At 46.2% G+C, this 113,909-nt stretch overlaps 2 protein-coding genes across 4 annotated transcripts; one reads left to right on the top strand and one right to left on the bottom strand.

The window, feature by feature from the left end:
- Window positions 1-327: 327 nt before the first annotated feature.
- CDC123 (cell division cycle 123) lies at window positions 328-79,897 on the bottom strand. Of its 2 annotated transcripts, none has more exons than XM_029615248.1 (13): window positions 79,539-79,897; window positions 64,475-64,546; window positions 64,301-64,358; window positions 63,330-63,362; window positions 52,385-52,480; window positions 49,559-49,665; window positions 28,013-28,061; window positions 26,575-26,650; window positions 17,470-17,592; window positions 16,387-16,415; window positions 12,755-12,883; window positions 871-1,008; window positions 328-501 (listed from the first exon to the last, which is right to left on the bottom strand). In XM_029615248.1, the coding sequence occupies exons 1-13, from the start codon at window positions 79,880-79,882 to the stop codon at window positions 457-459; spliced, it is 1,299 nt and encodes a 432-aa protein (XP_029471108.1). In that variant the 5' UTR covers window positions 79,883-79,897; the 3' UTR covers window positions 328-456. The 2 variants fall into 2 exon arrangements, with proteins under 2 accessions (XP_029471108.1, XP_029471107.1); XM_029615247.1 differs by having other exon boundaries at window positions 328-496; window positions 79,539-79,671.
- NUDT5 (nudix hydrolase 5) lies at window positions 79,689-109,425 on the top strand. 2 transcript variants are annotated; one of them, XM_029615251.1, is made up of 10 exons: window positions 79,689-79,815; window positions 83,157-83,231; window positions 86,529-86,596; window positions 88,429-88,481; window positions 89,742-89,849; window positions 90,470-90,565; window positions 91,410-91,511; window positions 95,828-95,836; window positions 95,970-96,023; window positions 108,983-109,425. In XM_029615251.1, exons 2-10 carry the CDS (start codon window positions 83,178-83,180, stop codon window positions 109,090-109,092), a joined length of 654 nt encoding a protein of 217 aa, XP_029471111.1. In that variant the 5' UTR covers window positions 79,689-79,815; window positions 83,157-83,177; the 3' UTR covers window positions 109,093-109,425. The 2 variants fall into 2 exon arrangements, with proteins under 2 accessions (XP_029471111.1, XP_029471109.1); XM_029615249.1 differs by lacking the exon at window positions 79,689-79,815 and adding an exon at window positions 79,896-80,023 and having other exon boundaries at window positions 108,983-109,423.
- The last annotated feature ends 4,484 nt before the right edge of the window (window positions 109,426-113,909 follow it).

Consider the following 113,909-nt stretch of genomic DNA (forward strand, 5'->3'; position numbering starts at 1 on the left):
CTCTGGGCTTATCCCAGGCTTTACCCCTCACTCCCCCACAGCTAAGGATCCTCTGTGCTTATCCCAGGCATTACCCCTCACAGCTAAGGATCCTCTGTGCTTATCCCAGGCTTTACCCCTCACAGCTAAGGATCCTCTGTGCTTATCCCAGGCTTTACCTCTCACTTCCCCACAGCTAAAGATCCTCTGTGGTTAGCATTGACTTTTGAGGAATATATTAGCATTTTGGCTTAGAAAGCTTTCCATGCATCTCCCACTGTTTCTGTGAAGTATTTCCTCTCGCAGGTTCCCAGTCTCCCCCCCTCTTATTCCAACGTTTACTCCTCATGAAATTCTGTATATTTATTATAGGAAGGCTGGATGGAGGAACGGTGCTGCTACAGTTCTCAGTGGTGAACAGAATAAGCTCAGAGTCGGTGCTTGCAAAGAAGCCAAGTAGATTTGCCACAGGTGTCATCAGTCATCCATGTCGCCGGCGTCCTCATCTTCTTGGGTTCTGTTCTTTCAACACAGAAAAACAGAAAAAGTTCATTTTAAAGTATTTTTAAAGTCACAACCTCTGGTTTTACTGCTTTCTATGGATCTCAGGACTGCAAACTACTGGAGTGGGATGTTCCTGCTTTACCAGCACCTGAGCATGGCCCATCCCTCTCTGCCTGTCCCCGGCTCTGTGCACTCAGCATTCCTCCTGCTACGGCAGAAAGGGAGCAGCCAAAAGCGGACGCACGAGAACCACCTGGAAGTGGCCAGGCTCAAGTCGAGCGATTGCTGCTGCCAGAAGATCACTCCGCGTGATTTAATGCAAGTTCTTATTCTGTCTGCAGGACGCGCTCACAAGAACAAAACGTTTAGCAAGACTTTTATAGTTACCAGTTTGAGGAAATCAATTAGCTTGTGTGTATCTTCCCCCGTAGAAAGGTCCACAAAATCTTTGGGAAGCCGATAGCTCAGGTAGGGGCTGGGCTGGACCGTGACTTCACTGGTTGTACAACGAAATGCCGGATGGTCCTAACGAAAAGAAAAGTAGCTCTGAACATTGGATTCAGCCTTCAGTTACAGAGAAATCTGTAATGGCTCTTGCACTTCTTTCTATGAAGGCCAAGCCATGCTCCTAACCCAGCACAGATTCCCCAGTCCCCCACCTCAAACAGTGACTTGGTTAAACTGTGCGGTGGCTTTCAAAATAGCATAGCGGTCTGGCTAGGATAGTATAGAAGGCTGAACAATTCCGATAACGAATGGGAACTAGAGATGTTACCAAAACTCTGTTCATTATATTAATAATGCTATTATCGATGACCTTCTTGATAGCAGACTGAATGGAAGATTTGACGGGGACGGTCACCTCCTTCAGTGAACGTTCACCTGCGGTACCAATCCATTACAGTGATGTTGCTCTTTGCCATCCGTACACTGCCTTGAAAGTTTAGTAAAACACATTTCTGGCTAAGCCCTTCGCTTGTGGCTGTTTAACTGTGTGCCCGAGACCCGGGCAAGCCCTCCTGCCTGCCCATGTTACCAGGATCCGGTGCGTGGGGATGACGGGGTAGCAATGCTGGCTTGTTCAGACTCGGGGTGGCTTTCATTCAGCCTGTCTAGCAGCTGGGATGATTATCAGTGGAGAATCCTCAATACTGTTCAATTATACCTCTCTGGCTACTTGAAAGCATCATTAAGAATGTCGTCTCCTATTAAATCCATGCAGAAGACAGAGTTCTTTCTCCCCCTGAGTCCTGATAAAGGACATAATTATATATTTACTTTTACAGAATGTTTTAAGGCCATGAGAGCCTGGTTAACTACAAAATATTAAGCTTACATTATAAAAGAAATATTAAAAAAAGAAGCTTTTTAGGTTAGACCACCACACAATTCTGGCCTGGATGTATATACTCTGTTTAACACATATGCTCAGTCTCTACGCCCTCTGAGTTTCACCACCTTGATATGCAAATTTACTCTGAAACAGATGAGCCATGACCGGATTTTCTGGCTAGGATGAATGCTCGCAATCAGTATCCTTATGGCTTAAAATTAATAGATTAAAACTAAATGCAACTCAGACCAAGATCTTGTAAGTCAGATAACTTGGGTTTCAGCCACTACTTGTAATAACTTTGGAAAACATTGTCACTTCCAATTAGCCAAGAGGTATAAATTTTAGGTGTAATCGATACTAATCTGAAACTGCCCAAATATCTTCTGCACTGCAGATTTCTTTTTACCATCTCCATATGCTCTGCCCTTATCTGTCACAAAAAGATATGGCTAAGATATTGCAGATCTACGATACAGCTGCCTATTTTACTGTCGCACTCACACCAGCAGAGAGTAGCTTTCATTGGCTACTGTGCAGTTTCTGCTGCAAAATCTTAAAGGATACTTAGATCTGTAAGTGATACCTGCATGACTGTTTAATAGCTTATGCTCTGCCTAGATCACTACTGTCATCTCAGGAGCTTTTATTGTTCATTCCCACAGCAAGGGACATTAAACACTCTGTTACAATCTCCTAGGGAGCTGAGATATCTGAAGGACTACTTAACCTGCAGAAACCTCGCTAAAGCCTGGTTAATTACTGCTAATTTTAATTAGATTATAAAATACATTTTTAGTGATCTGCTATGCAGGATAATTTAAATTTCCCTTAGTATGAAAGATGGACTCAGGACCAATGGGTCATGCTCCCCCGCCAGCAGGGGAAGACGGAGACAGGTTTCAAAACTGACGTCACCCTACCTACACCCCTGCAGTGAACTCAGCCCTCTTCAAAAGCCACTGTGGACCTACTAGTGAAAAAACTTGATTAAAAACGGATAACTGTAACTGTATTCAACCAAACACTGAACCCCAGTAAGAATATAGGTGCCCTGATCTAGGGACTGGATGAAGGCTTACCCGTAATCTCTTGGAATTGATACCCACTCAATGGGCGAATCCTTAGCATCGTTCTTGGGCAGCCGAGGGCAGGATGCCGAGTCCATCTGTCTACACTAAAGAAAACAAAATTATCAGGTAAATAATTTCTCCATTTCCTAGTGTGTAGCCAGATGGATTCAGGATCAATGGGGTATACAAAAGCTACCCCCGATCGGGGCAGGAGGCTGTCCGCAGTCCGGTTAACACCGCCCTTGCAAAGGCTGCATCCTCTTGGACCTATTAGTCCAGGCGATAGAACCTGGAGAAGGTGTGCAAGGAAGACACGTCGCCGCTCAGCAGATATCTACGAGAGACCGCAGTCTAACTTCCGCCCATGAGACTGCCTGAGCCCTTGTGGAATGAGCTTTAACCCGAAGGCGTTAACGGCTTTCCTGCCTCCACATGGGCTCCCGTGACCACCTCCTTAATCCAGCGAGCTATGGTAGCCCGCGAAGCTGGTTTGCCCTGTTTCCTTCCACCGTGAGGGACAAACAGGTGATTCGTCTTTCGGACCGATTTTGAAGCTTCCGGATACCACACCAAAAGCCTACTGACATTCAAATGATGGAGGAGGCGGTATTCCTCTGTGATCTTGTGCTTATCCAAGGATGGCGACGAAATGGACTGATTCAAATAAAACTCAGAGACTACCTTGGGCAAGAAGGATGGAAGGGTACAAAGCTGTAACGTCCTGGAGTCATCCGGAGGAACGGTTCCCGACACAATGCCTGCAGTTCAGAGATACGATGTGCCGAGCATACAGCCATCAGGGACACCGTTTTCAGGGTTAATAAATGCAAGGAAAGACTGCGCAGCGGCTGAAAGGAGGGCCCTGCCAAAAACTCCAATACTACATAAAGATTTCACAAGGGAACCGGCCACCATAGGGGTGGCCAGAGGTGCTTCACCCCTTTCAGAAAACGGGCCACGTCCAAATGAGCCGACAGTGGGGTTCCGTTCACCTCGCACCCAAAACAGGAGAGCGCCGCTACCTGCACCTTCAAGGAGTTAAGGGCCAAACCTTTATTCAGTCCTTCCTGCAAAAATTCCACAATTACTGGGATTTTGACCACCAAAGGGGGGGGCACCAGGTTCCTCGCACCAGGCCTCAAATACTCTCCAGACCCGCACATACGCTAGCGACAGAGAACTGAGCGCAGTAAGGTGGCAATTACCGCTGCAGAATATACTCGCTTAATCAGGCGAGTCCTCTCAAGGGCCAGACCGTAAACAGATCGAGTCGGATCCTTGTGAAGGAACAGTCCCCTGCTGTAGCAGGTCCCTGTGCGGTGGGAGGTATTCAGCAGGAGTGTCTGCATGTCCGCATAGCATGGACGCCTGGGCCAATCTGGAGCTACGAGTAGGACTAATCCCCTGTGGTGCTCGATTCTGCCTAGCAGGGACCACGGAGGGAAGGCGTATAGCAACTCTTCTTCAGGCCAGGTCTGAATGAGAGCATCAATCCCCAGGGACCACGGATCTCTTCTGCGACTGAAGAATCAGGGAACTTTTGCATTGTGAGATGCGGCCAGAAGGTCGATGGATGGGCGGCCCCAGTGATCTATTAGTTGAAAGGCTTTGCCTGACAGCACCCATTCTCCATTTTATTCACCATTCCCTTTCTAATAATTCCTAACATACTGTTTGCTTTTTTGACTGCCGCAGCACACTGTACCGACGATTTCAATGTGTTATCCACTATGACACCTAGATCTCTTTCTTGGGTTGTAACACCTAATCTGGAACCTAACATCGTGTAACTACAGCAAGGGTTATTTTTCCCTATATGCATCACCTTGCACTTATCCACATTAAATTTCATCTGCCATTTGGATGCCCAATTTTCCAGTCTCACAAGGTCTTCCTGCAATTTATCACAATCTGCTTGTGATTTAACTACTCTGAATAATTTTGTATCATCCACAAATTTGATTACCTCACTCATCGTATTTCTTTCCAGATCATTTATAAATATATTGAAAAGTAAGGGTCCCAATACAGATCCCTGAAGCACTCCACTGCCCACTCCCTTCCACTGAGAAAACTGTCCATTTAATCCTACTCTCTGTTTCCTGTCTTTTAGCCAGTTTGCAATCCACGAAAGGACATCGCCACCTATCCCATGACTTTTTACTTTTCCTAGAAGCCTCTCATGAGGAACTCTGTCAAACGCCTTCTGAAAATCCAAGCACACCACATCTACCGGTTCACCTTTATCCACATGTTTATTAACTCCTTCAAAAAAGTGAAGCAGATTTGTGAGGCAAGACTTGCCTTGGGTAAAGCCATGCTGACTTTGTTCCATTAAACCATGTCTTTCTATATGTTCTGTGATTTTAATGTTTAGAACACTTTCCACTATTTTTCCTGGCACTGAAGTCAGGCTAACCGGTCTGTAGTTTCCCGGATCACCCCTAGAGCCCTTTTTAAATATTGGGGTTATATTGGCCACCCTCCAGTCTTCAGGTACAATGGATGACTTTAATGATAGGTCAAAAATTTTTACTAATAGGTCTGAAATGTCATTTTTGAGTTCCTTCAGAACTCTGGGGTGTATACCATCCGGACCAGGTCATTTACTACTCTTCAGTTTGTTAATCAGGTCTACCACATCATCTAGGTTCACCGTGATTTGGTTCAGTCCATCTGAATCATTACCCATGAAAACCTTCTCCAATACGGGTACCTCCCCAGTATCTTCTTCAGTAAACACCAAGCAAAGAAATCATTTAATCTTTCCGCGATGGCCTTATCTTCTCTAAGTGCCCCTTTAACCCTTCCATCATCTAACGGTCCAACTCCCTCACAGGCTTTCTGCTTCAGATATATTTTAAAAAGTTTTTACTGTGAGTTTTTGCCTCTAAGGCCAACTTCTTTTCAAATTCTCTCTTAGCCTGTCTTATCAATGTCTTACATTTAACTTGCCAACGCTTCTGCATTATCCTATTTTCTTCTGTTGGATCCTTCTTCCAATTTTTGAATGAAGATCTTTTGGCTAAAATAGCTTCTTTCACCTCCCCTTTTAACCATGCCGGTAATCGCTTTGCCGTCTTTCCACCTTTCTTAATATGTGGGATACATCTGGACTGTGCTTCTAGAATGGTATTTTTTAATAATGTCCACGCCTCTTGCACACTTTTTACTTTTGTAGCTGCTCATTTCAGTTTTTTTCTAACAATTTTTCTCATTTTATCAAAATTTCCCTTTTGAAAGTTTAGCACGAGAGCCGTGGATTTGCTTACTGTCCCCCTTCCAGTCATTCATTCAAATTTGATATTATGATCACTATTGCCAAGCGACCCCACCACCGTTACCTCTCTCACCAAATCCTGTGCTCCATTGAGAATTAGATCTAAAATTGCTCCCTCTCTTGTTGGTTCCTGAACAAATTGCTCCATAAAAATGTCATTTATTCCATCCAGGAACTTTATATCTCTAGCATGTACCGATGATACATTTACCCTTCAGGTTCAACTGACGCTTCTCAAAAGCGATCCTCCCGATCCGAAAATATGGGTCCTTGTCGAAGTAACCTTGGCAGGTGAGCTAACCTGAGGGGTCAGTCTATTGTGAGATACACCAATACCAGATTTGCGAACCAAGGCAGATGCGGCCACTCCAGTGCCACCAGCACCACCTTCACTGGATGCACCTCTATGCGCCACAAGACTCGACTGATGAGTGGCCAAGGAGGAAACACCTACAATAGGACTCACGACGGCCATGGGCACACTAGAGCATCTAGCCCCTCCGACCCAACTTCTCTTCTGTGACTGAAAAATCTTGCCGCCTTTGTGTTGGCACTCATTGCCATGAGATCCAACTGGGGAACGCCCCACCTGGCACACATACAATCCCAGGCCTCCAGGGATAACTACCATTCCCCCAGGTCTAGGTGCTATCTGCTGAGGAAATCTGCTTGCACATTGTCCACTCCAGCAACGTAAGAGGCCGTTATTCCCTCAAGGTGACATTCTGCCCAAACAGACAACTACTGAGCCTCCAGAGCATCACGTGACTCTTCGGCCCGCCTTGATGACTGATGTACCACTGTATCACTGTTGTCGCATTGTCTGAGAAAATTCTCACCATCCGGCCCTTGACCCAAGGTAGAAATGCCTCCAGGGCCCTGCGAACCACCCTTGTCTCCAGACGTTTGATAGACCAGGAAGCTTCCACTGTTGATCAAAGACCATGGGCAGACTGCCCCTGACATACACCCCCAAACCCTTGAGGCTGACATCTGTGGTCACTACCACCCAATCCGGGGCTTCCAGATCCACTCCCTTTTCCAAGTTGTGGTGGGAAAGACAACACAAGGGACTGGATCTGGATTCTCTTAGAAGGAGAGAAGGTAGGTGATACTTCTCTGACATCGGATTCCATCTGGACAAGAGCACCTTCTGCAAAGGTCGCATGTGAGCAAAGGCCGCATGTGAGCAAAGTTCCACGGAATCAAGTCCAACATGGAAGCCATGGAACCCAGAACTTGCAAATAATCCCAGACTTTTGGCACCAGCAGATGGAGCTGTCTGCGGTCAGGAACACCCTGCCTTTCCGGGTATCAAATTGTGCTTCCCGATACTCCATTGACTGGGTTGGAACCAGATGAATCTTCGCTGCATTTATCAGCCAACCTAGCGAACTCAATCTGTTCATCACTCGCCCGCGCTCCTCCTCAGTCTTTGCCTGAATAAGCCAATCGTCCAGATATGGATGGACCAAAATCCTCTCTTGCCTCAAGGCTGCTGCCACCACCACCATCACTTTCATGAAGGTTCGGGGCACCATGGCCAAGCCGAAGGGGAGAGCCTAGAACTGAAAATGCTGTCCCAGCACCATGAACCATATAAACCTCTGATGGTCCCTTTGAATGGGAATATGGAGGTAAGCCTCTGTCACATCCAGGAATTCTCCTCTGTAGACAGCTGCTATAACCATGCGCAATGTCTCCATGCGAAAACGTGGAACCCGTAAGGCTACATTCAATTTTTACAAATCTAAAATGGACTGAAAGGTGCCCCTTCCTTTTTGGGAATAATGAAATAAATGGAGTACCTCCCTTGCCCCTGCTCAGACAGCGGGGCTGGAACTACTGCATTTAACTTTAATAACCTCTGTAGAGTCCCTCCTCACTGCTTCTCGCTTGCTTCAAGACAAGCAGTTGGACTCTAGAAAAGGCCTCCCTGACAGGGCACGAAAATTTTAATGCGTAGCCATCTCTTACCACTTCCAGGACCCACTGGTAATCTTGGCCCACTCCTCGTTAAAGTGGGACAACCTGCCCCCTTTCTGCTTCCATGGAGGAATGGGCGCGCCTGGCTTCATTATGCTGACTTTACTCCTCCAGTCCCCTGACCAGCGACATTCCTGAAGAATCTGCAGGTAGCCTGAAAGGGCTGCTGCCGTTCCAAAGACTGCTTCGGTCCTGAAGGTGAGGAACTCCGGCCTGAACAGAACTGTGGCATAGCCCAGAAACGGAACCGGGAAGGGAAAATTGTTTTGCCGCTTCTCTTATCTTCAGGAAATCTATTCTCTTTTGACTCCCCCAAGGTCTTCATCAACTGATCCAAATCCTCCCCAAACAGAAGCCTCCCTTTAAAAAGGGAGATTACACAACTGGGACTTGGCCCACGTCAGTCGACCAATTGCATAACCATAAAAGTTTGTGGGCCGCCACCATTGAGGCCATGGTCCTGGCTGAAGTATGCACCAAGTCATACAGCACATCTGCCACATAAGCCACTCCAGCTTCCAGATACGCAGACTGCATGATGCTGAATGCCCCAGTTGAGGCCTGTTCCTGAGCTTTCTGAACCCAGCACAAACAGGCCCTCTGCATCATACTCCCACAAATCGCCACCTGCAGGCTCAAAGCAGAAACCTCAAACATCTGCTTTAACTGAATCTCCAATTTGTGGTCCTGTACATCCTTCAGAGCAGCTGAACCCACCACTGGAATCATCGTCTTTTTGTTAAACAACGGAAACTGCAGCATCCACTTTTGGAACCCTTAGGAGATTCAGAGTCTCTTCCATTGCCCTATCGACTTTCAAGCCCGCATCCGGGTAGTCCCATTCTCAGTTTACCAGTTTTTGAATTTTCTTAGGGAGCGTGAAGGCTCTAGGGGAACCACGCAGCCCATCCAGGACCAGCTTCACCCCTTCATTAACTCCTCCTGACCAACCTTAACCGCTAGCTCCTTCAAAACCTGGGGAATGAGGGGACACAATTCCATCTTAAACAAGTAGACCATCCTAGGGTCATGCCCCTCCGTCACCAGTATCTCATCCGAATCAGGGTCATCTTTATTAACAGGCTCAGCATTCATGATCCACATCTGCATCCACATCTGGATCCGTTCCATGAGGATTTACAGGATCCTCTTGCACGTCATCTGAGTTGTCCAAATTCCTGGGATCGCTCTTGGTTTCTGCACAACTAAGATCCAGATGTCTTAGAAGATCCCCAGAGCCTCCTGAAACCACCACCTTTGGCCTCTTAGAAGAACGACATGGCTGCCTCTCTCTGGGTCACTTCCCCCCTGCTCCCTTCCTCACCAGAAAGGCCTTATGCAGGAGCAGGACAAACTCCGGAGAAAACTCCTCCTGATCATTGGCACCTTGACCGTACAGGCTCTCATCTGACTCTCCTCTCGTATCCTGGTCCTCTGTAGCAACCTGATCCACAGGCGAAAGAGGAGGGGCGGAATCCCTGGACTCCCTTGAGGTCGTGGGCTTTTGACTGTGATCCTCTGCAGACATTTATTTATTTATTTTTGGTTTTTTTATATACCAATCTTCTTACATTGTAAGCAAATCAAATCGGTTTACAGAGAAATTAAACTTGCTTGGTAGCATTACATATAACGAAGAACTTTTAAGTAACAAATAAATATAAATATAAGAAACATATAAAAACAATAAATAACATGGTATTAGAAAATATTCCTATTATACAGATGCCTTGCAAGAGGCTGATGAAAAAAACCATAAAATAATTAACTAACATGTGGAAGTATCGAACGAAAAGTATCATACATGGCTGCAGCATTCAATCCCCTCAGGACTGCAGCCGTGGCCCCTGAAGACCTTTTCTCGATAGCTGTTCCCGCAGATGTTTCCTCCCCCGATGTGCAACTGGTACAGAGGGAACGTGCACCGAGCCTCCTGGACCAGAGGCCGCATGCTTTACACGCTACTACGCGCGGTTTCAGCGCCATTATCTACGCAGCAAAAGCAGCAGTGTTAAAAGGAAAGATCCAGCCTGTGCATGCCAACCAAAAAGAACAGGCCACACACGTGGCTTGAATGCCGAGCCGGCCTGCCCGGCGCATGGCAAACCTCCTCCATGATCCCCCGGCGGGCTCCTCTCTCTCTCCCTCCTGCCGGCACCGACAGCTCCCCCGCCACCTTGCCTCCTGGCTTCACCTAATCTTCCGCTTTTTTTTTTTAAACTTAATATAAAAACTTAAAAACAGGATTACTTCCCTGTCCGAGGACGATGAGGGAGCCAGTCCCCTGGTTATCAGGGCATCCGGAAGCAGCAGGCTAGAGACAGGGGTTCCCAACCTCCCCCGGTCACCAAGCTCCACCTGAGGGATGATCCACAACTTAATATCTCGGGGAGCCTCACTCCAACCTCTGATCTTCCTTCCTAACTCCAAATTCTCTATTTTTTTTTTTTTAAATCAGACTGCAGGTTTGCACCTCTTCTATCTGCTGGAGAAAGACAAATATTGAGGGACTGCAGGTGGCAGTATCTCAAAGTTTTGTTCTCTGCCTCCATCTGCTGGTAGGGATGCAAAACCCACTTGTCTGGACTGATCTGGGTATGAACGGGAATGAGCACTCTCTGGCTAAAGTTGCATACACAAATCTGGTTGGAAAAATAGCTGTCCTAACTTATCTGGGTAAAACTACGCACGCAACTTTAGTTTACGCATTTTCGGTAGCAGACTGGCCAAGTTCTGCTGAATATTCCTGAAGAATGACCCACACAGAACTTAACCCAAATAAATTTGCTGCTCTCTGAATATTAACCTCTAAATTAATTGATGAAGTCTCAAAGGCAAAAAAGGCTCTTTAAGCTGCACATGGTACAGCACCTGAAACCATTTCTACAGGCAGATGATCTAGGGTCAATTATATAAGCCATGGTTTTATCCAGTAGGGACCATCATAATTCCTTGTAGCTGAGATTCCCTGTCAAAAAGATGTATGTGCTGCAAGCCATCTACTATTCTGCAGTGTGTAATCCTGTCAGGTTGCAATCCTCATGGCCACATCTCACCTGTACTCAAGGACCTTCACTGGTTGCCAGCTGCTTGGAAATTTCTGGTCTTTCTGCTCATTTTTAAGGCTGCAAGGTATGGTGGTTCAAACTATTTGAAGTCTTCGGCTGTTGACTATGCACCGAGGCAGTCTTTAACATCTGCCCATTAATCTAGGCTATGTACACTTGTGCTGACAGTCACCTGTGAGTTGCCCCTGGAACAAATGGCCTAACATCTGGAAAGGCAAATCCAGGTCAATGACAGTAGGAGCAGGAAAGCAGGGGCTTCCCCTTGAGTTCAGCCGCTGGCGAGGCAAGAGGAACAGGGGCAGCCCCCAGTACAAGCAAGAAGCTGGAGCACTTGGAACAGAGCAAGAAGCTGGAGCACGCCAGGAATCCAGGAACAGGAAGAGATCGGGCAGGAAGGCTGAAGGCAGAAACCAGAGAAGTCGTCGTCTTCTGGATACAGGTAAGAAGGACGGAGCCCGAGCATGAGGACCAGGAAGTAGGACCAAGCTCTGGCAACTGACCGATGAAACGTCTTGGAGTATAAATGCATGTCTAAACAGGAAATAAAATGGCCACTGGCGGGGGTGAGCAGCACAGAGCTGAGAAGACTGGACAGAAAGTCCAAGGGGCACACAGCACCACCTGCAGGTGAAAGTGAGGGCGGTAACTCACAATACCTCAAGGTCTTGTGCTTGTCAGAACCCTGACACAGACATCCTTTTTTCATGGGACCCACGATATGGAGCTCTTCCTCCAGAGCCACTTAGAGATGGACTTCCTAACTGTTAGTCTGTCATGTTTGTGTGGATGCTCTGATTCGCTTAGGACAATTTGTTTTGAATTAGGCAGAATATAAAAATGTTTTAGCTAAAATCTCTTTTTAAATCAGGCTTTTTTTTTTTAGACTGATTAGATAGGATTTAAAGTTGCAATACCTATTTCTCCAACTCTTTATATTTTGTTGTGTATTCTGTTTTTATAGTGATGCCCATAGTAAGTAGGGCTTTTTCACCATTTTCAGGGTGCATTTTGATTTTTTTGTTCATATTTATTCGTATTTATGTAGGTGCGTTCTATTGTAATCCACTGTGAACAAGTTCTTCAGAATAAAAATGGTTCTTAAAATAAATGAAATCTTTAATGGCTGCCAGCTGGCCAGCGATTGTACTGGTGCAGTGTGCTCTTGAAAAAATAAAAAGGACCCCATGATTCATTTTTCTCCTGTGGGTAGAAGGGTGCAAATCAGATGCAAAGCTCAAACTGAAACCTCAAGAACCCTATTCTCGAAAGCTCCAAGGCTAAGGAAAGGAAATATCAGCCTTGCAGTCACTTAAGAGCGAGCGTCCTGCACCAGTCTTGGGGAGCAGCCTTGCAGTCACAGACCTTCCCACTGCCAGCGCTGCACCCAGAAGCGTTCCAGCTTCCAGTACTGAAGGTCTAAGGAAGGGCCCAGCTTCCTTTTGCTATTCTACTTTCAACGGCCATGCCTTGCCACGCTTCAGGATAATTAACTTGCAACCTCTTATAAAGAACAGGTGATGATGTTTCTTGCCTGTTCTGTAGCCTCCCCTTCATTGTGGTTGTCTTTCAGGTTCCTGCCATCAGTTAGCTCTTCCCAGGTGAATAGCAAGGAGTCTGTAACTTCACCAAAGGGGTTAAAATCGATTAGCCATACTCTACCCTGCAATAAAGAGCACAGGCAGAAGGTGAGCAAGTGGAACATGTAGTCAAAAGGACCCAAGACAGAGAATGTTGAAGGCCATCCAATGTTCCTTTTCATGTTTTAAACCATCTCTTCTAATCCTTCTCCCGGGATTTTCTAGCTTCCCACTCAGCCCTTCTCCCCTGCTTCCACCCCCGCCATCTCTCATGCTCTTTTTACCTTCAACTCCTGCTCTCCAGGACCCCAATATCTACGGTTCCACCTTCAGCTCTCCTTCCAGACCCCACATGCCCCCGTCTCTGCTCAGATTCAGATATCAACCTTCCTGCAGCTTCCTAAAACTCGCCCCTTCCTTCCTTCCTCAGACACTGACCCTTGGAAGCCACTTTCCTTCCCCCCCCCCCCCCCCACCCAACTGTCTCTTATTCTTAAAATTCCCATCACAGATGCATCTCAAAAGCCAACTTACGCCCCCTCTATGAAACACGTGTTCATATTCTTGGATTCATTAAATCCATTTTCCCCCAACAGCTTGAGGCAGGTACATAGAACAGATCAAGTAGAAAAAAAAAGACTTTTTTTTTACGCTTTTCGAGAGCGCTTACAGGTTTAAATAATCACTCCTCGTCAGGTACTCTTGCTTCAAAGCTGAAGAAACCTGACTGCAAGACACCAACCTGCTTGTTTCTGGACTTAATTATGTCCTCATTTGGTCTGCTTCTTCCATATAATTTCATATACCGTGTCTTGCAAAAGTCTTCTCACCCTTGTACGTATTTCACATTCTGCTGTCTAAAAAATACGAAACCAAAATGAATTAAGAGTACGAGTTTCACCATCTACACAACATACTCTGTGAAAGGAAAGTTATAGAAATATTCCAAAAGCACTGAAGAAAAAGCCCCTAAGAAGTCTTGATTGCCCGAGTCTTCAAACACCGTCACAGCAGAGCCAAGTTAGCTCGGTTTCCCAACGCTGCCTTAACCAGGCCAGAATAAGTCTGATGGAGCTGAGCTGATCTGAGTACTCCTGGATGAAGAGGCAAGCTGTAAACATGCCAAACCAGGTGCTGCTGAAACCGTACAGGCCTAAGACAAGAAGCACTGAGACAGTGTGCTGGGGAGCCGAGGTTCCCCTGCTCCTATATCTGCTGCAGTCGGAAAGATCCTGAAGAGGGGGTGCTGGCTTACATGGCAGGACTCTCGGAGGTTTTTGTCTGACTCCATCTGCTGGACGGGGGACATAACCCACCGCCGGGTACGTACAGGGAATGCCTGTTCCAACAATTTCAAGATTTCTCCACCAGCCCAGCCTGTATGGGAGGGTGGGAAGAAGGAAGCCACTGGGTGGGGAAGAAAAAGCCACGCAGCGTGCTGTTTAGTGCCTGCAAAGGAACACTTAGGGGCACTGCCTGCACGCGGCAGAAGGTTTTGTGCTCTGATGAAACTGAAGTGGAACCTTTCCTTCTCAGTGCTTAAGCAATTCTTGTGCCATAAAACAAACCCAGCACAGAGCCCTGCTAACACCTTCGCTACAGTGCAGCACAGCAGTGGCAGTGTTATGTTATGGAAGGAAAGGTGAACCGTGCAGAGTACAGGCAGCATCTAAAGGAAAACCTGTTCCAGTCTACCACTCATCTGGGTCTGGGAAGAAGAAGATTCACCTTTCAGCAGGACAATAACCCTATAAACACCAAGCAAAAGCGAGAGTGGAGGGGGCTCAGCAAGAAAGTGAATGTCCCCGAGCGGCCCAGTCAAAGCCCAATTGAAAATCCCTGGTAAGACCTGAAGATGACAGCCCGCAGACAAACCCCAGCCCACTTGAAAGAGCTTGAGCGCTTCAAAACTGCCACCATCCCGCCGTGTAACGCTGGTAGGCGCTGATCCTAAATGACTCAAAGGGGCTTCCATCGAGCGCAGAGCCAAGAGGTGTGAAGACTTATGCAATCAAGACTTTGCTTTTTCATTCCTAATTACTTCCTGAATACTTCTATAATTATTCTTTCTTGACTGAAGTGTGGAGTATGCTGTACAGATGAGTGAAAAACTCCTACTTTAAAATATTTTGATTTCATTTTTTAGACAGCAGAAAGTGAAAAATGAACAAGGGTGTGAAGACTTTTGCAAGGCACTGGATTTACACTTAAAGCAATAAATGGAGTGTACATTTTTGAGGCCGTACCCTCCAAAAGGCTACTGATGATTGCTCATCAGCTGTCCGTGCTGTATCCATGTATAAGCCCATCAGTGTAGCCTGCATGGGGCTCTGATGAGGATCTGCTCTTCAGCTCGCTCTGCTCTATTAATGTTTTCCATGCATCAGTGTGATGCCCGCATGGGGCTCTGAGAAAGATTTAGATTTATAATGTTGGCAAGTGTCAAAGCAGCTTTCAAAAACTTTAATCACGAATTGCATCTTAGGCAGGAGCTAAAAATCAAGAGCAAACATGGAAACTGTAATGGCTCTTAGCTGCCAAATGAAAAAAGTAATCCATTTTGCTAGCCCGCCTACTTCAATAGTTTTCCATGCAGAGACTGTGGCAGGGCAGCAGGCTCCCTTTGTCGTACTCTAATTAACCGCAGAGTTAGACTGCTGCCAAGCATCTGCTGCAGAGAAACCCCCACGGACCCCGAGGTCCATTCCCAACTGAGCCGGAGGAGCAGCCACTTCTCACAGCCAGGGGAGGAGGTGAAAGATGCTCTGCGGTGCTGAGCTCTGCAATACCACCGAGATGCACTGCAGCACGGCGAACTGCCGCACTGCCGGCCTTCCCAGTCTTTTTTCAGGCAGACGGGCGGGGTAAAACACTGGCTCTCATTCTGCATGGGATAATCGTGCGCACTTTATCATGATCAGCACCAACAAACGGTGCCCTCCAGTTCCAACTCAAGATGCAGAGATCTGAATGTTTTAATGCTCACAGCAGGGACTGACAAATACGGCAGGACACGTAAACGTGAAGGAGCCCGGAGAGGCCAAGCCCTTGCCTGGGAGGATCAGATAGGTTGGAGCTGTAAGAGCTTTCAACACACGCCCGCAGCGGGAACAAACAAACTCCCCCATCCTGCTGCCTCTTCTCGGACATCAGAGCTTGCAAACTCCGTCTTGCTGTAACCCTCATACCTCTCTCCCTCAAACAGGACGTCGGCACCCCTACCACTACCTCGTCATAATGCCGTTTTCAATGGCTTCCCCTCCTACTGACGCTTCACTGATCTGCGCGTAAACAGAGACCTCAGCCTTGAACCTTGACCGCACGAAAATTATAAACTGACCCGTGGCCTCACCCCTTTGTGAGAGCGTGGCTGTTATAACACGCTTTGAAAGCTTGAGCGTGAAATACATAAATGATGACGATCATGCACGCACCCAAAGCAGTTCCCCAACTAGAAACAACTGTCAATGGCAGCGTCTGCATCCATGTTACCCCTCCAAGCTGGAATCCTTGGTTTCAGATACAAGTTTAAGTAACATTTATCACAAACATCGCAGTATTCTTAAACGAGATACTGTTCACTTACCAAGCTGTCTCTGTATGTATCAAAAACAACTGCAGAGAAGAAAAAAAGGACGATTATGTATGTTTTCTGTTGCAATACTTTTTTTTAGATAAAGAAATGGGGAGAGGGGAGGGAGGCTACTGGGGTTAGTGGTGCGAGTTGGCTTGAGATATATATATATCTTATATATATATATATATATATATATATATATATATATATATATTTTTTATATGTTCAAAGGGGGAACAATTCTGAAAGTGAGTGATGTTATCCCCGTATTGGGTGCTGTCAGTTTAGTTTACACTGTGATGTGGAAGGATAGAAGATCTATGTCTTGGCAACTGTAGACGGTGGATTAGTTTATGATGTTACAGTTTTCGCTTGCTAATAAAATTAATTATAAAAAAAAAAAGAAACAGTAAAACGTGTTATGTTGCTGCATGCCTTGAGCAGTATGCTGGGAAGGCGTGCTATAAGCCTAATTTGATTCACTGACAGAGATCACACTGTTTCTACAGATATTGACTTTGCCAATGCCGAGGTAAAACTGAAAATGCAATCCAAATTTATAAAAGGCTAAGAAAGCAGAGCCAGAAGTCAGGCAGATGGCGTTCCTTTCAGGCCAGGCCTTCGCTGCTCTATTGTTTGCGTTTCTGCTGGAACTCTGGGCACACACATTGTACACTTTCCTTCCACTTTAATCAGTTTTCTCTAAAGGAACATTTTTAGCTGCTTATCTTTCAGAGAAGGAACTAGCAGGCCTCTCTGCCTGGATCCAGAGATTTTCCTTCCACGAATGGAATACACGAGAATATTAAGAAGTCCATTGACAGAGGAAAGGCAGCAATTGTGCAAAATCGGCAAGATCTGAAGAGCTAAGCTTTACAGACGTACATGCTCCACCCCAGAAATGCATAAATCTTAGATTCAAATTCTCAAGGCCTCCCTGCCCCAAAACAGAGAAAGAAAGCCCGCAGCATCCTTGTCAACTTTTACTGTGATTATGCAGAGCTGCAAAATTCCTGCGCATCATGTCCGTGGGGTGAGGACAGTATAAGTTCTCAAGCCTCTCGTGTCAGGTTAAGCATAAAGAATACTTACAATCCTCATCTAGGAATTTATACTGAATATGTGCCCTGAAGAAATCTCGTAGCGATCTGCAGATCTCATCTCTCTGTTTGCATATATGCCCATAGTGTTGGGTGTAGTCCCTCTGGGATACAGCTGTAAAGAGAAAATAAAGGAAAATTAGTTTCTTACCTGATAATTTTCGTTCCTGTAGTACCAAGGATCAGTCCAGACTGCTGGGTTATGCCTCCCGTCCAGCAGATGGAGTCAGAGAAAAGCTGAAAAGCACCCCCTAGATATACTGGTGTGCCACCTGCGATCCCTCAGTATAAAGAATATCAAAGCAGAATGAATCATAGAAACATCCACCCCTTTTGAATTCTAAACTCCTTTAACTCAACCAATGACTAGATCAAGTAGGCCTAGTGCTCTGAAAACACAAACAAACTTGTCTCCCTATATGAAAATAGAAAACCCTGTATAACTTGCCTGAAACTACGCATCAACACGTATTCCGATACTCTGCGGCTGCAGGAACTGTAAGGAGACAAAGGAACAGAAAGAAATACGAGCGGACTCTCCAGTAGCAAAACAGACTTGGGCGGGCGTCTGGACTGATCCTAGGTACTATAGGAACGAAAATTATCAGGTAAGAAACTAATTTTCCTTTCCCTGTACGTACCAGGATCAGTCCAGACACCTGGGATGTACCCGAGCCGCCTTAAATGGGGTGGGACCCAAAGAGTCCTGCTTGAATCACAGTGCTACCAAAAGAATCCGCCGATGGATCACGGATATCTAACCGATAATGTCGAGCAAATGTGTGCAAGGACTTCCAAGTGGCCGCCCTGCAAATCTCTTGGGGAGACACAAACTGACTTTCAGCCCATGATGCCGCCTTAGAACGAAGAGAGTGAGCCTTAAGCCCATCCGGTATAGGCCGTCTGCACCCAATGTATGCGGAAGCAATCGCGCTTTTCAACCAGCGGGTGACAGTAGTCTTGGAAGCCTGAAGACCCTTCTTGGGGCCATTCCACAAAACAAATAGATGATCCGACCGTCGAAAATCTTTAGTCACCTCCAAGTACCGCAGAAGTGCCCGACAGACATCCAAACGCCTCAGATCCCGACCTTGAGAAGAGCGAATATCCTCCGCAAAGAAGGCAGGCAATTCCACCGCCTGATTGACGTGGAAGGCCGAAACCACCTTAGGCAGGAAAGAAGGTACTGTGTGCAGGGACACCCCGGACTCAGATATACACAAAAACGGCTTCCTGCACAACAATGCCTGAAGTTCCGAAACACGACGCACTGAAGAAATAGCCACTAGAAATACTGTCTTGAGAGTTAAATCCTTCAAAGTGGCTCTCATGATAGGTTCAAATGGAGAAGCGCAGAGACCGTGGAGAACCAAATTCAAGCTCCAGGATGGACATGGAGCCCTAAAAGGGGGACACAAATTCCTAACCCCGCGTAAAAAACAAGCAACTTTCAGGTGGCAGGCAAGAGAAGAACCATCAATCCTGCCCCTCAGACAGCCCAGGGTTGCTACCTGCACGCAAAGCGAACTGTAAGCTAAGCCCTTTTTCAAACCGTCCTGCAAAAACATGAGAATATGCCCCAAAGAGGCTCTCCGTGGCAACAGCTTTAACCTACTGCACCAGGAGTCAAAGACCTTCCAAACTCTAGCATAGGCAAGAGAAGTCGAGGACTTGTGTGCCCTGAGAAGCGTAGAAATCACCGCTTCCGGGTAACCCTTCTTTCTCAGTTGTCTCCGCTCATAAGCCAAGCCGCTAGACAAAAGCAATTTTATTATTTATTTATTTATTTCGGGTTTTTATATACCGGCATTCGAGAATGCAGTCCCATCATGCTGGTTCACATAAAACAAGGGTGTATCGTAAACATAAACTAAAACAATGGTGCAGAAAAAGGCAGTTACATATCTTTCTATCTGGCAATCCGCCAGATAGAAAGATACTGGGCCTTGACTCAGAAGATTCGGGAGATGACCAAGACGCAATAGACCGTCCACCGCCAGATTGACCAGATCCGCGAACCACGGCCTTCTTGGCCACTCCGGGGCCACTAGAATTACCAGACCCCAGTGAGATTCAATGTGTCTTAAAACCTTTCCCACTAGGGGCCACAGGGGAAACACAAAGGAGGATGCGTGGAGGCCATGGAAGTACAAGCGCATCCACTCCTTCCGATCCGTGTTCCCTCCTTCGACTGAAGAAGCGAGCCGCTTTGGCGTTTCGCCGAGTCGCCATTAAATCTAAGCGCGGTGTCCCCCAAAGTCGAGTTATGAGTTGCATCACCTCGGCAGACAGTTCCCACTCTCCTGGATCCAAGTGTTTTTGACTGAGAAAATCAGCCTGAACATTGTCCACGCTTGTGATGTGTGAGGCCGCGATGCGGGTCAGATTGCGTTCCGCCCAGGCCATTAACAAAGTCGCTTCGGCAGCCACCGGGCGACTTCTTGTGCCTCCTTGCCTGTTTATATACGCCACGGTGGTCGCGCTGTCTGATAGAATTCGCACCGCCCGACGGTGCACCATCGGGAGGAGTTGACGCAAGGCCAAACGAACGGCCTGGGTCTCCAAGCAATTGATGGACCATGTGTGCCTGCTGGGGGGGGGGGGGAAACCATCGTCCCAGCACTGCTCAGGACTGTCAGACTGCCCCCCACCCAGATAGACTGGCATCCGTCGTAACAATGATCCAAGGTGGAGGTTCCAAGTCCACCCCCTGAAGGAGATGGTCCGGTATTAACCACCAACTAAGACTGGACTGTGCCGGCTCCGGCAAGGGCAATAGCATGTTGTAGTCCTCTGACTTGGGATCCCAGCGGGAAAGCACTGCCCCCTGCAAAGGGCACATATGAGCAAAGGCACAAGGGACCATTTCCAGAGTAGAAGCCATATGCCCAAGTACCTGTAAATAATCCCAGGCCGTAGGCCATGGCAGTTCCAACAGGTTCCGCACCTGAGCCATTAAATTGACCATTCGTTGTCGTGGAAGAAACACTTTGCCCACCGAGGAATCGAATCGGGCTCCCAGAAACTCCAGGTGCTGAGTTGGGGTTAGATGGCTCTTCGGGAAGTTGATCATTCAACCTAGCGCCTGTAGCTGCTCCACCACTGACTGAACCGCTAGCTTGCACAGAGCTTCCGACTTGGCCCTTATGAGCCAATCGTCCAGATAGGGATGCACTAGTATCCCTTGGCGGTGAAGAGAAGCCACGACCACCACCAATACTTTGGTGAAAATTCTGGGGGCTGTTGCCAAACCGAACTGCAGGGCGCAAAACTGATAATGGTCCCCCAGAACCATGAACCTCAGAAATCTCTGATGGTGCTCCTGGATTCCAATGTGGAGATACGCCTTGGTTAGATCCAAAGAATCAAAAAATTCTCCCTTGTGGACGGCCACAATGACAGACCGCAGCGTCTCCATGCGAAAACGTGGAACGCGCAAAGCTCTGTTGACCTGTTTCACGTCCAAGATCGGTTGGAACGTTCCTTCCTTCTTTGGAACCACGAAGTAAATGGAATACCGACCGATCCGACGCTCGGCAGGCGGGACTGGGACCACCGCTCCCAGCGCCCGTAAATGGTCCAATGTCTGTGCAATAACTTGCTGCTTTGCTGGAGGGCCGCAAGGGGACACAAAAAACAGATCTCGGAGCGGGCGAGTAAAATCCAACACTTATTTATTTATTTGTAGAGTTTTATATACCGTTATTCGGTAGAGCCATCATAACGGTTTACAAAATATGCAATTAGCATACAATCAAATGGAGTTAACATGGTAGTTGGGAACAGTAGAGTATTGTGAACAGTAAACTTTTTCTTAGTAGTTGAATAACAGAATAGTGAGGAGAACATTTTCAATGAACTTAATGAATCCAGTGTGAGAGAGCAGGGAGGGGTGAAAAAAGAGGGTACATCAGGAGAGCATGAAGAGGAGGATTATGCTTGCGAGTTCTGTTGAGGGCTGGGATGATCAGGTGTCAGATAGTTAGAATAGAGTTTGCGGAATAAAAATGTTTTCAGGATGTGCTGGGTCCTCAGTTCTTTGGGTAGGGTGTTCCAAATTTTGGGGGAGGCAATGGAAAATGCTCTCTCTCGTGTAGTTGAAAGATGAGCGTCTCTTAAGGTGGGGATGTTTAAGAATCCTGCGTCGTTAGAGTGTAGGTTTCTTTGTGGGTTTTGGGGGGTTACATTTAAGCCTTTTAGTCCATGAAGATCATCATTTAGGATTTTATGAATGATGGTCATTGATTTGTAGGTAATTCATGCAGAAATAGGTAGCCAGTGAAGAGAGGATAAAATGGGTGTTATGTGTTTAAGGATTCTGGCAGCTGAATTCTGCAGTATTTGGAGTGGTTTGAGGGATGATGAAGGGATTCCAATAAGTAATGAGTTGCAGTAATCGAAGGTGGAGAAAATAAGCAGCTGCAGGACGGTTCTGAAGTCAGAAGGGTTGAGAAATGGCTTTATATGTCTTAGGGTTAGTAGCTTGTGGTATCCTTCTTTCGTTTTATTTACTATGTGGGATTTGAAAGAGAGATCAGCATCGATGGTAACTCCAAGGTTCCTAGTATGGGTGGTAGGGATTATCGTTATCATTTATTATCTAGTATTGTCAGGGGTGGCGGAGTTGGATTGGGTTTTTTATCCATGAGTATGATTTCAGCTTTGTCAATGTTGATTATGAGTTTCAGGGAGTTTAGTAGATGCTTGATTGAGATAAGTATATCTGAGGTTTTTTTGTATGCGTCTTCAATTGAGTTTTGTATGGGAATTAGAAGCTGAATGTCATCAGCGTAGAGGAAATGTGAGATTCCATGATCTTTTAGTAGTTGGCAGATGGGTAGGAGGTATATGTTGAAGAAGGAAGCAGATAAGGCTGAACCTTGGGGAACTCCAGTTTTGAGGTCAATCATTTTTGATGGAGTGTTGTTGATCACTACTTGGTATGTAAGTTCAGAGAGGTAGGACGAGAACCATTGTAATGTAGTACCAGAAAGGCCAATATTTGACAGTCGTTCTAACAGTATATTGTGGTTTACTGTGTCGAAAGCGGCTGAGAGGTCAAGGAGTATGAGTAGGTATTTTTCACCTTTGTCAAAGCCTCTGATGATAATGTCATTTAGGGAGATGAGGAGAGATTCTGTATTTAGGTTTTTTAAAATCCAAATTGGGATAGATGTTTGACTCCAGATAATCATCTAGTTGGGTGTGTACAACTTTTTCAATGGTTTTGGCTAGGAATGAAAGGTTTGATATGGGGCGGTAGTTGGTGAGGATTTCTAGATCCAGGTTGTTCTTTTTGAGGATTGGTTTGATGACAGCAGATATGAGGCATTTGGGGTAGTAGCCTTCGGTCAATGATAAATTGACGATTTTGGTGATGGTTTTAGCAATGGTTGGTTCGATTGTTTTGAGGGAGGTTATTGGGATGGTGTCCAATGGATGGTTGGCTGGGTTCATTTTGTTTATAATAGTTTTAATTTCAAGAGCGGAGGAGATGTCAAAGTTTACCAGGATGAAGTTATCATGCTGTTGAGTTTGTTGTTCTGGTTGTTGTTGGTTATGTTGGATTGGATGAGATGAGCTATTTTGTTGTTGAAGAAGTCCGCAAAGTCGTCACTTCCATGTTTGGTGCATGTAGAATCTTGGGTGGTTTTTGTAAGTTTTTGAACTATTGTGAATAGCATTCTGGGGTTATGATGAAATTTGGAGAGTTTATTGGAGAAGAAATTCTTTTTTGCATTGTTGATGATATTTTTGTATTGAGTTAGATTGTTCCGATAGTTATTTAGTGTGGTAGGGTTTTTGTTTTTCCGCCATTCTCTTTCTTTTTTTCTGAGTAGACGTTTGGCAGTTCTGATATTTTCATTGTACCATTGGTTGTTGTGTTTGGACTGTTTATATTTTGTTATGATGGGATTGATGTTGTCTGCTACTTTTTTTGTGATATTCAGCCATGATAAGATAGCATTATCTGCCTTAGATAGGTTGATGTTTTTTAGTTCTGATTGAAGAGTTTTTTGTAGGAGATCTTTGTTAAATGGTGGACAGTAAGATATTTTTGGGGTGCTTTGAAGTGTTTTTAGGTTGAGGTTGGTGAGTAGTTTAGCTTGGATTAGGTGATGGTCAGACCATGGTATTTCTGTAGTGTGAGTAGAGATTGATTTCCAAATTTCAGTGTTGATAAAGATGAGGTCAATTGTGTGGCCTGCTTTGTGAGTTGGAGATTGGATTATTTGTTCAAGATTTAGAGCTGATAGTGCATCAATGATCGTTTGGCAGGTTTTTGATTGTAAGGGTAAGTTAAAGTGTATATTGAAGTTGCCAAGTAAGATGATGGGTTTGTTAATCATGACTTATAACATAGAGGACCCACTGGTTCGATGTTATCTTGATCCATTCCTCCCAAAACAGGGACAGGCGACCCCCGATTAAAGCAACGGAGGAATGGGCCGGCGCTGCTTCATTGTGCCTTCTTATTGGGGGTAAAGGTGACTGAGGTAAAATAAAAACGCGCTGGGTGACCAGGCCACCCCCTCCGGAGTCCCGGGACCCTAGCGTGGCAGGCTGGGGCCAACGAAGCGATCAAACAACCTGCCACCAACAGGACTTACTGTATGCTTTTTTTTTTTTATAAAAGTAAAAACTGATCCCCGCTTCTTTCCTGTGATAGTTGAGCCCCCCTTCAAAGGTTAAACACCCCTGGAATATACATACAGGGGGGAGAGTGACCGGCCCACCGGTGAATACTCCCGCTGGTCCCAAGGGATCACTATCTCCGGGAAATCGGCCTTAGGGCACTGCCCTGCCTGCCAGGAATCAGAACTTCGCCCAGCGCACGTGAAAAGAAAGGACAGAAACCAAACCTATCCGCTGATCTAACTACCTTAAACAAAAGAAACTGATCTAGTCAAAGGTCAGCAAAAAGTCAAACCTGAATAACCAAACTCAAATTTAGAAAAGATCAAGACCGCAGGTTATGCCTCTCAATCTGCTGGAGTCAGAGAAAATACTGAGGGATCGCAGGAGGCACACCGGTATATCTAGGGGGTGCTTTTCAGCTTTTCTCTGACTCCATCTGCTGGAAGGGAGGCATAACCCAGCAGTCTGGACTGATCCTGGTACGTACAGGAAAGAAAGGGTTAAGGCATTTTTCCTGCCATGGTCTTTCAAATGAATCCTTGCTCATCCCATCTTACTTGGCACACAAGACAAATCAGGCAATCGCAGCACAATCTACGTAAAATCTCCTCTGAAGAAAACGCCTCCATGAGCGCAAGAGCAGCTCGGTAGATAATCACGCGGGAACACGAACGAATACGTCTCCTAAGCACCGCTGCCCAGATTTGCTGCGATTCGTAACGGTGGCACTGGCCAAGGAGGAACCTTCAGAAAGTGCAAACGCACGCAGCTCCTCAGGAGCAGAAAATCAAATTGATTTTATACGTTTTACCCTCCAAACCTATGAACTAGGAAAAAAAAAAAAAAAGGCTCAGGATCATTGCTTTCAGTTTCAGAAACGTCTCACGTTGCCTTCTTAGAATTTCAAGCCATCTTCACAGAAGAACTTTCCGGCAAGCAATTTGCTTTATTCTCGCCATCCTCCACCAGCAGAGCACAAAATAATTGCAAAGGGGTAGATTTTAAAAAGCCTACGCGCGTGGGGTGGAGTTACGCGCGCTGGGCCTATTTTAGAAAGGCCCGGCGACGCGTATATGGCCCCGGGACGCGCGTATGTCCTTGGGGGGGGGGGGGGGGGAGGGGGCGGGGCCAGAGACCTCCGGCACAGCAGTCATTTGCCACCGTGTTGGAGGATCACCTGCAACTTGTGCCTGCCTCCAGGTAAAATAAAGGTCGGGGGGAGGGTGAGGGGTTAGGATCGGGGGTTGGGAAGTTCCCTCCGAGGCCGCTTTGAAATTGGAGTGGCCTGGGAGGGAACGGGGGAAGGCCGCGGGTGTCGGCGCACGCAGGTTGCACAATCGTGCACCCCCTTGTGCGCACCGACCCCTGATCCTATGACACACGCGCACCTGCGCGGGCATTTTATAAAACGGGGCGCCAGGGCGCACGCGCAACCTTTTAAAATCCTCCCCAAAGAGTTGGTTATGCTGTTGCTTAGGAGGACGATGTCATGTTTTCTCAATTTCAAGGTAAACTGTTTCATATTCTAAGCTTTAATAGGACGATATAAAACAGTCAAAGTGATTTTAAAAAATGCTAAATGTCTTTAAAACTCTTGGTTTAAAGTTAATTATAAAAAACTCGTTTCAGACCTGTGCATTTGGATCACTCCCTGTGACCAGTGTGTTGTATCCTTTTGTTCTCGGCTCTAATTAATTTTAATCCATTTCAGTCCTCCGTGTTCCCAACATCTTCTGGCAGATGCAGGACATATTTTTGGGTTCTTAGTGAAGTGATTAAACATTTCACTTTTGGTCTTGATGTGTATTATGAGTATTCTACAACTATTCTTTTTCACTCAACGCACAATAAAGCTCTGGAATTTGTTGCCAGAGGATGTGGTTAGTGCAGTTAGTGTAGCTGGGTTCAAAAAAGGTTTGGATAAGTTCTTGGATGAGAAGTCCATTAATGGCTATTAATCAAGTTTACTTAGGGAATAGCCACTGCTATTAATTGCATCAGTAGCATGGGATCTTCTTAGTGTTTGGGTAATTGCCAGGTTCTTGTGGCCTGGATTGGCCACTGTTGGAAACAGGATGCTGGGCTTGATGGACCCTTGGTCTGACCCAGCATGGCAATTTCTTATGTTTCTTATTTTTCTTATGAGTTAACTTTAACAATCTTTTTTTTTTTTGTCAATAGATGCAGTTCTTCAAATATTGTGGCGGCAAATGAAGACACCACAGGGCGATGGCCTGCCCCCGATGTTTGTTGCACTGGAGATGAATCAACCTTAAAATCTGGTTTGTAGTCACTTGCCCATGTGTGCTGTGGGGCAGGTGTTGATTTGTGGAACATGTAACATACAGGATATGCAAGGACTATCTGTATCAGCTATTACAGCTGGCTTCTCCTTCAACACTGAATTTTGCTGTAAGACAGCTTTGTGCAGTCCAATAAAGTTGTTTTTTTAACTCACCAATAAGCTTATTCTCCTTGACGAAGCACCTAAACTCGGCCCCAGGAATTAATTCACACCATTTTCGAAGGACAAGCTACAGAAGAAAAGCAGGGTGTGACTTTATAAAAAATGCACAGGACTTCCAGATTCCATTTCATAAAACAATTGGTTAGCCTGTCTCCTGTACCTTCTAACTAATTACATTTCTGCTGAATTAATGTGGCTCTTCCTTTATAAATTGTAACCACCTTACCTCTTTTCTTTATTGGGTAGCATGCATGCCATAATATTTATTCTAGAGGATACGGCTTAAGCATCCTCTCCAGCTTAGCCACTGAACAGTCATTTCTCAAGCTCCTTAGCAAGGCACTTTGCTAAATTAGGGCGAGTGCCTGTCAACACTGAAAATGCAGAGGAAAGAGGATGACAGGGCAAAAAAAATAAAATAAAATGCACTGCTGGACTGCAAGAGGGAAGATCCTCACAGGTCTTTCCCCCTTCTCTTGGGCTACATGGTCCTTGCCAACGTGAATCTGGCGAGCACCATGTGCCTGGTGGCTGCGTAAGAAGAGCTGCCACCGGCCTGGGGAACCTCAGGAACCCTTCTGCGTGGAACAGCGTCCAGTTCTGATCAAGCCAATGAAAACGTGTGACTCTTGGCAGAAGAGAGGTTTGCTGCGATAAATGTGGGAGTGATATTTTAACTGGACCCAAGAATTTTGGGATGGTACAGTTTTACCAATTTCCAAAGGTCCTTTTTCTGTACGGAGGTAAGGTATTTTTCAAAAACATTACCCACCCTTTGAAAGTAAGTATAGCTTTTCAGTAAGGCATTCTGCACGAACAGGGGATGTGCATAGCAAGTCCCACTCCTCTGCTTCCCGAGGCTCACTGATGCTGGGTTCTGCCATCCAGATTCATCCCAGCAAACATGCGCTCTCTATGAAGCACTATAATACAGAACTATACTCCCACAGATATAGATTTCCACCTACCTGAATTTGTAAATTGTCACCAGGAAATGACACTTTTAAACACACAACTTTCTGTTTTTAAACCCTTTTTATAGTTCAATTTTGCTAATGTAAATATAGAACTATGCCAGAATAAAAATGCGTGTTTGAAATTAAATCCGTATTCATTTGCTAGGACATGAGTTCAGTGCACTGAGTATTTCTCAGATTTTAAGAAAGGATCTCCTACAACAGGCTACACTTAAATCCTCGTGCTATACCCCAACCAAAAAACATCCACCAAGATTTTTAAACCTTTAAACATTTCACAGCTGTTCAATTTCCTGTGGCAGACATAGCAAAATTAATAGTGCTTTACACATTTTTTAAATGCACTAAAAAAAAAAAAAAAAAAAAAGTTCATTCCAATACAGATAGCAAAGTTTCCAAGCTCTGAACCAGATTAAGGTCAAGCTACCCAAGAGGAAGGCAAAACTTTGTACCTCATATTCCAAGCAGGGATCTGGAGAATCATCAGCACAGTGAAGAAACCTGAATAAAAAATAAAGAAAACAGTTCAGGGCTTCAAAGAGTCTTGCTAGAAAGGGGTTTGTGTGGATATAATCAGCCGATGCAAAACGTCAGAGAACGTTTGTGCTCCACCAGTGTTCGCCAACCCTCTCCCGGAGTCACACCCAGTCCAGTCGGGTTCTCAGGATTGTTACAATGAACGTGCAGGAGATAAGATTTGCATACATCGGCTCTCCAATGCACGCAAATCCATTATATCATCATGAAAACCAGACTGGTTAGGTCTGCCTCCGTTACCTTAAGAGATGGCGACCCAGTGATTGGGCCTGCTGTGCAGGTCAAGCTGGCAAACAATATGCCAGCCACACGCATGATGTGGAAGCCATGGCCTGAAACGTGCACGCCAGCAGCTTGTGGTCCCGAGGAAGAGATGGAGAGCACTTGCGGCAAATTTCCACGGCTCTAAATCACTCTCACTTCAGACAATGAAACAGCAAGAGATCTTCTCTCTAGCAGTTCTAAAAAGCAAGGCCCCCTCATGGTCTCAACTCCTGGCAACAGTGCCGCCGAGGCACCAGCTCTGTTCATGCACGGCTCAAATTTTGCTCATCTTTTCCCCACAAGAAGGAAGCAGAGAGGATGCTCAGTTTTTAATCTTACTTTTCCTGAGAATTTCAGTGTTATACCAAAAAAATAAATCCATGGACAAAACAACTTTGTTATAACACAGGAGAAAAAGAAATTCAATGTAAGAGACATTTTTTCACCAGTTTTTTATTTATTGTTTGTTATAAAATTGAAATCCCCAGGAAAAAAATAAAAAGTAAAAACTGAAAATGAAGGTCCCATGTGGAAGCAGAGGCTTTAAAAAAAAGAGCAGGCGGCCATGGATGCTCTTTGGATGATAAAGGAGAGCCAGCAAGGATCATGGGGAAAGGCGTTCAGCCGAAATCCTGCAGAGAGAGAAAGAAAACTCAAACAGCAAAGGAAAAGCAGGAGAGATGGCCAGAGAGCAAGACTGGGAGTCCGGGACTCTCCAGGCCAGACGGGAGGCCAATGCTACGCTCGCATACCTTCTGCCTCTGGAACGGCCCCGTCTCGACCCCCACTTTTCACATTCTGGGGGACATCTCCTCTTCTCTCCCTGGCCTGAGAGTCTCCTCCAGCAACTTCCCAGCTCCCTGCACACTCACACTGTGCCACGTCTCTCCCATCTCAGCCGTTCAGTCCCGCCAGGTACCCGTAAAGCACTCTGCGGCACATGACACATCTGAACCTGAACCAGTGCCAAATATAATTCTGCGGCTTAGTGCGTGCTCGGCTTGAATCGCTGCAACATCGTTAAGTGAAGCAGTCCTAGCCGCATAAATCTGAGATATGCACAGGTTCGGCGCTTGTCTGACGCCTGCTCAAAGTGGTGGGGGATCCACCCAGCACCTCTAGGATGCAGTAATTACACGGTATTGGGGAGCTTTAAAGAAATAACAGCATTCAGCTACACTCTTATGTTAAGCTTACCAAACACCAAACAATACTTCTGCTTTCCGTAACTTAACTCACAATACTCAGGTGCGTAATGCCACATGTTCAGGTTTCTGCTGCGGCAGGGGATCATCCTGCACGTCACTCAAGGAATCTTGTTCTAGTTGTTGGATGGGAGCGCGTCGCCTAGAACTTCACAGAATTACACGATTCACATTCCCGGCAGCTTTTATTCCTTGGATTTTGACATGTCCCAAAAAGGTTTGAATAGAAAATATCTCCTGCTGCATCTGCTTCCACCAATCTTTCCTAAACATCTCAACTCCCTTTCCAGGGGAATGCGGAGATGACGGAAAAAGAAAACAAGCAAACAAAGCTTGCGTAGTCCAGGCTTGGAGGCTAACCTCTCCCCGTGTTTTAGCAGAACTCCCAGACTTGAATTTTCTTGACGGCAGGCCCGCTCCTGAGACACGAACGCTGAGAATAATTCTGTCTCAGCACGTCCCTTCCTACCACACCTCACACCAAGGACATTTACACTGACGCTGCACCATGGATGAGCGATTTTAAAATCGCTGCACCTAAATTAATCAAAAACGCAAACTTTGGGGAGGAGTCAAGATGGCGTCTTGAGGAGGGAGGTCGGCGTTTGAACTCTCTACGTTTGAGTTAATTTTCTTTGGTAAAATGCCGCATACCAAACGAAAAGGTTCGCCTTAGGGAGGGGTTCCCACTACCCCTTCCGATGTTGGCCCTGTTCAGCAACGAATGGAGCGTTTCTTCGCCGTTCAGGACACAGAATCTCCGGGAGCGTCTGCTGCGGGAGTTTATTTATTTATTTACAGTTTTTTTTATATATACCGACATTCATCAGTGATATCACATCGGTTTACAGTGTAACAAAAAACATACGCTTGGAAAGCGTTTTACATCAAACAGTAATTGGTAAATAGACATCGAAATGGCAACTGAGGGAGGGGGAAATCTATTAACAGGGATTATAAGAATAGAACTGTACAATTATATACATTATAAACATTCTAAATAGTTGAATAGCACTGTAAAATTATATACGTTACTGCAGCTGAGGTTCTTTCAGAAGGGGTAAATATTGTATTCAGAATGATGAATATTGCGCACATTCCAAAGGGTTTGCTATAGAAGAGAAGTAGAAGTAGTTACTGCAGCTAAAGTGGATTCAGACGGGGCAAATGGGAGTGATAAATATTGTGTACATTCCGTAGGGTATGTCGTAAAAGAAGAATAGAGGTAGAAAGCTGAGGAAGTAGGCTGTGGGGAGGGGTTTAGTTGGGGTGAACTGGTAGGGGAGGAGAAGAGGACAGGGGGTGTATGCTTTTGTGAAAAGCCACGTCTTAAGTTTTTGTTTGAATGCTTTTTGGCATTCTTCCTGGCGTAACTCTACTGGCATTGTGTTCCAGAGGGCAGGCCTGGCTACCGAGAGCGCACGTGCTCTAGCGGAGGCCAGTTTGGTGAATTTGGGTGAGGGGGTAAGCATGGTGGCGAGATGTTGGTGTCTAGTGGGTTTATTAGTCTGGTGGAGGCGAATGGCGTCATTAAACCAGTTCATTTCTGGATTGCACAGAGCCTTAGGTCTTAGGTCTTAGGTCTTATATTGAACGCGGGATGCAATTGGGAGCCAATGTAATTCCTTTAGTACAGGTGTTGTGTGTTCATTTCTGAGTGTGTTGGTAAGGATCCGGGCAATTGTGTTTTGTAGAATTTGTAAATGATGGATAGAGTTTTTTAGGTAAACCTAGAAGAAGGGCGTTACAATAGTCGAGTTTGGAGAAAATAGTTGTTTGAAGACCTGTACAGAAATCAGGGGGGTGGAGTAAGGGTTTCAGTTTTTTAAGAGTGTGTAGTTTAAAGAAACCGTCTCTCAGTGTATTGCTGATGAATTTCTTCAGATTGATGTGATTGTCAAGGATGACCCCTAGATCTCGGACTTGTTGGGAAAATGGGTTAGGAGTACAAGGAAGGGGGAGGGGGTTTGGGTGATTTTGGGGAGAGATGAGCATGATTTCGGTTTTTGCAGTGTTCAAGGCAAGATGGATGATTGTTAATTGAAAGCAGTGTGGAATTCCAGATGTTCATGGCATTCGGGAGTGTGTCAGTGATGGGAATAAGTATCTGTACGTCATCAGCATAGACGTAATGAGGAAGCTTGAGACTGGATAGAAGATGACAGAGGGGTAGGATGTAAATATTGAAGAGGGTTGAGGAAAGGGAGGAGCCTTGTGGGACTCCTTGATTAAGGGGAATGGCTTTGGACTCATGGTTTCCTAGTTTGATTCTGAAGTTTCGATTACTGAGTGAGGGGTGAGGGCTGCACCAGAGATTGTAGTGGGGGGGGGGGAGAATGTGGAAGGGGGGGGTCAAGGAGAGGTGAACTCTCTTCGTTTGAGTTAATTTTCTTTGGTAAAATGCCGCATACCAAACGAAAGGGTTGCCTTAGGGAGGTTCCCTCTACCCCTTCCGATGTTGGCCCTGCTCAGCAACGAATTGAGCACTTCTTCGCCTTTCAGGACACAGAATCTCCGGGAGCGTCTGCTGCGGAAGTTGGAGAAGAAGTGCGCAGCCTTCCCTGGCTAGACATGCAAGTTTCACTCAGCCCCGGAGCTCCTTTGACTCCCCTCCCCCAGACTACAAATGCGTCAAAGCCCTGAATGCACTGGCCGGCTCGGGAAGGCCGAATGAACCGGTGCTAGTGAGGACAGGGACTCAATCCGACGTGGCGATTATCGGAGATAGTGGCCGAAAGCAAGAACAAACGCTAATTGAATTACACCGGGAGGCTGAGAGGCCCAACTTCCAACTAAATGTAATTCAAGCTTCCACCCAGAATGGGGTAAGGGATCCTGTGAGGCACCAGGATTTGGGTAAGTCCCACAGTGACCTTTTGGCTACTTCTGCTTCCTTACCATGTTTAGTAAAACCTGGAATAATAACTTTAGAACTGGTCTGGGAAGCTCTTAACACGATTCAAAAGTTTACCATTTTATTAACTATGATCACGTCGGAAAGCAAACAGTCGGTACAAGCAATGGAGGAAACAATCTCTGTTCATAATGGTAAGATTTCAACGTTGGGACAAGGAATAGAATCAATGCAATCGGTTCAGAACGAGTCGGTGCAATGTTAAAAAGATGGAAAATGCTACCAGAGCTTTAATTTTAAGAGCTTTGAATTTCCCCAGAGTTAAATTCACAACACCGTGTGAGGATTTTAAGAGGTATTTACAGGAGGTCCTGCAGTTTTCAGAGGACTCTTTCCCCCCACTATCCAGGATATATTTTATAGCTCCGGTGAAGAAGAGAGATGAACTGTGGTACAGGAAAATGGAGAAGCAGGTGCTCATATAAGCAAGTTATCAGCAGTATTAGAATCTGCAGATACAGAGAACGTGGAATATCCTGGAACCTTGCTTATGACATTTATTTTTCCTTCTGATCGAGAATCTGTGTTGACATTTTTTTTTCGTAATCGTGGAAAATTGTTTCTGGGACAGAAAGTATGGCTGTACCCTGATATAGCCAGGATTACTCAGCAACGCCGCAAGAAATGTCTTCAAATGGGCTCAGAAGCAAGTCAGTCAGGAGTTAATATGATAAGGCGTTATCCATGGAAATGCGTTCTAAAATGTCAAAATAACAGATACATGTTTTATGAGCCTTCACAATTACGCTTTTTTCTAGATTAGCTAAAAGATCAGTCAAAGTATATTGAAATAGATGTCCTGATACCTCTTCTCTGTTCTTTAAATATGCGCAGGAAACATCTGTTATGTTTCTCCTCCCCCGATTTCATGGTAAAAAGAAGTGATGGGTTGTGAGTAAAGAAAGTATTTTCTTGTTCCTTTTTTTGGAAATGTACCTTTTTATGTATTCAGATTTCTTTTCCTGCCACTTTGTATTTCATTGATATGCTGTATTGCTATCTATATTTAAATCATTCTCCCTTTCAATCATATCTTTGTCATTCCACATCCTGAAGGCACTATGTTTTTTATTTTGAATTTGTGTTTTAGAGTTTGTTTTATGTCGTCTTTCAGTCATGACATTTGTCATCGTATTGTTCGAGAACACTCATACCGACTTGCCCTGAATGAGCAGGAGAAATACCGGTAAGGCTTCACTTACTGCCATGGTTTCCAGCCGACTGATGGACCAGGTCGCTTCTTCTGATAACCACTGACCCTGGGCCGATTTCCCTTGATAAATTGCCCCCTAGCTCGAGAGACTGGCATCCATGGTCACCACCACCCACTCGGGCACTTCGAGGTCCATTCCTTTCTCCAAATTGTGCTGAGACAGCCACCACCAGAGACTGGCAACAGGAAAGGAAGCTGAAATTCCTCTGAAAGCGGATTCCACCGGGCCAGCAGAGGACGCATGTGAGCAAAGGCCCAAGGAACTAATTACAGTGCAGAAGCCATGGAACCCAGTACCTGTATATAATCCCAGACCCTGGGAATCGACAGTCACAGCATTTGCCACATCGGCCACTCCTGCTTCCAAGCAGGCAGCCTGAGCCACCTCAACGGCTGTTCCTGACCGCCCAGCTCAAGCAGGCTCTCTGCATTAGACTTCCACAAACCGCCGCACAAAGGCTCAGAGCTGAAACCTCAAAACCGCATCTTAAGCAGGATTTCCAGTTTCCAATCCTGAATATCCTTCAAAGCAGCAGCACCTGCCACCGGGATGATCATCTTTTTGATAACTGTGGAAATTGCAGCATCCACCTTGGGAATCTTCCATGACTCCAAGGTCTGTTCTGGCAAGGGATATAATTTAGCTATAGCCCTGGCTACCTTCAAGCCCGGGATTCCCACTCTCGATCCACCAACTTCTTCACCATCTAAGGCAATAGAAAAGCCTTAGGGGGCTCCTGTAATCCCTCCAGGACTGGGTTTACCCCCTCATTATCTGAATCTTGGGGGAATTAGCAGGTCCAACTCATCCTCGCAGAACAGGCGCACCCATTCGAGGATCATCATTGTTCATGATCAGGACCTTGTCTGGGTCCAGCATTGGGTCCCCCAATGCAGTAGCAGGATCCTGGTCCAGATCCTGCATCGGATCCACCAATGTGCTAACATGGTCCCTACCCGGATCCACCGGCCCTCCCTGCATCTGATGCGGATCATCGTCCCATCTGACGTGTCTTCTTCCACCACGGACCTCAAGACCCTAACCCCACAGGATCCCTCCGGACTCTGCCTGCCCAGGCTTCTTGGCCGCTCGGGACTTCCTGGGTAAAGGCCTCTTGGTCCCTGCTCCCTTCCTGGCCAAATAGGCTTTATGGAGCAGAGGGCCAAAATCCGCTGAAAAAGCCTCTGGATCCAAAGAAGAAGGGTCCACATTCGCGTCCCCCTGCGCCTAAACCCTTCCACTGCTACCAGCAGAGACTTGTTCCACGGGAAACAACATTGGGGGGGGGGGGGGGGGAAGTGTCCTGAGGCTCTGAAACAGCAGCCTGGCTCCCAGCATGTGTAGACAAAATGGCTGTCTGTTCCGCTGATACCCCCAGGGCCTCCGGAGCCAGCCCAGACAACAGAGCCATGGTGCTCCCGATGCATCCCGGAGGTCCCGCTGAGGTCCCAGCCCCTCCGGAGACTCATCTGTGGCGAACCGCAGCCATGACTAGCTCTGCTGCGCTGCACAGGAGGTGGGATGCCGGTGCCCCTGCTGACATGAGGAGAACGGCGCTGTCCCGTGCTGAAAACAGCCCCCGGGCCCTACTGAGGAACAAGTTTGGCTCCCTCTTACCTGCCTCCCAGCAGAGAACTCCTCCAGCATTGCCATTAATGTTAACACATCCTTGTACTCCTTATTAAATCCTATTTAATATCTTTCATCTTTTACCCTTTATTTAAAAAAAAAAAAAACCAACAAACAACGCTTGTATGTAGCCCTAATGGAGCATGATCGGATGATGTAACCTTTCCTACAAAGGGGTTTATTAGTTTCTTCTCTTAATCTAATGTGTAAGACTAGGACTGGGGTGTGAGGAGAATGTACAGTCCTTGTCTCTTGGAAAGGTTTCTCTCCATGTATTAAATAAGGATGGACTTTAAGTATAATCATTTAAAAATTTAGATCGCTGGCTGGTATGATTTTCTGTTTAACAAGCTGAGTTGTCTAAATCTGTCCCCTCCCCACTACCCAAGGGCTACAGGATCCTCAGCAAAAAAAGACTGGGTGATCACAATCATCAGCACATCCCAATCTCTAATTGAGGCATAGATATGTTTGCTATTGTTATGGGAGCAGCCCTTAATTTTGCTTTAACAAAAATGAAACGTCCAATAAATCTCTTATTTTTACCTCTCTCTCTACATCTGTGCAAAATAGAATAGCAGCTCCCACCATTCCCTTCCATGCCTTGATATTGCCTATTTCACAATCATTTCTCATCCCTTTTTCTCAAATGGGCCAAAAATGTATCCAGTATTTTCTTATTTGCTTCAGTGAACGATCTGAATCCCTTGGTGTTGAGGCAAGCCATGTGTTCGATGGGCTTTGATCCTTATATTTCCAACTCTCTTGGGCAGCCAAGAATACAGTAGTCAACTTCTCAAAAGAACTGAGGGTGTTGTATTCACTAGAAATGAACCCTTCTGGGGGAGCCAAGATGGCCGCCATGCTGTGAGGAGGTGAAGGCAGCAGCTCCCGGCGGGTCGAGAATTTTGGAGAATTTCTTTTCTATTTGCGATATTACCTGAATAAATGCCTCACACGAAAAGAAAGGCTCATGTGAGAGAACCCCTTATTGACATCGGGAATGGATCCGCGGCAGCCGGGGATAGGAGGCTGCTTTTGCCAAAACGCCGACAACATCATCTGGAGGCGGGGCTGCTGGGGACGGTAAGGAGCAGTTGCCGAGCCCCTTGGCCCTCGAGATATCTTTAAGCCCGGGTGTTCCAACGATTCCGGACCCTCCATTGGCGGCAGAAGTTGGAAGCCTTTCCTTTCGAATGGCTAAAACGAACACCTGCCTGAAAGTCCCTGATTTACAAGAGAGGAGCTGAAGGATTAACCGCAGCCTCAGAGAACCTGGTGGATCCAGGTTCCAGGAGTCAGGACCAAGCGGCACAACAACGCCTGGATCACTGAGGAGAAGGCCTTGATGAGGTAGGAACAGAGAATGACGATTTCTCAGTTATGTGTTCCACTCCCATTGCTGCACCATCGTTACAAGAAATAAGAAATATTTTGATTTCCATGCAATTATCTATCAATGCTTTGACTAAGACTGTGCAAGAGGCTTTAATTAAGACAAAGAAAACGGAAGAAAAAGTGGAGAATGTGGAAAAGCATTTAAACATAATGGAAGAGAAAATAAATGGTCTTGAGAAGGTTCAAATAAATTTAATAAAATCAGAAGGAACACATGAAAATAAACTTGAGATAATCGAAAATCAAATAAAGAGGGCAAATCTCAGAGTACTGAATTTTCCAAAAATAAAAATATTATCAGCAATTGATTTGTTTAAAATTTACTTGTTAAATATCTTGAAGGACCCTGAGAAAGCCATTCTAGCCATTTCAAAAATGTATTATCTACCTCAGCAAACTACACCAGAACAAAATGTTTTAGAACAAGAAGATCAAATGGATATAAATTTAAGATCAACTCTGCTTGTTCAATTTGTATTTGTTTCAGAAAGAGACACAGTTCTAAGATCTTATTTTAAATACCAAAAAGTGAAGTATTATGGTCACCCAATACAAATATTTCCCGATATATTTATTTATTTAACAGTTTTATATACCGAATTTCTTGTAACAGGTTACAAATCAAAACGGTTTACATAATAACAATAACAGTGCCTCAAATAGTGCAATTACATAAAACAGAGGAATACAGAACTAGGTATAGCCAAAATCACTCAGATAAAGAGGAAAAACTTTATAGCAATGAGGGAGGAAGTAATTACTAGAGGGGCAAAATTCATATTGAGTTATCCTTGCAAACGTATGCTTTTTCACAGTGATTCTAGATATGCATTTATTGACCCCGAACAGTTATGTCAATATTTAGATACGCATTCTCAGTCCTAATAAACCTAGTCAAGGTGTTGGATAAGATAAAGTCTGATAAATCCAGCATGGCTAGAGATCTTATTTTGTTTATTGCTTTAGATACTGCTTGATATTTGATTGGCTCCGCCGTTTACTTAAGTAAATATTCAATGTGGTATAGATCAGAAGTTAGAAGTATTTCCTGCAAGTTATAAAGGATTATATAGAATCTTTCTTTTTAATTATTGTTAATTGGATATATCTTTCCTGTATAAATCACACTGTATGACTATTCTTTATTTTGTTAAAAATGCAATAAAAATAAAATTGAAAAAAAAAGAAATGAACCCTTCTTTGACTCAGTGAAGGAGTTTGCTCAATATTGGGGGTGCTCAAGCAAAGACATTCCCCTTTGTCCATTTATAACTTTTTAGAGAAATATCTAATAAGCACCACTAGGACATGTTTTCAATAAAACATTTTTAGGAAAAAAATAAAAACGAGGTCTCCTTTTCTTCTCTGGATCTGAAATTATTGCATTATAACATTAAAATACTAGAAGCACTGAGCTCACAGCTGCATTAGGGACAACATCACCACTCATGTTTCTCCGGCAGGAAAAGAATATCAGCAAAAGCAGCTGAAACGGCATCGATTTTTTTTTTTTGGGTCCTCAGAGCAATGACCAAGTTAGGAGATTTCCTTTGACCACACTGTAGTGGAACTGTGGCCCCGGCATGGTGGGGTTCACGACCTTTGGACACGCTGTATAGGGACTGAAGCTCTGTTTTTGCAGTGCGGTAGTCGTGGCGGGGGAGAAGAGCGGACAGGACCTTGGGACACAGGGTACTGAAACGGTGGTCCCGACACGGTGGGGGGTACAGGACCTCTGAACACAGAAAGGTGGATTTTAAAACCGGCGCACACGTGCGTATGTGTGTGGGCTCGCGCCAGGCCCCGTGACGGCAGCCCTGGCGTGACATGGAAGGTGGCTTGGAGGGGTGCGGGGAGCCGACAGGATCTTTGGACACACTGTTGTCCCCATTTTTCAGGGCTATCTTAGTTTTAGATATTTCGTGGGAATTTCCATTCGGATCAGTATTAAAGTGCTCCATTCTAGCAAACCTTCTTTTGTGGCTCTTTCCAGGAATACAAATAAAAAAAAATCTCATCTGTTTCCCTTTTGCTTTTCCTCTGCCTCTCTGCTAAGATATCTTTAAGTACTTCCCTCAAGCTCTTACATTAGTCGCCTGCATTCTGCTCTGAAGCTGGTACAATTAATAAAACATATTACTGATGACTGCACACTGGACTAATCACTTAAATGGCTAGATTGCTTATGTCCAGCATGGTCAATTTAAATGGGTGGCATCTGGCACAACTTAATGGAGTGTTTGCCTGACCCAGCTCTGCTGGATTTAGTATCGCACTATAAATGCAGCCTTTCCTTCGCAAGCACTACTCAGACCTCACCATTTTAATTCCAGCTGGGACTGCCCTAACGCCGCACGCAACACAACGAAAGGACCTCTGCCTTTTCAGGAACCTGTCTTTGCTCTCCAGCCGTAAACCACCGGTTCAGCGGTTTCCGATCACTGGGATGTAAATGGCGCAGGGGCCATAAGAGATCACTAACGCACACCATAAATATTATACGCAATAATCAATTTAAGCGAGTTTGCTTACCGTAAACGGTGTTTCCGTAGATAGCAGGATGAATTAAGCCATGCTGTCAGGGGATCGTCAGTCTAGCGTCGGAGGCGGAGCTTGTCAAAGCAGAGGACAGAGCTTAGCTCTGTGCGGCTGCACATGTGTTCCCGCGCAGGAAGACAGAATCTCCTCAGTCTGTGTTACAGAAGTAAGAAAAAAGGCTGTCCAGGCAGGTGGGTAGGTCAGCATGGCTAATTCATCCTGCTATCTACAGAAACACCGTTCACGGTAAGCAAACTTGCTTTTTCCCGTCGATAGCAGGGCTGAATTAGCCATGTTGTCATGGGAGTCCCAAGCTCCCAGTCACGCTTACTTACATAGTCTTCTCCTTTCCTTCTTCTTTTTTTTTTTTGGCGTGACTTAACCGGCGGGGACAGCTGATATGAGAGTTATAAAATTAAAGTATCTAAGACCGCTCATCCCAGCTTGGCATCTTGAGATGTTTGCTGATCTAAACAGTAATGGGATGTGAAAGTATGTAGAGATGACCAGGTGGCCACTTTACAGATGTCAAGATGTGGAACTTGACGCAGGTGGGCCAACGAGGTGGAGATTGCTCGAAGTTGATGAGCATTTGGTTTGACGTGTAGTGTCATGTTTCTTTTGTTGTAATAAAATTGAATGCACTGTGCTATCCAGCTAGAAATTGTCCTTTTTGCTACTGGCAGACCAGGGGCGTTAGGCTTAAAGGAGAGGAATAGCTGAGATGGCCTTGAATCCCACCGTTTGCTGTATTTCTCTTAGTTCCCTGTAAACCGATATGATGTACCCAAGAATGTCGGTATCAAAAAAGCTGTTAGATAAATAAATAAATAAAAATAAGATAAGACTTGTAATGTACAAGTGCTTTTAAGTTCACTGACCCGGTGCGCTGAGGTCACCGTGACCAGAAATACTACTTTCCATGTGAGGTATTTTATATGAACCGAGTCTAATGGTTCAAATGGAGGGAGCATTAATTGTTCTAGGACCAGGTTGAGGTTCCAGGCCACTGGCGGTTTGGATATCGGGGGTCGAAGATGGTAGCGGCCCCTGATGAATCTAGAAACGATTGGGTGCTGCGAGACTGGGTGGCCATGGAGTGGCCTATGGTAGGCTGCGATGGCGTTTAGATGTACTCTGACAGAGGTAGTCGCTAACCCCGTTGAATATAAGGTGAATAGTTAATCTAGTAGATTTGTAGGAGCACAATCAAAAGGATTATAGGGATTATTGGTGCACCAAGACTCATAAGGTTTCCATTTTAATTGGTATGCTTTTCTGGTAGAAGGCTTCCTGGCCTCTAACAAAATGTTCTGGCTTTCTTCTGATATCCCCTGTTCTCTTAATACCGTCCATTCAATCTCCATGCTGTCAAGTGGATTGAGTCCTGCATCGAGTGGATAAGAGCTCCTTGCTCCTGGGATAGAAGGCCATCTCTGAGACCCAAGGGAATGGCGGCTTCGATCGATAGTTGGAGGAAGTATGCATACCATGGTTGTCTTGGCCATGCTGGGGCGATGAGGATCAGGTCTGCCACCTTGGCTATGCATTTTTAGAGCATGCATGTATCAGTGGAATTGGAGGGAATGCGTACATTAGGCTTCCCGACCACAGGAGTAAGAAAGCGTCCTGAGCCGTTCTGAGATGACTGGGAAACAGTGAGCAAAATTGAGGTACTTTCCTGTTGTGTTCCGTGGCAAAGAGATCCATGGATGGTGTTTCCCATCGCGTGAAAATGTCGGCCACTAGCTGGTGAAGAGACCACTCGTGAGGGTGGAAAATTTGACTTAACTTGTCCGCTCGTGTGTTGGCTATGCTGGGAAGATAGGTCGCCTGTAGATGGATTGAGGGACGAGTCGTCCAATCCCATATAAGAAGTGCTTCTCTGCAGAGTATCCATGAACCTGACCCTCCTTGTTTGTGGATATAAAACATGGCCACCTGATTGTCCATGTATATCATGACTCTTTTCCCTTGCAGTTGTGCAGGAAAAGTTTTGAGGGCATAGCGAATCGCTCTGAATTCAAGAAGGTTGTTCTGATATGACTGTTCGCGAGGTGTCCATAAACCTTGGGTTTGTAGGTGGTCGAGGTGTGCTCCCCATCCCTTGTGGGAAGCATCTGTCGTGAGGACTATGTTGTGAGGTGGCATTGTGAGCAGAGATCCTCTTTGTAGTACTTGCGGTTTTAGTCACCACTTCAAGTCCACGATCATGTTTGGAGTCAAGTTGATTCTCAGAGACAAAGGTTGCGAGTGTTGCATCCACTGCCGCTTTAATCCCCATTGGAGTCGGCGAATGTGAAGACGGGTGTTTGGAACCATGTGAATAGCTGCCACCATATGACCCAATACTAATATGACCCATCCAACCTCCAGCAGCACCCATCCAACATCCAGCAGCACCCATCCAACCTCCAGCTGCACCCATCCAACCTCCAGCTGCACCCATCCAACCTCCAGCATCTCTCATCCAGCACCAATCCTGCCTCTAGCAACGATGCACTACCGCCCACGCACCTACAAATCTCTCATCCCAATCATGATTTCCCCCACTACACAGTTCCTAGGTCTCTCCCTATTCACCATCATCCTATTTAACGCCCAATCGCTCACCAACAAAACTCTTATACTTAACGACTTACTGCAAGACACAACCCCAGACTTCTGCGCCATAACAGAAACATGGCTCAAATCCACCGACATCACCCTCATTAACCAACTACCAACACAGACTTACGATTTCTTCTCCATCCCAAGACAAAAAAAACGAGGAGGGGGTATCTTCTTAGCTGCAAAAAAATCCCTAAGGTTCACTCACTACCCCATCAACACAGCTACTAAACTAGAACTAGGATTGTTCAAATCAGAACAGCTCCAAATCCTTTTAGTCTATGCCCCCCCAGGCTTGCTAGAGTCAGACGCCTCCCCTATTCTCGAAACCATAACTTTGCATCTTAATCTTGACTCCCCTGCTATAATCCTCGGCGACTTCAACTTACACGTTGACAAAATTCCCCTTTCAACAAACTGTGAAGCTTTCCTCACCGCATTGTCAGCGATGGGTTTCAGACAACAAATTAACAAACCCACTCACAAAGCAGGCCACACGCTCGATCTCTTCTTTACAAACTCCGGTATTTCTCTAACAAATCAACCAAATTGCAAAAAAGTCCCATGGTCAGACCACTCTCTAATCTCCACCAGCTTTTCTTTACCAAGATCAGACTCCAATCTCGACTCAAGACCCTCTTTCCTATACAGAAAACCTTGCACCTCGGAACACCTCAGCAATCTTCTAAACTCAGATCTACCACTCATTGATGTTTCTACGCCCAACACTGCCCTCCAATCCTGGTCCAAGATAACAAAATCTATAGCAAACACTCTCTGCCCCCTGACAACCAAAATACGGACTTCAAATGCATCCAAAAGACAACCCTGGTTTAATGATGAACTGCGAAAGCTCAAACAACTACTTCGGCAGAAAGAAAGAAAATGGCGCAAAGCCCCTTCACTACAAACGCTCACTCCATCTTTACAAAAGTATTACGCTGAAAACCAAAAGAGACTTCTATGCCCTCAAGGTTCACCACCTCGTCTTTGATTCAAAAGCTTTATTCGCCTTCGTTTCCAGTCTCACTAAACCCATCATTCCAGATATCCCACCCGAACTAGCTCAGACTAAAGCAGACGAACTGGCTCTTCATTTCAACAAAAAAATATCTGACCTCCTCAATCAGCTGATACCAAACACTACCTCCCCAGATAACACATATCTCCCCCAAAACAAAAACATTCAGCTTAACGCTTTCGAACCCATCACAATCACTGAGATACAATCGGTGCTGAAGAGAATGAAACCATCATCACACCCATTTGATCAAATCCCTTCCAAAATGCTTCTTCTCATCCCTGACACAATATCAAAAACCCTAACGGAAATCATAAACTGTTCCCTGTCACATGGTATCTACCCAGATGACCTAAAAACTGCCTCAATCAAGCCACTCTTAAAAAAAACCAAATCTAAATGCATGTGATCCCAACAACTTCCGCCCTATTTCCAACCTCCCATTCATAGCTAAAATCATGGAAAAATTGGTAAACACTCAACTATCCAACTACTTAGAGGACCACAGTATTCTGTCTCCAAACCAATATGGTTTTCGCAAAGCCGCAAGCACCGAAACGCTACTACTCTCACTCACGGACTTCCTCCTCTCTGGAATCGATAAAGGCCAAACATATTTACTAATCCTCCTAGATTTCTCGGCGGCCTTTGACACCGTCAACCATGTCCTCCTTCTAAAACAACTGGCAAACATTGGATTGACAGGTGCTACACTAAACTGGTTCAAAACATTTCTAGAAAACAGAGGATATAGAGTCAAAATTCACAATACAGAATCCCAATATCACCCTTCCAACAGAGGAGTACCGCAAGGTTCATCGCTTTCACCTACGCTCTTTAATGTCTACCTGCTACCCCTATGTCAACTACTCACAAAATTAAGCCTGAAACACTTCCTTTTCGCAGACGACGTACAGATCATGATCCCCATAAAAGAATCAATCTCAAAAACAATGGAATACTGGGATAGTTGCTTATTAGAAATCAAACTTCTCCTCACCAGCCTAAACCTCGTACTCAATGCTTCGAAAACGGAATTCCTGCTCATATCACCGGAAAACAATAACACTCATTCAAAGCCACCAGCACTCCTTCAAACAGCTCACGTAAGAGACCTAGGAGCCATCTTAGATAACCGTCTCAACCTCAAACCATTCATTAACCAAACCACCAAGGATTGCTTCCACAAATTACATATTCTGAAAAGAATTAAACCACTTTTCCACGCTCAGGACTTTAGAACAATCTTGCAAGCAATAATCTTTTCCAAACTAGATTATTGCAACTCACTACTACTAGGCCTCCCAGCTTCTTATACCAAACCTCTACAAATAGTTCAGAATACAGCAGCCAGAGTCCTTACAAACTCCAGGAAAATCGATCTCATCTCCCCTATCCTCAAAGACCTTCATTGGTTACCGATCCACTACAGAATCATGTATAAATCCATCAATATCATATACAAGGCTATCAACCAACACACTCAACTCGACCTACAAATACCACTTAAAAATACACATCCGCCAGACCCATCAGGGAATACTACAAAGAGTCACTCCAAATCCCACATGTCAAAACCTACCAGCATAAATCCTTGAGTCTCAGAGCCTTCTCTTCAGCAGATCCAACTTTATGGAACTCTATCCCACCTGATTTGTGACAAGAACCATGCACTCTAACATTTAGGAAAAGACTAAAAACTTGGCTTTTCAAAAAAGCATTCCCAGGCTTTGAATAAAACCTCCACCCATCAGCACAAACTCGTATTCAAAAATTGGATCAAAATAAGAATCCACCAACTACAAACTTATACTCATCAATACCTGCTGAATTATCATATTATCATTCAAAACTGTGTCATATCTATTCACTTGGTTATATTTATTTACCGTGTCATATTTATATACCGTCATATTTACTCACTTAGTCATATTTTCTTCACCGTGCTATACAACTATATTATTTAATGAAACTGGCTGAAATGTAAATATTGCTTTGTTCAATTTCTCCCCTTTTCCAGATCCTAGTTAATTTTCCCTGTTTTATTGTAACTTTCTCACATCCTTTAACTGTTATACTGTATTTAAAGTTTTAATTGGGAATATTGTTTATTACGTTACGCTCTGCTCTTCACACATTGTTAACTGTAAACCGGGTTGATGTGATGCTAGTCATGAAATTTGGTATAACAAAAATAATAATTAAATAAATAAATAAATAATAATATTTGGCGGGCTGTTGGCCTTGCCGTAGAGCATAGGTGTTTGGTAAGCACTTGAAGTAATAACCTTCTGTCGTTTGGAAGAAAAGCCCTGCATTTGGTTGTGTCAAACAATGCTCCTATGAACTGAAGTGTTCGGGAGGGTTGCAGGTTTGACTTTTTGTAATTTACAATAAGGCCCAGGTCTTGAAGACACAAAATGGACTGTTGCAGGTGGGCTAGTAGGGTCAGTCGATCTGTTGCTACCAGGAGCCAATCGTCTAGATAGGGAAATACCTGGATGATCATTTTTCGATGGTGTGCCACCACCACTGCCATGCATTTTGTGAATACCCGAGGGGCTGCTGAGAGGCCGAAGGGAAGTACTTTGTATTGGTAATGTTGTTTCTTGTAATGGAAACAGAGGTATTTCCATGAAGAGGGGTGCATTGTAATATGAGTGTAAGCATCCTTCAGGTCTAGTGAGCACATCCAATCGTTGGGTTGAAGAGGAAGAATTATTTTTAGGGAGACCATTTTGAATTTCTCTTTGACTAGGTATTTGTTTAAGTCACATAAGTCCAAAATCGGTCGCAGACCTCCTGACTTTTTGGGAATTAAAAAATAAGGGGAATAAAACCCCATATTGCGGAGTTGTAATGGCAGGACACGAATTGCCTGCTGGTGTTGTAGGGTTGATATCTCCCCGGGCTAACTGAAGATGATTGGAGCACATGCCCGTGCTGGAAATGAGATGTGGGAGGGAAGGTCTAGGACTATTTCTAGGACCCAGCGATCGGTTTTAATCTTTGACCAAGCTTGGCTGAATGCTCTAATTCTCCCTCCCACAGCCGTGGGGGGAGGAGGGACCCTGCTGAAATAAAAAAGAGGGTGGTGGCTTTGAAGCCGTAGAGGGTGGTTGACCCTGTTGACGCTGCGTGCGTGGTCTACCTCGACATTGTTGTTGGTGTTGTGATTATTGTCGAGGTGGTTGTGGATAAGGAGGAGGCCTATAGGACGGATAGCTTCTGAACGACAGTCTGTGATATGGTGCTCTTCTATCCGGTGCAAAGTATCGGCAGGAGAAGGTTCCATAAGTATTGGAAGATGTTAAGGCCTGAATTGCAACATTTTGCTCTTTAAGTTGAGACACTGTTTCTTGGAGTCGATCTCCAAATAGCTAACCTCCCCTGCTGGGGAGACAACCTAACTTGTCATGGACGTCTTCTTGTATAGCGCTAGCTCTGAGCCACACCATACATCTGGCCGCTATAGCCGATGCTGAGGCTCTTGAAGACATCTCGAAACCCTCATACACCATCCGCAGTAGGTGTCTAATGCCCTCCTCCATATCCTGTACTGGTTGTGTTTGTTGAACTGTAGGATCTATGTCTGGAAGGAGTTCTTTCAGTTATTGTAACAATTCATACAGGTATTGTACGATGTAGAACTGATGCTGATGTATTCGTGCTTCCAACATTGTTGACTGGAAAATCTTTTTTCCAAAGTCATAAAGATATTTATTGTCTTTCCCCGGTGGTGTATTAGAGTGCAATCTGGACTTTTTGGCCTGTTGCATGGCCGACTCCACTACCATGGATGTGTGCGGTAGTTGAGGCGAGGAACAGAATGTATATTGCTGCATTCTGAATTTCATATCGGTCTTCCTAGATACTGGGGTGATGGAGTATGGTATTTCCCAGGATCTTTCAAGTACTGCATCTAAGACTCGGTGAGACAGAAGCGCTGTTGGATCCAATGGGAGATCGAAGATTTTCAAGAGTCCCATCGTCTCTGATCTTGGATCCGGTAGCTTGTGGACTTCCACATTTAGAATCAAGCCCACCTTGTCTATAAACTCAGGGTACGTAAGGTCTTCTGGTGGAGAGTATGGTTCTTGGGGAACTTCTTGCAGGTCCGAAGGATACCCCGTCGAGGAGCCTGGTGTTGATGGAGTTGAATCAAGCTGTTTTGGTAAAGGAGGGGAGCCGGCAGGGGGGAAAGCTGCATTACCACTGAAGGTTCCTTCTGTGGTGTAGGTGATGGGAGTATTGGTGATCTATCTGGTGAAGGTTGTGGTATTTGTGGATCTTCCATGCCTGGAGTGGTAGGAACCGGCACAGTGTTGGCAAATCCCAACTGTAGGGAGGCTAAGAAGCCTGAAAAAGCCGATGATAATTGGGCTATTGCTTGTTGTGTTCCTTCCGGTATTTGTGGATGCATAGGAAGTGGAGAAGGTTGCCTGGGTTGATGTGGAATTGCAGTCATAATATGTCTGCACTACCAGTATTAGGCTGGTGCTTATGCACTTGCATAGGTTGACTTAATCTTTGGCGCGTCACCAATGGTTCCTGTAGCTGAGGTAAAGACATTTTCTTTTGGAGACTGAAGAAAGGTCTGAAAAAAATCTGACCTGAGGAAGAAGAGGAAGGCGAGTAGGAAGATACTCTTATCCACTCGTCTTCCGAATCCAGAGGGGATTCCAGTGTGTGAGTGTTTGGCATATAGAAGGATGTTCCTGATCCAGAGGGTAGAGTATGTTCGTCTGGGTCAGAAGGAACAGGTTGGCCTTGCGATGTGGAAGGCCTGGGCGTAGTTCCTGGCGTCATAGTATGATGCGAAGAACTCTGAGCTGGCTTCGAGTGAGATGTTGTCACTATACTGGGCTGTTTTGATGATTCTGTAGGCAAAAACTTCAAAGTTTTTGCAGAAGAATGCCTGGAGTGTTGTACGTTCAACTGCTTAGCAGGATGCTTCATTTGCGTCGGATCATGCATCGGAATTTTCGCCGGAGTTTTCGGCTGTTTCTGTGACGAGGCGTGCACCGGGGTATGTGTTGGAGCGTGCGAACGATGATCTGGTGTTTGCTTCGAGCGGTGCGTCGAAGGCTGCTCTGACCGACGCTTTTGAGTCTTTTTTGATGGTTGCTTCAAGTGCGTCGACGGATGTTCATCCGAAGCTTGCGTCGACGATGCAGCTACAATTTAATCAACACTTTATGGTGGTATTGGTCTCTGTCTCGACGCATACGAGGGGTCATCCGAGTCCAGTGGATGATGCCCCGATTTTTTTGAAGACTTTCGCTCCTTAAGGTTTTGTGGGCCTGTTTGCGAGGTGCCCGGTTCCACTGATGTTACCCTCGAAGTGGAGGGGCATGCTGCGGCCTCGGCCCCGGGGAGGAGTGGGCCTCTGAAGGAGGGGCATAGGAGCCAGTGAGAGACAGCCTTAATTTCTCAATTTTTCCTGCTCTTTGGCGTTGCACCCGCAGCAACATACGACCACAATGCTGGCACTTTGACTAGTCATGATCTGGGCCTAAACACAAATAGCAGGCCTCATTGTCCATCAGTAATGGACATTATTTTACCGCAGAAGCATGGTTTAAACCCCGATGGCCGAGGCATTGTAATCGCGCTGAGTCGATTGTTCCTCCGATCCGACAAAAAATCGAATTAGTATAATTTTTTTTTTTTTTGCTCAAATCTGAGGAGAGTCGTGGCTCCGCGTGCGTTCCCGCTTGCGGAAAAGACAGACTGAGGAGATTCTGTCTTCCTGCGCGGGAACACACGTGAAGCCGCACATAGCTAAACTCTGTATCAGCTTTGGGAAGCTCCACCTTCGACGCCAGATTGACGGTCCCATGACAGCATGGCTAATTCAAGTCCTGTGCTCCACTTGAAGGAGTTGACACACTAAGATCAAGAGCTTATGCCAAAAAGAAACATTTCTGGGCACTATTAGGCCTGCTGTGAAGGAGACTCCTTTCCCCCTTCCTCTTCCAAAAACATAGTAACATCGTACATGGCAAAATAAAAGACCAGCTTGGCCCATCCAGTCTACCCCTGTTATTCCTGTCTATACTGCCAAGGATTCATCCCAGCTGCCTGGCATAGAGCAGGATCAATGAACACCGGCAGGAGATTGCTCCTTCTCCAAGTCAGTTTTTTGTTGCCTTCCCATCCTGGATACGCAAGTAAAGTTCCTGTACTTAATCTAACATCCATTCCATCTCCCATCGCTTACCACCAAGCTTTGTAACAATCTGAACAATTACCACCACTATCTACTTCCTGGGCCCCCAGAGCCTTGCTGGACAGTATCTGATAAAAGAGCACTCACCATGGAGACCAACTTTTGACACCCCCTTAACACCTCTCTCATATTAACCATGTGTGTATACGATAAAGCACTGCTCATCTGTATAACTACTATAAGCCAGTGCGCTCACCCGGGCCTTTAGTCTGCAAAACCCAGAGATGAGCAGAAGCTGAGGCCGGAGTAAATCTCTGCAGGACATGGCCGAAAATCCTAGCTGCTCCTCCCCCACATCCTCAACAAGAAAATCCTAGCTGCTCCTCCCCCACATCCTCAACAAGAAAAACAGGCAATCTCTCCAGAAACTGGACCACTTCAGAGACGAAGGGGCGTACTGTCTCCTCCCTGCAGAGGATAAGATTCAAGTACTTACGGCTGCGTGAAGTCGCGAGTAATAAAATCCGAGCTCTTGAAAAGCAGGAAGACGTCACTGAGAGTTTTACACTTCAGAGAGCTGTTCAGGGCGATCCAGTAGGCGTCCTGCAGCAGAAAGGAGAAAGTCACCATGAGAGGCTGCTGTTCCCTGGGCAGCCCCAGGACAGCTGAACAAAAGGCACCGTCTCAGAGGTTATCCTATGTACGGGTTTAGCTTAGATAAGTGCAGATGCCATGAGACAGAGCACAGTACCTCGGAGACCCATCTGAACTATATATATCCAGACACCCCATAGAAAATCCCCACCCTTGCTAAACACTTCAATATCCACACCAAAAAACTTAAACTACACCAGCTTTACATGCAAAGGTTGGCTAAAGCACCGAGGATCAGCCCCAGTACCTGTGTCATTTAGAAAGGACTGTACATTGGAGAAAGGTCTGATTGCCTGGCTGATGAGAGTGGCTATCAGAATTGCTGTGATGGTGCATTAGCAGATCCGAGTCCGGAGAAGCATGAGCACAAGCAAAAGGTTTTTGTCCATCAGAACTTGTGCTCACAATGGACTCATTAGTTGTTGTGCCGGGTACCTCTAATTAACTTACAAAGCAACAATGACTTTCACTTTTATTAATGCATTGCCAGCATGGCTCTCTGCTTCAATGGCAGGGGGGGATGAAGAAAGGTGGATCTATATTCAGGCAACAATCAACAAGGACTGAATTACATAGTCTGAATAAACAGATAAGCATGGGTGTAGCTTGCTTATTGCGGTGGTTACTACCCTTAACTAAATTAAGCTATTTCACTTACATGCAGTTCCAACACTGCTCTCTACATTAATGGCAGGGGGGGAAGGGAAATAGAATAAAAAAAAGGTTACTAAGAGCCAAAAGAAACAGATAAGTATATGAGAGAAAAAAAAAAGTGTGAAAGCTTGCTGGGCAGATTGGATGGGCCGTTTGGTCTTCTTCTACCGTCATTTCTATGTTTAAACAGCACTTTAAAAGCATGAATCCTGGAAAATGTCATTGCCTCATTACATGTTCACTGTGTGAAATGGGAGACGCTATTAACCAGTTTGCTGTCGCAGCAAATATTTGCAACATCCTTAAAGCCGGGCACTAAAATCGATTTTGCAGCAAGAGGTCCTGTCCACTGGTTGGACCCTAAACGACCCTCATTTTGATCCCAGAGCACCCGTTTAATGTACGTGTGGGAGTCATTCTCTCGTCAGTCAGCTGGGGTGGGTAACTCACAAAGAGGAGGCGTGCTGAACTGCTGTCCATGCTCTGGTAGGGAAATGTGAAAAATAAAATGGACAGCACTTAACTTGATGCTTTGTTCTCTCCCTCTCAGATGCAAAGCCCAGAGGAGTAAGCAGATGGTGCAAGCTGAAGCCTCACTGTCATAGGATGCACCCAGCTTTCTGCATAAAAGATGGGTTCCCCAAAAGCCCAGTAAGAGGTGGTCGGGAAGGTGCATTCCCAGGACACTGCTGCCTCTATATGGACAGCAACCAGTAAGGGGCTTGCCGAGCAAGGGCTCGTTAAGAGGACCTGCAGAAAGAGGGGGGTCATTGGCTCGTACAGCATCATAAGTTGGAACACTGGCCCACTGTCACATGATCCAAACTTTAGGTCATCATGTGACCATGTGCTAGAATTTCAGGCTTTAGGACCCGCGTAGGTGCCAGGAGAATCAGATGGTTTCAGCTGCTGCTCATATTTCATCATGAAAATGCAGCTTTGTCATTTGGAGCTGTCAGTGCTCTCAAGGAGACTCGTGTGGATGAAACATCTGCTTCTCTCTCGTTCTCATGTCCTAGCAAACGTCCATTAAAAGACTCTAGGGAGAGAGAGGCAAAGTGCCAGGTCACTTGCGGTGGAGGAAAAAGGAGGGTGGTGCGAGACAGAGCTAGGAGGGCTGGTACAAGATCGGATCACTTGGGAGGGAAGGGACAGGGGGTACTGCCAGGTTAAAGGAGAAGGAGGTGGCAACAGAGAGAGACCAAGAGACGCAGGCGAGATCAAATGGGAGGCAGGCGAAGGCGAGGCGGCAGAGCTCTGTCCTCTTCAGTGCAGGAGAAAAAAAAGCGAGTGAAGAGGAGGGGCAGTGCCAGGGCCTCCTGCAGGGGAGGGAGGCAGAGTAAGGCACCAGGTCAGATCCCTGGAGAGCGAGTAAAAGGGAAGAGTGATCCGTCACCAGGGACTGTGGGTAGAAGAGACAGGAACACGACACCATATAAGAGAGCGAGGCCACCTCAATGGGGATTTCACTTTCAAAGGTCAAGGATTACTGGCCCAAGACTTAATGCGAGAAACCTGGAAAGTTCTACAGCGTCCGTCCTTCAGTGAAAGCTCGGGTCTTCAGGGAATAATATGGGAACCCTGCAAGGTGGTTATGTTTATGGTTTTTGTGTATAATTTTATGAATGTTTATCTGTGCACCGTCTCAATCAAAGGAGAGTGCCGGTAACAGATCCCCAGAATAAATAAATAAATAAGCCAAGCAATCTTCAACTGCTTCACTTTAATAAATGCTCAATGCTTCTAGCATTTGGTAGCAATCAGTCCGTGCTTTCCAATTCACTTTTGTTTCTCGTGCTCAGGGTACCAATGATAATTCGGAAGATCGTGCATCGTATCCATTTCACGGGGGTTTTCTAGATGGGGAAAAATGAATCGTATGCTGCTGGCATCACGCTATAACAATGCATGCAACGCCATCACATTAGGAGGCCTGAAGAGAGAGCAGTGGCTGAGAGCAGACGAGTTTACTCCGTAGCAGCGCTGGCGGGCAGGCGCTGCCCATGCTCCTTACCCTTGGGGCACTCCAGTTCAGCTTCGGGAAGATGCTGCCTCCCAGGGAGTTGATAGCTTCTTGTACTTTTGATGCAAATTCCGGGAACTCTGGGGCCTGCAAGGAGAGAATGTTATGTCAGTAGGTTATCAGAAAAGTAGCAAGTGAATTTAATGGCTGACTCCTGGGCATATAGATCTGTTTTCCCCTAATCCAGCACTGTATAAAGAGCTAGTTTTTAAAAAGACCCATCACGTACACTGACCTAATAAACCACACTTACATAGCGCCAAATGCTCTCTGAAGGAAAAACGATTGGCTGAAAAGCCTCTGCCTCAGGAATGCACCTCTGGGGCCTGACGGATGCGGTCACAGATTCACCTGAAGTGGGTGGAGCAGGAGTCTGCCCTCCAGCACCGGTCAAAGTGGCTTGGGAAGCAGAGACCTCGCCTGCTAATCAGAGCTGCTTGATGGGGAGGGGTGGCACTCATCCTGCATCACTACTCGGAGTTACCACTGCAATTATTTTCAAAAACCTAACTGTCCTGTTTCTTTGCGGGCATATCCAGCCTCATGAACTGCCAAGGAAGAGTCTGCAGCAAATCCTGTTTCTCAGTCTATTTTGTCCTTTTCAGTTCTCAGCTAAGAATTCTAGCATTTGTAGTCTGCCAGTTTTTATCAACTCCAGAATGCCAAACGACTGTACTGCTCACGTCCCGTGCAGCAGCTCCAACACACACGCGCACACACACACGCACGCACGCATACACGCGCGCACACACGCACACACGCTCTTCTAAGTCCAAGTCTCATAGCAGCTCCCCAACCCAGATCAGTGTCGCACGCACACTGCCTTCCAAGGAGCAGGATTCAATTACTTCCTACAGAGCGCAAGATGTTCTTTCTGACAATGAATCAGAGAGCCAGTAATTTGTATCCTTCTTAACATGACTACCAGCAGGGGTTCAGAGGAATTACTTAAGGGATTGATTTCCGTAAACGGTTTGCTAGTGGGCAGCAGACAGCACTCATACCTGGCAGAAGTGCTGCAGCTTCCCTTAACCCTGGGGCTGGTTCACAGAGTCCTGAAGGTCTGGCAACTGCATGTCCGTTCTGGGGGCTCTGCAGTCTTATGTCCTGAGCTAAACCCCCCCCCCCCCCTGCGGAATATTTTAGCAAGCACCAAGATCTCTTCTCTCACCCCTAATGTTCCCCATTGCACAAGTTAAACCACAGCAACAGAAAAAGGCTTCGCATAGTGAATAAAAAAACAAACATATAAAGAAAAATCGTGAAAGGACTTAAACTAGTTAATAATGTACATCGGTTACTTACTCTCTCAGATAAAAGGCACTCCATGAAGTTAGCAAGTAGCACATTTAAAACAAATCAAAAATTATTTTTCACTCAGTGTATAATTAAGCTCTGGAATTCATTGCCAGAGGATGTGGTTAAGGCAGTCAGTGTAGCTGGGTTTACAAAAGGTTTGGATAAGTTCTTAGAGGAAAAATCTAAAAACTATTAATCATTAAGGAATAGTAGCTTCAGATCTACTTAATGCTTGGGTACTTGTAGCCTGGATTGGCTTCTGTTGGAAACAGGATGCTGGGCCTGATGCACCCTTGGTTTGACCCAGTATGGCAAGTCTTATGTTCTTAAGAAAAACCAACCAAAAAACAATATCATGTCTGCATTATTGGAAACCAACACCCATACAAGTCAATCTTCCAACCAAAAAAATGCAAAATTTCAAGCCCGAAAATAGCCGTAGCCTCATTCAATAAACTTCAAATGAGGGATTTCTAAAAAGAATCGCACCAGCACTGCCTCTCACCATGGAAGCCGCTTCTTCTAAAGACTACAAAAGCATCTGTCGAAGGAGGAAGCACCGCCTTCCATGCACAGGGCAAACCGTGTTTAACCTGCGGCAACCAGTCGGCGTCTTCTTCCACGTGTGGACTTTTCGTCTCGCGCTGAGAGGCGGTGTTCAAGGAGCGTGCTTAGGATGTGAGGGTAGACGCATGCTCCTAGACTGCAGTTTCACATCTTCGTGCACGCTTTTCAAACAAAACTCTTCCTATACAAGCAGCAGATAAAGCGACTGCGTGCACTTCTCTACCCATGGCGACATTCAAAGCAAAAGTACACGCGGCCTCTCTCCCAACGCCAAAAGCTTAAAAATTGCCTGGTTAAGGTTCATTTCTCTCGCAAGAACCTGGACCACTCGGAGAGCTTTTAACCCCTTGTCCTAAACTGTGCAAGTTCTACAGAAAACGCTGCCCCCTCACTATGTTTATGGCTGTGATTACAGTGGCCCCGTACTGGAGAGTGCAGGAAAGCCTTTTTAAACAGTCCGTCTAGAAGTAAAGATACCCTTTGTACACAATTAAAGTGACTCAGCCTAAGATTAATGCTAATGGAAACGAATTTAGGCGCAGAACAATCAATCTCCCTCCAGGTATCATCTGTATGCAACACGCCATCTGCCTCCCATTTCCTTCTCGGCGCAAGCCAGAAAACAAACAGCACCTCTGTGGCAAAGCAGAAAAACAAAAGGAACTTCCTCCAGCGTCAGCAAATACAATCACAGACCAAGAAAAGGCCGCGGCAACGGTCCCGACAGCTTGGGGCGCCACCTTTAGTGCACCTCGATATGTGGCCTCTGGCACAATGCACGGAGATCCGAGCGCTTGAGATGGTAGCCAGCATGCCCGGACTTATGAGAGCGCCTTGGACGCCATGCTTCCCCGTTTGGGGCCACGCCACAAAACATCTGATGGTCCGACAGGCGGAACGGATTAGTAACCTCTAGATCAGGGGTGGGCAAGTCCGGTCCTCGAGGGCTGCAAACCAGTCGGGTTTTCAGGATACCCCTAATGAATATGTATGAAATAGATTTGCATACAACTGAGGCAGTGTGTGTATGCAGGTCTCTCTCATGCATATTCATTAAGGATATCCTGAAAACCCAACTGGTTTGCAGCCCTCGAGGACCGGACTTACTCACCCCTGCTCTAGATAAAGCAATAGGACTCTCTTAACACCCAAACGTCTGAGTTCTTTGGCATGAGGATCGTCCTTCTTGAGGTTAGGAAAAGCCGGAAGCTCAACTGACTGATTCACATGAAAAGCAGAAACTACCTTGGGTAAAAAGGAGGGCACCATCCTTAGAGAAACCCCTGAATCAGAGATACACAGAAATGGTTCCCTGCACGAAAGGGCTTGTAGCTCGGAAACCCTTCTGGCCAAACAGATCGCCACCAAAAACACAGTCTTCAGAGTTAGATCCTTCAGAGTGGACCTCTTGAAGGGTTGCAACGGCACGTCACACAAGACCTTGAGGCCCAAATTCACATTTCAAGACGACATACTGGACGGACAGGATGATTCAAATGTTTAGCTCCCCGGAGGAAATGCACATCCGGGGGCGCCGCCAAATTTGCCCCCAGGAGCTTCCCTCTCAGGCATCTCAATGCCGCAACCTGGACATGCAGGGAACTCGAAGATCTTCCAGACCCGGACATAAGTCATAGAAGTCGAGGTCTTTCGAGATTGAAGCAGAGTGCCAATCATGCTTTCTGAGTACTCCTTTTTCCTCAAGCGTCTCCTTTCATAAGCCAGGTTGCTAGAGGGAAGTGATCCGCCTGGTCGAAAAATACAGGACCCTGACGCAGAAGGTTCGGAAGATGGCTCAGCCGTAGGAGTCCATCCACTGCTAGGTTGACGAGATCTGCAAACCAGGGCCGCAGGGGCCATTCCGGAGCCACGAGAATTATCCGCCCTGGATGAATCTCTATTCACTGGAGGATCTTGTCTATGAGAGGCCATGGAGGGATCACATAGAGCATCATGTCTGTTGGCCACAGAAGCACCAGAGCACCTACCCCTTCCGCTCCGTGTTCCGTCTGCGACTGAAGCAGCGGGAAGCCTTGGCATTCACCAAAGTTGCCATCAGATCGAGATTTATTTATTTATCTTAATTTATTTATTTGTTTTTATATACCGGTGTTCGATTTACATATCACATCGGTTTACAAATAAATTGAAAGGTGCAGGAAGGAAGTCCTTTCATTTGACAGGTACAGTAAATGTTAGAGAATGATTAGCAGCAATATTGGTAACAGTGCCGAAATAGATAGGATAAATAATAATAATAATAGTGTAACAAAGGGAGTAGACAGAATGAGTAGTGGTCTAATAGTAGTAATTGGCATTGGAGTAACAGGGTAAAAATAAGAATCATTAGGTATCTTTTGTAGCAAAGACAATAATAGGCATAAATAGCAAAGACAATAATGAATAGCAATGACAATAGTAGGAATAAATAGAATAAAATAAAATGGCAGTAATTGGCATTTGAGTAACAGGGATGTATTTATTGGTGTGGTGGTGGGGAGGGGGGGTTGCTCTGAGTGGAGGGTTAGGGTCTGGATTTAGGGTTGGTTCGTGTGTGATGTTGGAAAGGCTTTGAGGAACAACCATGTTTTAAGATTTTTCTTGAAAGATTGAGTGAATGGGTCTGTTCCATAGGATGGGGCCAGCAAGAGAAAACATTCGTTCCCTTGTTGATATCCATTGGGTGGCTTTACGGGGCGGTGTTTGTAGGAGGCCGGAGTTTGAGGAGCAAAGATTCCATGTGGGAGTATGGAGGAGACGTGGGGTGGGCAGCCAATTGGTTGTGTTGTTGTGGATGATTTTGTGGATGAGGGTTAGAGATGGGGCACCCCCCAGTGACAGGTGATGAGGGACATCGCATCCAGGGATAGTTCCCACTCTCTGGGATCCAGCTTTTGGCGACTGAGAAAATTCGCCTAAATGTGGTCGACCCCTGCAATGTGTGAAGCCACCAGCAAGGATAAGTGTTGTTCTGCCCAGACCATTAGACGTTGTGCTTCAAGAGCCACGGACGTCTTTTGGTTCCTTCCTGGCGGTTGATGTAAGGCACCATCGTCGCATTGTCCGAGAAAGTCCTCACGGCCCTGTTGCGGAGAAGTGGAAGGAAACACTGCAGCGCTAGGCGTACAGCCCTGGTCTCCAGAATATTGATGGCCCACTGGGCTTCCGTCACCGACCACTGTCCCTGGGCCGACAGACTGCTCCCCAGCCGGAGAGGCTGGCATCCGTGGTGACTATCACCCACTGAGGTATCTCGAGGTCCACCCCACGTGTCAGATGCTCCAAGACCAGTCACCAGCCACGACTGGATCTGGCAGAGTCCGGGAGTGGTAAGGGGAATTGGAATTCCTCTGACATCGGATCCCAGCGGGACAGTAACGCTGTTTGTAATGGTCGCATATGCGCAAAGATCCACGGAACCAACTCCAGAGTGGACGCCATGGAGCCAAGGATTTGCAAATAACCCCAGGCTCTGGGCACCGGGAGGTCCAGGAGGCGACGTACTTGAGACTGCAGCTTGTGAATGTGCTCTGTCACAAGAAAAACTTTGCCCGCTCAAGTATCGAACCGAGCCCCTAGAAAATCCAGAGTCTGCGAGAGAATAAGATGACTTTTGGCATAATTGATGACCCAACCAAGCGACGTCAGCCTGTCCAGAACCCTCTGTACCACCTGCTTGCAGGGATCCTAAAACTTCGCTTGGATGAGCCAATCATCGAGGAAAGGGTGAACCAACACCCCTTCCCTGCGGAGAGCTGCAGCCACCAAGAACTGGATCCACCACATCCAGAGTCGGATCCACCTGGGGGAGGATGAGGCCAAGCTCCTCCAGCACATAGGGAATGAGGGGCTTCAGCTCCTCCCTATGAAACAGATGGACTACCTTCAGGTCATCTCCATCCAGAATCGCGGGCTTCTCCGGATCCTCATCCAAGTCCACCCCCGGAAGAGGGGCTGGTGTACCGTCCAGGGGCGTAGCAACCGCAAGGGCAGCCTGCCGCGAAGGAGATGGCTCATCTTTCCGGGTCACAGAACCCCGGATTTTATGGAACCTATTCGAACCCGAGGGTTCCTGGCGCCTGGGGACTCTGAGGGAGAGGGGGCCCCTGCCGGGACAAACTAGCCACAAACGCTTTGTGCATGGGGAGCACAAAGTCTGGAGTAAAAGAGGGTATAGTCGGCACCTCCCCCTGGGGAGAGGGGCTCGTCTTCAGAGAGGTCCGACAAATCGGCCCCAGGTTCTCCTGGACTAAGGGTTGCCACAGGAGATCCCCTCCCCCAACCGCTCTGCTTTGAGCGTCGGCGAAAGTCTTCAAAATGGCCGCCGTTCCCACGCTGACAGGGAACGGATCGGCCTCGCACAGATGTGAAGCAGGATGATTAACCCCACTGCGGGTCCTGCTAGAAAATCCCGGCACTGCGTTTGATGAGCCCTCCCTGCTGGGGAGGCAACGCGAACACACCCCCCCCCCCCTGAACGAAAGAGGCACGAGGCAGTCTCTCCACAAGCAGAGCAGAGCGTATCGCCCGGCATTGGCTGCTGCGAGCAGGAGCCGGTCAGACGCACCCCCCCCCCCCCCCAAGAAAAAACACCCCCCTGGAGCCGGTCGCGAAAGTAAAGCCGGGAAAGAAAGAGAATAACCGACCTGCACACAGCGCCTGTGCCGAGCCTGCTTCTGAGTGTCAGCCGTTTGGTCATATTTTTTATTTTATTTTTTTTCTTAAAGATACACTACCGGCTGAAGGTAGGCTGCTCCAAATACCCACTTGAAGGTTATGGGGGTGGAGGGACCAGACCACCTCCATCTGCTGGAGACAGAGAATTACTGAAGAGACACTGGCAGCACTCAGCCTTAAGAGGGGGCACTCTCGAAGTTTTTCTCTGTCTCCATCTGCTGGAAGGGAGGCAAAACCCAGCTGCCCTGGACTGATCCGGGTACGTACAGGGAACCAACATGGCTTGGACTGGCCTCCCTGAAATGCTACAAACTCCAGGGGAAATACAACAGCTTTCCAGAGTTTACCAAATTCAGGTGGAAAGAAAAATCCGATGCTACCAGCCACAGGTATCCTCACACTCATCTGGGTTAAACAACTCAGAACTTCTTACTCAGAGTGCTGGTTAGCGGTTCATGCATTCAAGGAATGTAGGAAGGAACAAGCCGATTACGTCATTTAAAAATCTAATGGATGCTACTTACATTAGACCAACTATTCTAAGCAGATTACAATACATAAACATTTACTAAAATGGGTAAATGTGAAGTGGTTATTTACTCTTTCAGATAATAAAAGGATTATTTATTTATTTATTTATGGATTTTTATATACCGGGAGTTCCTGTATACAATACATATCGCTCCGGTTCACAGTTAAACGGTAATAACTACTGCCGTGTGGCAGTTTACATGGAACAAATCAGAACTTGATCTAATAAGAGTAAGCGAACCAACTAACTAGTTTCAACTTTTAAACAAAAAAAAAAAAGGCAATATAAATCTTAATTAAAATAAATAGTGCTGAGAATAATACATTAGAACCAAAGGACAGGGTTGTTATGGGTTGTTATATAAGTTAGTTCTTAGCTCTCTGGGAATGCTTGCAGGAAGAGCCAAGTCTTTAATTTTGCCTTAAAAGTGGTGTGGCACGACTCCAGGCGGAGGTCTGGTGGTAGGGAGTTCCAGAGGGACGGGCCCGCGGTTGATAGCGCGCGTTTTCTCAGCGAGGATTTTGCGGGCTGAGTAATCATTCTGTTTTGGTATGCACTTCTAGTCGGCTTGTCCGAAGTATGTAGTTGCAGCTTGAAGGTTAAGTTGAGTGGGGATATGCTATGAAGGGCCTTATGCATCATCATGCTGCTTTTGAACTGTATCCTGTATTTAATGGGGAGCCAGTGAAGGTGCTGGAGGATCGGGGTGATGTGGTCTCTTTTTTTGGCGTTGGTGAGAATTCTTGCTGTGGCATTCAGCACCATCTGGAGGGGTTTGGTAGAGCATGCAGGAAGTCCCAGCAGAAGTGAATTGCAATAGTCTAGTTTCGGGAGAATGATGGCTTGGAGTACTGTGCGGAAGTCTCTGTAGCGTAGAAGTGGCTTTAGTTTCTTTAAAACTTGTAATTTAAAGAAGCATTCTTTGGTGGTGTTGTTGACGAATTTATTGAGGTTGAATCTGTCATCTAATATCACACCCAGATCTCTGACTTGTGGTGAGGTGGTGTATCCTGAGATGTCTGGAGAATTGCTTGAGGTCTGCGCGGTGTGTTTTTCCGGTGCTATTATCAGGATTTCTGTTTTGTTGGTGTTCAGAACCAGGTTGAGGCTGCTTAACAGCTCGTTGATGGATGAGAGGCATTTATTCCAGAAGGCCATGGTCTTGTGTAAGGTGTCCGTTATGGGGATGATAATCTGAATGTCATCCGCGTATAGGAAATGGGTAAGCTTGAGGTTGGAGAGTAGGTGACAGAGTGGGAGAAGATAAATGTTGAAGAGGGTGGGGGAGAGTGAGGATCCTTGTGGTACTCCCATATTGGCTTGGATGGGATGAGATTCCTTGTTATTTATTTTGACTCTGTATGTTCTGTTCTCTAGGAAGGATTTAAACCAGTTGAACGCTGCTCCTGTGATGCCGATATCTGTGAGTCGTTGTAGTAAGCTGGTGTGATTCACGGTGTCGAACGCCGCTGACAGATCCAGGAGTGCGAGGAGGCAAGGATGGCCTTTTTCAAGATTGAAGATGATGGTGTCGGCTAGAGTAGTTAATAGTGATTCGGTGTTCTTATTCTTCCGGAATCCAAATTGGTTATTGGTGAGGATATTGTTGTCATCGAGGAATTCCGAAAGTTGTCGGTTAACCACTTTCTCCATAATTTTGGCTAACATAGGAAGGTTTGCTATTGGTCTGTAGTTAGCCGGATCTGTTGTGGGAAGGTTGGGTTTTTTGAGGAGAGGTTTGAGCCTTGCAGACTTGAGTTGATTGGGAACTTGGCCTTGGGTGAGAGAGCGATTAATGATATCTGCTAGTGGCTTGGCTACGATGTCAGGGATGGAGCTCAGCAGGTTTGATGGGATATGGTCCAGGGGGTGAGAAGATGGTTTTATCTTCTTGAGAATGTTTGCTATTTCCAAGGTGGACGTGGGTTCAAGGGATGTGAGCTCTGGTGTGTGAGTGTTGGGTTGAAGAGCGGGTGCTGTAGATGCTTGCGAGCTATGGAAGCTGGTGATGTTGGTGTGCGGGGGTGTCCCTTTGAGAGGGGCAACGAGAGTGGTAATTTTGTTGTCAAAGTAGTTGGCCAGCTCGTCAGCTTTTTTAAGAGCTTGGTCGTCTGGGATGCACGGACCAGGAGGTTTTGTGAGGGCTGAAACATAGGCGAAGAGTGCTCTTGAATCAAATGAGAAATGGTGTATTTTTTTGGAAAAGAATTCTTTCTTGGTTTTGTTGATTTCGGTTCTGTATGTGTTAAGACATGATTTGTAGTTGAGGAGGGATGTTTTAGTTGGGTTTTTTCACCATTGGTTTTCTTTGCTTCTAAGCTCGTGTTTGCGAGACTTCAGCTCTGTAGTGAACCATGGCTTCCTGATGGTCTTTGTTTTCATGGGACATACTTGATCGGCGACCTTGTTGGTGATGTTGAACCAAGAAGCTGTGGCTGAGTTGATGTCTGTGAGGTCTAGGTTCTTTAGTTCCTTAGTCAGATGTTTGCTTAGGTGGTCTCCTGAGCACTGTTTTCTAACCGAAATGGAGATAGTTTGAGTTGTGTGGGGGGGGAGGTTCAGATATCTCTAAAATAGATGTGATGATGCTGTGATCAGACCAAGGTACTGTGGAACAGGTAGGAGTGGAGTGAGATGAGAGACCTTCGTTAATAAAGATGAGGTCTAAGGTGTGACCTGCTTTGTGGGTGGGATCTTTTACTATTTGTCTGAATCCCATATGGTTGAGGGAGGAGAGAAGAGTTTTACAGTTAGAGGATTGAGGTTGGGCATCCACATGGAGGTTGAAATCTCCCAACAAGATGGCTGGTTTTCCGGAGTTCAAGTGTTTTGCTGTTAGCTCTATGATAGTGGAAGGGTTTGATTCAAGAATGCCGGGGGGAGCGTAGATTAGTGCAATGATCAGATGTTTAGAGTTAAATAGCGCGAATTCTATGTTTGCTATGAAGTTAGCAAGTAGCACAATTAAAACAAATGAGAAATATATATATATTTTTTTTAATTTTACTCAATGCACAATTAAGTTCTGGAATTCATTGCCAGAGGATGTGGTTAAGGCAGTCAATGTAGTTGAGTTTATTAAATGTTTGGACAAGTTCCTGGAAGAGAAGTCCACAAACTATTAATCAAGCTGACTTAGGGAATAGCTACTGCTATTAATGGCATCAGTAGCACAGAATCTATTTAATGTTTGTGTACTTGTAGCCTGGATTGACCACTGTTGGAAACAGGATGCTGGGCTTGATGGACCCATGGTCTGACCCAGTATGGCAACTTATGTTTTTGTGTACTGAATATAATACACTAAGCTTAACAGAATCCTAGTGTAAAGACCATCACTCTGCCTTATTCATCATACTCTTCCTATTTCAGCCTCAATTTTTCCAGCCCATCACCACCTTTAGTCTTGCCTTTAATTTTGTACATATTGTAAATATTATCTTGTAATTTTGTTTTTTGTACCAATTGCTATATTTTTCTTCTTGCTTCCTCCTCTCCCAGTTGTATTTTTCCTTGTTTTATTGTAACTGCTAATCCTGCACCAGTTCAGTTCATCTAGTTTTATGTTCATTACACTAAATGTTAAATGTAAACCGGGTTGATGCGACTACCAGTCGTGAAAGCCGGTATAGAAAAATAATAAATAAATAAATAACTACCAAATAACTGCAACAAACAAGAGCTCAAATCATAATAAAAATCATACACAAACCAATATATATTTCTTTTCAAAAAGCTGTTATAGAAAATATATTCTTTTCATTACTGAGAGGAAATGGCCAATTAATTTGCCTGTTATGGGACAACACTGGCATTGTCAAAGACCTGCATGTTCCTTTCAAAAGATGCAAGCTCACTTACCGTTAGCGTTGTCGTATTCTCGTCATCCGACCACTGAACAAGAGAGGGCAAGAGAAAGAGAGAGGATGTTACTGCTCTGTAAATGCATCATCGGGTACCTATGAAACTGACACATCTGACATAAAATGGACACCGCTAAAAGGCAAAGAAATATAACTATACAGGTTTACTGGCACTAATAGTCTGTGCAAAAAAATGCTTGTATCCAATTTTATTAGAAAAGAAGTTTTCAGAAAGCACAGCTAAAGGCTTGAGCATTGCTGCATTATCCAGAAATTTGTAAAGGATGCTGAAAATGCAGCCACTCTGTTTGGCTTCTGACAGACACAGAAAAGCTGCCTTTCCACATTCTCCCTCTACATTAAAACGCAGCTCTGAATGCCCAGAACTCCCTTCAGCGGAGGCTCCAGCACTAAAGTCTCAAAGATAGTTTGTCCTTCGGAGAAGGAGGGCCAGGCACAGGGTCCCAGATAAAGATACCGAGCCAGAAGTGCCCAAGAAGAGAAGACACAGAGAAGCGGATGCAATCCTTGCTCTGTTGGTGACTTGGAGAGTCTTTTGCTGTGACTCGCTCCCCAGAAACCCACATCCTTCTCTGGAACCCTGGCATGCATCCCGATAAGAATGGCCCACACCCCAGGACTAGAGAAGTGGGAGGCCTGGCCGCAGGTCCCAGGTAGCATGCAAGAGCAGATTTAGGGTGCATGTGAACAAGATTGCAAAGAGAGCTGCAGTCGGCAGCCCCTGGACAAGAGCTATCACTGCATCAGCTGGGCTAGAAGGAAGGGCAGAATAGGTTAACGGGGGGAAACCAACCAACAGATATTTACACATGAATGCTCGTGGCACTGTAGTCACAGCTGAGGCTGCTTTTAAAGGAGGAAGAGTAGGAGGAGAAAAGTGCCTGGCCCCACTTCCCCACCCTAAGATGCTGCTATACATTTAAACCCCAAACTCCACTTTACACAGACCTCTGTCTCCTCTTCATTATTGTTAGAGGCTGTCTGGGAACTTGCTGTCGAATCTTCCCTGCAGAAGAAAGATCCATTAAAACCCGATGGGGAACACCACAACAGTCCTCTGGCAACACCTGCTGGTGGCAGAGGGTAATGCAGGAGAAAGCCAAAACCAAACGCATACGTTACCTTCCAGATATCACCAGCGTACCATCATCAAGCAAATAGTCTTTCACATTCTGTGGCAGGGGAAGAATAACACTAAACGAGACAAAAAAAAATAAAAATACAGAGACTGAAACCAGCATGATTGCTTTCTGGCACGCACACTCTCAAAGGTAAACCTTTCAACAAACAGAAACTGCTTGTGTTTCCAGCACTATCTGCCGGGTACAGAAGAAACTGTTAGCAGACCAAATATTTATCACATTTGTTTCTGCTCTGGCACAAGCTGTAATTTACCATATGAGAAAATCTGTAGTAATAAATTTAAAAAGCAATTTATTCAAACTGTGACACTTCTTACTGGAATATCTGGCATTTGTCAGCATTTGTGTCAAACTGAAAAATTAAAGGAATTATAAGCACCTTTTATGAAGGTCAAGCAGCTTCAATAAAAATAAATCTTGCCTTATGGCATTCACTAACTTTTTATTCTACATATAAACAGCAATTGAATGAAACATTTTAGGTGTGTTGCTACTAAACATTTCTATAGCATTACACGACATATGCAGCACTGTACAAACATACAAAAAGGCAGTCCTTGCTCTGTAGAGCTTACAATCTAATAAGACAAACTTGGGGCATTTCCTTAAGTAAGCCAAGGGTTAAAAAAGAAAAGGTAAAGAAAGTTAATCAATGAGGCTAAAAGCCGAGAATCAGGCCCAAGATTTAAAAGCAGCCTGAGAAAGGCGGGTCCTTCAGATTTATTTATTTATTATTATTTTTTTTAGATTTTTATATACCGGTGTTCCTATATGAAATAAAGATCACATCGGTTTACATTGAAACAGAACATGAAAATTGCCAAAAGGCATTACATAGAACAAGGTTATGAAACTTGGAACAGTGTACATAAGTTCAAAATTTAACAATAACAGATGGGATTTAAAACATGGCGAGAGAGGGCGCAGGACGCCCCAGTGCAGGAAGACTCTCCCAAGCACGCCACGCAGCCAGGAGGAAAGCACGCAGTCGGGAAAAGCAAGTTTGCTTACCGTAAACGGTGTTTCCGTAGATAGCAGATGATTTAGCCATGCTGTATGTGAGCGCGTCGCGATCTTGGTAGGCGGAGCTTCCTTCAGGGAGTCACAGAGTTTTGAACTCTCTGCAGCTGCGCGGTGTATTCCCGCGCGAATCAGCCAGCTCCTCCTCAGTCTCTTTGTATCCAAGATGTAAGGAATTAGCAATTGCTTTTTTTTTTTTAAACTGTCTAGGGAGGAGGGTGGCAACGCATGGCTAAATCATCTATGGAAACACCGTCCACGGTAAGCAAACTTGCTTTTTCCCGTCGATAGCAGGCTGATTTAGCCATGCTGTCATGGGAGTCCCAAGCTACAGATGGTGTCCACCTTTATTTGGAGTAGTGTAGTACATCCATCTCTATAACAGTAGACAGTCCTATCGTTGTCGGGTGGACAAGACTGCTGAACCCAGTGCAGCATCGGAGGTGGATTGTTGCTGTAGGCAGTAGTGCAACCTAAATGTATGTAAGGAGGATCACGTTGCAGCCTTGCAAATATCTATTAATGCAAGTCTTTAGAGGTGCGCCACCCATGCTGCTGTGGCTCTAATTTGGTGTGCTCGAGGTTTAGAGTCCAATTTTAGGGAACGTTTGTTATAACTGAACTGGATGCACTGGGATAACCAGCTGGCAATCGTTCTTTTCGAGACTGGCTGTTCCGGAGCATTAGGACTGAAAGAAAAGGAAGAGCTGGGATGGTCCAGACTGCGATTCAGTTCTCTGTTTATAGTAAGCCAGAGCTCGTCTGCAATCAAGTGAATGCAACTGCCGATCTCTATCGTGGAGATGTGGTTTCGGCTTGAAGATTGGTAGAGTGATTGTTTGATTCACGTGGAACGCAGAGACTACTTTCGGTAAAAAGGTTGGGTGAGGTCGAAGTGTGACTCTAGATATGGAGGGTAGTGAACTGGAGCTTGTAGTTTGCTGACTCTCCTTGCTGATGTAACCGCCACCAAGAACACTGGCACTGATTCAGTGCCAGGAAAAATAGTGGAAATTGTTCTAAGCATCAAAATCACAGAAGATATAGAAAGACATGGTTTATTGGAACAAAGTCAGCATGGCTTTACCCAGGGCAAGTCTTGCCTCACAAATCTGCTTCACTTTTTTGAAGGAGTTAATAAACATGTGGATAAAGGTGAACCGGTAGATGTAGTGTATTTATTTATTTATTTTTTATTTAAAGTCTTTTCTATACCGTCGCTAAGTTATACGCCATCGCAACGGTTTACATGTAGGCACATAAGTAAAGTTGGAGTAAGCGTACTATAGTACATTCTAACCGGTGCCATTAAGTTTCGGTTACATTAAATCATAAAAATACGTACAAATGTTTAGTGATGTAGGTTCTGGCCAGGTGTACCTAGCAGGTACTTTTACAGGTCAAAAAAAAAAATCACATTTACTGTGTTATCTTATTACATTCATTGTGTACTCAATGTTAAAATATTGTAATGCACATTTATGAGAATAGTGCTGTGTGCCGGGGCTCTTCTGTTTATTCCAGTGTATTTTCTATTCTCCGGTCTCTTTATAAAAGGCTTGTTTAAAAAGCCATGCCTTTAGACTTCTCTTGAATGTTTTGGGGTCTCTCTGTAATCTGGTCTCCAAAGGCATTGTGTTCCAGAGTGTGGGTCCTGCTAAAGACAAGGCCCTCTCTCTCTTACCTGGGTTAGTCTCGCTGTCTTGACTGAGGGAATGGTTAAGAGAGCTTTGTTTGCGGAACGAAGGTTCCTGTGTGGGACGTGTACCAGTAGTGCAGTGTTTAGCCAGTCTGATTTTCCATCATGTATTAGTTTATGTTTGGTGCATAGTGCTTTGGGCCGGATTTTAAAAGGGGTACACGCGTAACCCTTTTAAAACGCCCCTGCGCGCGCCGAGCCTATATTGCATACGCTTCCAGGGCGCGCGCAAAGCCCTGGGACGCGCGTAAGTCCCGGGGCTTTCTTGGGGTGGGTGTGTCGGGGGGGGCGAGACGCGGTTGGCGCGTCATCTGGGGGCGGTGCCGCAGGCGTGGTTTCGGCCCGGGGGCATTCCGGGGGCGTGGCCGCGGCCTCCAGACCAGCCTCCGGACCAGAACATGGCACGCGGCAGCCGGCCCAGCGCGCGCAAAGTTACGCCTGCTTCGAGCAGGCGTAACTTGTGCGACAAAGGTGGGGGTGGTTTAGATAGGGGAAGGGAGGGGAAGGTGGGGGGAGGCAGAAGGAAAGTTCCCTCCGAGGCCGCTCCGATTTCGGAGCGGCCTCGGAGGGAACGGGCAGCGCACGCAGGGCTCGGCGCGCGCAAATTGCACAAATCTGCACCCCCTTGTGCGCGCCGACACCGGATTTTTGTTCGTGCCTGGTGTGCGAACAAAAGTACGCGCACGCGCTATGTTTTAAAATGTACCCCTTTGTACTTGGATTTTCAGAAGGCATTTGATAAAGTTCCTCATGAGAGGCTTCTAGGAAAAGTAAAAAGTCATGGGATAGGTGGCGATGTCCTTTCGTGGATTACAAACTGGTTAAAAGACAGGAAACAGAGAGTAGGATTAAATGGACAATTTTCTCAGTGGAAGGGAGTGGACAGTGGAGTGCCTCAGGGATCTGTATTGGGACCCTTACTGTTCAATATATTTATAAATGATCTGGAAAGAAATACAACAAGTGAGGTAATCAAATTTGCAGAGGATACAAAATTGTTCAGAGTAGTTAAATCACAAGCAGATTGTGATAAATTGCAGGAAGACTTTGTGAGACTGGAAAATTGGGCATCGAAATGGCAGATGAAATTTAATGTGGATAAGTGCAAGGTGATGCATATAGGGAAAAATAACCCATGCTATAGTTACACAATGCTAGGTTCCATATTAGGTGCTACCACCCAAGAAAGAGATCTAGGCGTCATAGTGGATAACACATTGAAATCGTCGGTTCAGTGTGCTGCGGCAGTCAAAAAAGCAAACAGAATGTTGGGAATTATTAGAAAGGGAATGGTGAATAAAACGGAAAATGTCATAATGCCTCTGTATCGCTCCATGGTGAGATCGCATCTTGAATACTGTGTACAATTCTGGTCGACGCATCTCAAAAAAAGATATAATTGCGTTGGAGAAAAATTTGGATTGACTGTTGTCTGAGATGAGCCACCACCACCACCGCTAGGCACTTCGTGAATACCCTGGGTGCCGAGGAAAGGCCGAACGGAAGGACCTTGTATTGGTAATGTGTGTTCTGGACCCGGAAACATAGGAAACGCCAGGAGGACGGGTGCATGGGAATGTGCGAGTAAGCATCCTTCAGATCGATGGAACACATCCAATCGTTCCTTTGCAGGAGAGGAAGAATGTTTTTGAGAGAGGTCATTTTGAATATGTTTGTTCAGGTCCTGAAGATCGAGAATGGGTTGAAGCCCCCCTGATTTCTTGGGAATGAGGAAGTATTGGGAGTAGAATCCTTGATCCTTTTGAAGAAATGGAAGAAGCTGAATGGATTAGTTTAGAAGGAGTTCCGAGACCTCCATTTCCAATGAGGGTATCTGATGTTGGAAGCCATGCAGAGATAGTATATGCGGCAGAGAGGGATTGGTTAGGAAATTCAATTGGTAACCTTCTTTTATAATTTGTAGGACCCAATGATCTGAAGTGATGGACTCCCAATGCTTGTAGAAGAATTGTAGGCTTCCCCCAACTGGTAGCGGTGAGGATGGCGTCGCTGCTCTCAAAAAGCCGGAAGCTGCTTCTGTGGGGATGCTGTAGTTTGTTTAGCAGGATGCTGCTGTCAGGAGCACTGATGTGGTAGCGAAGACTGTGAAGAAGATCTTGCTGGAGTGAATGGTTGTGTTCTGAATGAAGGATAAGAACGAAATTGGCCCTTTGGGTATGTTCTACGACAATAGAAGGGGTTATATCTTTTCGATCTTTTCATGGACATCGTCCTGTATGGCGCAAGCTCGCAACCAAGCTATGCGACGAGCTGCAATTGCTTCCGACGAGGTCCTGGCAGATGTCTCGAAGTTCTCGTAAATGGAACGTAACAAATGACGCAAGCCTTCTAAGTCTGTGAAGGGTTGCGGTAAGGAATTGTCGTCTGCTAGGCAGAGTGGTCGTAACTTTTGTAGAGACTCAAATAAGTACTGAGTCATATAAAATTGGTGAGTACTTATTTTTGATGACAGCATTGCAGCATGATAAGACTTTCAGCCAAACTTGTCCAGATATCTGTCATCTTTACCTGGCAGAGTGTTGGCGTGCAATTTTGGACGCTTTGCCTTGGACACTGCAGATTCAACAACGATTGAGTTATGCGGAAGCTGAGCTGAGTTATAAATTGCTGGGTTTTCGCATTCGTAATTTTAAGTCCATTTTCCTAGATGTGGAAGGAGTGGAAAAGGAGCTTCCCACATCTTTTCTATAACTCCCTGTAGAACTGCATGAGGTGGTAGCGCAGTGGGCTCATGTGGCATGTCAAAAATCTTTAGGATACCGAATGTCTCAGAACGTAGGTCAGATACTTTCCACATTGAGGAGTGTCCCCACTTTCTTAATAAATTTAGAGTAGGAGAGATCCTCCGGTGGAGAATAGGGTTCTGGTAAGGTGTCCAGTGGTTCGGACAGCATGCCCATGGAGGAAGAGGTAGACGAGGCCGATGTAAATGGCGATTCCGGGCTATCAGGATGATCCGGGCCTGGAAACTCGGGAATATCCTCTCCTATTGGAGGTGCAGGAATTTTTTCCATAGGAGAAGCAGGTGGTGGAGAATCCTTAGGTGGAGATTGTGGTACCTCCATGGATTCTAGATCTTCAAAGAAGGTAGATAACACCTGAGATATTGTAGACATAGCTTTTGATGCTAGTGCACCCCATGGTATTCTAGTTTGCCTTTTTTTGGAAGACAGGTGGGGATGTGGACTGTCTTGAGAATGAAGATCTGATGGATGTTTTATTGAAGGACCAGGCTTCAGTCTTTTAGGAGAAGGTGTATGCAAGGCCGGCGAATGGCTTCTCTGTTTGGAGGTGGAAGACATGTCGGAATATATAGAGACCGCACTGTTGGAGCTCGCCCTGGATGAAGGAGAAGGAGGGTCAGAGAAAAATTCTACATCCACATCTGTAAGGGTTGCTCTGGAATGAGACGAGCGGCCAGAATGTACTGAATATGTATCTGGTTTTCCTTTATACCCTCGGTGTTTGTGTCTGGACCCTGAGTGTGTCTTCATTTTATGTTTTTTGGAAAGTACATGTGTTACAGAATCCTGATGCATCGATGGCGCCGGAGAGTGTGCGGTATGCGTTGATGGTGCCGTAGATGGCGCAACCTGCTTTGATGGCTTCCTAGACGGCTCCGTATGCTTAAGTGGCGTCATGCTCGGCACATCGTGCTTCGAAGGCGTCGTGAACGGCGCAGTCTGCCTCGAAGGACTTGTGGACGGCGCCTGCTGTTTTGTAGGAGTCATGTACGGCGCAAGATGCTTCGATTGTGTTGTGGACGGCGCATGCGTCCCATGTGATGAGCGTCGGTTGTGCGCCATGTGCTTCGACGCGGACATGCCCTAGGCCGCGAAACGCCAGGGACAGAACCCCTGTGCCTTGGACGACGCAGATGGTGTCTTAATGGGAGCAGGGGGAGTGATCCTCAACCTCTGGTGCGATTTCTCGTGCTCTGTAGGCAAAGAGTACCTGGGCCCAACTCCTAAGTTTATTTAAAATTTATTTATTTAAAAACTTTTATATACCGGTATTAGTATGCATACATCATACCGGTTTACAATGTAACTTTAAAGGTAGAAATTACAATGAACAGGGAGGGCGAACAAGGAGGAGTATACAAAGAGCAGGAGGTGGAGGAATTAAAGCAATAAATAAAAACTGCAACGGACTATTTACAGGAATATACAAGGCGTAGGCAAGATACTTGCAGAAGTCGGTGTACTTAATCAGGGTAGGCTTGTCGGAAGAGCCATGTTTTAAGTTTTTTTCTGAACTTGGCGTAACATGGCTCTAGCCTGAGAGTGGTAGGGAGGGCGTTCCATTGTTTAGGGCCTGCAATGGATAGTGCACGGTCCCTAGTAGAGGAGAGGTGGGCTTTTTTCAAAGGGGGAATGGAGAGGGTGCCTTTGTTGACAGTGCGAGTGGGTCGTTCAGTGCGTATAGGACGAAAGGGTTCATCCAACCAATTGGAATTGTGCGAGTGGATGGACTTGTGCACTATGGTTAGAATTTTGAAGAGAATTCGGGATGCGATGGGGAGCCAGTGGAGTTCTTTGAGTATTGGGGTAATGTGATCAGCTTTCCTTGAGTTGGTGATGACCCTGGCGATGGCATTCTGGAGCATTTGTAAGGGCTTGGTGGTGGAGGAGGGTAGGCCAAGGAAGAGGGCATTACAGTAGTCCAGCTTTGAGGAAAGGGTGGCTTGGACAACGGTGCGGAAGTCATGATAGTGGAGGAGGGGTCTGAGTTTCTTCAGGATGTGAAGCTTGAAGAAACCTTCTTTGAGGATGGAGTTGATCTGTTTTTTGAGATTGAGTTGTTGATCTATGATAACCCCAAGGTCTCTTACTGTGGGTTGGGGTGTTATGACGTTGAAAGCTGGATCGTTGGAGATCGGTGGTTTGGGAGGGAGGTGAGGAGAGATAAGGAGCAGCTCTGTTTTGGAGGAGTTTAGAGCGAGGTGGATGTTGGTGAGGAAGTCATTGATGTTGGCAAGACATGTGTTCCAGAAGGCAAGGGCATCTGAGAGAGTGTTGTGAATGGGAATGACGATTTGAACGTCATCTGCATAGAGGTAGAATTTGAGGCCGAGGTCTGTGAGGAGCTGACATAGAGGTGTGAGATAAATGTTGAAAAGGGTGGAGGAGAGGGAGGAGCCTTGTGGGACACCTTGAGACAAGGGATAGAGTGTGGAGTTGGCGTTTCCTATCTTGACGGAGAACTTTCTGTTAGATAAGTAGGATTTAAAGTGTTGCGGCTTGTCCCGTAGTCCCAGGGAGGAGACCCGTTTCTGATGCGCTGTTGATGGTATCTTCACCCGGCCAGGCGAAGATTGTGCCAATGGCGTCGGGGCATAAGCGCCTGATGATTTTAGCCGCTCCATCCGCTCCGCGCGATGTCGGCGCACTCGGGGTGAAATCCTTCTGCAATCACGACAGAATCTCTGATCGTGATCGGGCCTGAGGCACAAATAATAATTATGTCCATCCGTGAGGGACATAATCTTCCCGCATTGGTAATATTTAAACCCTGACGGTTTCGGTGCCATTTTGTGGGGAAAAAACTCGAATTGGAAAAACTTCACCGAGAGAGAAAAAAAAAGCCCACATGCATTTGGCTCACGGAAAAAAATAGACTGAGGAGGAGATGGCTGATTCGCGTGGGAACACACCGCGCAGCTGCACAGAGTTCAAACTCTGTAACTCACTGAGGGAAGCTCCGCCTACCAGGATCACGACGCGCTCCCATACAGCACGGATAAATCAGCCTGCTATCGACGGGAAATTGGTGGTAGGAGGAGGAGAATGGCACCATTATGGAGTGACCTGTCTGATGAGAAGTGTGCACGAGGAGGAGTGAGGAGCGAGTTGAGAGTGAGGGAGGTAGTGAGGAGCTGCAGAGTGAAGGCTTTTTTTGCAGTAATTTTACCCCAGTTAACTTAAATCTCTGATGATGGTGGGGATGAATAATTGGATCTGTCATTCTTGAAAACATGTATTTCTCCTCATTAATGAAATACAAATTAAACGAAAAAAAGGACAGTATTACTTGTTTTGTTCCTTGCAACTACTGGTTGAGTTATGCAAAATACGTTGGCAGTTCTCATTCCACAAAATTGACTAAGACTAGCAGAGGAGCGGAGCACAGATTCTTGTCAATGGCTTCTCATAAACTCCTGGGGAGCAAAATTCTCTCCTCTCTCCTTAGGTTCAATATTTAACATACACAGTAAGCAGATGACAGCACACAAGGCCCACTTGATCCATGCACTCTGCCTAATTATCTAAAAGTGCTTTAGATTAGTTTTACATCCCTACTCCCTTAGAAATTTTAACTTGACAAACCAACAAAATTAAGATGCAGACAATAGTCCAGGGGTGAGAGGGAAGCTTTCCAGTCTTTTCCACTGAGTGCCACATGTATGACGACCTCCCAGCTGGGGAGAGGTTGCTTGAATGCACCCCGTGCAAAGAGCTCTTAGCCCTCAGAGACCGCGTCCGATCTCTGGAGGCTAGAGTGGCAGGCCTGGAGGAGCTAAGGGAGACAGAGAGGTATAGAGAGGAGACCTTCAGGGACAAAGTACAGCAGTGCCACCTCCAATTTGGCAGCCCCTGTGCTGCCTTGGAGGAGAAAAGTCACCTGGAAGGAGAGCATCAGCTTGATGAGGCAGAGAGCAATCCTGTAGCTAAGACCTGCCTTCATCTAGGTGATGTAGTATCCTCTCGCACCGAGGATAGGTCTCCAGGGGCATGTGCCCAGGAGGGAAGGGGTAGGATGGCCATTGTAGCTGGTGATTCAATTATTAGGAAGGGAAATAGCTGGATGGCTGGTGGATGCGAGGATCGCTTGGTAACTTGCCTGCCTGGTGTGAAGGTGGTGGACTTCACACATCACGTGGATAGGATTTTAGATAGTGCTGGGGAGGAGCCGGCTGTCGTGGTACATGTGGGTATCAGTGATATAAGAAAGTGCAGGAGGGAGGCTCTGAAAGCCAAATACAGAACCTCCAGGGTAGCATTTTCCAAAATGATCCAAGTGCAGGACCCCAGAGGCAGGCAGAGCACCAAAGTATCAATGCATGTACGAGACGATGATGCAGGGAAGAGGGTTTTTTTACGCTTGTGAAGAATTAGGCATGATTTTGGGGAAGGGTGGGATGTTTTCTGAAGGATAGGTTCCACCTTAACCAGGGTGGAACCAGACTGCTGGCACTAAGCTTTAAAAAGGAGATAGAGCAGCTTTTAAGCTAGAAGAAAGGGGAAAGCCGACAGTCGCTCTGCAGCGCGTGGTTCGGAGGGAGGTATTTTTGAAGGCTACTAAGAGAACAAGGAAATCAGGGCATCCCAGTAGAGAGGTTGCAATAAATACTAACCTGGACCAGAGCAGACAGATTCCAAATTACCCCTGTCAACTGATGAGCAGGTTGTTAGTTCAAACAAAAAAAACTTTGAACTGTCTGTACACAAATGCTGAAGTCTAAAAATAAAACAGGGGAGTTAGAGTGTATAGCACTGGATGAAGAGGCAGATACAGTTGGCATCTCGGAGATCTGGTGGAAGGAGGATAACCAATGGGACAATGTGATACCAGGGTACAAATTATATCCAAATGATAGGATGGATCAAATTGGTGGAGTGGTCGCACTATATATTAGAGAGGGCATTGAGTCAAACAGGATAAAATTTCTGCAGGAAATAAAATGCAGTGTTGAATCTTTATGGATAGAAATTCCAGGTGGAAGGGGAATAAAATAGCAATGGGGGTGTATTACCATCCACCTGGCCAGAATGAACAGACAGACAATGAAATGCTAAAAGAAATGAGGGAAGCTAACAAAATCAGCAGCACCGTAATAATGGGAGATTTCAGTTACCCCAGTACTGACTGGGTGAATGTCACATCAGGACATGCGAGAGAGGTGAAGTTCCTGGATGAAATAAATGTGTGCTTCAAGGAGCTGCTGGTACAAGAACGCACAAGAGGGGAAACTATTTTAGACCTAGGCCTTAGTGGAACATAGGAAGTAACAGTGTTGGAGCCACTTAGCAATAGTGATCACAACATGATTAAATTTGACTTATTACCTAGAGGAAGGACACTAAAGAAATATACTGCAACAACAGTGGCCACTGTCTAGTCCTCTGAGGATTGCTTCAGAGAGGGAGTAGTAGCGTTTCTGTACTAAGGAGTTTCCTGAAGCCGTGTTGGGCCGGAAATAATATATTATTTGTTTCCAGGTGATCGGAGAGTTGTTGGTTAACGATTTTTTCAAGGATCTTGGCTATGGAGGGAAGATTTGAAATGGGCCTGAAATTTGCTGGATCGGATTCATCAAGTTGCGGTTTTTTAAAGATTGGTTGGATGACCGCACATTTTAGGTTGTCTGGAAAAATGCCTTGATCGAGTGATGTTGACTATGTCAGCTATGGGTTTGGCAATGGTGTTGGAAACTTGTTTTAGAATTTTTATTGGAATGGGATCGAGTGGATGTGCAGCCGGATTTATTTTTCGGATGATTGCTTCAATTTCAGTTGAGGCAACGTTCTCAAAATGTGTCCATTTCACGTTAGGTATGCTTGAGAATTTTGTAGTTTCATCATTCATATTGGGGTTTTTTTGCGATCTTCGCTGCAATTTTGTCATTGAAAAATTGGGCTAATTCTTCACAGGTTTTTGATTGATTGATGCTTTTGTGTGAGTTTTGGATGGGTTGTGTGAGATCATTGACATATGCAAATAGGGTTCTGGGATTAAATTGAAAGTTATGTATTTTCTTGGCATAGAATTCTCGCTTGGCTTTCTCAATGTCTGTTCTGTAAATATAAAGGATGGTTCTGAATCTGACTTTCAGCTCAGGGCAAGGGTTTCTTCTACATCTTTTTTCAGCTTGTCTTAATAATCGTTTGATGGTTTTCAGTTCAGGGGTGGACCATGGGGCTTTATATTTGTTGGATGGTTTAATTTCCTTCCTGATAAGTGTACATTTGATATTGGCGACTTCTGTGTTGATGGTGATCCATGAGTTTGGAGTTTGTCTCACTCACATTTAAGGATAATTAATGCATTATGCATAATCAATGCATAATTAAGCTCTGGAATTCTTTGCCAGAGGAGGTGGTGAAAGCTATTAGTGTATCTGCATTTAAAAAAATCTTTGGAAAAGTTCCTGGAGGAAAAGTCTATAAACCATTATTAAGGTGAAGTTGCAGAAATCTACTTCTTATCCCTGGGATAAGGAGCTTTGAATCTCTCTACCTCTTGGGATCCTGCCAGGTATTTGTGACCTGGATTAGCCACTGTTGAAAACAGGATACTGGGCTTGATGACCTTTGGTCTGATCCAGCATGACAAATATTATGTTTCTCTCTGGATAGATGAGCATACAAACTCCAATACTTAAGACAACACCAATTCCCCCTCACGTCTTCTCCCTAATTTTTCATACCCGTTCCTACTACTACGGCACTCTATTTCTGTCTCAAGCACATTTAATTTTCATTACTATCTCCACTTGCAGCTGGGAATTAAGTGCTTCCTACTTTGTTTTCTTACATATTTAACCCAATAGCCAAGCCCCTCCCCATGTCTTACCACCAAGCTTTGCAATTATCCAAGCAGCTACCCAAACTACTGAGGGTGTATTCTGAAACATCTGGCCATCCCATGCTCATTGATATTAGTGTTGGAAACCACGGCTGTTCCATGTTGGCTATGCCAGTCTTCTTGGAATCCTGATGTAGCCCTGTTGCCCTTCTCTGCCTACAAGCTTGTATTTTCCCCCATTTGGTCCTCTAAAGTGTAATTTCTTTTTATCCGTTTCATCCCATCTGCCCTCATCACTGCAATGAGTCCATGCCAAGCATGGATGTCACATATGTAGTTGTTACTATCTGTGCAAGTAGTCTATTCCAGGGATCTACCAGCCTTCCAATGAAGATGTAACATACTGCTAAACAGCAGAAAAATGGTCCATCCAGTCTGCCCAGCATATTTCTTATGGTAGTAACTGTCACTCTGTACAGGTTACCCCCAAGCTTTATGTTAAGGACAGTAACAGTGAGAATCAGAACCAAGTAACTGCCAAACACATAACAAAATTACTTCTAACATTTTTTACAGGGTGAGCAGCTTTCCTGATAATTCAGACAATGCTGCTGCTTGAACGTGCTTTGGCTTTTGGACTTTGCAGTCCTGCGCTTTTTCCCTAATGTCTGTGTAATGTCAGTAACCCGGACCGTAAAAATCAGGGCCCAGAATTGGCTGCCGTCTAGCTTCAATTCCCCTTTTGTTTCACTCATCCAGCACCGTTTCAACCTTTCCAACTATGCTGTACCGCCCACGCACCCACAAATCACTCATCCCAATCATGATCTCCCCCACCACACAGTTCCTAGGTCTCACCCTATTCACTATCATCTTATTCAACGCTCAATCGCTCACTAACAAAACTCTTATACTAAATGACATACTACAGGACTCAACCCCAGACTTTTGCGCCATAACAGAAACTTGGCTCAAAGCCACAGATATAACCCTCATTAACCAACTTCCAACACAGTACAAATCCATCAACATCATATTCAAGACCATTAACCAACACACGCATCTCGATCTACAAATACCATTTAAAAAATACACTTCCACCAGACCCATCAGGGAATACTACAAAGAGTCACTCCAGATTCCAAAAGCCAAAACCTTCCAACATAAAGCCTTGAGTCTCAGAGCCTTCTCGTCAGCAGGTCCAGCGTTGTGGAACTCTATCCCTCCTGATTTGAGACAGGAGCCATGCGCTCTAACATTTAAGAAAAGACTTAAAACTTGGCTTTTTAAAAAAGCATTTCCAAGCCTTGAATAAAACCCTTACTCATCTTCATAAACTCGTTTGCAATAACTGGATCTAATCAAGAATCCACCTACCATAAACTTATACTCATCTTTACCTGCTGAGTATTATCATCTTTACCTGCTGAGTATTATCATTCCATTACCTTGCACTACTGTGTCTTATTTATTTATTCTCTTGGTTACATACTACCGTTCCATTTTTATCATATCTTTCCATGCACTACTATGTCTTATTTATCCCCTTGATCACTTATTTTACCGTCTCTTATTTATGTACCATCACATGTATCCACATAGGCTTATTTATTTACTCTACTATACTATTTTATTAATTGGAAGAAATGTATATATTGCATTGTTCAATTTTCCCCCTCTTCCAGCTCCAAGTTAATTTTCCCTGTTTTATTGTAACTTCCTCACACACTGTATTGATTCACTGTATTTAAAGTTTCACAGTTTATTGGGAATATTGTTTATTACGTTACGCCATGCTTTACACACATTGTTAATTGTAAACCGGGTTGATGTGATATCTGTCATGAAACTCGGTATAACAAAAATAATAAATAAATAATAAATAAATATGTATTTTTCTCATTCAAACTCCACTCCTCTAACAGACCAACTAGGGATATTCTCAAAGGCACTCTGAAATTTCCCCCCACTAAAGCCTCACGCCTCTCTACAACCAAAGACAGAGCCTTTTCGATAGCAGGCCCATCTATCTGGAATAGCATCCCATCAAATCTCAGACTGGAGCCCTGCCTTTTAACTTTTAGAAAAAGACTTAAAACCTGGCTCTTTCACCAAGCCTTCACCGATCCACCAGACAATCACTAGTTTGACCTTCACTCTTACCCGACCTGGCATTTACACTCACGAATGGACTCTGACTCTTCCAGGTTAAAGCACCTATTAAGCTTTGAACCGTACACTCGACGGTAACACTTTGTATTTTTCCTGCCTTATCTTCCTTCCAGCTTGTCGCAAGCTTCCAAGTTTCTCTTTCCCTGTTGATTGTAACTTTGACTTATTCCCTCCTATTGTTTAGCTCTCCTTTACTTGAATTGTTACTCCAGTTATTCCCCTGTTAAATGTAAACCGATCCGATATGGTTATTACTATGAAGGTCGGTATAAAAAACTGTTAAATAAATAAATAAAATAAATATTGCTTCCTGCAACGTCTAGCGAAAGTGACATTTGTCAAGGAAACAAATGTCACCTTCGCGTACTTTTTTTAAAGCCTGTTTACCATATCTCTGCCTTTAGCCAGCAAGCACAGTTTGTGTCTGACTTAGCGCCGGCTTTAGGCGGAGGGGAGCTTCTCCCATTCCCTCCCATATTCATGCGGCTCCCAAGCCACAGAGGGCACCCCCGGGGTTCAGGCCTCCCGAGGCTCAGACTGCAGGTGCGGGGGTGTCCAGCAAGCTCCTGCGGCAGCCCCGGTGCATCTCGCGGCCCGCTCTCACCTGCGGATAGTGAGTTTCTTGAAGAGCGGGTACCAGACGGAGAACTGGCAGCGCAGCACCTGCTCCTTCTTCATGCTGAGAGAACCCGCCCCGGAAGTCTCATCCCGGAAACCGCTCCGGCACTTCCGGCCCCGACTCCCCCCCCCCCGCTCCCGAGACCTGGCCGCTGGCAGAGAAGGCCGGATCTTCCAGGACCGGCACAGGAACCGGAACTCCGATTCCCCGGCAGGCTGAGGCGAGGGAAGGACCGGGGGCACGCTCTGCCCGGGCACTTCCGGTATGTGACGCCCAGGCGTGCGTTCCACGCCTCGCTCTGGCTCAGTCCCCCTCGCCCAGGAAAGCATGGAGTGGGCGGAGCCCTGAGATGTCCGCGCAGACGCTTCTCGCTCCGGAGCAGCCTTGGCACCTTCCTGCTCGAGCCGTGGTCTAGGGCGCTGTACCGGGATCCTGCGCAAGCTTTATTCCAGGGCGACCCGCGCTCCGAGGTGAATATCACGCCGCAGTCGCGTCTGAGAGCCAGTTCCTGCCCCCGGGAGCTTATGCGGGCGCCGATACTTCCCAGGCGTAAATCATGCACGGGAAGTGCTAGGAGCAAAATTCAAAAGAGGGGAAGACTCGGGCGCAATGTCAGAGGGGGAGGCAAAGATGCCCAGCTCAGTCGTGACGGGAAAGCCGGAGGCTGTGCAACGTCTGCCAGGCGGAATCTAAATGCAATGAGGAAATATTGGGCAGCCTGGATGGGCCTTGCGGTCCCCTCCTTTCTCCCGCTGCCCGCCCGTCTCCGCATTCCTCCCCTAGCAGAAATGGATTTCCCCAATAAGAAGAAACTCTGCGGCCGCCTCAGATTGCTGCCGATCGCTGGGTCGCAAAGGTTTGGGGCTTCTGCAATGAATTCCTGCAGCAGGCAGGGTCGACGGCTCTTTCAGCCCCGAGGCAGGGCTGAACGGGTGAAAGCTTTGCTGCAATTCTAGTTGTCAGATTTGTCTTTCCATAGCTATAAGTTCCCCCTCCACTAGGGCTTCTCGTTCGGGGGAGCAGTGGCTGTGGAGTAGTTTTTAGAGTGCGGGTTCTGGAGACAGAGAAGCTCCCGATGGGTCCCAGAAGGTGGTGGCTGAGTGCAGTTGCAGATACCTTTAATTCTCTTCCTTGGGCGTAGTCCGTCATCGCTCCTCGGATCAGCCCGGCTAGGTGCGGAGCCCCTGGGTACTGAGCACCTGTGTGCTTTGCACAGCCTTTCAAAGGGAATGCGTGCATCTGCTTTCCCTTCGGGCAGTTTTCCATGCAGATCCCTCCACCGGCATCCGCCTCTCTTATTTCCTCAACCTTTTATAAAGAGTTACAAAGTAAACCATAGGACGCATGCATCGCGTCACTGAAAAATGAGACGGAAAAAAGGAAAGCGCGAATTTGAATAAAAGTGTGGGGCTCCGCCTCCGCGCACTCTTCAGCGGGGCGGAATCTTTAGAAGGCCCGTTTTGACCTGAGAAATAACTTCTGAAAATTGTTCTTTAGATTCTTTCTTAAATTGGAATTAATAGTTTATGAGCATTAACTGCAGATATCGTAAAAACATTTTCCTTTGAACGTCCAAGCGACTGGAAATCTAAGGTGCTCTCAGTAAGCGTTGTTAGCAATTCCACCAGTATTGAAAGAAAGACGAGGAGACTGCTAGGGCATTTACATTATATGCATCAGGTATTGCGCTGGGATTTAGGTTAGAAGCTAGCTATTGAATCACTTGGTGCATTGATATCCATGGTGTAATTAGGATTAGGTCATGCTGACTGCGCTCTCACTTTAGCAGATGATTTTATGGGTTTTTTTAAAAATGCCTTGGCATTTATCTCAGGAGCTCAATCTCCAGCCATAACATTCAGTTTCTTTAATGTCTGTCTGCCTTACCATGTGAAAACACAAAGCAGATTGCAAAAAAATCAAAATGTAAGCAATAAATATGACTGCAAATAAACATAGGAAATATATTTATTTATTTAGCATTTTTTATATACCGTGGTAGAGCCGAGTAGCCTTCACTCCGGTTTACAGATTATAACAACATGTTACATAAAACTAATTGAAGACATTGAAGAGAAAACAACAATTAACAATCTGAGAACTGTCATGTCAAACATAAGAACAGGGCAAGATATCCCAAAGGATAAACACATTGAGCATAGCAGATAAGATGTACCAAAGGATATGTACATTAAATAGACTGAGTTCAAGTATAATGAAAAAATAGACTTAGATATCTGTAGGAAACAGGGAGATTAGACAGAGGGGGGAATAAATGACAAAATATGGGAAGCTGTGGGATTAAGTTTTGAGATTGTTGAGCAGGCTGTCAGTATGAGATTGGCAGAGGAGCCAGGCTTTTAGTTCTTTCTTAAAAGATTTTGGGTTTTCTTGGGAGGTGAGGAACTGAGGTAAGGAGTTCCATAGTTTTGGGCCGATGATAGAAATGGCTCTGTTTCTGGTGGACGAGAGTTTAGCATGAGGGAGTGATGGAATCACTAGCTGTAGTTTACTAGTTGATCTTGTTGTGCGTGGAGAGTACTGGATATGAATGATGTCATCAAGTGCGGTGTAGTCTGCTTTGTATATTGCTTTCTGTAAAGTTGAGAGGATCTTAAATTCGATTCTTTGTTCAATTGAGAGCCATTGTAATTGCTTGAGTACGGGTGAGATATGATCAAATTTTCTTTTACCCGTCAGGACTCTGGCAGCAGCATTCTGAAGAAGTTGCAAGGGTCTTAGGGATGATTTAGGTAAGCCAATTAGTAGAGAATTGCAATAGTCCAGACCAGAGAAGATTAGGGTTTGAAGGGCGGTTTTGAAATCATGGGGGTGAAGCAGAGGTTTAAGGTGTTTGATTACATGTAATTTGTGAAATCCTTCTTTTATTTTTGAAGAGATGTGTATTTTATAGTTTAGATCGCTATCAATCCAGAAGCCCAAGTCCTTAACGTTGTCTTTGAGTTGGATGGTGGTATTGTCAAATTGGAAAGGTGGGATAAGTTTTGGTCTGACATTATTTCTGGCGATTAGAATGCATTCGGTTTTGTTCATGTTTAAGCATAATTTATATATATATAAAACAATAATGATATAACATTAAAAAAACAGGAAACTTGACAATAAAATCAACAAGCAACCTAGCCAAATATCTGCTTATGTATCCAGTTTTAATCTTTTTCCTAAACAATAGAAATAGTGTTTATTGCACATACTGACTGACAAGCTGAGCAGGCCAATCATGCACACAGTTCTACACAAGCCAACATTCACTGTTTTGCCAAGTGTACATTTTTTAATTAATAGTATTCGGTGGCATCTTTGATGTGCCCAGATGCCTCCATGCTAAATCATGGGGTATATTGTCCTCCCACAGGGTCTACAGGAAGTATGAAAGGGGGGTGGGTTAGGTGACCTGCCGATGGTCCCACAATAAGAAGTGGGCAGGAACTCCTGCTCTCCTCACACGCTCAGCTCTTCTGTACAAGCTGTAACTAAATATTTGTGTATTAAGCTAAATGTGACCCCAGAAGGGCTCGTCTGTGTGTTCTCTTGAGTTAAATATTGTTATGCTGTGCTAATGGTATCCTGGACTTTGTGCAGGGTGAGCACAGAGCTTTGGAAATGGAAAAGGAGATGACCGCAGCTCCAGCCGAAGAGGCCATCGTGAAAGAGGAGGTACAGTAGCACCCGTTTCATGCTTCCGCTTACAGGGCCGAGAGACTGAACTTAGAAGCGCTTCAACTGTTTATTTAAACATTTATTGACCGCCTATCAACATTTTGAGGCGGTTTACAAGTGGTACGTCCACAATTACAGCACTAAAACGCACAACATTAAAAGCATGAAACATGACTCGCATATACACAATCCTCACGCCACCTAAGACCAAAAATCTCTTGCACTTGACCATTCCTAAGTCATATTAGCTTATCACAATGTTACCCTCCTATATTAAAAGCCTGTTGGGAGGGGAGAGGCCTTTTTCAGTTTCCTGAACTTTAATAGCCCAGTTCTGCTTTCCAAATACTGTGGTAGGGAAATCCAGACCAAAGGTCCTCTCTCGCGACTCATCTAGTCAAATTACTTTGAAAGCTGGAACATTTGTGAGCTTGATCTTAAGGTCCTTGTGGGTTGGTACAATTTCAGGGCAGAGTTGAAGACTAAGCCCATTGATCCCCTGAAAAGCCAAGAACATAACCTTGAATTTAAATCTCCAGATAATTGGTAACCAATGATACTTTTAACAAGTTAGACTTTTAAGTGCTGGGAGATTTGAGTTCCCGCCACAATTCAAACAGCGGGATTTTGAATACATTGAAGTGCCCAAATAGTGTAAAGAGGTAAACCCCTATATAGTGCATTACAATAATCCACGGTTGTCATTACCATAGAGCGTACAACTGTCTTCAACTCATTTTCATTTAGAAAAGGACACAGATGGTGAAGTATTTGTAATGCAGACTAAGGAGCTGATGCAATAACATGCAGCTTAAAACTGTGCTAAATTTCAGCTTAAAGTTTCTTTATGCACAAATTAAAACGTTTTTAAACTCCTGATGCAGTAAGCTAATGCTACGCTAAATCATCGAACGCACATTTTAAACTCCAGGGAGTGGGGAAGTATCTCAGCTGTGATCAGCTGTAGAATAGCATTACAGAGATCCTCCCAACCCATGGAGATCCAAATATATCTGAAACAAACCTTGCAGAGGAACAGGTAACAGCATTATACATTTGCCCTGGATAGAAGCAGCTTATGGCACTCATTGCATTAGGATATTAGAAAGACTCGTCACAGTCGTGCCATAATTCATGACGTTCCCTTACTGAAAAGCCCGATCCCTATATCTGTTGAGCAAGACGCACACGCGAAAGATATGTCCCTTTATCCACCTGTCCTACCCAGCCACTGGGAGAAAGGAAACGAAGGAGAACAGAGGAAAAAAAGACAGCAAGAAGGTGAACAGTGCAGACTCAACAACGCTAAGATCTCATACTTTGTGTTCCCTGGATTGTTTCTAAGCTTTGCCGTGGAGCCCTCCTTACATTCACCTTTAAATAGGTCCAGATCAGGAAGAAGGTGCCTTGACCATACTGGAAAAATAAATAATCCCTGCTAATAATTCCATGCACGACAAACTCCTGCTAGTGCATGTGGAAACACACACACAAACACACACACACACACACATATTATCAGGGTAGAGAGAATGCAGTGTGGGGATCAGGATCATTAGCTGCTACTCAGAGCCAGACCTTTCTGCAGCTCTCGGCCCAAATGCATGTTTTGTGCGCAAAAACTTGCTTTTTCTGAACATAAAATACCTAGCACCAAATTCTTGCTTCTGCCCAAGATTATAACTAGTGCTGGAAACTTTACTCCATCTCATTCCAGGATAACATTTCCAGCCTTAAGAGAATGTGAGTTAAACCAGTGCCTCTGTCTGCACTGGTTTAACTCGCATTCTAATAACTAATATGCTAAGCAGGATGCACAGTTTAACTATTACCCTTAAGAGAAACATGGGGGTAACCTGCACGGAGCGGCAGTTACTACCCTTAAGAGAAACATGGGGGTAACCTGCACGGAGCGGCAGTTACTACCCTTAACAGAAACATGGAGGTAACCTGCACGGAGCGGCAGTTACTACCCTTAAGAGAAACATGGGGGTAACCTGCACGGAGCGGCAGTTACTACCCTTAAGAGAAACATGGGGGAAACCTGCATGGAGCGGCAGTTACTACCCTTAAGAGAAACATGGGGGAAACCTGCATGGAGCGGCAGTTACTACCCTTAAGAGAAACATGGGGGTAACCTGCACGGAGCGGCAGTTACTACCCTTAAGAGAAACATGGGGGAAACCTGCATGGAGCGGCAGTTACTACCTTGGGAAGCTCGCTGGGCAGACTAGATGGACCATTTTGGTCTCTTTCTGCTGTCATTACTATGTTACTATGTTGAACATGCACATTTCTGGTGCACAGATCTCCATCCAAAATGCTTCCTTGTGGGTGAATAGCTGTAGAAGGAAGTGTCGTGTGCCATTAGAAAGGGCAGAGAGGTTGAGCTTCCTTCTTGGTCATGCTGCAGCCCCCATAAACCTTGGCAGGAGAACAGGGAACGTTTTATAGCAGAAATGTTGGTGCGAGTTTATCCAGGCTGGAAAAATTCTGCCCTTTCCTTGGTTCTTGGCAGCTGGCAGGGCCCCGAGTGGAAAGGCAGTGGTCCAGGACAGTCTGATGCCAGGTGATAATGGGTGGAAGGAGCGGGGAAAGCAGACATTTAAAAGAAAAAAAAAAAGTAGGAAAAACCCAAGCAAAATGAACCCCCAAAAATGTCTGAACAAAATAAGATGACAACAAGAGAAAACATGGCTTTCTTTCTGCTAAGGAGAAACATTTCCCTGGCTCCTACAAATATTTTGGCTAACACCTAATTTTATCAAATAATTTCCAGCCCTGTTCATAACCCCGTACATCCCCGGCGAACCTGCCGAACCCCGAGAGACAGAAGCTTAATTTCGTCTTTAAAAACTTCTCTGAGTTCAGTAGTTGAGCAGCATTGAAAGCTGCAAACAGATTAAACCGGAGGCAGCGTAAACCCCCTGTCGGCAGGGGTCTCGTACGGTGGGCTTATCCGCGTTGATCCGGAGGAGGCGGGCAGGCTGCGCTGGAGGTTTTTAAGGGCCTGCGCTGCCAGGAATGAGAGCGCGGGCTGAAAAATGCCCTTCAGCTGCTGAGTTTATTTGCTGAGTTCCTCTCCTCCCCCTGTCCTTATCCACCCGCACCGTTGCTTCTCTCCTCAGACCTGATTGGATTCTTCCTGAGCCTCTCCGCCATGGGACCACCATGCAGTTCGGTTTCCGCTCTTGTTCTGAGAAGTGGAGGGTCTAACCTACAGCATGGCTGAAAATTGTGTGTTTTATTCCATTAAGCAGCTGTTCTCTGAAACCTCTCCTGCTTTTGTCTTAGACAATCGTGGAAGGAAAGTGGGTGAAGCTGCAACAGACGACCTATGTGGATCCTACGGGAAAGACCAGGTAAGGTGCCGTCTCTTTCCGCAAGAGTCCTTTCTGGGGTTTGTGTTTCCAGGCTTTCATATACCTCACGATCAGAAGTACTGGCCAGAGCAATTTACAACATAAAAATAAACACAAAATCATAAAATAATCATCAGACACTACAATCATAAAAAAACAGTAAAAAGCACTTGTCAGCCACACTCTTGCTCTGAATTTATGGGGTATAGTCGGTGTTGTTATTACTGTGGCAGCCGACGCTTATTCTTGTGACTCTCTACTGACGCATAGGTTCATACTTCTACCTAGAAATAAAGAGCCCAATCAAATTAGTAGACAATAGTGGATTGGGTCTTTTATTTGCCTGAAAGGGCTTTCCTGGGCACTCAAGGCCTGCTGTACAGCAGCGTCAGGTGTTTGGAAATCTCACACTCTCACAGGATGTTTACATCCAGAGCTCTTCTTACACTTTTGTTCCTCTCTGGCCAGCGCACTGTGAAGACCTCAGCTCTGCTGCAGGCAGATTCTTCTCTGGATGCCTGAGAATCACGAAGAGGGATTTGTCCCCCTCTGCTCTCTGGCCCTCCACGGTCGGGGGCAGTTTCCTGCCTTGGTTGCTCGCCTCAGCGGGTTGTGACTGGGTTGAGGTTGGCCCTGCAGGCTCTCTTTGGCTGCTGCTGTGTGATAGGGCAGTGTATGGGGGGGTTCTGAGGTGACGAGAGAGAGGAGTCGCTCATTCCCTGTACGTACCCGGATCAGTCCAGACAGTGGGTTGAGCCTCCTGTCCAGCAGAGGGAGACAGAGAAAAACTGAAAGGGTATCCTATATCAGGACAGTGCTCACCCTGCGTCCCTTCAGTATTTCTCTGGCTCTGAGGTGACGAGAGAGAGGAGTCGCTCGTTCCCTGTACGTACCCGGATCAGTCCAGACAGTGGCTTGAGCCTCCTGTCCAGCAGAGGGAGACAGAGAAAAACTGAAAGGGTATCCTATATCAGGACAGTGCTCACCCTGCGTCCCTTCAGTATTTCTCTGGCTCTGAGGTAACGAGAGAGAGGAGTCGCTCGTTCCCTGTACGTACCCGGATCAGTCCAGACAGTGGCTTGAGCCTCCTGTCCAGCAGATGGAGACAGAGAAAAACTGAAAGGGTGTCCTATATCAGGACAGTGCTCACCCTGCGTCCCTTCAGTATTTCTCTGGCTCTGAGGTGGCGAGAGAGAGGAATTGCTCGTTACTGAGGATATTTTAATTCATTTTCTTTCTCCAGCTTGACAGGCTTTGTCACACCCGTCTTTTCCAGATCCTGGCCTTGCTGTGTGGGAAGGTTCAGAGTTTGGGAGAGTAGAGTCAGGGGGGGAGGGTGGGTGCCCTGTTTGGGGTCTGTTCTGTTCTTCGGGGGAGCCAGAATAGATCTGCGCTGCTGGCACCCGGATCCCAGAGTTGTTCTGATGGAAATTAAGCCCTGTGTGATGGACCCACAAAGGGGATGAATTAGCAGAAGTTTGAAAGTTGTGCGCAGTGGGAGCCGTTCATCAAGGCCACTGGTACTTCGGTTCGCCAGTTTCAACCTTGTGCTAATTCAGACCCTTATTTTCTCCATTCCCCGCAGTTCAGGAGGAGGGACGGGGAGGGGCTGGATTAGGGAGCAGAGTGGCTGCCGCTCTCTTCTCTGGGTGCTCCCTTCTGGCTGCCTGGAGGGGAGGGGCTGCTCTGCCTCTTAAACCAGAAATGAAATGCCGGAACTGTGTTCCGGGCTGTTCCCTGACAGATTAAGCCCTGGATGCTGTGGCAGGCGGTGATGTTTACTCTTTTTGTAAAAGACTTGTTTGATTTGTTTTCCTTTCTACTTGGAACAGAACCTGGGAGACGGTGAAGCGCACCACCAGAAACCAGGGCTGCCTGGCAGACGGTAGGTCATGGATCAGAAGAAACCACCTTGTGAGAGCTTGTGCATGTGATACGAATAGCGCTGGGGCGTTCACCGGCTTCAGGTCGGTGGCACGGGAAGCTCTGAAATAATAACTCCTGTAAAATCTCGCCAGATGCTTCACAGGATTATGGGGGTCCCTGCTCCCAAGAGCTTACACAAGCTTGGTTGGTGCATAGGAAGACAATGCAGTTTGCTGAAGTCACATACAGGCTAATGCAATATCACGCATCCAAACTGGGCACGTTTTCTTTTTTTAAACGCGTGCACATCCATCTCTCCCGGGTGCTCGATGCAATAGGCAAATGAGTTACCTCGCTGAAAGGGACGCGCGATGGATTATTTGTGCATCCCTAGCCCTCTGCCTGGCGTGTCCGGGAGAGTGGCTGGACATGCACAACAGCTCCACCCCCACTCTCCCCCCCGGCAGGGCCTTAGCGGTGAATAAATTATTTATTTATTTATTTATTTATGTAGCGTCTTTTTTTATACCGAAGTATAGCAGAGTGCCTTCACCCCGGTTTACATCGAAAAAACAATGTTAAGGGTCAGAACTCGGGATGCTGCTTTCTGTAGTTCCTCGTACTGTATCCACAGAAAGCAGGATCAGTTTTTTGTTGTTGTTGTGGTTCCTCCTATTTAGTATCGCGACAATACTAATAGAGCGTGGCAAGCTTTAACGCCTTGCCACGTTAAAATGGATGCCTTGGCTGCGCGGCAACCTTTAGCCTCATCTACGTGGAATTTGCATGTGATGAGCGCTATTAGCCATGCACTAATCCCCTTATTGCATTGTGTGTGCAGCGGCGCACTGACCCGAGTGCCCGCTATTGCATTGGCCTGTATTTGAGTGATGAATGGGGGTCTCCAGTTCTCTTAGCTCCCTGCTTGGATCTCTGTACTACATTTCCGGCTCTGGGCTATGTTAAGTCATTTTCCACCAGTTGGGTCATGTGTACCACTTATCTCCCTTTGTAGAACAGCTTTCAGGACCCTGCCTGCTCTTGCTATTGTCTGCAATGCCAGACCCGACACACACAATTTATCAAAGTACTCTGCTTTTGCTGGTATTTAGAAACATGTCAGAAAACGGCAGGCAGGTTTGAGAACTTTATGTGAACCTGGCAGGAAAAGTTAGCAATGCCCGATGTAATAAATCCTGTGCGGAAGATTTGGGCCAAAGGCTCGTTGACCTGTCTTTTTTCTGGGGTGTTTTCATGGCGTGCGTTCTGATTCTGGCAGGTGTGGCAGTGATCCCCGTGCTGCAGAGGACCCTTCACTATGAGTGCATCGTGCTGGTGAAGCAGTTCAGGCCTCCCATGGGATGCTATTGCCTGGAATTTCCTGCAGGTACGTACGAGGCGCTATTGAATCCACTGGCGTCTGACTGAATCATAAGACGACTTCTTCCCTTGTCTTCCCGGGCAGGGGCAGCTCTTGCCGTCAGGTGCTGGGGGTGACCTGCACGGGCTCTGCTGACAGACCTCGCTGTGCATTAAGCTTGCTCGCCTTGCAGTAGGCTTGTGCGCCTTGTAGGCTGGCCATTGACGCGCTTGTAACGTTGGATACTGGGTTCCAGGGGCAGTTTCCCTTCTCTCTCCGGACGCCCGAGGAACTGAAGTGGTTTCGCTGCTGCCGTTTCTCTTCGTGGCAGCTGAGGCTGTAATTTGAGGGGACCCCCTTGGGCTGGCCTCCTCAGCCGGTGCTCACAGGCTCCTTTCTTTGTGTTTCCACCCTTGCGGCCAGCCTCCACGTCGCTTCGTCATGAGAATGGGACGCACAAGGGGCAATCAAAATTTAAGCACTTTCATTTCTCAGACATTATAAATACAAATGGCAGGGGAATCTGATTTTGTTGTAACTGCCTGCTGGGCTTATCGCATTCCTTTGCTGTGTTAAGTTGATAGCAGAAGGAAAGGAACTTGAAATGTTGCTGCTTTTTTTTTTTGCTTTAAACAATTCCACTGAAGGCTTGATAGATGGAAACGAGACTCCGGAGAGCGCTGCCTTACGGGAGCTGGAGGAAGAGACTGGATACAAGGGGGAGGTTGCAGAGTGCTCGCCAGGTTAGTGTTACCTCCGTGTAGGATGAGCAGGATGTCTCTGAATAAATGTGATAACGGACTGAAAGGTAGAAATCCTTGGGAGCTCAACGAGAGAAGGAATGGGACTCTTCACATTATTTTGTGTTTATCTGAGATCCTGAGGACTTACAGATTAATTTGCAATCCCAGGAAGTCTCAGCCCGCTGGAACCGTCCCTTTTCCAAAGCTGCCCACCATCTCTCCTCCTCAGGCCTTGGCTGCCACTACTCTCCCCTATACCGTCACTGTTAGCTCTGCCTTGACTAAATCAGCTCAGGCAGCTTTATAGAATAAAGATTTGTTTTTTTTCCATAGACACAGAATGGGGGAAAAGTTCAGTCCGCCCACACTGTCTGTCCCTCTCCCACGTAGGCAAGAGGGTAGTACAGAACAACTTGAGCAAGTGAGGGCTTGACGTCGCTGCTGCTCCTTCTCCCCATGATTCCACCTGATTGTAAGTTATTACTGGGCAGCACCTAACTGCACAGCAGCAGTCTATAAACCGCCTTCAAATTGCTGGAGAAGTCAAACAAAACTATATTTCCTCCTACCGGACAAATTTGAATTTGTCATATGCTGAAAAAATATCCATACTTTTTGCACTGATTCTGAGTGGCAGGCTGCGACAGGCGTGAGCTCGCGCCGCGCGCTGACTGTGACTGGCAGGCTGACATTTTGATACGCAGAGCTCTGCTTTGCTGCTCTCTCACGGTGCCGGAAGCAATAATCCTTTTTTGTAATTATAAGAAGGGTTTGTGGTGAGCAGTTAGTGTGCTAACCATTATTTATAAAGGCAGAGAGTCTGATGCAATGCGTTGCTTTCCAGTTGCGTGCCTGGATCCTGGTTTGTCAAACTGTACAACATACATAGTCACCGCAAACATTAACGGAGATGATTTCGCCAATGTGAGACCCAAACCCAAGCTTGGTAAGAAAAAAAAAGCAAAGTTAACCCTCCTTCCTCCAAAAGGGGTGTTAAAAAAAAAAAAAAAATGCTGGCGGGAGGGAGAGAGGTCATGGGTCCCTCTCCTGGAGATCAGCAGAGCAGCTACTGCTCTCCCCCATGATGGGAACCGCAGATTGCAGGCTGCGTTCATAAACTCCTAAACCTTCAGAATGAAATCAGCTAGAACCAAGCAAGCAATCTTACTGCCACGAACAGCCCTTTGAGTAAGAGCTGCTTTGTACAAGGGCTGCTTCAATTCTTGCTTGGCCTGCACACTGCTTTCTCCATATTATGTGACTGGGAAATGGCATATGTAGTGCTTCTTTTTTCCCCCCAGATGTGTGAGCTTATGAAAATATACTTTTTAGTACTGCCATATAATCGTTTGAAAAGTTGCAGTGTCGCTTGGGGGTTGTAATGCTTCCTGACTGGTAGGATTTTAATGTATAATTTGTTTGTGTGAATGTTCTTGGTTCATCAACTATCAGTACGAAGTAGAGCTATGATTCAGTTAGTCATTAAAGTATTTCTCTCGCTTTAAAAAAAAAAAGTGGCAGGAATCTAAATGGAGACGTTTCCTTTCCATTAGACCTGCTACACCAGTCCATCCCATGGAGACGTTTCCTTTCCATTAGCCCTGCTACACCAGTCCATCCCATGGAGACGTTTCCTTTCCATTAGACCTGCTACACCAGTCCATCCCATGGAGACGTTTCCTTTCCATTAGACCTGCTACACCAGTCCATCCCATGGAGACGTTTCCTTTCCATTAGCCCTGCTACACCAGTCCATCCCATGGAGACGTTTCCTTTCCATTAGCCCTGCTACACCAGTCCATCCCATGGAGACGTTTCCTTTCCATTAGCCCTGCTACACCAGTCCATCCCATGGAGACGTTTCCTTTCCATTAGCCCTGCTACACCAGTCCATCCCATGGAGACGTTTCCTTTCCATTAGCCCTGCTACACCAGTCCATCCCATGGAGACGTTTCCTTTCCATTAGCCCTGCTACACCAGTCCATCCCATGGAGACGTTTCCTTTCCATTAGCCCTGCTACACCAGTCCATCCCATGGAGACGTTTCCTTTCCATTAGCCCTGCTACACCAGTCCAGCTATGACAAAAGTGGGAAGTCCAAAGCTTCATCTACCCGGGTAGGAGGAAGCAAGGCCTACACTGTAAGCCATATTCTCCTGTGCCAGCATGTCCAGCAGACAATGCTTTACGAAAGTATGCGGAGAAGACAAGTGGCCACCCTGGAAATATTGGCTGGAGCAACTGCATGTCAAATTGACTACCCAAGTCTTCCAAAACTGAACGACTCGAGTGGTGCGCTGTGCCTCCCTGTCAGAAGGCGCTCGTATTAACCAATTGTCGAGATACCGGTGGACAGTAATCTCCTCACAGTGGAGGGCCACTGCTATTATGACCATCACCTTGATAAAAGGATGTGGGGCGGTCACCAGACCGCACAGTAATGCTCGGAATTGGAAATGCTGTTGCGCGCACAAAACCATAGATACCTCTGATCCCCGTCCTGAATGGGGATATGCAGGTAGGCTTCTGACAGGTCCAATGATCACCTCCACCTGGCGAATTGTGGCAAACGTGGACCACAGCATTTCCATGCAAAAACGTGGCATCCACAGACTGCGATTCATGCCCTTGAGATCCAGGATGGGATTAAAGGAACAGTCCTCCTTGGGCACCTTGCAATAAATGGAACAGTGGCTGTGATACTGCTCCGATGGGGCAACAGTAGCACTGCCCGCAAAAGCTGCAGCTTCAGCAACATCTCGTGGACAACCTGTTGCTTGGCCAGAATGGAACAAGAAGATACCATAAAGATGTCTCGTATGGAACAATGTAGGCCCAGAGCATAACCTGACCGAACGGTCTCCAACACCCTTGGTCTGATGCTATGTGGGTGCGCTCCCTGAAGAGCCCCCGCAGAGGAGGCCCTGCCGGTCCTCACAGAGGAGTCTGCATCAGCCCTATTTCTTCTGGCCCCACAAAGGATCTGACCCCACCGCTTCTCGTATCTGAAAAGGCAACGGAGGAGGCACCAAAGAATTGCCTGGCCGGCAGATTCTGTCTTAAGGCACAAAATTGCTGCTCCCGACCTCTGACGGCTCTATAAAGAGCAGCCCTTGTCCCTCCGGCTTAGAATCTCCGAGGTTCTTCAGCCGCTGGTCCCGATAACCCCCGAACAGCAGTTGCTCCTTAAAAGGTAACTTCCCCAAGCAAGTTTTAGATCAAGTCAGCTGCCCAATTACGTAGCCACAGGAGTCCATGCACCATGACTGCCAGGGCCAGCAAAAAGGCTGTGATGGACTCCATTCTGGCCACCTCTTCACTCTGAGCGACGTGTCCCCCTCCACGGGAAACGTGGCGCGCCTGGTTACAGCCTAGATCAGGTCGTCCACAACCGGAACCTGGGAAAAACCTCTGCGCACAGCTGGTGGTAATGGATTCAGTCATTGCAGGAGGTTAACTCCCCTCGGGCCTGACTCGGGAGACTTCCACTTGGCCAACAAACACATCTCTACCTCCGGCAGAGCGGGAAAGTGACGGTGGTCTTTCGCTTCCCCTTAATTGAATCCCACAGCAGACGTCCTGAGGCTTGGACTCTTCCAGTCTGAGACAAATCACCTGCTCGGTCAGGTAGCCCATCTCGTCCTGGTGAAAGGGGGGACCTCCCCTTCCTCCATGGTTGCCGAACTGTTGGCATCCCTTGGATCCTCCCACGAGGGCCCTGGCGTGTCGATAGCTGGCTGCGCATTCTTTGCTGGAGAGAAGGACCCGGCGAGGAGTCTCCTGTCGCCTTTGTGGAAACACCGTATGGCACCGTCCCTGGCCTGGTGGAGAACATGGAAAAATAGCCCCTGGAGCCTGGTGTAGAACCAGGGGCATTTTCCATAGGGGACCCCTGCAGGCACCGACACGGGAGCCAAATCAACCTCTCTCCCGCCCCCGCCGATATCCAGGCCCAATCACGAGGGTGAATCCAAGGTGTCCGCCCACTCTGGAGCCCTCGTGGTTGGACTGACTGGGTGTCTGGGCCCTGCAGAGTTGGCGTGCCAGAAAAGCTGGTAGGTAGTGAAGAGGGCGATAGTCCCTCATGCAAGCAGTAACCTGGCTTCTCCCTCACTCGGGAACAGGCAGGCAGATGGGGGGGGGGGATATCTTTCCACCGTGGCTCGGAGACCCCCCCACACACACACACACACACACAGGCCTGGCAGCGGCGGAAACCACGAGTCTGCTCGTCTGTCCCGCTGTGCGGCTCCGACTCCGGCCCCTCGTACTGCGCATCCCTCCCTAAGGTTGTCGGTCGCGCTCACCCCAGCAGTTGCCGTCGTCTCCTGCCTGTGCTTGAAGATTTGCCACTCTCGCTACGCCGGCTCCCCGTTTCTCACTTGTTTTTTACGCAGCAGGAGGGGTAGGCGGGAGGATGGCCCAGAGCAGAGGAGCAAATAACTCAAAGTAGACAACGGAAACCAGAAAAAAAAAAAGCTCGGGAGCAGGAAACCTCCTCTCAGAGAAAGAGAGGGAATATGGAAACGTATCTGTGAAGCGGGCTTGAGACCCTGGCTTCCCTCGCATTTTTTTATTTTATTTTTTTTTCAAATTTTTTTACTGCTCCTGAGTCCAGCTCAGCCCAACATCCCCCCCGCCAGGGGCTGGGAGCCGGTCAATGAGGCTCGCACTGCTGGCGGAAAACCAGTGGCCTGGCCCTGGGGTCTGATCAAAGATCCATCATTGAGCTGCTCCACCATCCTGGTCCTAACATCCCCCGGAGGCAGAAAGTACGGGCTTCCTGCTGCCAGCACACCTGGGATGTCACGGAGGAGAACAGCGCTGTCTGCCTCCATCTGCTGGTAGGAAGAAACAGCCCCCACCTGGCAAGGGTGGTGTAGCAGGGCGAGATTAAAAAAAAAAAACCCCCCAAACCTTTTTTAAAACGTTTTCCAGCAGCACAGCTGGCCTTGGTCTTGCTTGCAGCCTGTTTTGCAGTCTCTTGGCAGGACCAGGCTTCTGGGACAGGGCTCTGCGGCCAGGTTTCGGGAGAGAAATACTTTAATGCTGACGGCTAAAAATATCCTGTAGGTGGTGTGATAAAGCAAGAGAGGGCAGTGTGTTTCAGGTGCATCCTGTGGGGGGGGATAGAACTATATATATATATATAGAGAGAGAGAGAGAGGAGAGTTGTACATAGGGATGTAACCTCTCTCTCCTCGCTAGCACAGCCGAGGGCTTTATTTACACTTTTTTTTTCTCTCTCCCCCATTCTTCAGCTGACGGAGGTACGTTATTCACTTTACTTCGCTCTGGCTGGATACGGTTAAGTAAGCTTGTGGTATCTGCCAACATTTCTCCAAAGATGTAAAACTGGCTGATTTTTAACTTTTTTTTCTCTTTTTGTGTCTGTGCGTGCAGAATTTGTGGAGGTGATACTGTTGCCAAGAAATGAACTGCGCAAGAGAATTGAAGGTAAAAGAGCCGTCTTTAGCCTTCCCTGCCGAGTGTCGGCAGTCTGCATTCCCGTGGGACCCTGCCCGCTTAGACCCTGACAGAGAGAGAGAGCGCTTCCTTCCCTGAAGGCTTGGGAAAAACGCACGCTGCTCGCAAACTTGGAGTGCTTTTATTTAGCCCTGATCTTCCTTGATTCTTATTTGTGGGGGGGGGGGGGGGGTGTCTTCCAATACTGTGCCACTAGATCTCACGGCCTGGCGATTTCCTCATATTGAGTTGCAGTGCCATAAACTTTACTATACAACTATCCCATTTATTTTAAGCCCCCGCTCCCCTCTAGCCAAGTCATGGCAGAGACCCTCCCGGGCCAGTGCCTGCAGGCAGCCGCTCCCTCCTGAGCTCAGCATGCATGTATGGCGTCTAACGAGCAGGGCTTTGCTATTGGGCAGTGGCTGGGATACTGCCACGGCCACCACCCACGGTTCTAGCAAGTACAGCCGGGCTCTGGAATCGAAGCCAGATTATGCTGCAGCTGCCCCTTAGGTCCTAGGTCACTTCTGCACTTTTTTTTTTTTATAGTCAGCTTGACCACACTGAACATGCTTTTCTTGCAACTTATAAAAGGTCCAATTCAGAACTTGTACTATAAAAGCCCAAAGTCCTGCACGGCACCCAGATAAAAGGACTGAACAGGGCCTGGTCTGTTGCAAGGAGAAATAGGCAAGACCCTGTTCATAACCAGATCAGTCCAGACTCCTGGGTTTTGCCTCCCTTCCAGCAGAGGGAGACAGAGGTTTACTGACACTGCCATATAACCTAGTGTACCAGCTGCAATCCCTTAGTATTTCTCTGTCTCCAGCAGATGGAGGAAGTGTAAAATCTGCAGTTCTGTACCTATTAAAAAAAAAAAAAAAGAGAGAAATTGGCCAATTTAGAGCATTTCCTCCCAGGAGATTGGCAGGTCCTGGTGTGGGGTCTTCTGGTTTGAGGTGGACGAGCAGGGGGTTGGGGACCCTTGGTGCTCAGTCTTTACACGCCGCAGGCTGTGCGGTTGCCAATGCACCGCGTGTGAGGAGATATGCGTGCGTCTTTCGCGTTCCTGGTGCCTCTCTGGGGGAAGAGGGCGCTTCGGGAATGACCGCAGCGGCTGGAACTTGGCAGTGTGGACCTGGGAGGTCTTTTGCTGTATCGGGGGAAGCGGTCGAACTGTTCCCAGTTAGCGCGGGAACGGCAGCCATTTTGAAATCCTTGGCTGCTATAGAGTCTGCTGCAGGGGGAGGTGAGCTCCCTCCATTGCTTTCGCTGGCAGATCTGAGCCCCGAAGAGGGGAGCATTCAGGGGAAAATTGACCTCCTAGGGGAGGTCTCTGATTCCTATGCTTTTTCTTCGGATTTCGTTCTCTTACTCCATAAGGCTTATTTGGCTCGGAAAACCGTGGGACGGCACATGTCCAAATAAGGAGAGTAAGAAGGTCCCCGGCCCAAGAAGAAGTCCAGGTTTTCAGGGACTTCTGCGAATTCCCGGGTTCAGCAAGTCCAGCCCACGCAGGGGGCAGCTAAGGATGTCTCCTCTGATTCCGAGTATGGGGGTCTATCTGGAGAGAGTCCCCCGGAGGCAGATCCTTCGCTGGGGGGGACGACAGGATCCTGATGAGCCGTGGAAACTCCCGACTAAGGAAGAGGGATGATCCCAAGGTGTTTTAGCTGTTTCACAAAGAATTGGGACCCTTGATCCCCTATGTCCTTGCAGAATTAGGCATATAACAGACTTCCTCATCCTGGGTCTCGACAAAGGTCAATCTTTTCTGTTAGTCCTTCTGGACCTTTCGGCAGCCTTCGATACCATCAACCACTCCTTCCTTATCAACCAGTTAGCTGCCATAGGAGTTTCCGGCTCTGCTCTATCTTGGTTCAAATCGTTTCTCAGCAACAGAGGTTACAAGGTCAAAATCCAGAACAAAGAATCTTCATGCCACGACTCATCCGTAGGAGTCCCACAAGGCTCCTCTCTATCCCCGACACTCTTTAACATCTACCTTCTACCACTTTGCCAACTCCTCACCAACCTCAACCTAAAACACTTTTTCTACGCAGACGATATCCAGATCCTGATCCCCATCAAAGGCTCATACTCGAAAACCCTCGACTACTGGGAATCCTGCCACCAAGAAATCAAACGTCTCCTCAATAGCCTAAATCTAGTACTAAACTCCTCCAAGACCGAAATACTACTCATATCTCCAGAGAACAGCAATCTCACCGCTTCTCATCCAACCAACCCACCAACCACACAAGTGAGAGATTTAGGAATGATAATTGACAACAGGCTGAACTTCAAAGCCTCCATCAACAGAACGACCAAAGACTGCTTCCACAAACTCCAAGTTTTAAAAAGGATAAGACCTCTCTTCCACGCCCAAGATTTCAGAATGATCCTCCAAGCAATTATTTTCTCAAAGTTAGATTACTGTAACACTATCCTACTTGGTCTCCCTTCCTCCTACACCAAACCGCTCCAAATGGTACAAAACACAGCAGCCCGTTTACTAACAAACACCAGGAAAAGAGACCATATTTCCCCAATTCTAAAAGACCTTCATTGGTTACCAATTCACTTCAGAATCATCTACAAATCCATATCCTTGATATACAAAATTATCCATCAACACACCACAATTGACCTACAATTTCCTCTCCGCTTACACAACTCCACAAGACCTACCAGAGATGCATACAGAGGATTTCTCCATGTACCCCCTACTAAAACCACTAGTCACATTACCTTAAGAGATCGAGCCCTCTCCACAGCTGGCCCACTGTTATGGAACTCCATCCCTCCCGATCTCAGACAGGAGCCTTGCCTCCTAACCTTTAGAAAAAGACTCAAGACTTGGCTGTTTATGCAAGCTTTCCTGGACTTAAATTAATGCACCTCGCCATCAACATATCCAACACAGCAGCTGTACCTCTTCTCCTTGTATATAATTTAGTCTCTGCTAAACTATCTTTATTTATTTATTTATTTATTTATAATTTTTTTATATACCGCCGCTCATCAAAGATATCACGTCGGTGTACAATGAACAGGAACTTACGCCGGAGCGTTATACATTTAACAGATTTAACAGATTTAACTTACGCCGGAGCGTTATACATTTAACAGATTGTACATTTAACAGATTATATATTTAACAAGTTATATATTAAACGAAAGTATGTATATAAATATTTAAATATAATAAAAGTAGAATCTATTAAAAAACACAGAACTATACTTTGGGGGTATATTAGTTGAGGTAAGTTAAACAGAACTAGGGAGCAAAGGGATTCTAGTAAATTGGGGGCTGAGGTAAGGGAAAAGGGTTAGGAGGAGATGTAGCAACGGGATTCTAGTAAATTGGGGCTGAGGTAAGGGAAAAGGGTTAAGAGGAGATGTAGTTCTACATTAGATGTAGTAAGAGGGGGGAGAAAGCATTTCAAAAGTAGTTAATAGCAATTGTAAAGAGAGGTATTTACAGTGGGAACAGAGGTAGGAGAATTAGAGATGGTGTCTAGACAGGGGGAGAAGGGTAGAGAAGGCAGTGAGAAAATGGGAGAGGATCAACATATATATTTCACGTATAGGCATGTGTGAATAACCATGTCTTGAGTTTTTGCTTGAATGTTTTGGGAGATGGCTCAAGGCGCAGTTCAGTGGGCATAGTATTCCATAACAAAGGGCCAGCAAAAGAGAACGCTCGTGCTTTGGTGGAAACATGGTTATATAATTTAGGTGAAGGGGTTTGTAATGTGGCGAGGTATTGATTTCTGGTAGGTTTAATAGAAGATTGAAGTTGTATTGATTTATTAAACCATTTCATTTCAGGATTGTGGAGGGCTTTATGGATAAGTGTTAGAGTCTTGTAGTGTATGCGGGATTGAATGGGGAGCCAGTGTAATTCCTTCAAAACTGGCGTAATATGTTCCTTTGAGTTTGTGTTAGTAAGGATACGGGCTGCAGTGTTTTGCAGGATTTGTAAGGGGCGGATGGCATTTTTAGGTAGGCCTAGGAGGAGTGAATTACAATAATCTGTTTTGGAAAACAGCATGGCTTGTAGAACTGTCCGGAAATCAGATGCATGAAGCAAAGGTTTCAATTTTTTGAGTGTATGTAATTTGAAAAAGCACTCTTTAAGGATTGTACTGATAAATTTTTTGAGGGTTATTTGGTCATCAATAATGACTCCTAGGTCTCGGACTTGGTGGGGAGAAATGTATGTGCGTTGATGTTATAGGTGAGGTGGGAGAAGCATGTAATGGGGTGGGAGGAGAAATGATCATGAGTTCAGTTTTAGTGGAATTGAGGGCAAGTTGTAAGGAGGTTAAGAGATTATTGATAGAAGCAAGAGTAGTGTCCCAGATTTCAAGGGCTTTAGATATGGATTCCGTTACTGGAATAAGAATTTGTACATCATCAGCGTACAAAAAGTGTGGAAGCTTAAGGTTGGCGAGGAGATGGCAAAGCGGTAGAAGATAGATATTAAAAAGGGTAGATGAGAGTGAAGATCCTTGCGGGACTCCTTGCTTTAAAGGGATTTCTTTAGATAAGTGATTGCCAATTTTGACTTTATAGTTACGGTTGGACAAGTAGGAAGTAAACCAGTTATGAGCAGTACCAGTTATTCCAATCTCATGTAGGCGTTGGAGAAGAACTTGGTGGTTAACGGTATCAAAAGCCGCTGAGATATCTAGAATTACTAGCAGCTGAGGTTGATTTCTATCTAGGCTTTTGAGAAGGTAATCATTCAAGGATAGGAGAAGAGTTTCAGTGCTATGTAATTTGCGAAATCCATATTGTGAGGAAGAGAGGATATGGTGTTCTTCTAAATAGTCACTAAGTTGACGGTTGATAGTTTTTTCTAGGATTTTAGCAATAAATGGGAGGTTAGAAATGGGGCGGTAATTAGCAAGGTCTAATGGGTCTAGCTTAGGTTTTTTTAAAGTGGGTTTAAGGATGGCAAATTTAAGAGAGTTGGGCACTTGCCCAAGTTCGATGGATGCATTGATAATGTTAGAGATAGGGCTGGATATTAGATCAGGGACAGTGAGGAGGAGTTTTGTGGGGATGGTATCAGATGGATGAGATGAGGGTCTGGCTTTTTTGAGTAGGGATTCAATTTCAGTTGTTGCTGTATTTTCAAAGGTTGTTAGCTGAGGTGCAGATTCTTTTGTGTGACAGAGATTATAGGATTGAGGCGTGTGGGAATTGTGTGGGAAGCGTGACATAATATTGTTAATTTTGTCCTGAAAATATGAAGCGAGCTGTTCACATTTTATTTTGGCTTCTTCTTCTGGAATGATGTTTGGAGTGAGGTTAGTAAGTGAGGTGACATATTCGAACAGCACTTTTGGATTGAATTGATATTGGTGTATTTTACCTGCGTAGTAGTTCTTTTTAGCATTATTGATCATTTCACTATAGTTTTGCAGCGAAGTTTTGTATCGTGCGAGTAGAATTGGTGTGGGTTCTTTACGCCAATTTTTTTCAGCTTTTCTAAGGGCTTGTTTTAAGTCTTTTAGTGTGGGAGTGTACCAGGGTTTTTTTTGTATTTTTCTGAGAGGAGAGTTTTTTTGTAATGAGGGGGCAAATGGTATTAGCAACTGAGAGAGTGTATTCATTCCATGATGTTAAAGCAGTGTCAGCATTTGAAAGATTAAGATTAAGCTGAGTGTTGGATAGAGCAGTGGTGAGCTCATCTCTATTGCAAGTTTTTCGGTATTGAAAAGTAGTAGAGCTAATTGGGGGGGATGGAGGTCTTTGTAGAGTGTTAGATGTTCTTATGATATAGTGGTCAGACCATGGGATAGGTGTGCATGATAAGGAATCAGTTACGATGTGATGGTTGGTAAAAATGAGGTCAAGTGAGTGACCAGCTTTATGTGTGGGCATGTTTATAATTTGCTTGAATCCTAGTGATTTCATGGCTTCCAGGAAGGAGGAGCAACTAGGTGTAAGGGGTGTTGTGTTGACATGGAAATTAAAGTCTCCTAGGATAATAGCTGGGGAGCCGATGGAAATATTTTTAGCTATATATTCGATGAGAGACGAAGGGTTATTGTTAAGAGTTCCAGGGGGAGCGTAAATAAGGCAAATTTGTAGAGAAGGGGCTTTGAACAGGCCAATTTCTAATTTAGCTGGGGGGGGGGATGGGTTGGAGTGTGAGTTTGAGTCGTTTGTTGGTGGCTAAGAGAATGCCTCCACCTTTCTTTTTTAATCGGGGGATGGAGACTATATCGTATATATTGTTAGGGAGCTGGTTGAGGAGAACATTGTCAGTGTCTTTTAACCATGTTTCTGTTATTGCACAGATGTCTGGTGTTTCGTCAGAGAGGATGTCGTTGAGTATAGAAGTTTTTTTGTTTAAAGATTGTGCATTGAAGAGGATGAGTGTGAGTGCTGTGAGGCCAATGATTTGAGTGAGTGGTGGGGAGATCATGGTTGTGTGAATGCTTTTGAGGTATGATCGTTGTCGAATGGTGTGAGGAGCAGAAGGTCTGTATCCATGGTATCTGAGTGTTGGAATGTTTAGCATTTTAGGGCTGCTCAGAAAATAGAGAGTGTGTATTTGAGTGTTTATGTATTGTGTAATGTGAGGTAGTCTTTTGTGTTAAGTGTAGCAGTCAGTAGAATGTGGTAGATGAGGGCTGAAAAAGTGGAGGATGTTGGGAAGTAAAGTAGCTTACTTATGATTCAGGGAGAAAGGGGGAGGGAGGAGGGAAGTAAGGAGGGGTTTGAGTACAAATGAATACAGATATGCAAGTAATACAGATATGCAATACAGATGATACAGATATGCAAGTATAATAGGTAAATACGACAAGTAAGTGGCTTTAAGTACTGTTATTACTAACATCATCTAGGTTACACCAAATCAGCACTTGCCTCTAAAAGACTGCAACCAAAGTGGGTTTTTTTTTTTTTTTTTGTAAGGTTGTTACAACAAACTCAAGGGCAGTGCAAAACAGAGAGCTTTGTATTAGGTCACAAGGGTCACAAAGGGCGCAAAGGGGCGCTCAAAGGGGCAGGCCCCTTTGTCGCGCTCCTTCGTGCGCGAGACGCACGGCGCGAGACGCCGAGGAACGTGCCTGGGATTTAAGCCGCCACTACTGGGCGAATGTGATAGGAAACAGGTGGGCGGTGAACGTTGTGCTTGTCAGTTCCTGCTCTGGGTCTCCGGCTCCCAATTGGCTGAAGAGGTCCCACGTGGCCTGAGCTCGGGGCGCAGGGAGAGGGTCTCGATGGTCGGCGGGGCTTGGGTCCCGGGCGGGGCGGCGCCGACGCGGTCCACGCTGCAGGCAGCGAAGGAGGAGAGCTGCGGCGAAAAGGGAGCGCTGGATAAAGGGGCCCGAATTTAAAGGGCTTTACCTTTAATTATTTATTTTGTGCTCGTCAGTTCCTGCTCTGGGTCTCCGGCTCCCAATTGGCTGAAGAGGTCCCACTTGGCCTGAGCTCGGGGCGCAGGGAGAGGGTCTCGATGGTCGGCGGGGCTTGGGTCCTGGGCGGGGCGGCGCCGACGCGGTCCACGCTGCAGGCAGCGAAGGAGGAGAGCTGCGGCGAAAAGGCGAAAAGTTTTGCTTCCCTTCCGCCTCAATTTAATTGAATTTGCGCTGCTTTCGTCTCTGCTCGGCTCACGCGGGGTGAGCGGGCTCTTGCCCCGAATGGGCCACGCCGATCGCGCGAGCCCCGACAGAGGTAAGGTGGTGGCTGAAGGCGGGTGGGCGCCTCTGATCCCAGTTCAATAGTCCTTGTTAATTGTAACTGCTTTCTTCGACACGTTATTTCTGTTTTTGATGTATTTATTGCATCCCTGTTTATTTGTAAACCAGCATGATGTGATCATTTCATGAATGCCGGTATATAAAAACCTTAAATAAATAAATAAATAAATATATAGGGTTCCACAGGAGGAATCTGATTAGGAGGACATGGACCCAGTCATGGATGGCTTACAGGGTCAAGTGAAGGCTTTTCCGTTCCACAAGTTGATTAAAAGGTTGGTGGTCCAGGAGTGAGATACTCTGGAGAGTAGCTTGAAAGTGGGCAGAGCAATGAATAAGTTGTATCCATTGCCTGAGGACATTCTGGAACTCCTGAAAGTCCCGAAGGTGGATGCTTCTGTCTTGGCGGTTACTAAGAAGACCCACTATCCCGGTGCCGGTTCTGCAGCTTTGAAGGATTTGCAGGACAGAAAGCTCAAGGTTCATTTTAAGAAGAGTTTTGAGGTGTCTGCTCTTGGCATCCGAGCTGCGGTTTGCAGTAGCTTTATGCTTCGAGTGAGCCTGCGTTGGGTGCAGCAGTTGTAAACTGATAAGGCCATGTCTGTCTCGGAGTCTAAGCAGGCAGAGCAACTGGAGGCCACGTATGTTTATGGAGCCAATGCATTGTATGACCTCAGAACTTCCTCCAGGACAATGATATGGACATTTCTTCTAAAGCACAGTTAGGAGCATTGCCTTTCAAGGGAAAGCTGCTGTTTGGAGAAGACTTGGAGGAGCTGATAAAGCATCTGGAAGAGAATAAAGTTCATAAGTTGCCTAAGGAGCCAAGAGGTTCTTTTCCTTTGCAGTCTCGTTTTCGGGGCCAAAGGCATTTGCGGCAAGGTAGGGCTTCTGTAGGAACCCATAGGCAGGCCTCGGGGAGGTCATAGTCCTGGAACCAGCCCTTTCATGGCCGGAAGCCAAACAGGGATGGCTCAGGCCAGGGGTCTGGTGGAGCCAAAGCCTCTCAATGAAGTAAGGCTGGCCCATTCTTCAGTCCTGGTTATAGGGGGCAAGTTGACTCTTTTTTACGAGGAGTGGGCCGTGATCGCATCAGACCAGTGGGTCTTAAGCATAAGACAAGGTTACGTGTTAGAATTTGCTCTTCCGCTAAGGGATCTGTTCATAGTCTTCCTTGTGCCTAGGCGGAAAAGAGGCTGATGGTACAGCAAATCATCAACAGGCTGTAGATGCTGGGAGCCATTGTTCCCGTCCCATTTGTTTTTGGTGCCAAAGAAAGAAGGGACGTTTTGCCCGATTCTGGACTTAAAGAAAGTAAATGTGGCTCTCAAAGTTCCTCATTATTGGATGGAAACTCTGCATTGTCATCGCAGTGGTGCACAAGGGAGAGTTCTTGGCTTCCCTAGATCTGACTGAGGCATACCTACATATAGGGATCTGACCAGAACATTAGAAGTTTCTCCGGTTTGTTTCCTCAGGGAAACATATTCAGTTTTATGCCCTTCCGTTTGGTCTAGCAACGGCACCAAGGACTTTCACCAAGGTGAGGGTGGTGATGGCTGCAGCTATCATGAAGGAGGGAATGCTAGTTCACCCATATCTGGAAGATTGGCTTATTCGAGCAAAGTCAGAGATCCTTTGCAGACAAGAGGCAGACTTGGTACTGCAGCGCTTACGTTTCCTGGGATGGATAGTCTGAGTTCTCTCTTCCCTTCTCAGGTGTTGGAGTTCCTGGGGACACATTTTGAAACGAGGGTGGGGTTTTTCTCACTAAAGGGCGCGTTGTCAACTTGCAGTCACAAGGTCACAGGTTGTTGGAGAGCCAGGTGCCCAGGGTTTGGGATTACTTGCAGGTTCTCGGATCCATGGCGTCAACCTTGGAGCAGGTTCCTTGGGTGTTTCGTCAAATGAGGCCTCTGTAGACCGCATTGCTTACCAGGTGGGAACCGTTGTCGGAGCAGTTTCAGCTTCCTCTGCCTCTTATAGAATTAGCCAGGTCCAGTCTCTCGTGGTAGCTTGGTTGGGCTCAACTGTGTTGCAGGGTGGATGGTGGTTACCACCTATGTTAGTCTTTCTGGTTGGGGCACTTCTATCAAACTCAGTCAATGCAGGGCCAATGGTCAGTGGAAGAAGGCTCGTGGTCCATCAATCGCTTAGAGATGAGAGCGGTACTGTTAGCGCTACAGGTGTTTCTACCCCTCTTGTGCGGTGGTCCTGTCAGAATCTTGTCTAACAATGCAACGACTGTGGCTTATATCAACCGCCAAGGCGGTACCAGGAGTCAAGCGTGACTCAGGAAGCGAGAGAGCTGATATGTTGGATAGAACAGCATCTGTCATTGATTGCAGCTTCTCACACAGCCGGCGCCAACAACATGCAAGCAGATTATCTCAACAGGCAACAGCTAGATCCCGGAGAGTGGGTGTTATTGGAGGAAGCAGTGCATCTCATCAGGTCCAGGTGGGGCAGTTCACACATGGACTTGATGGCACCCTAGCAGAATGCCAAGACACCATGCTTCTTCAGTCACAGAAGAGAGCATGGAGCGGAAGGGGTCGATGCCTTGGTGTTTCCTTGGCCAAAGGACAATCTGCTCTACATGTTTCTGCCATGGTCGCTGGTGGGCAAGATATTGCGACGTGTCAAGATTCATCCGGGAGTGGTGGCTCTGGAGTGGTCTCAGAGGCCTTGGTTTGCAGATCTGGTCAATCGGGCAGTCCACTGCTAACTGAGGCTTGCTCTTCTGCCAAAGCTTCTGTGCCAAGGTGTCCCATGTTTTCAGATCAGGCGGCTCGCTTCTGTTTCTTTGAGAGGAAGTCCTTGAGAGAGAGAGAGTACTCTGAAATGTTATTTCTACTCTTGCAGACTAGAAAGTCTTTCACTTCCTTGGGGTATGTGAGGGTCTAGAGAGTTTTTTGAGGATTGGTGCGTGGAGCAGGAGGTTGATCCTATGTGAGCTTCCGTAGCGCAGATACTTGCCTTCTTGCAAAGAGGTTTGGTGAAGGGTTTGTACTTTAATTCTCTCAGCGTCCAGGTGGTGGCTTTGGGTTGTCTTCAAGGCAAGGTGCATGTAGTGGCTCTGGTGGCGCATCCAGATGTGGTGCGTTTTCTCTGAGGAGCAAAGCATTTGTACCCTCCAGCTCAGAAGCTGTGTCCCTCCTGGAGCCTTAACTTGGTCCTGAAAGGGATGTGTAGGGTGCGGTTTGAGCCTCCTAAAAGGGCCGCTATGAAAGATCTATCTTTGAAGGTGGTTTTCTTGGTAGCAATTTGTTCCGCTAGACAGATCTTGGAGCTTCAAGCCTTGTCATGTAGAGATCCTTTCTTGAGAATTTCAGATTCAGGGGTCTCCTTGCAGATGGTTCCAGCTTTTCTTCCAAAGGTGGTATTGTCTTTTCACTTAAGTCAGTCGGTGAAGCTCCTGGCTTTCCCAAATTTGGAGGCTACAGCGCCTCATGCTAAGGAGCTGCGGCTTTTAGATGTCAATGTGCTTTTTGTTGCAGTATCTTAAAGATACCAACAGCTTCTGATTGTCCACCTTTTTTGTGCTGTGGAGTGGGGCAAAAAAAGGGGCATAATGCGTCCAAAACCATGATTGCATGGTGGTTAAAGGAAGCCGTTGGCTCCACGTATATCTGTCAGGGGCGTCCGGTCCCAGAGGGCTTAAGGGCTCATTCTACTCATTCCCAGATGGCTTCCTGGGCCGATTGTCAATAAGTGTCACCACAAGAGATTTGCAAGGTGGCCACCTGGAAATCTTTGCATACTTTTGCTAGACATTACCATTTGGATGTTCAGGCCCCAGAAGCCATGGGCTTTTGGGGAAGGTGTGCTTTGAGTGAAGTCTGGGCTGATCTGTGTAGGTGCCTTGATCTTTTTCAAATATTTATTAAAGTAGAGAAGTCTCTACTTTAATAAATATTTGAAAAAGATCAAGGCATCTATCCTTTTGTGTTTACCTGACGGCCATTATAGATCGCCTACCTCTTTGCTTTCTGGGACCTGATCTGTGTAGGTACAGGAAAAGGAAAACTGGTTCTTACCTACTAATTTTCGTTCCTGTAGTACCACAGATTAGTCCAGACTTCCGGCCAGTTGAGGTAGGGAGTTTAGGAGAGTCCACTTGAACTGTTGTAATTAATCTGAAGAATGGCACAGGTTTTGTTTAGTTCTTCAAGCTTTATTATGGGGACATGGTTATCTGTCCTAAGTCTCCTCTTCCCCCTGCTTATTCAGGGATATTAATTCATGTTTGGTATTGGTGATATTACTGTCTTGGCTTGGATACAGTTTAATACTAAGGGACTGCAGGTGGCACACTGTGTTATGTACAGTGTCAGTAAAGCTTTCTCTGTCTCCATCTGCTGGCAGGGAGGCAAAACCCAGGAGTCTGGACTGATCTGTGGTACTACAGGAAGGAAAATTAACAGGTAAGAACCAGTTTTCCTTTATAGTGCTCTCAGAAACAGAATCTTATAGGATTTACATAGCACTTCTTTCTTGGGAAATACCAGCTCATAGTATTTTAATTGGAACAACTGGATATGTTCAATTTTCAATCAATCCTCTGACGTTTCCAATGATGATTGTCAGTTATTGTCAAGGTCTTGGGTTTTCTGCAGAGGAAAAATATGCATCAGTGTACTTTGTGCTGTAATCTTCCCCATTCATTATTTTAATGAGACATTTTAATTTAAGTTATTTGAAAAAAAGTAAATGCTTCAAAACGGTTTTCTTTGAAAAATCCAGAAAGTCAGCATTTTTACAGGCTGCCTCTCTGTAGGCTTAACACAATGTTCATTGCTAAGCCGCTAACCCTCAGGTGAAAAAATATTTAGCCTGTCATGAAAAACTAATAACTGAGAATATTATTGCATAGGCCTGCCTGAGAGCACAGCAGCTGATAGGTACAGACATACAGACATACAGACATACATACATTCGGCTCCAGCATGAGGTATTCAAAAACACGGGATCAGTATGGACAGCTGAAGGGGCTGAAACAATCCCTTAAGCGAGGAGGGTGTGCAGTATCCTGTGGGCAGGAAACTGCCTTCCCCTGAGTAGGAACGTGTAAGGGAGGTACTGGGTTTGCTCTTCAAGAAAGGAAACGCTAGTCCCGTAGTTTTCAGTCGTGGATGTGCTGCGGAAGAAGAGCAGGGGGGCCTTGATTATCGGACGTGTACTGTCCCCTTGGAATAATTGTGGTGTTTTGTTTTGCAGCATTGGTGGCCAAAGAAGGTGTAGTGGTGGATGCCCGAGTGTACTCGTACGCCTTGGCACTGGAACACGCGGTGGCAAAGCCCTTTCAGTTGCCCTTTCTGAAGGGCTGAGATTACATTTTTTGCACACTTTTTTTTTTTTTTTTACAAACTGGAATCAAGCGCTTCCCGGCTCATGCTGAAAATTCAGTATAGATATATATATTTGCAGAGAGAAGGCAGACTACAGCCTTCGTTTTGTAAACCATCAAAATCTCAATTTTGTGTTTCTTTGTACCGAAATGCGATATCGGAGGCCAAACATTTTAAGGAGTCAATTAAGATGTTTGACGTGGAACTTTTTCCCCAGACAAAAGCCACTGTCTTACATCTGTGTATTTTCAGGAAATGTCTCTTGTACATCAATAAAAATGCCTCTGTGCCTTTTTTAAACATTTTCTTTAGTCTTTTTGCTCCGTTTCACCTCTTGATCAGATGTAAGCCATGTTTAGCAACAGACATAAGCCTATGCAATAGTCATTACAGGAAATACAATAAAGTTTTTCCTTAGCACTGTCAGACTACAGGGTTCCCACAATGCACCTGGATGCTGTGTAATCGGGGTTTAAAGTTACTCTCGGTCCTCAGCAGATGAAGGTGTGAGAGTAGAGGCTTCCCTCTTAATGCTTAAGCCTTGGCATGCCTGGGGCATGTGCAGCCTGTAGTTCCTTCCACCTCTCGCAGGCAGAGATGGTTATCCCCATCTCAGGGATAGGAGTGGGGGCAACTTTATCCTGTTATACAGATGTTGCTACATCTGGCCAGGAGAAGAGTAAAAAGCCCTTTTAAACACAGAGAAAACGTTATAGTAACCAACAACATATGACAACCTCCCGATTCCTTGAAGAAGCATCGTAACGAGACGACTCTGAACCAGGCCTGCCTCTCACTGTGGTTTTTCTCGGTAGCTGAAGCCTTTCTTCTTCTGGCAGTGCAGCACTGAGGATTCAGCTTTATTCCAAAGTTAGTTTCAGCTTCTGGATGGTCACAGCCCTGTATTTTAATGGCACCAGTTGCTGATTTCAACTTAGCCAATCTTTTGCAGCGGTCATGGGGAAATCTCTTAACTCATCAGCCATGAGATATAAACCATTCATGGCACCTGCTTTAACCATTCAAGCTATTAATCCTCCTTGTGCAGGGCAGCTGGACCCACCTCTGATGGAAAACCCCTCTCGTTCCTGGTGCAACACCTAAGTTTGCACCACTTTATTTATTTTTATATACCGACATTTGATCTGAGATACCACATCGGTTTACATTCAGGTACTGTAGGTATTTCCCTATCCCCAGAGGGCTTACAATCTAACAGGACAGTGCACTCCGGTGGAGCGCACTGTTAACCCATGTTTGGACGCGCGTTTGACGCGCTAGCTTTACCCCTTATTCAGTAAGGGGCCGAAAATGTGCATCCAACCCCCCCGAACCTAATAGCGCCCGCAACATGCAAATGCATATTGGCCCTATTAGTTATGCTCGCGCGATTCAGAAAGTAAAATGTGCAGCCAAGCCGCACATTTTACTTTCAGAAATTAGCGCCTACCCAAAGGTCGGCGTTAATTTCTGCCGGCACCAGGAAAGTGCACAGAAAAGCAGTAAAAACTGCTTTTCTGTGCACCCTCCAACTTAATATCATGGCGATATTAAGTCTGAGGTCCCGAAAATTACAAATAATTCAAAATTTAAAAAAAAAAAATATTTAAAATGGGCCCACGGCTCGCAGGTTGAAAACCGGACGCTCAATTTTGCCGGCGTTCGGTTTCCGAGCCCGTGCCTGTCGGCAGGTTTGAGAACCGATGCTGGCAAAATTGAGCATCGGCTGTCAAACCCGCTGACAGCGGCAGCTCCTGTCCAAAAAGAGGCACTAGGGACCCGCTAGTGTCCATAGTGCCTCTTTTTACTGCCAGCCCTAATTTAAATAAATTAATTTAAGTTTTCGCCTGCTCTCCTGTGATTTTTACTGTATCGGCCCGTAAGTTTGTACCTGAGGCACTGGAGGGTAAAGTGACTTGCCCAAGGTCCCAAGGAGCGACCACTTCACAACACAATCTCCTCTGCTCATCCCAGACTTTCCTGAAGTTTTTTCTTATTTCTACCTCCACCCCCTTCACTGGGAGCTTGCGCTGTGTATCCACCCCTCTCGGTGAGAAACCTTTTGGTTGGCAGTGCAATGCTGCTGCTGATGGATGTGCTTGCATGAAGGCGCTCGTTCTCCCAGCGGTGACTTTTAGTTTGATTTTCTTGCAAATTGTATTTAACTGAGGCCCGACCATTTAAACCTAGTGGTAGGGTCATTAGAAGCTGAGTTTGAGCGGAGGAAGGTCTCCTGATATTCAGGTCCGCTGGGTTCTGGAGATGTGCGTGCAAACCTTAGGCCACAGAAAACAAACTAAATAGTATCCTTTGGCTGGTTTACTCTTTTCCCCTCTTTACTGAAAATAAGGCTGTATCGTAAATTACATGTTCAGTGCAGATGTATAAAATGCAGAACTTCCGCACAGGCCCCTTCTTAAGCTACAATAGATAAGGCACAGAGATGAGAAGGTTAAAATAGCAAATACTTTATTCTTTCTTCACCACACGTTGGATTTAGTACCGTGAAACTTAAAGTTCAGCCACACAATTTTATTTCATAGAAACTGTCCATTCACGTAGCCTTTTATTGTCAAGAACTGTATCACATCAACGTTAGCTGAAAACAGGCGAGAGCGATGGCAGCACAGACTGGGCTGCAGCCTCCCTAGGGCCTCGTGCATTGCTCTCCCATAAAGCTGCATTTTGACTTCTGCTGAATGTAACAAGCAGCTCTCTTCTTTCACTTTCCAATGCATTGCCAAGCAAGGCTCTAAGCCCCTCTACCCTACTGGTGCTTTCATCTTTTAGATCAATGTCTTTTTTGCAGTAGCCAGCACGTTGCTATGAACAGCAGCTTTCGGTGGAATCCCTGAAAGAAAACAGGCAGGACAGGCACTGGGCCTCACCCAAAAGAGGTAGAGTCCGTGCTGTAAACCCCCCCCCCCCCCCCCCCCCCCCCCCCCCCATGGCAATCCTGTCCATTAACCCACTAGTAAGTGCCTCGAAAAGGTTCAGCAGGATCATTCTAAACACTTTCTGGGTTAACATGATTTGCTCTAGCTTTAAGTGAAAGTTTCCCATGGTAGGTTTGTAATAATCATTACAGCTATTTCCTTGCACTGCACCCCCACATTAAAATAGAAATGCTGCTCCAGCAAGGAAAATTAGCAGCATTCAGTTGGACCGGCCTTTGGTAGAACATTGTTCTTACGTTTATAGTGCAAACCAAATAGTTTAGAGGCAGTAAAATGAATACCAATGGCAGCGATGAGATTTGCAGAGGAATTCCAGCCAGATGCCTCCCCCTGCAAAAGGAGCAGGTTCATGGCTAGCTGGAGTCCTCTCCTCCCTGCACACACAGCCGGAGTCCTCTCCTCCCTGCACACACAGCTGGAGTCCTCTCCTCCCTGCACACACAGCTGGAGTCCTCCCTGCACCCTCTCCTCCCTGCACACACAGCCGGAGTCCTCTCCTCCCTGCACACACAACTGGAGTCCCCTCCTCCCTGCACACACAGCTGGAGTCCTCTCCTCCCTGCACACACAGCCGGAGTCCCCTCCTCCCTGCACACACAGCCGGAGTCCCCTCCTCCCTGCACACAGCCGGCGTCCTCTCCTCCCTGCACACACAGCTGGAGTCCCCTCCTCCCTGCACACACAGCTGGAGTCCCCTCCTCCCTGCACACACAGCTGGAGTCCCCTCCTCCCTGCACCCTCTCCTCCCTGCACACACAGCTGGAGTCCCCTCCTCCCTGCACCCTCTCCTCCCTGCACACAGCCGGCATCCTCTCCTCCCTGCACACACAGCCGGCTTCCTCTCCTCTCTGCACACAGCTGGCGTCCTCTCCTCCCTGCACACAGCTGGCGTCCTCTCCTCCCTGCACACAGCTGGCGTCCCACCTCGCACGGGTGCAGTATCGGACCAGACCGCTTGCTTTTTCTTTGTGGAAACAGCTTTGTCCCTGAGTAGATGCGAATGAAGGGTCCTGGCACTGCAGCCCCTTTTACAGGTTGGCTCCCAGTCCACAAGAACAGAAGGAAATGTTTTGGCCTATAAAAAGGGTCCTGATGAGAAGAGTCAGAGGTCCCAAGCACCGTTTGCTTTTAATTTCTCAGTTAATTACTCTTAAAAAAAAAAAAAAAAAAAAAAAAAAAGTTTTTCTCTAAACAGGATCACTGTAGGAAAAGAAACATCCCACGAAGCTTGCACGCTTTCTGTAAGAGCTGCATTTTTGCAGGTAACACAGCAATGGCTTTTAAAATGACCCTCTAGAAGTGTTTACGTGACCTCACGTGCAATATTTTTAGGACTTGGCAGTATCCTCCTGCCCCTCTGCATTTCCAGCTCAGTGGCTCTGGCGCCAGGCGCCTTCATTTGCAATGACCTGGGCCTTCCTTTTCCTATTTGATGTCCCCCTCGTCCTTCACCTTAGCGCAGTCATTGCAGCCACAGTCCTCCACTGGAGGCACTGCACCAGGGCGCTGAATCCGGCCACCAGGAGTCGCTGTTGCACGAAGACTCGTGCCCCCAGGGAGCCGTGAACGTCGTCTCCACGCCAGGCCAGGAGTCAAACCCAGCTTCCTGCACACGGCAGCGGACGGTGCTGGCCAACAAGGCCGGCCCATGCTGAGATTCCTTTCCATGCAAAGCACAGCTCCGAGCTGGACAGGGGAAACATCCTTTCCCATTTATGATCCATCCCTTCCTTTCTGCTTAGAGCAAGCCACTCGACGTTTCCCACAGGGGAAACGGTGCCAGGCGGCAGCACAGGGAGGGGCACCATCTGTGCACCCACGGGAATGGAAGTACATTCT

The sequence above is a fragment of the Rhinatrema bivittatum genome, chromosome 9 (assembly GCF_901001135.1).
Source record: "Rhinatrema bivittatum chromosome 9, aRhiBiv1.1, whole genome shotgun sequence".
NCBI classification, from domain to species: Eukaryota; Metazoa; Chordata; class Amphibia; order Gymnophiona; family Rhinatrematidae; genus Rhinatrema; species Rhinatrema bivittatum.

Bases quoted from the DNA above. Each gene is read 5' to 3' on its own strand.
- NUDT5 (XM_029615251.1), top strand. From the start codon at position 83,178: ATGGAAAAGGAGATGACCGCAGCTCCAGCCGAAGAGGCCATCGTGAAA. The intron at 83,232-86,528 runs GTACAGTAGCAC...CTTTTGTCTTAG, and splicing joins AGGCCATCGTGAAAGAGGAG to ACAATCGTGGAAGGAAAGTG. The intron at 96,024-108,982 runs GTAAAAGAGCCG...TTTGTTTTGCAG, and splicing joins ACTGCGCAAGAGAATTGAAG to CATTGGTGGCCAAAGAAGGT.
- CDC123 (XM_029615248.1), bottom strand. From the start codon at position 79,882: ATGCTTTCCTGGGCGAGGGGGACTGAGCCAGAGCGAGGCGTGGAACGC. The intron at 26,651-28,012 runs GTACAAAGTTTT...TTTCTTCTGTAG, and splicing joins ATCCCTGCTTGGAATATGAG to CTTGTCCTTCGAAAATGGTG. The intron at 12,884-16,386 runs GTAAGTGAACAG...TCTTTATTGCAG, and splicing joins ATACATACAGAGACAGCTTG to GGTAGAGTATGGCTAATCGA.